The 144,179-nt window shown below is 40.8% G+C and overlaps 1 protein-coding gene across 3 annotated transcripts; it reads right to left on the bottom strand.

Annotated features, from left to right (window-relative positions):
• Nucleotides 1-36,656: 36,656 nt before the first annotated feature.
• Nucleotides 36,657-38,263, bottom strand: olig3 (oligodendrocyte transcription factor 3). Of its 3 annotated transcripts, none has more exons than XM_069888324.1 (2): nucleotides 38,183-38,263; nucleotides 36,657-37,519 (listed from the first exon to the last, which is right to left on the bottom strand). In XM_069888324.1, the coding sequence occupies exon 2, from the start codon at nucleotides 37,450-37,452 to the stop codon at nucleotides 36,754-36,756; it is 699 nt and encodes a 232-aa protein (XP_069744425.1). In that variant the 5' UTR covers nucleotides 37,453-37,519; nucleotides 38,183-38,263; the 3' UTR covers nucleotides 36,657-36,753. The 3 variants fall into 3 exon arrangements, with proteins under 3 accessions (XP_069744425.1, XP_069744424.1, XP_069744422.1); XM_069888323.1 differs by having other exon boundaries at nucleotides 36,657-37,516; nucleotides 38,183-38,249; XM_069888321.1 differs by lacking the exon at nucleotides 38,183-38,263 and having other exon boundaries at nucleotides 36,657-38,175.
• Between the last annotated feature and the right edge of the window lie 105,916 nt (nucleotides 38,264-144,179).

Genomic DNA, 144,179 nt, shown 5'->3' with positions numbered 1-144,179 from the left:
GCTCTCCACTGGCCACCGTGACAGAGGTGCACCAAAGAAAAGGTACAAGGACTGCCTAAAGAAATCTCTTGGTGCCTGCCACATTGACCACCGCCAGTGGGCTGATAACGCCTCAAACCGTGCATCTTGGCGCCTCACAGTTTGGCGGGAAGCAACCTCCTTTGAAGAAGACCGCAGAGCCCACCTCACTGACAAAAGGCAAAGGAGGAAAAACCCAACACCCAACCCCAACCAACCAATTTTCCCTTGCAACCGCTGCAATCGTGTCTGCCTGTCCCGCATCGGACTTGTCAGCCACAAACGAGCCTGCAGCTGACGTGGACTTTTTACCCCCTCCATAAATCTTCGTCCGCGAAGCCAAGCCAAAGAAAAAAAAGAATGAGCCTAAGGAGAATTAATTTCAGTCATTTTAAGATAACCTGTATTGCATTGTGCGGCACTCTCAGATTGGAGGTGGCATATCTTTCAGACCTTACATTTGCCAGGTTCTTCTCCCTTAAGGGAGGCAAAATGTATGGCACACCTCAATACGAAACTTCAGGCTGGCCAACAACAGGTGGAGCTTGAAAATAGAATTGGGCCAATGGACAGGCTTGAGAGAAAACTATAAAAGCATCAGCATGTTGATGCATTGCTCCAAATCCTTCTTCAATGTTGTTATTCTGTTAGGTTACACAACAATTAGTGTTTACATTTTGGAAGATACACATTTGCCTGCAGTGTGTCTGGCTCCTACTCAAGCAAATCACCTCATTAATTGTTGGCTCACCCAGCTTTAGAAGACATTAACACAGATTTCAGTGCTGTCAGTTTTAATTGGCAGTTCCAACACAACAATGTCTCTTTTCTCAGGCCAACTTGCACGATTCTCTGCAAGTCAGCTGATGTTATATCCCAATTCCATTTCCCTCTACTGTGGCTCAAACTCACATCCAATGCAAAATTAAATGTAATCATTGGAAACATGAACTATGATTAAAAGAGAAAAGAGAGTTCACTCAAACTGATTTTTTTGAAAGAATTCACCAATGGTATTTCATTTTAAACAATGCAAATTAAGCATTATACAGTTATGCACAAAAATCCAGCAAAATAAATGGTTTTTAACTTCCAAACCAACTACATCCAATTTTCATTGTTCTTATAATGTGGTCAACAATCCAATCAATTTGGTGAATTTCCTTGTAAACAAGTTCTGCCTTATGCAGACCTCTTTGTTTCTGAAAGGTTAGTCATGCATGCAAAACATTCAGGCTGGAACTACTGCTCAATGGCACTGTGGGGTTAGGCCACTGGTGCTGTCACTTCTGTTTATTGGTCAATACTAATTTAGTACCATTATTAGCTGTATCTGGTGGCAACCCATAAGGAATTGGTTGAAATCCCAAGAAATGCATTATGTCAAGCAGCTGGCATTTTATAACGCAGTGTAATCTCTGGTCTAAAATATTCTATGGCAAAGTTGTCAAAAATCAGTCTTTCGATGTATATGAAATAGTGAAATTTCAGAACACTTGCTTTCACTAAAATTATATATTAAAGATACAAATAATACCAGGATTATTTTGTTGCCGCTTTTCAAAGTTTGTTCTCTCTACTCTTTTATTTAAAAGCATAAATAATGTCTTTACTAAATATCTCTGACAAGGTTACTCATTCATGGGTGAATAGAATGTGTCAGAAAGCAGCCTGTCCTACAAGCCTGCCAAAATGACTTCTGTTTCTCCTGCCTCCTTTTATCCAATGAAATGACTATTCTACATTTGCAGCCTCCAACAGGTCATTTGAAGCCTCGCAGCCAAGAAACCATAACCGTGAAAGCCTTATCGAGAAACTGGATCAATTTCCACCCATTTTAATCATGAAGTGCAGATTAAAACAGTTCACTGCAAGTTTAACTGTAACTGTACCAACCGACAATTGAAATAACTGGTGTAGGAATCATGTGTTCAGCATCATTGAGATGGCATTATAAATGTACTTGTCACTCATTTCTTCATTAATGAGCAAAATTGGTGCAAATAACACAGCCAGTCTTTCCACTCACTGTCAGACAAGGAACAAAAATTGCACTAAGCTGTTAACTATGCATGAATCGAAACTTCCCCTCTGGGACATTGAAACTTTCTTCCCTGCATGTCTGATTGCTTGTGCAGCAATTCATTTCTGTGTGTTTGAGTCTCCACAGCAGCACACACTGATTTGATCTCACCCTGCATTATGATTCCTCCACCCTAGCTGAGAAGTTCTTAATGCATGGGATTGAATGTGCACCTGTGATTTCAGGCAAGGGGAAGAGGGTGGATTTGGTCAAACACAGAGAAGGCACGTCATCTCCTCCTCTGTATTTTCCCATCTCTCCGTTACAGTCCTTTGTGCAGTTGGAATGTCTGCAATAAAGAGGTTACTTTAAAGCTCAGATATGCTTCTTATAATCCTCATGCCACTGCTATGATCTTTACAGGCAGCTCCAAGCACTGTGTTGGTCACTCTTTTAATGCATCAAAATCAGAGTGGGGTGGGGGGGGGGGTGGTCAGGGTTGAGAGGTTGGATTTAATTTAGACCATTTGCAATGTTGATTTAGCAGTTTAGTGAATTATTCACAACACAGGTTAAGGTGTATGGGCAGGTAGGGAAGGGTGACCATTAGGCAGAACAGAGGCCCAAAGATAATGTAGGTGTCTCTAACACAGATATACCACTTTGGATTTACAGTAGTTGGAGAAATTGATCCATCAGTGGAAGGTGTCAGTTGCCAAATTCATGGGATCACAGATGTCTCAACTGCACAAAAAAGTGCAGGAAAAAGTGTGGCATGGGAATCTATTGTAAGGGTAATAGATGGGGATTTCTGTGGCCACAAGCAGGACTCTGAGATGAAATGTTTCTCCTAGGTCCAAGGACCAAGGATGTCTTAGAGTGGCTGCAGGTTATTTTGAAAGGGGGGGGGGGAGGGGGCGGAAGGGTGTTAACAGCCAGTTGTTGTGGTACAAAATGTGAAGAGGTCATACTAGATGAGATTTGGGAGTTAGAAGATAAATTAAGAACTAGGACTTCAAAGGTAGCAATCTCTGGATTGCTTTCAGTGCCATATGTGTTTATCAGGGTGGAAATAGTAGGATAGTTTGGATGAACGTACAGCTGGAGAAATGGTGTAGGATGGGGAATTTCCATTTCCTGAGTCATTGGAACCAGTTCTGGAGAAGGTGGGATCAATCCGAATTAAACAGTCTGCACTGGGCCACGAGTAGAATCGATGTCTGAGAGGGTTGCTGACTGGTGCTGTTGGGCAGGGTTTAAACTAATATGGTGGGGGTGGGGGTGGGGGGGGGGGAATGGATGGCTATGCAGAAAAGCAAAGGGAATTAAATGGAGACAGAAGTAAATGTTAGAAAAAGAAAAGTTAAAGTGGAGGGGAAAAAAATTTAAATACAAGAGATATAGAGAGCCTCTTTAAAACTAGATTCTAAAAAGACAATGAAGGCACTTTATCTGAATGCCTGCAGCATTGAAATCAAAGTTAATGGCACTAATCAGAATCAAGGGGTATGATTTGGTGGCCATTATGGGTACAAGGTGGAGATGGCTGAAAATTAAGTATCCAAGAGTGTCAGGCATTTCAGAATGAGAGGAAGGAAGGTAAGGGAGGTTGGGTAACACCCTTCATGAAGTATGAGATCAAGGCGAGAGTAAGAGATGATACAGGCTCAAAGGAGAAAAATGTTTACTTCATCTGGGTAGAGATGAGGAACAATAGGAGAAGAAGTCATTAGTGTGAATAGCCACCAAAAAAATAACCAAACGGTGGCACAGGTAATAAACCAGAAAACATGGAACAGCAGTTGTCATGGGGAATTTTAATTTGCTCATTGGTCAAATTGTCAGTCATGGCAACCTTGAGGAAGAGTGCACAGAATGCTGCCACAACAGTTTGGAGACACATGAGAGAATGCAGAATCTGCAGCAAAAACTAATCTGCTGGAGAATCTAGGTGGGGTGAGCAGCATCAGTGAGAGGAAAAGGATGGTCGATGGTTCATGTCAGAACCCTAAATCAAAATTGATCAAGGGTTCCAACTTGAAAATCTCTGGTGAGACCACACTTAGAATATTGTGCTCAGTTCTAGTCACCTCATTATAGGAAGAATGTAGAAGCTATGGAGAGGGTCCAGAGGAGATTTACTAGGATGATGCCTGGTTTGGAAAATATGTCTTATGAAGTAAGGTTAGCAGATCTAGGACTTTTCTCTCTCCAATAAGGAAGGATGAGTGGTGACTTAATAGAGGTATACAAGATTCTGAGATGCAAAGATAAGGTAGACAGCCAGCACCTTTTCTCTAGGGCAGGAGTAGCAAACCAGAGGACATCTGTACAAAGTGAAGGGAGGAAAGGTTTAAGGAAGACAAAAGGGGTAAGCTTTTCTTACATAGGAAGTTGTGGGTGCCTGGACTGGCTTGCCAGGGGTAGTGGTGGAAGCTGAAATTTTAGGTTCATGGATGAAAGAAAAATAAGAGGGTCAAGAGATAAGAAGGAGTCAGCACAAGATCAAGGGCGGAAGGGTCTGTACTGTGCTATAGGGTTCTAGGTTTCTATGAAATGTTGACAATTATTTTTCTCCCACAGATGCTCCTTAACCTGATAAGTTCCCCCAGTAGATTTGCAATAGTTTTGATGAACAGTATTTACAAAACCTGCAAGGAGCATAAATTTAAAAAAAATCTGCAGATGCTGGTGTCAAGTGCAGTAAAGGTACTGGAAAAACTCAGCAGGTCATGCAGCCTCCATGGGAATAAAAGGCAATCAGCGTTTTAGGCCTGAGCCCTTCGTCAGGAATGTGGAATAGCAGATGGACTCCTCAATAAAATGTGTGGAGGGGAGGGGTGGAGAAGAGGAGAGTATGGTGAATGTGGAAGGGGAGAATCGCAGGCTAACATAAAAGTTCACAGGTGAATTCTGATAGAGAGCATAAAAGAAAGAAGCTGAGAAGTGATAGGGGAGAGGACAGAAGGCTAAGACAGGAGGTGGGAACATGAAGGGAAGGAGACAGAGAGGTAGGGAAAGAGAGAGACTGGAGCTGGGGTAAATGGAAATTGGAAAAGTCGATAATGATGCCATCTGGTTAGAGATTGTTGAGATAGAACATAAGGTGTTCCATCCTCTGCAACAGCATGGATTTGCTAGAGGCCAACCATTTTAATTCCACACACCATTGCTGCACTGACGTGACTGTCCATGGCCTCCTGTACTGCTAAATAGAGTCCATCGACAAATTGGAGAAACAACACCTTATATTGTGTAGACTGATGCAAAATACCCTCTGTTCATCCACCATTTCTTTATTCCCTATTTCTTCCTCTCCAACATAATTTTCCAGCAGTCTAATACCCACTCTTGCCTTCTTTTATTTATATAACTGAAAACTCTTCTGGCCTCCTCTTTTATGTTACAGGCTAGCTTACTTTCATCTTTGATCTTTCCCCCTTTTTCGCATTTTTTGCTGCCTTCTTTATGTTTTTAAGAGCTACCCAATCTTTCAAGTTCCCGTTAACATTTGCAACACCATATGGCCTCTTTGACTCCCCTTGTCAGCAACGGTTGCCTCACACTCCCTTCAGAACATAGAACACTATGGCACACTTCAGGTCATTCAGCCCTCAATGTTGTGCTGATCCATATATTCCTACCAAAGAAAAAGGATTAAACTCTTCCTATCTCATTATCCTTGAATTTTCTTCTACCCACGTGCCAGTGTAAAATCTCTTAAATGCTCAGAATGTTTTGGCCTCCACCACCAGCTCTGGCAAGCCATTCCATGCATCCACTGTGTAAAAATCTTACCGCTGATGTCTCCCCTAAACATTCCTCCCTTCACTTTGTACAGATGTCCTCTAGTGTTTGCTATTCCTGCCCTAGGAAAAAAGCTCTGGCTGTTCACCCTGACTATGCCTCTCAGAAATCATGTAGACCTCTATGAAATCTCCTTTCATCCTACTTCTCTCCAAAGAGAAAAGTCCAAGCCCTGCTAACCTTGCCTCATAAAATTTATTTTCCAATCCAGGCAACATCCTGGTAAATCTCCTCTGTACCTCCTCCATAGCTTCCACATCCTTCCTATAATTGGTGTTGCAAATGTTAACGGGAACTTGAAAGATTGAGTAGCTCTTAAAAACATAAAGAAGGCAGCAAAAAATGCGAAAAGGGGGGAAAGATCAAAGATGAAAGTAAGCTAGCCTGTAACATAAAAGAGGAGACCAGAAGAGTTTTCAGTTATATAAATAAAAGAAGGCAAGAGTGGGTATTAGACTGCTGTATTGAACACAATACCCTAAGTATGGTCTCACCAGAGATGTGTAGATATGCAACATAACCTCTCAACTTTTGAACTATTAAGGAAGCCCAACATCCATAGCCCTTCTTAGCTATCCTGTCAATCTTTGTGGTAATCTTGAAAGATATATGGATTTGGATCCCAAGGTCCCTCTGTTAATCCACACTCTAAGAAACCGATCATTAACCCTGTACTCAGCCTTCTGGTTTGACCTCCTGAAATGCATCACCTTATGCCTATTCGGATTGAACTCCATCTGCCTCTTTTCCACCCAAGTCTGCATCCTGCTTATATCCTTTTTTTGTAATACCTTATTTTAAAGTTTGCATACATGAGGCATTATATAATCCACATATATCCATCATTTTAATATCAGTTGTTACTGACTACAAAAATAAGATATACCTCCTCCCCTTGAAACTAAAATCCTCCTAATTCCAACCCCCCAAAAATCTGTGACAGAGTATTTAGAGGAATTGTTAGAGCAGCTTGCACACACACATTTTAAAACACAGAATATTTGCAGGACTTTTGCAGAATGCTTTTTGCAGGAGGCAACAAAGTATGGACAGCAGCTTGCCTGGAAGAGTATGTGATCTTTGCAGGCAGAAGAGAACTGTTTTGCTCTCAGAAAGGGAGGGTGTGAAAGAGAGAGAGGATTCACAGAAATTATTTCCAGAAGGACAAAGCTGGCAAACTTTGGTAGGCTGCCTGTTGGAAGGAGAAGACTGGCAGTGTGAAAAGTGACCTGAAAGTGTTTCAAGATCAAACCAGCAACCACAAAGAAGGCATATCACACAGGGGTAAAGATGAACAATTACTTTATTAACAAAAATTCACCTTCAAAGTTTAATTCAAAATTCCCCCTTTTATAACAATGCCCACTGGTTACTATGCAAATTTCTATAACAGTGTAAAACTAATAAATTCCCCAGCCTAAATATAACATATGTAATTAAAGTCTAAGTTATATTTCCAACCAGCCCACAGAAAAACTTAGACACAAAACAAACACAAAACACACAAAACTTTAATCTCTACTGAAGCAAAGATCAAACAAAATTCAGTTTGTTTGGTAAATTGAAGCCAAAAGATCTTTGAGAGAGAGAGAGAGAGCACAAAATTCGAAGTTGTCTTCTTGTGTTGCTTGCAGAGAGATGAACCACTGGCTTGGTCCAGATCCTTCTGGCTGCCTTCAGAATGTTCATCCCTTTTAAAATGCCCAACATTCTAAACTGCCTCCCATGCATGGGCCTCCTTCCACTTCACAGCCACACCCAGTGGTGGTTTGTCTTCCAAGTCCAGAAATTTCGAGATCATGTTGCACATACCCAGTCTGTCTCCCACTCTCTCAGCAGTCCACCTTCACCTTGGCTCTCTAAGGCAAACTGTCACTTTCCAACACAAAAATCACACAACACATAGGCCAATACACAACACAGAACTCTTTAACAAAAGAAAAAGGATCATCTGGAGAACCCTGAAGGGGGCAAGTTTCATCAGCAGGACCGATTGAGAAGAAATCAGTTACGGATGTCCTGGAAAAGGAATCTCTCAGAAAACCAGCGAGAACCCTCCTAAGTGGTAACCATTTACCTGTTAAGCACCAAAGACTGGTGAACTTTGTTAATGATAACTTCTGTGCACGGTACAAGAATTGCCTGCAACCAATGAGATTGGACTGTGATCCAAAGAATTTTTCTAATCTTAAATATACATTACACACAACTGCGCTTAGTATTAGAGGGAGGATTAAGTAGGTTAGGTATGTTAAGTAAGTAGGTTAAGTAATAAGTTAAAGTTCAGTTCTGTTTCCTTGTTCAATTATCATTAAAAACTATTTTTGTTTAAGTAACCCTGTGTTGTGGTGCATATCTATTGCTGCTGGTTTTGGGGTCCTCTGGACTCTGTAACAAAACACAAATTAATCATTACTTATACACGTTAATAACATATAATAGAATACTAAAAAAAAGATAAAAAGAGTAATAGAAATAGTGGATGGTACTAAGGCATGTTAGAGAGCACAGAGGACTTAACCATTAATTATTATCTGTAATACCTGGCATGGTCATAGGGAGCAGTAAGGAGGGACTAACCCACAGTACTTATCTTATGCATGGATGAGCTCCATATTTGTAAATTTGTATTATATTTATTCCTTAAATTATAAGTAATTTTTCTCCAATGGGATGGATTTTTGTATTTTTGTATTTCTGCATGCAGTCTGGGTAAGAATCTGACTTCCAATTAACTGCATTACGTTTTCTTGCCTCTGCCATTACTATTTTCACAAACTTCCTTTGAGTAGGTGAAAGGACTAATTTAGGTATAGTTCATTCAACATTCCCTAACAAAAATAAATCAGGATTTTGCGGATGTACAATACTAGAAATTTGTTCCAGTAATTTCCCTACTTTTACCCAAAATGGTCTTGCGTCTGGACACATCCATGTAGAGTGCAGAAAGGTACCTTCTTTTATGTCACATCTAAAACATTTAGTTGATAAATCCAATTTTATTTTCTGCAACTTTTAGGTGTGATGTATAATTGATGTAAAAAATGATATTGTACTAATCTATATTCCACAATGGAATCTCTACACAAATCCATCCACAGTTGCTCATCAATTGTAATGTTGAGATCCTGTTCCTATTTCTATTTAGATTTGTATAATCCCGGTTTAGATCTTGCTCTCTGTAATAACAAGTACATTGCAGAAATAAATTTCCATACTGTCTCTTGTCGAGTAAGAGTTTCCACTACATGGTGGTAGTAAACTTACTGGTCTCAATTTATCCCTTAAAAATCTCCTTATTTGAAAATAACAAAAAAGTGTATTTCTAGATATTCCATATTTATCCCTTAATTGAATAAAAGACCTTAACTGTCCTTATCATAACTGTCTTCTATTATCTTACTTCCTTTATCATACCACAATTTCAAAAATTTATTGTCTTGGGAAAAGGCTATCAAATTATTCTGGAATGGGGGTGTGCATGGTGATATACCCCAGTTCGTCCCAATTTCCCCATCTATCTTGCTCCAGATATCCATCAAGCGTTTGAGTATGGGTGTATCTTTAATTCCTGACATCAATCTTGAATTCCATTTATAAAATCTTAGTTGACTTCTCTTCAATTTTCTCAATTTCTATGTTGATCCATGTCGGGGTAATTCCCTCTTCAAAAAAAGAGATGCAATAAAACACATTTGAGCTGATCTATAGTCATTGTAAAAATTAGGCAATTGCAATCTTCCTAATTCATATTTCCATGTTAATTTCTGCATAAATACTCTAGACATTTTACCCTTCCATAAAAATTTCTGAATCCATTTATTTAACTCTTTAAAACCTGTTGAGGTACTAAAATAGGTAACGTTTGAAAGAGATATTGAATTCTGGAGAAAATATTCATCCTTAAGCAATAACTCTTCCTATTAAAGTTAGCATTTATAGTTCTAGAAGTCTGTTCCATTTTCAATTGCCACATTAATACTGTGTGTGATCATTATTGCTTTTTCTGTTCTAGAAGTCTGCATAGTATTATATTGAAGATTTTTATTAATTAATGACCTTCTATCTTCTGACCTTCGAATATGCAAATCTTTTTTTATATCTGTTATCTCACATTTAAGTTTATCCAGTTCCTTCATATAATCTTTTTTTTAAATTTTAGAAGTATAACATAATTTGTCCCCTCAAATATGCTTTCAGTGCATCCCAAATCACAAATTTGTCAGTTACTGAATGTAAATTCATCTCACAAAACAATCGAATTTGATCAAACACAAAAATCACAAATATCCGGCCTCTTTAGAGGGAAACTATTTAATCTCCATCTATAGACTGGTTTTAGCTTATATCCTTTTGTAATCTATGACAACTCCACCAACCTTTGTATCATCCATAAATTTACTGACCCATCCTTCCACCTCTTCATCTAGGTTATCCAAAAAATCATAAACAGCAAGGGTCCCAGAACACATCCTTGTGGATCTCCATTAGTCACAGACCTCCAAGCAGAATACTTAACATCCACTATTGCTTTCTATATGCAAGCCAATTTTTAATGCATACAGCCAAGATTCCATGCCTCATGACTTTCTGAGCAAGCCTCTCATGGTGGACCTTGTCACAAGCCTCACTAAAATCAATATAGACCACATCTACCACCCCACCCTCATCAATTGCTTTTGTTACGTCCTCAAAGAACTCAATTAGGTTCATGAGTTATGACCTTCCCTTCACAATGCAATGCTGACTATCCTTGAGTAGACTGTACTTCTCAAAATGCTCATCCTTTCCTTAAGAATCCTCTTCAACAGTTTGCACACCACTGACGTAAGACTCACTGGTTTATAATTTCCAGCATTCTCCCTATTACCTTTTTTAAAGAAAGGGACTACATTTGCCATTCTTCAATCCTTCAGCACATGCCCTGTGGCCAAGGAGGGCTCAAAGATCATAACCATTGCCCCAGCTCTCCCTTCCTTCACTTTTCATGGCAACCTAGGGTATATCACGTCTTGCCCCATGGACTTATCAAGCTTAAATGTTCTTAAGAAGATCTAATACTTCCTCTTCCTTAATTTCAACATAGTCCAGCAAAAAATCCTGTTCTATTTTAACCTTTACACTGATTAAAGTTCTTTTCTCTTGTGAGTACTGAAGCAGAGTATTCATTTAGGACCTTCCCAACCTTCTCCACTTCCAGGTGCATGTTGCCTCCTTTATCCTTAAGTAGTCCCACCTTCATTTTTGCCATTCTTCACATATATATAGAATGTCTTTGGGCTCTCCTTAATCCTACTTCTCAGACCTCACGATGCTGCCTTCAGGACAGGGTGTAGGCTGGCATGAAGATCAGCCAGGACTGAACTCTCCCATGCAATCTGGAAGGCAAAGCAAGGATACACATGGAAAATCCACAAACAGCTGTGTGACACCAGTGACATGAGGCGCATGTGGTAAGGGATCAAGACTATAATGGATCACAAGTTAACCTTGTGAAATAAGGACAGTGACACCTCCCTTCTGGACAGATTGAACATCTTCTATGCACTATTTGATGAGAAGAACATGATGACCCCAAAGAAAACTCCATGTCTCCCTGATGAATGGGACCCCTGCATAGCTGCAGCCAAGGTGAAGAGAACCCTATCCAAGGTGAACCCACACAAGGCAGCAAGACCAGACAAAATACCTAGTCGGGTACTGAAGGACTGAACAGACCAATTGACAGAGGTCTTCATGGCCATCTTCAACATCTGATTGCAGCAGTCCATCATTCTCACAGGGTTCAAGACAGCTACCATTATCTCGATACCCAAGATGCCTCAATAACTTTTGCCCTGTGGCCCTGACCTCCACCATTATCAAATGCTTCAATTGTCTGGTGAAGGAACACATCATCTCCCAGAGATGCTGGACTCATTTCAATTCACCTATAGAAGAAACTGTTCCACAGATGATGTTGTTTCATTCGATGCTGGCCCAACTGGAGAATGACGCCTCATATGCTAGGCTCCTGCTCATTGACTTCAGTTCAGTGTTTAATAAGAACATTCCCCAGAGATTGGTGGAAAAGCTGTTCTTGCTGGGTCTCGACACCCCTCTATAACTGGATCCTGGATGTTTCCTAATGGAAAGACCGGGTCAGCACCATAACATTGAGTACTGTCATAATGAACATTGGCACTCCACAAGGCTGTGTGCTAACCCGGTCCTGTTCACACTACTGACCCACAACTACTTTGCCAGATCTATCTCCAACAGTGTCATCAACTTTGCAGATGACACAACAGAAGTTACCCTCATCAGCAACAACGAGTCCCACTATAGAAAAGAGGGGGAAAACCTTGTGAAATGGTATGAGAATAACAATCCAAGTCTTAACGTAGTCAAGACAAATCAACAACACTTACCAGAGAGAGAGGAGAGCACCAAGATCCTTGGAGTTCACTTAACTAGGAACCTATCATGGACACTCAACAACTCTTCACTTGTCAAGAAGACACAACAGTGACCGCACTTCCTGATAAGACTGAAGTGGGCAAGGCTACCAGCCACCATTATGTCAACCTTCTACAGGAGCTCCATCAAGAGTGTCCTGGCCAGCTGCATCACAGTGTGGTACGGTTGCTACAGAGAAATGGATTGGAGGTTAATCCACAGGGCCATAAGAGTCACAGAGAGGATAATTGGAGTGTCCCTGTCCCATTGATGTGATTTACTAGGATCGTTGTCTGAAGATGGTGCGCAAAATCATTGCGGACCCCTTCCAACCTGCACACAGCATCTTTCAGCTGCTCCCATCAGGAAAGAGATACAGGAGTATCAAGCTGAGGAACAGCTTCTTCCCATGGGCAGTGATAATGCTGAACAACCAAAGAAACTGCTCACACTAACCCTCGGAAACCCTCATATGCACAAAATCTTTGGCTTGGCTTCGCGGACGAAGATTTATGGAGGGGGTAAAAAGTGCACAAAATAATATTTGTTTATTTGTATTGATGAAATACTTGTCCTGCATATGTATTGTTTGTCTGTGTGTGTTTATGTTTGGTTGTGTCTCTACAATTTTTGCACTGAGGACCAGGGAACAGTGTTTTGTCAGGATGTATTTGTACAATCAGACAACAATAACTTGACTTGATTATACTACTTGGCAAGGCCTTTTCATGACCCCTTCAAGATCTTATGTCCTTTCTTAAGCTCCTTCCTGGCTACCATATACTTCTCAAGAGCTTTTTCTGTTTCCTGCTTTCTAAATCTAATGTATGGTTTCTTCTTCCTGTTATCTAGCTGCTTCACCTGTTTTGTCAACCATTGTTCCATTTTTCTACCATATTTTGCCTGTCCCAGTGGGACAAATCTATCCTGAACCAAGCACTAGTTGTCCCTAAACCTCCTCCACATTACTTCTGTTCTTTCACCCTGGTTTATCTGTATCCAATTTACTCTCGCTTGTTCCTGCCTCATCTCATCGTAATTGGCTTTTTCCCAATTAAACACTATAATTTGGTCTGTCTTTAACTGTCCCAAGTTCTCCCATCCTCATAAATTTCTTCAGAGTAAAAACAAAGGAGAAGTACTTGTTGAGGTCTTTATCTGTCTTCTGTGGCTCCACACAGAGATGACCACATTGATTCCCTGAGGGGTCCCATGTTTTCCTCTGGTTACCCTTTTCCTTTTATATATCTTGAAATTACACTTAATGTTATCTGCCAGAGCTTTCTCATGTCCCTTTTATATCCTCCTGATCTTTTTTTTAAAAAGTTTTCTCCTTAGATCCCAAAACTCCTCCAGATATACATGATCCCAGCTGCTTATATCTCTTTCTTGCCCTTGACCAGAGCCTGAATTTCCCTCATCATCAAAGCTTCCCTGCAATTACATGTCTGATCCTTCGCTCTAACAAGAATGTGCAATTCCTGGATTCCTCAATACACTTTCTAGAACATCACATTCCTAACGTTTTCGCCCTTCAAACAACATATTCCAACTAACGTGCTTGTTTTTGTCTCGTAGCCTCAACCTTTCTTCAATTCTGAATTTTAATTTGTAATCCCACTCTGTCTCCCTCCATAACTATTTTAAACCTAACAAAACAATGGTCATGGTCCACAAAGGCTCATGCACAAACACTTCATCCACACGTCCTTCCCAATTTCCCAAGTGTTGCCCTCTGCATATTGCCGGAGGAAACTTCCCTGAACACTTTTGACAAATTCCACCCCATCAAAATCTTTCAGATTATGACTTCCCCTGTCAATATTTCGAAAGGTAACATGCTTAACATTTTATTCTGTCTGGTCATGTGCATTGGCTTTGCAGTTTTGGATTAAATCAGAGCGCTAATGGTTTCTGGCTTTACCCAGAATACACAACAGCCACTGTGCTATCTATCAGTGCCCGTTTATACTCAGAGGTGAGAATGTTGGACTTTTGCATTTAATGAGTTAAATCAGATTTAATCTGCACTACCACTGACTGTTATACTAGAGCTGAAATAATATGAAAGCCCAGCAAGGCCCATATTCACAAAGGTTCTGATTTTAAGAAAATTGACTTCTGAAGAATAAAGAGTTAAATAAGCACTTACCTGTGCGAAGTTTGATGATCATTATTATTATTCGAGAAATGGGAGTTGGTGAGACAACATGAGATCCCATCAGTGTATGCTCAGCCATTCCTTTACAGCCCAGAAGGGAGAAGCCACTGAACTTAAATGCGCTAAATTAAACAAACCAACCATAACACGAACCTGTCACTGAAAGTATTTATTGCAACCAAAACATCTTTATCCATAAACATGAAAAAAGAGGGGAGGGAGAGGTGGGCACTTTACTTTGACTCATCATCTCCCATTGCTCGAATAATAATCAAACTGCGCACAGGTAAATGCTCATTTAACATCCATTGGAGCGCTTTCATCCCTAACGTCGAAGTACTCGAGATGGCAGAGGTCGACAGCATCGAGTCCACGCTGCTGAAGATCCAGCTGCGCTGGATGGGTCACGTCTCCAGAATGGAGGACCATCGCCTTCCCAAGATCGTGTTCTATGGCGAGCTCTCCACTGGCCACCGTGACAGAGGTGCACCAAAGAAAAGGTACAAGGACTGCCTAAAGAAATCTCTTGGTGCCTGCCACATTGACCACCGCCAGTGGGCTGATATCGCCTCAAACCGTGCATCTTGGTGCCTCACAGTTCGGCGGGCAGCAACCTCCTTTGAAGAAGACCGCAGAGCCCACCTCACTGACAAAAGGCAAAGGAGGAAAAACCCAACACCCAACCCCAACCAACCAATTTTCCCCTGCAGCCGCTGCAACCGTGTCTGCCTGTCCCGCATCGGACTTGTCAGCCACAAACGAGCCTGCAGCTGACGTGGACTTTTACCCCCTCCATAAATCTTCATCCGCGAAGCCAAGCCAAAGAAAGATTCTTCACAACGTAAGGTGAGAGTTTGTAGCTCAGTGACTTGTCCCCTTCCGGTGATCCAACAGACCTTAATCAGTTCAATCGGTCCCCTTGCCACAGTCTGCCCTATTGGCTGCCGCGGTCTCTGCTGCTCTCGTTGAATGGGACCCAAACTGAGAAATATCCACTCCAGTCACCCTCATGACCTCCCACAGCCACCTGGCCAATGTCTGGAGGGTAGCCTGCTGATGCAGTTTCTTAAAGCATATAAAGAGGTATTTCTCATTTAGTATAATATGTTTTGTACATAAAATGTATTTTTTAAAAACAATCCAACACACGTAATCTTTCATCTTCCCTGTACGCATACAATGAAAATTCTGTCTCAATTCTCCCTTGCCGGTTATGTTTCAAAATATCTGTAACTTGAATGCTTACACAGTCCTCCTCCCAACAGATATAATCCATATGAATGTGAGGCAAACTTTGTACCCTCTGGGCCGATGTCAAGGCCACCAGCATTATCAGCTTATGGGACAGGCTATGTAAATCCAAACTGGAAGCTGGTGACAGTAGCCTTAGATAGTCCAAAACAATTTTTACATCCCAAATATCTTATAATTTAGCAGGCGATGTTGTACCACTGGGAAAGCCGCAACCAGTTTCTCAATCAACCTGGCCACCTTTCTTATGGAGGGTGACACTCTGTTATGAGCCCTCTGCAGGCAGTCCTGATCTCTGCCACTTTATCATCTGGTAGGACATGAGTCTTCTGCATCAGTAATGAAGCCGAGGAATTTTAACCTCTTGGTAGGCACCAACACTGATTTCTCAGGAAATATAAGAAACCCCACATGGCTTAATAACCTCGAGGTGGCTGCTACTGCCCTTTTTGTTTCCTCGAACGATCTGCCCATGATAAGAGTATCATCTAGGTAACCCATTACCATGTGCCCCTCTTTCCTGAGCTTGGCAAACACCATAACTTGGTAAATGCCCTGGGTGCTGAGCTCAGCCTATTTGGCAAAGCCTTATACTGCCATAGCTTTCCCTTTCAGGAAAATTTTAAGAACTTCCTGTGCCGTGGGAGGATTGCAACCGAGTAATATGCGTCTTGCAAATCAATCAAGGCCATGTAATAGCCCGTACAAAACATAGCCAACACAGAATATATGTTATCCATTTTGAAATGCCTGTACAAGACATATTTGTTAAGATCTGATAAATCCAGTATCACCCTAGTGCCGCCACTTCTTTTAGGTCATGTGAAGATGTTTGATACAAACTCATTTATTCATGGCTACAATGCTCAATGACATTTTTCGTTTTTAACGCCATGATCTTGGCATATGCAGCCTCCATCAGTTGCAGTCTGTGTATATAGACCCTTCCTCCTTATCAAAGGGGATTTCTGTGGGTCAAATTTGATTTTACATCCCTTTACTGTCTGCCAAATAGAAGCATCAGTGGTAATATTACACCAGCTATCATAGAATAGAATTGACCACCAAACTTTAAAGAGTACTCAACTGTAAATGTATAGCATTCACTTCCTTGACCCGCCTAGTCTGCGGGCTAGTACATTCTGGGCCCACCTTCCTGAAGCACTTTGAGCAAGAAAATTCTGCTGCCGCTGTCTCCACGGAGGGCGTTGCCCTAAAAAAGACCTGCTGGCTGTAGCTGCTTGGAGAGGAAACTACCTCGGATAACCCACTTAAATTCCCCCACATACCTGTGATAGGGGTGAAACATCATAGGTTCTCTTGCCTGTGCTCTCGAACCTCTGACCATGCCAGCCGTTGCCTTCTGCTGCTCATTCAAATCTTTCACCTGTTTGCTGAGATCGTCACCATACAGAAATTTTGTTACAGGATTAGATGGTCTGCACAAATGAGTAAATCTTATATTTAGGTTGGGCTTGATCAGCTCCTTCCTCAGTTCATAGTTTGCATGAGATAACAGTCCTACAGCGTCTTGTTGGGTCTCAGATAAATCATGTGAAAGTGTTTGTGCGAATGCAGTGATGCCTTTAACCAGAGATCTCTGTAGTCTTTGCAATTTCATGTCTTTTGCCCTTGTGGGGACCTTCAAGTTGTCCGATATCACGGGGTTTACCTGAGGCACCTCCAACAGAGGGCAGTTAACAGGGCAGGGATACTTCTTGATACTTCTAGTACTGTCTCCTGAAAAGCATTTGACACCATATATATTATAAACCCCACAATATCATCCTCTAGTGGCTGGCTGATACCCTTTGGTACTGCAAACTTTGTGGCAATAGCCGGTATATTCTCCTCCTGATTGGCCCGAGCAGTGTATGGGGATTTGGGTGATTCGGCCTCCATTACTGGCCCTTCATCATCTTCCCATGTATAATCATTAATGTCCTCCCCCTACTCTGATAGCATAGGAATCCTGCTCTTCATGGCCTTCACCAGTTCCTCCAATTTGTCCAGATTACTTAAAATTCCATCACTGGTCAAGGTCTCTGCTCTCTGGCAGGCCTTACCCTCTGACCCCGATCGAGCGGGTGCTCATTGTGCAGAGACCACGCCCTTCTTCGAGCTTTTTCTGGTTATTCTTGCCCATCGAGTGGGCAGCTTCGCTACACGATGTGTTAAGTTTGGCTCAGGTCCTACCTACTCTTGTGCAGGGTATTTCCCCTCACTGCCACTCAATATACTGAGGTCCAATCGTCTCATGCAGCTCACATCATGCAGCGGTATAATGGTATCACAGCTTGCTTTTTGAGACCCTGACTTCCATGAAGCCAGGTCAGTTCAGCCAGACTTGTACCCCTTCAGCGAAGGTCGATCTCGGTCACCTGATCCCACCCCCAACAGAGGTAGATCAGCATCGCTGCTATCATTTGCAAACCCCAACGGAGATAGGTCGGTCTTACTGCTTCTCAGCTGGGACTCTGCACCCCAGCAGGCCCGCTGGATTTTTGGTGCTAATGAAGCGCTATGGGGGCTCTTCTTGGAAGCCTTCCTCCTTAGGCTCTTGCCACCCTGCCTCTGCCCTAGCTCCTCATTGCCCTCCGAGAACCTCCCACCGGTTGTCCCAGACCTTTTCCAGTACACCTCCACCTCCGAAGGGCTACATCAGGGTCTCCCCTCATCATGACCCGGGAACCTCCCACCGGCAGTTCCGAATTATTTCTGCTTCCCTCCTTCTCCGGAGGGCAGGGTCACGGGTTTGATTCCATTTTGTGTATCACACTCCTGCGATCTCCCTCAGGGCTCTGCTCCTGAAGGCCCACTAATTTAGCACTTTTTTGGGATCGTTCTACTGCAATTTCCCCACCGATTTAGCGCTTTTGCTCCTGCGGCAAAAAATGTGTGCTGCCCCTCGCACGTCAACAGATGTAATGGCTGCGCATGCACGGATGGGATCTCACGTTGTGAACAAACATACATTGCGAAGAATAATGTCATACTTTTATAACAGTGCTTTGGATTTCCAATGGCATCACACTGCACAACAGTAGAACAAAACAGGAATGTTGTAACTACAAAGAGGGTTGAAAAATAAAGGAGTCTATCCTTTTACATTGATACTGTGTCTAGCATATTTATACTTTTAATAATAACATTCAAGGCTATCTTGAATGTTTCTACAGATAATATATTGTACCAGTATAGCCTTTGTGAGATTGCTTCATGAGGTAAAAATAAGGAATAATATTTTGATTTCAATGTATCTTTACTAAGAAAACATAAATGAAATTTGACCTCAAAATCTGACACTAATACCTTTGTGTGTGTGTGTGTGTGTGTGTGTGTGTGTGTGTGTGTGTGTGTGTGTGTGTGTGTGTGTGTGTGTGTGTGTGTGTGTGTGTGTGTGTGTGATGGCTACTCCCATGTGTTCCAACACAACCAAATTATGCTCTTTCACATTTACATTCATGTTGACTAAGATCCACCTAATAGTACCATGAAATAAGAAGGTAACACTGGACCACAAAATGTTTTCAAAATGTTTGTTTTCTGAAAAAAAATGATAGATTATGATAGATAACTTCAAGCTGAACTCAGTCAATTTCAGATATGCTGTATCACGTAGGAACTTGGAGAAACATGAAATGAACTTTAATTGAATTTAGCATCTTTAATTGCATAATGTGCCTCTGAGCCAAGCTCTCAGGTTGACTACACATGTTACACAACAAATGTGAGGAACACAGGGTTTGCCTTGGTCATCAATTTTATCACCAAAGTAGAGCTCATAGGCTTTCTTAATAAGTGTAGTCATGCTATGTCTGTCATCCTTAAGTGTATACTCACCACAAATGTAAGAGAATGTATCGCAGCTGTTGCAAAATTGGCAAGATATTTCTGCTGTATTGAATCTTCCTGAAGACAATAAATGTTATTGTTAAGTACACTCACTATGCTATTGCCTGAGAAGAGCATGTACATCAAAATGTTCAATCTATAATCAACGTAATGCGCATCATCTGTATATGTGAGCTGTTTTTATAATCTGACAATCTATTCTGACTACACATGCACAGGCTTAAGACAATTTTTTGCATAGTAACTGCACTGAGTACATGCACAGGTATGCTTAGAATGACCAAAAGAGCTTGCTTTGTGGGCAATATACCAGTAGACTTAAAATATGACAGGGTATCACAAAATAGGTTATATCTGAAAAGTGGTATTGTAATAGAAAAATTTAAAGGTGATTTTTGAGATAAGCAGTCCAACATCCATAAAATACACACAGAAGTGTTCATTGTCTAGTGTAACTGGAGCAAAAAGCTTCAGATATTGGAAATCTGAAACAAAAATAATGAATGCATATCTATTGCAAGCAGGTTGGAGTTGAGGCTTTCTTACAATTGTACAGGATGGTGGTGAGGTCACACCAAGGGTGCCACGTACAGCATTGGTCTCTTTATATGAGGAAGGTTAAATATACACTTGGGAGTTAATAAGAATAAGGGGTGGACCTTTTAAACTAATATATTCTTAAGGAGGCTTGTTGGGGAAGATGTGTCATTTAAGGTTCTCCACCAGTGAAAACAGCAAATAAGGGATGTAGTTTCATTATAAATAGCTAGTCATTTAAAATTGAGATACATAGAAATTTCTCTGGAATTCTCCACCCCAATGTTATCTCATTGGAAACATTTGAAAAGCAAGGGGACCATGAGGATCTGGCACAGAGAAGGAGTTAGTCTTGGGGTAGATCAGACATAATGACAATGAATGATGGGCCAGGCCTTTGGAGCCTGGTGGACTACAACTGCTTTAGTTTTCTTGTGTTCTTGTGATCAGATCATATTAGTGGGGAAAGAAACAGAGTTGATGTTTTATGACAGTGTTTCCTAAACTGGATTCTGCGGAACCCAGGGGTTCTGTGGAAAGGTGTAGGAGTTTCACAGAAGAAATGACGGGGAGTAATAATGATCTGCGTGGGTGAAGCCAGTGACTGTGGGCCAGAGTTGGCACTATGACATTGCCAGAGTGACACGCATGGTGATTTCTGGGAGCTGGGAGCGGTAGCATGAAGATTTGCAGTGTGTGTGAGGAGAGGGTTCTGAAATACCGGTGTTCACCAGCCACCTGCGGTAAGTGAACAATGGGAGGGGATCATGGCCGGTGGCATCTAATGTGGTGGGGGCAGCATGGGTCATGGTGGGAAGTGAGGTGCAGAGGGACTAAGGGATGGCAGGAGCAGCCTGGGCCACCGTGGGGAGCGAGGGGCCATAGGGGTAGCCAGGCCTGTGATGGAGAGTGAGGGGCACTGGGGGTGGCCTGGGTCTGTGGCTGGGAGCATGGGGTGTCAGGGATGGCTTGGACCCCATGGTGGGGCAAGGTCAGGGGTGGCTTTACTAAAGCTCAGCCTAGGCTCCAGGTGGTAGTTAATCCGCTACTGGTGAGTTTATTTACTTTCTTACTATGCTTGTGTATATAACAGATTTTTAAAATTGTAATTAACGAATAGGGTTCTGATTTCCAAGTGCTCCTCAAAAGGGTTCCGTCAACTAAAAGGTTTGTGAAGCCCTGTTTTAGGTCAATAATCCTTTATCTGAATGGTAAAAATGTAAAATAAAACAAGCTTGCTAAATTACAAAGAAGAAAATGGTGGAGAAAAATAGAGGATATGTTGTGATAGAGGCAAACTATAGATTTTTTTATCCCTCTCCATATTTATGACAAAACACAAATACTGGAGAAACTCAGCCAGTTTCGCAGTGTCCATAGAAATAAAGATATATTGCCGACCTTTCTGGCCTGAGCCCTTCCTCAAGGTATTTACCTGCTATGGATGCTGCAAGACCGCTGAGCTCCTCCAGCATTTCTGTGTTTGACTACAATCAGAGCATCTGCAGACTTTGGTGTTTCACTCCATAGCTAAGACAGTTTTGTTTTTGTTTTTTTCCCTCTCCTGTCTCCAGCTGCCTACCCTTAAACTAATTGTTACGTTAACAAATTCAGTCTGCACCCTATCACTGTCATTCCTTCTGTTCCCTTCACCCCTCCCCTCCCTGGTTCATAACAATCTTGTCATCCTAGTTTTTACATCTGAGAAAGGGTCCTTGACCCAAAGCATCAACTTTGGTTCTCATCCAGTACTTGCTGTTTAACTCACTGATTGCCTCCAACATTCTCTGTCTTTGTCACGTGGAAGTAACATTTGCAGACTTTGGCAAGATCAGTGGCAAAGGAAGACTGAGTGAAAACAGTTCTTCCTGGCAATTAGCCTTTATTATTAGATTAATTTTGAGGTGCAACCAGCCACATAATACTTGGTGGTCAGGAGTCATGGAGTTATAATGATATTCAGGCCATCTGGACCAACTTATCCATGCCAACTAACCTCGTCCCATTTGCCAGAGATCAGCCCTCGAAAACTTTTCTATCCATCAAAAAGTTTTTGAAACTTTATAATAGCCCCTGCCTCAACTATTTCCACTGATAGTTCATTCCATATACCCACTATCCTCTGTGAGAAGACAGTGCCTTTCTGGTCCCAATGAAACCAAAACCCATCACCTTTCATAAATGTCCACTAGTTTTAGAATCCCCTATCCTTGATAAAAAGTTAAGATTATTAACCTTATCTATACCCCTTATCATTTTAGAAATTTCTATAAGGTTCCCTACATTGCCTTCAATATTCTTGGGAGAAAAATCCCAGCCTTTTCAATCTCTCCTTATAATTCAAGCTTCTCAGTACCGATCGCAACAACACCCTCTACTTTCTACAAAGTCTGAGAACTTGTAACACGTCTTCGCTACTCAGTCAAACCTCTATAGGGCAGAAAGCATATTGACAGGTTGCATCATAGCCTGGTTTAGAAATTGTCCAGAAGGTAACAAGTGTAGCCAGGTCCTTCACAGGTTCTGACCTATCCATTGAATGCATCCATGTGAGGCGCTGCCTCAAGAAGGCATCCAACATCACAAAAGACCCCCATAACCTTTTCTCACTGCTACCTTTGGAATGAAGACACAGAAACCTGACCAGCTAAAGACTAATGTTAAAGTCAGCCCACACTGTAAGAAAACAAACAGCAGAACCAATGAAGCATACAACAGTTTCTTTATTTACCCCTTTGTAATACTAGCAGTAACTCATTCTTTATACTGAGCCCCAACTCAAAGCATCGGAGTGTTCATCGTACTTTTATTCACATTTTGGGCAGGGGTCTGCATGAGACCCTTACAACTTTCACACGTTTCACATACCTGCATTTTGTGCTTACTATAACATTACCCTGTAATGTCTACAAATGTCTGGGAAAGTCAGAGTGTCTTGTACACAAGGTTTATAAACATTCTTGTGAAGTTAGCTCTTATCTCACTACGGCACAGATATTAAGAAGGCAATTCCCACTATTGCACAAGCAGCTGCTGTATCCTTACCTAATCCATTAACCCTTTGTTAAGCATATTTGTAAAACTTATTTTTTTCACACTAGGTTGAAGAACAGTTTCTTTCCAACAGCTTTCAATTAATCACGACTGCCCTGACACGGAAAACAACTGTATAAGTCATTGTTTTTGCACTAGTGAATATTTCCTCTCTATCTATTTTTGTGTTTGTCTTTTTAATTCAATTAAGTCTACTATTGTAGTCATTTTTGTAGATTTTCTTTTCAAAGTACCTGTTCACCTGCAGCAAGAAAGAATTTCGGTGCATATGTCTTCTTTGCCTTGGCTTCGCGGACGAAGATTTATGGAGGGGTGTGTCCACGTCTGCTGCAGGCTTGTTGGTGACTGACAAATCCGATGCGGGACAGGAAGGCACAGTTGCAGCGGTTGCAAGGGAAAATTGGTGGGTTGGGGTTGGGTGTTGGGTTTTTCCTCCTTTGTCTTTTGTCAGTGAGTTGGGCTCTGCGGTCTCCTTCAAAGGAGGTTGCTGCCCGCCGAACTGTGAGGCACCAAGATGCACGGTTGGAGGCGAGATCAGCCCATTGGCGGTGGTCAATATGGCAGACATCAAGAGATTTCTTTAAGCAGTCCTTGTACCTCTTCTTTGGTGCACCTCTGACTCGGTGGCCAGTGGAGAGCTCGCCATAGAACACGATCTTGGGAAGGCGATGGTCCTCCATTTTGGTGACGTGACCCACCCAGCGCAGTTGGGTCTTCAGCAGCGTGGATTCAATGTATACATCAATAAACTCACTATTGTTATTACATTCTTGTGAATCTTTTCTACACCCTTCCTAGCATAATTATATCTTTCCTATTGTTTAGTAACCAGAACTGCAAGGAATGCTCCAAATACAGTCACACCAATTTCCTGTATGGCCTCACCAAGGTTTTGTACAATCAGTGAACCTCAGTACAATGTAAAGCTCACTCATGATAGATAGGATGTTGGAAGTTTAAGAATGACCTATAAAGCAGTGATTTAACTGAGCATTTGATTCCAATTTGCGAGTCAACAACAACAAAATTAAGAATTTAGTGAACAAGTCGGCATCACAAAAAGTGCTTTGCATTGAGAACTATTGAGTAGTGTGTACTAAACAAATCCCATTCAAGCAATGTGGGCCTTACTTCAGATCAGCCTGAAAGTCAATCAGGAGCCACCTGGCCTCTGAACGCTGAACTGGCTACTGAGAATGCAGACTTTTCAGCCAGTTGCATGCCCTTCTAGGGAAGATCATGATCAGATCTCAAACCGATTCAAAGTCTCTTCCGATTGGTTTCAATGGAGTCATTTCATTCAATGCACAAGATTCTCTTCCTGTAACATTGATGTCACAGGGGCACTAAACAAGGTGGGAAACCTAATATGCGTGTCCCCATGTATCTTAAAAATTTGTGTCTGTTTCAGCATTCTAACTAACAGGTTTGTCCTCTAGGTTGTCTGTAATTTTTGAACCAATGGCCAAAAATTAGCTTCTCTTTACAACTTAGTTTATTCATTCTTTCCAAAACCTGTTTTACCTTTATCTGAAAGAGAGTAGAGAAAACAGCAAGAGGTACACAAAGTGGAAGAAAAGCTGTCATTTCCATAGACCTTTAAGATGCATGACTTGACAGAACACCACACAGCTTTAGCTCCTATAATGACAAACCAGCCACTAAATGGGCATTTGCTTTGTTACATCATTATGAAATACACTAAAAAAAAGTGATGTGTTATGAAATTTAAAATAAGGCAAATTAAATCAATCTAGGTCTCTGTAATTAAACGTAAGGAAATAAAAATGATAAACTCTGTGTAAGAGTCCCATCTGACATTGGTTCAAACAGACCTTGTCAGTGCTTGAGATCAGCTGTATCAGGCTTCATTTACATAAGCATCATGTGGTGTTGCAGAAACCACATTTTGCCAAGCTGTCAGTTGATCAGCCATCTCTTTACTAAACAGATTTACCATTAAAATTGTCTGCACAATTTGTCAGTTAAATGAGGTACAAGAGGGACACACTATTTGCCCCTAATTAGCTGTGCAGACTACCTTTGTCTGTTTGATTAAGTATTCACTGTATCAATTTCATTTAATCTGATTCATTTCGCACACTTCCCATGAGACTCAGCCAATATGGTCATCTAATCTCTGATATCATCTCTGATTTCAGTCTGTAATAGTCTTTCACTCACAAACAGAATTTCACCTATATGTAGAAACCATGGTCATATTTTACACAGAAGAATTTGTTCAGAGATATCAGTGTATTTGCACTCAGTTGGCATTTACATTTTTTACAGCAAATTGTATTCACACTGTTGTCACCCCAAATTACGGTATGTTATGGTTTCATGTTATTAACACAGTCATCAAAATTGTAAAAATCAAATCGACAGGAATTAAGCTTCATATACAGGTCGAGCACCCCTTATCCAAAATGCTTGGGACCAGATGCTTTTTTTGGATTTTGGAACAATGGAACTAAGCAGCACGGTAGCAGCAGCAGAATATCTGAGTCAGTGGTTAAAGCAGGCTTTTTGAACGCCGACATGATGCCACAAGTGGAAAATTCACATGAAATAATCTTTAGTACTTACCAAAAAAAAACTTGATCTCTGCTTACAAAAGAAGACCACCTCCCCACCGCGGCCCCCAGCGGTCCCCAACACCTCTCCGCTACTGCCACCAGTCCCTCCCTGATTACAGTCCCCGCTCCTGGCTGGGAGCTCGAGGAGACTTCAATCCACTGCACCCGATGTTGAGAATGGAGTCGCCGACTCCGGCTGCAGCTGATGCTGAAGACTTGGACCCAGCTCTGTTTGGCTTCTTCCTGGCTAGAAGCAAAGATTGTTTTTTTTCCCCCCACTGTTATTGTAATCAAATAGGTGCCAACAGAGTGTCAGAGACCCACGGGGGAAAGTTAGGTGTTGAATTTTTTTCCACTTGTGATATGATGTCACCGTTTTTTAAAAAATTGGTTTTAGGATCTTTTTGGTTTTCGGATCTTCGGATAAGGGGTACTCAATCTGTATTTTTTTTTTTAAAAAAAGGTTTCCAAAGTTAGAAGTTCAGTTTCTCAGTAAAGGAAATTATTTTTGAGATGATATAAGTGATATTTTATGGGGAAAAGGTTGAGTCATGTTTTATCATGTAGAATACGGCTATCTTGTTTTCAGTATATGTTGTTATACATGCTGTGTTTTGCCAGTGTGAGCCTCTCGATGCCCAAGATGGAGAATAACTGAGCCATAAAGAAACAAGGTCCATGAGTTTAATGCAGCATTTAAGGTACAGCATTTAGAATTGATCTTATTATTTGTTGGTTCAGGAGGTAAAGTCATACAAGTTTCCTACTTATAATTATGGTCCGTTGACTCACATATATGGTCCTGATGAAAGCATGATCTGGTAATATGTTTGATAAATTCATACCTACATCAACAGATAGCGAGTGCTTTCTTAAATAAGGAAAGGGAAGGTGACTAGCATTTCTAAACAGTAGCTATAACATTAACTATAGAAGATGGTAAGGATAGGATTGTCATTGTCTTAGTTGGTTAAAATGTTAAGTATCTGAACCATGAAGGTGTCAAGACACTGAATTTTTAACCAGAAGACATTAAGGATGACACAACTGACCTTTGTATCCCTGGACTGGAGAGGGGAAATGAACCAAGTTTTTGTTTTGTTTCCCTTTAAATTAAATTCCAATGTGAGTTGTCTCTATCTCCATCTGTCTCTCCACCTCTCCCACCTTCTGTCCAGAACCCTATCACTTCTTGGCTCCTCCCCATTGTCTTTTCCCCTTCACATATGTAACATCATCCTTTATTACTTTAGCTCATTGACTAACCACTTCCACCCATGGATGCTGCTTGAACCGATGAGTTTCTCCAGCTTGTCATGGTTTGCTCAAGATTCAGCATCTTCATTTTTTGTGTTTCTTTAAACATTTCAAATTTTGCTTATAGTACTTGGTGATGTGACAAGCAGTGAGGAAGATGATATGTTACGCCTTGAACAAACAACAACAGAAGTCGCAATTTAAGGGAGTTAAATTTTAACTCTAAATTTATTAATATAATGTCTTAACCCAGTTAACCTCTTTATAAATATCTCAAACAAATATACTGACATCATATCTTTATAAACAGTGTGCATGTAAAAAAAAACCCCAGACCATTACAGTTTGTGTCCAATATTCAAAAAGAGAAAAATCCCCCCCCCCCAAAAAAAATCCAGGTCAGTCAGTCAAGTCCAAAAAAAGTCCAGAGAATTCAATCTCAAAGTACAATGTTCAAATTCAGTGCTTTACTGAATAACAAAAAGATGTTGTATTGAACATTGGAGAAAGAAATAACTGAAGTCGCATTGCTGTAAGCTTAGGTATCCTTTCTCAAGGCTTCCTTAAATGACTTCCCTCTGTACTCAAGTTGTGATTTCAAACAGCTCTCCAGTTGGCCTCTGCTGCTCCAACTGGAACTTCAACTGCCATTCTCTCTCTGTCTGCACAGCTCAACCCAGCTGCACCACAAGTCACACAGAGTTCCCAGCAGAATTCCATCCTTTATGATGACAGTCCACAATCCAAAAGGTCAGTCCCTGGTCCATACAGATACCAATTGGTATCTGTATTGGTCACAAAGCAACCCATAAAAATGGCAACTAATCAAACAACAGATGAAATTTAATACTGAAGGGTATATGTTGCTGTATTTTGGCAACAGAAAGGGATTGGAATAAACATGGTGGATGCAAGAATGTGCAGGCACAGAGAGATTTGGAAGTTCATATGCATAGACCTTTGAAGGAGGCAGGACATTTTGAAGGGGTAATTAACAAAGTATATGGGATTTTGGGCTTCATAAATTGAGGTGATAAGTGCAGAAGCATGGAAGTTGTGCTCTGGTTAGGTCACAGGTTGGGTATTGCTCAGCATATTTTTGGAAAAACATTAAAATATGAGAGTGTGCAAAGAAGATGCTTCAAAATGGTTTCAAGGATCTTAGTGTTAGGTTGGAGAAGCTGGACAAAGGGTGAAGGTAAAATTGATAGGGATGAGATAATGGCAGATTAAAATAATGTAGTGATACAAGAGGACACAGATAATGATAATGACACAAGACATCACAGATTCTCAATTTTGGGGCTAGAGGTGCCGGGGAAACGTAAGGAGCTTATTTTATGCAGCAAATTGTAGTGACCTTGTTTATACCAACCATCAAAGCTGACATGATCGTTCATATTAAAAGGAAATTATACAGTTATTTGAAGGCTGAAAGACCTCCTTTGGTACCTTTATGATTTAAGGGTGTCACAATTTGTTTACAGTGATGTGCTTTTGGGCATTTGTAAGTGCTTTCTAGTTATTGCAATACTTTGAAGGATGAACTTTCAAGTCATCAATGTACAAGACAGTGAAAGTCCATTTTCTATAATTTTTAATGGTCTTGTAGTTATTTATTTAAATACTTTAAGTGATCACTCTGGAGGCACTGGCAGACATCAGGACCATCATCCTGACAATCTGCCTGTTGTCATATTCCCAGTTGATTATTAATTCATTTTGGTGGGGATTTATTTATTGCTTGCTGTAGTGGAATGAAATCAGTGCTGTTAGAACAATTAATGTTTTGAGAAGAAAGTGTGAATAAACTACTTACCCTTTCATCTCTCTGCTGGTTTCGAAAAAGAAAACATAAGATGATAGTTTGCATAGAGTCCTTTTATCAATTTTGCTGCTAAGAAAGTTCACAAAAAGTAGTTTCACTTTGACGCTAATTGTTATAAATATGGTCATTCTGTATTTGGAAGACAATAAAAATGTAGAACCAGAGAAATAAAAAGGTGAAACTACTGAAATTTGTAATTTACTTCAGAAGGGGAGAATATGCGGTGGGTAGAGCTAATCTCCAGTATTCATCACTAATAATTATGATTTTAATTTGAGATTGAGTAGATTATAATGTAAGGATATATATGCTGCAAGTTACCAAACAATATTATATATCCATTAAACGTTGTAGGGAGCAGTGCTTTAGAAGATTTCCAACCCCGTGCGGGGAGAAGATACGGTAGCAGAACTCAGTTAGTTTTTAACATTCTCCATGAACATAGCTGAGATTAAAAAAGTAGATGAAATGAGATAGATTCTCAAAATTCTCACAAGAAGATGTTTTCACACACAATTAAATTACACCAAGTACATAGAGCAATGAAGAAACTTCCAGATATTGGTAATCTATTGCACATGACAGTGTTTTGTCAATCTTTCCTTCTCTATCACACAGATTAATTGTTTATGTCAAAGTACACTCTGACAAATCAATTTAGTTTGTTAGCTATTTAGTTAATTACCTCAAGCTACGTACTTGTTTTATTTTTAATTTCCAATGTTTAGAATCTAAACTTCAAGTTAACATTTTAAATGATTTTATTGTTCTTGAAGCTTTAAAGTTCCAATGATTAAGGAAATTAGATAACAGAAAGTTGGAAGGTAAAAGGCTGATAAGGATTTTATAGAGTCAATAGAGTTCTATACAGATCTACTTTGTAGAATGAAGAGCTCGGTGACTCTCTAAATGGTATATCAGCTATTCACCTTTCAACTTTGTTTTTTTCCAACTTCCTTAAACATTTGGGACTTCAAAGACGTAAGAATAGTAGAGTATTTTAAAGTGAAAGTCCTAAGGCAATTGGAAGGCATAGTAGTAATCTAATGACATAGATTGAAGCTAAAGACTACTGTGGAAATTCAATAAAAAAATGTTAGGAGTACCTTTCAAAGTTTGAAGACTGGCTTTGGATTGTAGAGTTGATGGAAACCTAGAAATCATTAATTATATGAATAATTATTTGAATAACAGATAAAATGCATTTTCCCCACAGTGTTTTCTTTTTCCTAAATTCTCATCCAATCATTCTCTAAGTTTGGTTTTTATAAGATGTAATTCATTGCTCGAAGTTTCATTACATCCCTTCCTGGGGTATAGAAATTTGAAAAGGTGTCAGCACCAAAAGGCCACTGAATTGCATGATTCAGGAAAAGTGCCTGGTCACCGCCTTCTGAAGACTATTTAAGGATAATAAATGACTGACAAGTCAATGCCCACACCGAGTAACGCAGAATGTGACCATTTACCTTTTGAATCAATTCCGGGTTTGTGAAAATCGGAATGAACCCTGTCTCTCTGTTATCATTTCCCCGTGTTCGTGAAAACGCCACGTCCTCAATCATTCCCCTTTGCGCTCTTTGACGAATTCCGTTGTCTTTCTATTTGGGGCCAAGTATTTCATACGCAGTGTTAAAACAAATTCGCTTCGTTTGCCGTTAATGTCTTTTAGTAATCAATCTGTCGATCGGTAGAAATGAGAACGACCTGACTCATCCGTACCCCTCTTCCTCCATTGCGCTCATTTTCTGTGCACACTGCTTCCTTTTCACTCAAATGTCATTACAATCTGCTCAATATTTCTCTGTTAACTCGAAGTGGTGCATAATTTACAAACACTTCTGGCGACTCTCTGTGTCTCTTTATAAACAGCTGCACAGTATATATTTCTCATGTAAAAACACAATGCTGAAGAAACTCGGCAGGTCAAACATTGCACTTTATAGAGCAAAGATACATTAGCAACGTTTCGAGCTTGAGCCCTTCATCAGGTATGACAAAATGTAGGCAGGCGCTCGGCGTCTTTGACCTGCTGAGTTTCTCCTGAAGTGTGGTTTTACTTCAATCAAGGGTTCTGCAGCTTTTCGTATTTTACTTCATATTTCTTTTAATTTTCTCGCTTCCATTCTCTTCTCCTGCACATCTCACGACACACTCCAGTCAACAGTTTAGAGTCATGGCTAAGAAGAGATTTTACACCATTGCAGTTTCTCCACTTGCAAAGTGTTATGTCAAAAGTCCATTTCCTCTGGTTCACGTAGTAGTTAATCCTTATCTGCCTCAAGCCTCCGCATCCACCAGAACAGCAGGGAAAGCTATTCAGTGACCCTTTCCACATTTTAGCTTCCTTATCTTAGAAAGTAGCCTGGAAGGCCTCGCCGCCCCTCCCTATGGATAGAATCGAAAGCCAGTTTGGCTACTGGTGTGATCTAAGTGGTCGCTCGGCATTCTGCGTCGTTTTTCGGAAAACCCAGATCACACATGAAAAGGAAAGCGTCCTGGATTCGCTACAGACGTTGAGAGGTTAGGGGAAACTGGGGCACATTTGCAAACTGGGGCAAAATGCAGAGAAGGTCGGTGATTAAGACGAATAGAAAAACATCAGACATCCAGCAAGTTGACACCAGTCCTTACCCCGCCAATAAACCCGTTTCATTCTACAGCTGGTCACACCTTTTGCATAAATGTTCTACAACTACCATAATATTACTAAAGTTGCTGGCTTTGGTTATTGTATATTTTGACTTTAAAATAACAAAGAATGGAAAGAATTAAAAAGAAAACACCCACGCTCCTTGTCTGTGAGTTGTTCTTTTATACATGGTTGAATGAAACAGGGTGGTGGGTCTTTTGTTTTTTGTATCGGTCATATTGAGAAGGCTTCGTTAAAAACGAACTTTGTCATTAAGAGCATATGGAGTATTTCAGAAGAAATGTTCCCGAGGCGACGTTGCGGCCACGAAGTGTGCCGCCGTGTTCTGAATTGGAAGAACTCCGTGACACAGCACCGAACGTAGTCTAAAATAAGACATCGTCCACCTCTGTGCGATCTTTGCTAATCCGATATACTATTTTTTTTCTATGCAGTGCAACTGCTTAGTTTGAAGGGGGTGGGGAAGTTTAGAATAAGGAGACAAGTGTCTTGAAAGTAAGCACACAATTCGTGGCAACAGTTATCTGCTGCCCAATGAACACTGTCGTGTGGGTCACAAGACAGTGGCTTTGATTGTTCAATCCGCAGAGCAAGTGCTGATACACTCTCTGAGGGATTCCCTAAACTATGGGTTACTGGCAGGCAGACAAACGCTCGATGACAGCCATTTGTGACCAACTAGTGAACGCCATCTGCTTTAGAAACAAAAACACGGAATTTCAACATCACCGGAACTAAGAACTGAGCAATGACAAAAACAAACTAAAATAGAACGAAATGTCGGTCCCTTCCAATGTCGATGTTAAGGAGCAGGAGGGCAGAGGGAGGCGCGAACGGAGAGCGCGGGTACACATGGAATCAGGTGATATCTGGACGACTGCTCTCCCCAGAGAAAAGAAAAATGGTTTCTGCACCTGCTGCCCTAATTCACTTTTAAAACCTGTCACATTTAGTGAGAGTGGGCAGGCATAATAAACTGCATTCAGGCTGTCAATTGAGTCAATAAGTTATCTCCAACTGCCTTTGTTTCAGGGTCGGCGAACCCTCTAATAAAAAAAAAGAGGTCCTTATTCAAATAAAATTTATTTTCAATTGCAAGCTTAATGTTTCTGGCACAAGCCTGGGTCTGAATGTAGCTCTTGCTAAGGGCTAGTCTATTGTTAAAGTTCATGTGTCGCGCCTGAATCCTTTGATCTGTCAAATCTGCTTAGCAAGCTGGTTAAAAACTGTTCAGACAACAGGTGTGTCCTTTGAGAATTTGGAGAAAACAGCGAAACATTTCGCATCTAATTTAGCAGATTTATCTACTTAGCAGTCGCTGGTGAGATTGCTTGGGCTTTCTGAAATAATAATAATAAAAACACTCAAAACAAACCATTCGATTCCTTGTCAAAGCTTCCTATTAATGCAAAGATTATTGGTTGAGAATTTAGAAGAAAAGTATATAAAACCGTATAAGAAGCACTTTGATAGGTATCTTTAAGTCAAGGAATAGGAAAGATTAGACATTGCTGGTAAACTGCAAAAATTAGATGGATGCCAATAAAAACAAACGGGCGTTTTTAAATGTTCCTTGCAAGAAGCATTATTTGCTACATTCTTTTGATTACGGTCATACATAGAACTAAAAAGAGGTCATACTTTGGAAAATATTTAAATGGCCAAAGTTTTTAAAAATATTTTTAGTTAGGAATACTTCATTTTACCCCGTTTTCAACTCACCAATCATTGCGAGACTGACACAATTTACGTTCTGGTCGAATTAACTCGTCTAATATGGATGCCACATTCAGTTAAATTAAATGTTTAGCATAGATTTGGCCCTAAAAATAGAAGCAAATTATAATATCGAAAAATTAAGCACCTCCCTTCCAATTGTCCAGCGTCAATTTCAAATCAATGCCATTTATCCGACAGCATCCGATGAGAAAGTTGTTCTTCACTTGGAATAGTTAGCAAACATTGAACGAAAGATCTGTAAATCGAAAATGACATTAGTGCGATGTTAACAGAAATCTTCAACAAAAAAACAAAGCGCGCTTTAAAAAACTATTTCAAAAATAGTTGTATGGAAAATAGCATTGATCAGAAAAGGTTCCCGCAATGCGTAGATTGGTTATTTCAATCAAAGATACTTGAAATCTATAAATTTACTTGACGTATTTATAAGGGAAATGCAGGCAAAAGGCTGATTTTTTTTTCTGATAGCAATACAATTTAATTAAGCGTAAGTAAGTACTTACCGATTGTGCGTGAACACGTGGTTTATTGGCTGTTAGTTTTCATTGCATTTTAAACGAGAACTGATGTATTTGGAATGATATAACGGTGACTGGAATTACTCTGAAGACCTAGCAAACAATACTTTAAGGAAACGTTAAAATTATTTCATAATGCAATATATTCGAACTTTAATCCAACGACAGGCACTCTTTAGTGGAACTAAGAATGAACAGGAAAAGTTACAATTATTTGGGAATAATCTGGTCAACACCACAACTAAAAAGGAACACATTTGCATAAAATTAATCTTGCTCCATCTGCCAGCCCATTCTGCGCCTCCTCTGCTCTTCACTGCGGTTTGCAGCCGAAACAAGCCTCTATTGTGCTCACAGTGTTAATAGTAAATCGGAGGGAAACGAAACAAGAGGATTCCAATCTATAAACATACAACAGGGACTCAATCCTCTCTTTTATTTACATCGTCGAACAAGTGGATGGAATGTGCATTATGGTTGCCTGAACCAACGAGTGTGCGATGCAGACTCTGCGGACTCTCCCCTGCACTTGTCCCATTCATTCTTCTCCAACAACAATTCATTTACACTCCCGATAAAGATAGCGTTTCCATGAATTTCCCATTTGCTTGGGCAGAATTTAGAAAACAAGAAATAAACTGTTAAGAAAAAAAGAGGAAAAAATTAATTCATTTCACAACAATTGATCATTAATCGCCCCTTCTGCTCAGCTAAACGAGCTTCTGTGATATGGTTCGTCTTACTTATGAAGCAAAGATTTCAGGAATTGTGTTGTTCTTGCCTGACTCCATGAAGTACTTCTTAATTGCCCGAACTGCATCGACGCAATCCGTACAATTGAGCAATAAAGCTTTTTGACTTTCGTTTGTATATGCAATTAACGCAAGAACCAGTAAGTAGGGGCGGGGATAAAAATTAGTTTTAGGACTTGGCTGGCTGAAGAAATGCAGATTGTCAGTCCAACATCTTCTATTCTTTATAGTTTACTTCTTGCGATGGGATGGAGGTGTGTGGGTGGGTGGGGGTGGGGGGGGGGGTGCGCAATGAGGCAAGAGAACTAGGAAACTGCCAATTCCCCGGTTATGGTTTTAATGTCAGCATTTAAAAGATTTTTTAAAAATCCCTTTTCACTTATTTGACACACGAGTTCAGACAAGGTTAAAGCAAAAACAATTTAAAATTAGAGATTCGTCAAGATTTCATTAAATCCGAGTTCAACCGTGAAATTTGGAGTTTTCTCGGGCCAGGATCACGAGAAGTCCTTATTTTATCCAACTGCTTCTCCCGTATCTTGCATGAATGTTAATATTGAAGCAAGAAAGTATCCACAATCCTACAGTTTGCAGACTCAATGGCCTCACGAGTTCTCGTTGACTCGGTCAGAATACTTTATATGGAAATCTCCAAAGCGCTCCACAAACTCTTGCAATAAGTAGACCTAGAATAAAGTTTTTTTAAAAAGTTTGTTTAGGTCTTTTCCTAACGCGGTTGTATAACATGTGCCACATTTTGGGCAATATTATTCTAAATCTTTGTTTCATGATGGGAGACCTAAATTCCGTAAACCAGCGCGGCGACTTCGACCACGGAAACAGTCGCCTCCCACTTTCAAACATTTGTCTCGATACCAGCAAGCTTGATCTTGTAGATTTAGGCAAACGTCATTTGTCCTAATCTAAAATATGAGAAGTTATGTACTTCCATCCAGAAGAGGTGTGAGAGCGTGAGCACAAGTTTTAAAAAACGCTGCTCAGTGAGCTGACGGAGAAAAAGGAAAGTTCGCATATTTGGGAAACTTGGTTCACCATCTCCACCGTGCTCTGTGCTGCGGCTGTGCGAGCGGTGTTACAACCGTTACAGGTAAAATCCTGATTAAAGTCTAATTTAAAGTCTGATTAAAGTTTATCTGATTAGGGAACGTTTCGATTTACAATTTACGGATTTTCATTTTTAACCATCGACGACCCGTTAATGGTTTACATCACACGGGGACATTTATTAAGAGGGCGTCGCAGTCGTGGCAGCATTGATCCGGGGACAACTCAAACGCCAATGCGGCAGTGTGAACATCGTTACTACTGATAATGAGCCGGTCCAGTTTCTGATTATAAATGCCAGTTTGTTACAACATGTCGCATTCGCAGGGAAGATTTCTGAATGAAAGCTCTGTTAAATTGAAGGGCAACCTTCAATGCATGCGTTCTATCAGCCATTATCCCCTTTATTTTGCAACCAGGAGTCGGTCAAATGCTGTGAAGTAAACGATGCATTTTTTCTCACTTACTACAAAATGACAGTCATGCTGAGAAAGTTTTAGTCACTTGCACTGAGTTCAATGTGACCTTCCGCGAGCTGCAGACAGAAGGAGTTGAATTGCTCGCAGCCAATTGACAAAACAAAAGCAAATAAAAACGCTCTCGCCAATTCGTTTTAAGTTGACTTTTATTCAAACTGATCATTCAGGGACACCGGGCGTTAATAAATATATCCATAAATCATCGCGATAATACAAAAATAAAAGACACGGGTGTTGTCTTCGATGTGTAACAAAATAGTTGCAGCAAATGTCAAAGAACCGGTGATTTCTTGTACAACAAATTCGTATGCCACAAGCCATGCAGGTTTGAGCAACATGGACAAACACAGACACATTTCTGCTAACAACTACGTTTCGGCAATCTTATTATCTCTGGTACTATAGGAATTCCAACACTGACCAAATCACATTCTGTCTCTTTCTCGCGCTCTTACTCTATTTGCACTGTTCCCCATGCGTCTTTCCATGTGGATTTATTTACAGTCAAGGAAATACTCAAATGCCAAATCCTTGTTACAAGGAAATGCTTTTTTTCCCCCCTCATAACTTGCTTGGCCACGCGAGATACCGTTTTGGAAAATAAGATTCACAATTAAAAGAAAAATCAAGCATGCATGTAGTTAGCTGGTAGTCTTTTTTTAATGCAGCACAAGGTCAGTCTTCTTATGCAACACGACGTCTATTTTTAATAACAATCACAGCTGGCAAAATCAGACCTTACTTCATTAAGTCTTTACCATCTGTAGAGAGCCTTGGCATACTCGCTGTGCTTAGGGCTGAGATATGAGGTGGCGGTGGCATCTGACAGATGGTGCAGGGACATGGCAACCCTGCCCAGTGCTGGAAGGTGTTTCCTAACGGTGCAGGAGGCGCCGAAGACGTTTTCAACAGCGAATGAGGGGGTCTCACCGCGCTGATCCCCGGTAGAGACGCTGAAATGGAGGAAGAGGAGGAGGTCAACGCGCTGCCCAATATTGGATGGACCTGATGGGCGGACGTAGAGTGTCCCGGGTGCCCGGCAGAATGTCCTACAGTCCCGCAATGGAAAGCAGAATGGTGCCCACCATATATCTCCCCTACTAGCCTTTTCATCTCTTCCAGAGAGTTCGACAGCATAAGGATGTAATTTCTGGCCAACAGCAAAGTGGCAATTTTGGAAAGTTTCCTCACTGATGGTCCGTGGGCGTAAGGCATGACCTCCCGGAGACCGTCCATCGCGAGGTTCAAGTCATGCATCCTTTTGCGCTCTCTGCCGTTGATCTTCAGTCGAAGGTTCTGCAAGTCTTGCTCCGAGAGTTGCTTTTTCACTTTGAACTTGCCCCCCGCCTTCTCATCAGCTTTGCTGAGGGCTGTGATGTTGTGATCATTGGCGAGTTGCTGGAGCAGGTCGCTCTGTGTGGAAGACACCGAATTCATCCTGGACTCCTGGTGCTGGAGATGATCTCTCAAATAAATTTCGTCCACGTCTGGCGACGAAGCTCTGCTAGAGAGAGAGCTCGAGTCAGAATTCATTTTATTGCCTCTCGTTATTATGAGATGTTCTCTAGTCAATAGTTTGAGATCTTGATTGTTGCCAACCTACAACGTCAGTGACAAAAAACGAGCAACACACACACACCGCCACCCACCCACACAGACACACAGACACACATGTACACCCACACACATATACACGCGCGCGCGCGCGCGCACGCACACACACACACTCAGGCACACACACACACACACACACACACACACACACACACACAGCGTCTCTTATTCGCTCAGAAGAACTCCTCAAACAAGCTGGACCTTTTGGCCAGTTGTGATGTTGAACGAGTTTTGGTTTTAAAAGAAGCTTTTTATAGAGGTGCAGAGTGCAGGGAAACAAAAGCCCCCTCCTATACATAATGGTCTTGTTAGTATGACGTGGAGATCATTTGAGGGCGGTGCAGCGTTGACGGTTCCATTTAGCTGTGTCTTATTCATATTCATTGTGCTTTCTCTTTACGGGACACCCTACCATGGGTGATGCGGAGAGAGAGAAGGAGGCTGCTACCTCGCAGCAATCGAAATTTAAATAATAGTATTGGAACTGGCCCAGTCTTTTTAAGTTTGCAATTCAGATAAATTAAAGTTAGCATTTATACAAGATTATCCATACCTGCATTCAGCAAAATAAGAAATCACCTCCTTGATTGTTTAATATTATAGCTGATCTGTTTTACATTATGAAATTATGCACATCCATACACGCAATAAAGCAACAAAACATTATATAATAATTTCAAGACCAGCGTTTAAATAAAATAGACAATTACTGACGCAAACTCAGTGAAAATGTTTATGTTTCATCGCTTTTAATGTCTCATCTTTATTACAAATTGCATTCTGCAGCACAAAGCCTCCATTGTTGCAACAATCGTCCTGCAAGAGAACAAGCACTGAGAAATCGATTCCAAATTAAAAAGAAATCAAATCACGGAAAGGGGCAATGTGGTAAAAGAAGGGAGGGAACGAGTGGAAGATGAGACAGGATAACGCTTCAAGCACACGCGCCTCCCAGCGACAACAAAACGCAGAGCGAGCGAACGAGAGAGAAAGAGAGGGGAGGGAGGGAGAGAAAGGGAGAGGGGGAGAGAGGACAGAGAGGGGGAGGGAGTCAGGGGGTGAGGTAGAGAGTGAGGGAGAGGGGATGGAGAGAGGAAAAGAGGGAGATGGGAAAGAGAGAGACAGACAGATCGATAGAGAGAGACAAAGAGAGAGAACTGTCGGAAAATACAATACATATAAAAGTTGGCCTCATCCAAAGACAGACTAGTGAAAACGAAAATATCTTCTTTAAGATGTCGAGAAAATAATCTGCACGAGGCATATCTGTATTCGAGCGAAACGAAAATCATTTCAACACAAAGATGAACTGAATCAATTTGAACGGCATTGAAAATATTGTATCCACATTATTTGCTTTTAATAATTGTACATAAATGAGATCTGCAACTCTTCCCCACAATTTAATTTAATGTCTTAATGACATGTTTTATTATTGCTTATAACTTATTACAAATGTTCGATCTGTAGTAATGGATCGCCTATTTCAGGCGAAATAGGGTCTCTGAAATGTTGATACGTTACCATCCAAATCACGATCGCCGTTATTGAAAACAGCGAATCGGTTTTAAAAAGCAATTGAAAATTATCAAAATAGTGTGCGGAATGACTGAATATGCACATTAAGTTTTAGTAACAGGCTGCGATTTCCTTTTCATCCTGTAAGCGACCCGTAACATATTTTCAGAATCGAATATTTGCAAGGCTATGAGTATAATGGAAGGAGGCGGTTTTTTTGGCCTGGCACTCCGACTCTCCACTGCTCCGGACAGGAGCAAGGAGCACCTGTGCTCCTTGCATGTGTTCATTCTCCTTGTGTCTCTTTGGTTCCCCCCCCCCCCCCCCCCACCAGACTGGAATTGGTTATTTAAGAGCGAGTAAAAGTAAATTGTGTATTTGAGGTGTAATTGTAGACATGTAAGAGTGCGGTTCTTATATCTGTATAAATAGAAGGAAAGTGAAGACGGGGGCAACTGCCCATGTCATATTTCCCTTGGGCTCTCATTCGTTCTTTTTATAAACACTCATACAGTGAGAGAGAAAAAAAAAAATCCCAAGAGATGTCATCCAAAAGGTATGAACCACAATTCCATACCTTGTGTCAAAATTTTATAATCATTAAATATTAGAATAATGTCGATGCCTGTAACCGCGGGCGCATTTTTTCATTTTAATGTCCCTACTTTAATGTTATATCCTATGAACCGATTGCGGTGGCTTGGTTGAATTTCCGCAGTGATGAATATTACTTTTTACTGACTGGTAATTTGTGAGGCTACTGTTAAGGAAACAAAACAAATAACGAGCTTTCCAGAGGCAAACACAAAAGTTATCTGGTCAGTTTTATGTTTAAGCTGCTACTCTCCATATTTCTACAGAAAGGTAAAAGGGCGATGGCTCTTGGGCCACATGTTATCCCCCATGTCTTTGATCTGTGGTTGATATATAAACGAGCTCTTTACATACTTCTGATTTCAATCTCTTTACGTTGATCAATGATGTAATTTATTTTTTGAGAGCTCTGGTAAATTTCCAGTTTCAAACGGGTTCTGAATTATTGGAAATGTTACCCACACTTGGGCTGGAATCTTCAGTTCTGGATACTAAGTAGAAACAACGTCTGCTCATAACTTGAAACATTGGGACGCTTTGCCTGCCCCTCCGCGTTACTGAAAACTCACGCGTACTGGCATCGTTCAACGGGGTGCAGATGTTTGTAAACCCATGTCTATAAGCTCTGACGGTTGACACGGGTGTCCCCCCCCCCCCCCGAAGAGTGCATCGACTCGCATCCAATATAATTCAAACACTGATCCGAATTCAAATAAGTACGATTAGGAAATGAAACCATTTTGCGTCGCTTGGATCTTTAACCACTGATTTTTTAAAATATAAATCCTGCAAAACTTAACCATGAGCTTGTTTAAAATTATTTTATTGCCTCCTGCATTCCGCGCACATAGAAGTGTCGGGTGGCGAACCTGGATTGACGCTTTATGATGTGTTGAATCATTAAACACCGCGAAGCACGCATAAAACAGGCCACAACCGGTATTGACAAAGTGCTTCTAAGAAATAAGGTCCCAAAGAAACTCATTGTTAATTGTCAATGGCATTTTACCCGTCGGAATTGACCAGGGCAGTAGCGAACATAACTGATTTGTGTTCATTGGCCTGTTTAAATGCGAGCTTGTGAGGGAGCGAGCTGGGGTAGCGTCGCGCTGTTTCTCGCAGCTTGTAGAGAGCTGAGCTGGAGAGAGCTGGAGATTGCATCATCTCTCTCTTCTTTCTCATTTGGAGATGTGAAGCTTTGAATACCAATGGCTTGGACTGGACATGTGTGATTCTCCTCTAATCCTACTAATCTGGTGGCCGAGTCTTTCTTTGTAAGAGTGGGCACCACACATAGATCTGAGCGAGAGTGGCACACAGTCCTGGAAATCTCTTAAAAGTGGCCCAGTGTGATCGAGTCGATAAGCAGGGACGGGGGTTCATTGCCTCAGCGGGACGCGAGGAAATCTTCTCACTTCTTGCCTACTCTCCCGGGAAATTGAAAGTGACCCAGCGAGGAAAGGGTGTGTCCGTGCCGGCCATTTGCAGCCGGAGGGGGCCGGGCATCACCGATGCCAGAAAATACACGCACCCTCCCCAACACAGCCAAGGGTCTCCGTCCCCTCCCGGAAGCTTGAACCCTGGAGAGTTCGGAAGTGAACTTTAATGGTTGTGGGGAAAAGTGGCTGAGATATTGAAACAGAAGATCCCCACTTGCTGATACTGTGTTTTATTCTGACTTGTTGATGCAGATTGACCCGCAACATCTGAAATAATCTCAAAACTGGAAATTGTTTCCTTAAGGACTTTGCTTATGGCATGTGAATGTTTGACACATTCCAGATTTTAATCGCAAGATAACTCAAAAATAACTCGAGCCCGAATCGTTGATTATGTATCTTTACCCTTGCTGTGAAAACGATACTGTCTGGCCAGCTGAGCATAAACTCAACAGTCCGGAGAATGGTTCTTTCGTCTCAAAATGTAGTGAAACGCTGGTTTTCAAATCTTAAACCGAAAAGCACACAAAATTAATTCACCTGCGCCTCTTCGGCTCACAGTTCTGAAAACAGTTGGTTCAGAGAATTTTGATCGATAAATTACATTGCATGGACTTGCATTCATTGAACCATAAATGCATGTTGCAAACTCGCATGCGAGCGCAACGAAATTAAAATTAAAGGTGTTGATCAACCTTCATTCCGCCTCTTTGCAGCACATTGACCACGATTATGCCGGCTTTAAGCGGCTATTGCGTAGTTCTCCCATCGAGTATGGGCAGCGATTTAAAACAAAATGTGATGAGATTATAGTGATTTACGCGAATCTCCTTAAACCTCATCTGCTGCATTCGATGCTCCCGAGGTAGCCTCCTCACCTTCAGCTCCAGGTTGCATGTCATTTCAGCTTCCATCCCACATGGACAAGAAGGGCTCAGGCCCAAAACATTGATTATATATCTTTATCTTCTATTGACATTGAGTGACCTGCTCAGTTCTTCCAGCACCTTTGTGTTTTTACTGCAGTATCAGAATCTACAGACTTCCGTATTTCACTTGTGTCCATCCTGAACCTTCTCCACTGCCAGACTGAGGGCCAACTTAAACTGGAAGAACATCACCTCACAGAACCATAGAACATTACAGCACAGAAACAAGCCCTTTGGCATTTTTAGTCTGTGCCAAACTATTTTTCTGCCTAGTCCCACTGAGCAACCCTTAGTCCATGGCCCTCCATATACCTATCCAAATTCTTCTTAAATGTTAAAATTGAGCCCACATTCACCACTTCCGCTGGCAGCTCGTTCCACACTCTCACTACTTACTGTGTGAAGAAGTTCTCCCTAATATTCCTCCTAGAGTTTTCCCCTTTTAACCCTTAACCCATGTCCTCTGTTTGTCATCTATATCAATGATCTGGATGATAATGTGGTAAATTGGATCATAAAGTTTGCTGATGAAACAAAGTTTGGAGGCGTTGTGGACAGCATGGAAGATTTTCAAAGCTTGCAAAGAGATCCAGACCATCTGGAAGAATGGTCTGAAAAATGGTAGATGGAATTTAATGCAGACAAGTGTGAGGTGTTGCATTCTGGAAGGTCAAACCAAGAAAGGACATACATGGTGAATGTAGGACAGTAAAGAATGTGGTAGAACAGAGGGAGCTGGGAATACAGATATGTAATTCCCTGAAGGTGCTATCACAGGTAGATAGGGTTGTAAAGAGAGCTTTTGGCATATTGGCCTTCATAAATCAAAGTATTGAGTATAGGAGTTGGGATGGTATGGTAAAGTTGTATAAGACAGTGGTGATGCCAAATTTGGAGTATTGTGTGCAGTTTTGGTCACCAAACTACAGGAAATATATCAATAAGATATAAAGAGTGCAGAGAAGGTTTACTTGGATGATACCCAGACTTCAGGAACTGAGTTATAGAAAAAGGTCAAACAGGTTAGGACTTTATTCCCTGAGCATAGAAGAATGAGTGGAGATTTGATAGAGGTAGGCTTTTTCCATTCAGGGTAGGTGAAATTCCCTATGCTCAGGGAATAAAGTCCTAACCTGTTTGACCTTTTTCTATAACTCAGTTCCTGAAGTCTGGGTATCATCCAAGTAAACCTTCTCTGCACTCTTTATATCTTATTGATATATTTCCTGTAGTTTGGTGACCAAAACTGCACACAATACTCCAAATTTGGCATCACCACTGTCTTATACAACTTTACCATACCATCCCAACTCCTATACTCAATACTTTGATTTATGAAGGCCAATATGCCAAAAGCTCTCTTTACAACCCTATCTACCTGTGATAGCACCTTCAGGGAATTACATATCTGTATTCCCAGCTCCCTCTGTTCTACCACATTCTTTACTGTCCTACATTCACCATGTATGTCCTTTCTTGGTTTGACCTTCCAGAATGCAACACCTCACACTTGTCTGCATTAAATTCCATCTACCATTTTTCAGACCATTCTTCCAGATGGTCTGGATCTCTTTGCAAGCTTTGAAAATCTTCCATGCTGTCCACAACGCCTCCAAACTTTGTTTCATCAGCAAACTTTATGATCCAATTTACCACATTATCATCCAGATCATTGATATAGATGACAAACAGAGGACATGGGTTAAGGGTTAAAAGGGGAAAACTCTAGGAGGAATATTAGGGAGAACTTCTTCGCACAGTAAGTAGTGAGAGTGTGGAATGAGCACCAATTCCTGAGGACACAACTACTCACAGGTCTCCAGTCTGATAAGAAATTGTCCATCACCATTTTCTGGCTTCTCCCATAGAGCCAATGTTGAATCTAGTTTATACCTCACCATGAGCTTATGAACTTTTCTGACTAACCTCCCATGTGGGACATTGTCAAAGGCCATGTAGGCAACATCCACAGCCTTTCCTCCACCAACTTTCCTGGTAACCACTGTAAAATTTAAAAAACTTATGGTTTTGATTCTTAGTTAATTTTTTTGCCTTATACTTTAAGAAAGTATTGTTTGTAGTGTTACCATAGTGACTATAATGTAATATGTCATAATATCCAAGAGGACCAAGATCTTGCATCTCATTCTTCAACAAACCATGAAAGAGACGTGGACTCGAGATACTTTTCTTTGAATTCATCTTATTTCTTCTTGAAGTTGAATATTGTTATGTCTTTAAATATCACCGAATGCTTTGTTCAGTCATAGTTATGAAAATCACAATGTAAAGCCATTCAAAATGTTTATCCGTTTTATCAAACAAATTAAAGCTACTTAAAGCTGCATCTACAAAATTTGGTTAATGAGATAGTAATTCGGAATATCATCCTTACATTTCCTTGAAGATGACACAGTTTTAAATTAGGATATATTAGAACCTGGAAAGTGTTGTCTATAACCTCCCCTAAAAACTCTATCAGATTACTTAAACATGACTTGCCACACACAAAGCCATGTTGACGATCCCTAATCAATCCCTGGCTATCTAAATACTTGTATATCAGATCTCTTTGAACACCTTCCAATAATTTCAAAATGTACCAGGGTGCAGGTTAATTGGGTGTACATTGGGCAGTATGGATTTTCAGGCTGAAATGGCCTGTTACCATGCTGAATGTCTAAATTTAATTTACTTACTACTGACTTCTTATAATTTCCAGGGTTACTTTTGGATTCTTTTTTAAACATCGGAAGAAAATGAGGTACCTCCCAATCGTCCTACACCACACTTGTGGCTAGGATATTTTAAATATTTCTGCCAGAGACCCTACAATTTCTATATTAGTCTCTTTCAAGTTCAAAGGAAATATTTTGTCAGCCCCTGGGGATTTATGCACCATTATTTTCTTTAAGACAGCAAGCATCTCCTCCTCTTTAATCTGTATGGATTTTCCTAACTTTTCCTAACTTCCCTTGACTCTGTGCCAGATTCTTGAGTAAATACTGATGTACAAAACCTATTTAAGATCTCCCCATCTCTTCTGGCTCAATACAAAACTGACCACTCTGATCTTCAAGGGACCAATTTTGTCCCTTACTGTTCTTTTGTGCTTAATATACCTGTAGAAACCCTTAGGATTTTTATTTGCATTGTCTGCCAAAGCAACCTCATGTCTTCTTTTAGCCTTCTTGAGATTTTTCTTGCATTTTTTATTCTCTTCAAGTACCTAATTTGCTCTGTGTTGCCTATACCTGCTTTACCTTCTTCCAAACCAGATCCCTAATATGCCTTGAAAAGCAAGGTTCCCTGTGCCTGTTAACTTTGCCTTTAATCCTGACAGAAACATGCAAACTCTGTACTCTCAAAATTTCACCTTTAAAGGTCTTCTACTTACTTTTCACATCCTTGCCAGAAAACAACATCCCTGTCCATGCATTAGATCCTTCCTCATTTCCTCAAAGTTGGCCTTTCTCCAGTTTAGAATCTCAACCCGAGGCCCAGACCTATCCTTCTCCATAGCTAACTTGAAACTAATGGCATTATGATCACTAGACCCAAAATGTTCTCCTACGTATTCTTCTGTCATCTGTCCTGTCTTGTTCCCTCTCAGGAGATTCAGTATTGCACTCTTTCTCGTTGGTACCTCCATATATTGATTTAGAAAACCGTCCTGAACACATTTTATAAACTTCAAGCCATCCAGCCCTTTTAAGGTATTGGAGATCCAGTCAATATGTGGAAAGTTAAAATCTCCTACTATCACAACCTTATGTTTCCTCCAACTGTCTGGTATCTCTCTACAGATTTGCTCCTCCAATTCTTGTTGACTATTGGGTGGTCAATAATACAACCTATGAGTGTGGTCATACCTTTCCAGTTTTTCAGATGAGCCATCTGGTCTGTCCTGCCTAAGCACAGCTGAGAAATTTTGCCTGACAAACAATGCCACTCCTCTCTCTTTCATCCTCCTCATTCTATTGTGACTGAAAAAAATGGAAGCCTGGAACATTGAGCTGCCAGTCCTGCCCCTCCTGCAACCAAGTTTCACTAATGATCACAATGTCATAATTCCATGTGCCAATCTATGCTCTAAGTTCATCTGCCTTTCTACAATATTTCTTTCATTGAGAATATTTCCACCATGTACAAGACTTCTAACCTTACATGCTATTTTCACATCATCTTTATCTTCCTCCATTCCCCTATCTGTGCTGGCACTCTGGTTCCATTACCCTAGCAAATCTAGTTTAAACCCCCTGGAGCACCTTCCTGCAAGGATATTACTCCCAAACCTTCCATGAACTCGATCTGAGATATCTCAGACCTGCCAACAGGGAGACAACATACCAACCGGGTATCTCGATCCCTTCCACAGAACCTCTTGTCTGTCCCATAACTATGGAATCCCCTATTGCCTCTTCTTCTTCCTTCCCTTCTTAGCCACTAGATGAGATTCCACGCCAGAGATGTGATCATCATAGCTTGTCCCTGGTAGGTTATTCCCCCCCTCCCCCAACAGTATGTAAAATACTATGCTTGTTATTAAGGGGAATGGCCACAGTTGGGTGGCCTTCACTGCCTGCCTGCTCCCTTTCTCTCTCTTAACTGTCACCCAACTATCCTCCTCCTGTTCCCTAGGTGTGATAGCATCCCTGTAACTCATGTCTATCACTCCCTCAGCCTCCTGAATGATCCAGAGTTCATCCAACTCCAGCTCCAATTCCTTAACTTGGTTTGTAAGGAGCTGCAGCTGGATCTCATCAATGAAGCCACAACCCACATAGAGCAAAAGGAGCATTCCCTTGCCCTGGTTATAGGTAATAAAAATTAGATAAAAACCTGCCTTTCACTGAGCCTAACTGCTGAATCCTTTTTGCTCTCCAAATAGGGTGGTCCTTATATATTTCAACTCTTGCACCACCACTTCAGACCTTGTTCACCAAAGCCTCTTGAGCCAAAGCCTTACTACTCTGACTCAGCCCACTTCATCAATGACTGCTCCGTCGATGACTGCACTGCCACACAGTCCCTTACTTTTACAGTGATGCTTGAGATACCTGACCTTGATTACCCAATCAGCTGCTTTCATATTAAATCTCAGCAAGCTGCAGCCCAATAGACTGGAGCAGGGCAAGAGAATAACACCTCTAACGCCCAGATGGAAAAACCCCGCAGAGTAGGAGATCCTACTAGTGGACCAATGCTAGGCTTCAGTAGCTACAGGACTTGCCTCACATCAGGCCACAGGCTGCTGGTGAACAACTTGCGAAGGTCAAGTATCAGGATTCATGAAAGTGCCAATGACCAGATGAAAGAGTGGGTGGGGACCTTATAAGAAGTTTATAAAATGATGAGGGGTACAGAAAAGTTAAAAAGCCATTGTTCACCCTTGCCTCCTATACACACCACACACACAGAATTGAATATCCTCGAGAGGTGACAACTGTTGCAGAAATATTTTATTGTCAGAGATAAAATAAACCTTGATCCTTCCTGCATCTTATGAAATGTAGGCGTGAGTTGCTTTATGATGTGAAGAGTTGCTATGGCTTCGAAAGCTAAATATGTGTCTGGTGCCACCATCTCTTTTTGGTTTAAAAATGAAGGGGAAATGGAAAGATATAACTTGGAATATGGGCTTATCCAAGGAGCCTACACTATATCAATACCCCAGCATTGAGATAGTTGGCTTCTGTAGTGCATCGAATGACTCAAAGACTTGTTGACTCAAACCAAGGCTTTAATTAACCAAAGACTGGAGTGTATGACATCGAGGTCGACCAGTCCAGACTGACCTGGGTCTGGTTAGGAGCAGTCCTTTATGACCTGCCAGTAGGCGTGGCCACGGCTCTCAGCCAATCACTATTGCTATATATAGATATATATACAAATATATAAAGTGGTGATAGTATCCTGTACTATCACAGCTTCCAACAATCTTTTGTGCCAGGTCTTACAGTGGAGACAAGTCCCTTATCTCCCACCTCAAAAATTCTCCCACCTCTAATGCCCATTAACTTCAATTTATCCAAAGGTGCTACACTCAGTTGAATATTGACACTATGTCAAAGAGAATAATTTTCATTTCTGAAAGTCAAGTCATGACAAGGGAGAGGATTGCTGAGACCATGCCTTAAATCTTCGTAACCACAAGCTCAGACTCATAATGCAGGAGAATAGTCTATGCTGTTCCTTTATTTAAGAAGGACAGATAAACAAACTAGGAAATAATAGGTTAGTGAACTTTGCATCAATGGTAGTGAAATTATTGGACAAGATTTTTTGCAACTGGATGCACTCACATTTGGAAAAGCATGGATGTATAACAGAAAGTCAGGATGACTTCATGCAAAGAGAGGTCCTCAGCTACTAAATTGCATATAAATTGGCTTGGTCACAAAAGATACATGGTAGTGGTGGATGGGGTGTTTCTCTAACTGCAGATATATGATCAATGGTGTTACACAAGGATCAAAACTGGGTATTCTGCTAATTTGTGAGACATACAAACACACACACACACACACACACACACACACACACACACACACAGATATCTATATATAGTGTACATGTAAGAGAGAGAGAAAGAGAGAGTGTGTGTGTGTGTGTGTGTGTGTGTGTGTGTGTGTGTGCAGGATTTTTGAGAATTTGGAAATACGAATGGAGAAATGGTAGATGGAGTTTAATTTGGGCAAGTGTGAAATTTTGCATTTTGGAGGTAAAATGTAAGTGGAAAATATACAGAACCCTTTGGTGTACAGAGTCATCTTGGGATGCATGTATATAGCTCTATGAAAGTGGGAACACAAATGGATAGGATAATGCAGAAAGCATGCAGCATGCTTGCCTTTATTGGTCAAGGTATTGAGTATAAAACATCTGCTGGACAACATTTGAAGTACTGGATATAGTTCTGATTTTCACACAAAAAGATAGGTGTTCCACAAAAGCGAAGTTCTTGAGAGTAGGCACAAGAGATTAATCAGGATGTTAAATTTGATGACTGTTCAGCCTGAAACACTGACAATTCTTTAACTTCCACAGATGTTATTTGACCTGCTGAGTTTCTCCAGCAGATTGTTGGTCCAGATTCCAACATCTGCAGTCTGTGTCTCCATTTTGCCACGAGGTTGCTTGGATTAGAGAGGACTAGATGTCAGAAAAAGTTGAACAAACTTACATTATTTTCATTGGAGAGTCAGAGGCTAACGAACAACCCAATCGAAGTACCAATATGTGAAATTATGAGAGGCATAGACAGGGTAGATAGTCAGTGTTTCCTTCCCAGGATGAGTATGTTAAATACTAAAAGGTATAGTATTGAAGGAGAGAGAAATTTTAAGGAGACTTGTGAGTCAAATCAAGAGTAGTGGGTTCCTGAATGTCCCAAATGAGGAGGTGATAGAAGCAGATACGATAGTGATATTTAACAGGCACGCACAGGCAAGGAATGGTGGGATATGAACCATGTATAGCATTGGTGAGGCCAAATTTAGAGTACTGTGTGCAGTTCTGGTCACCAATTTACAAGAAGGATATTAACAAGATAGAGGGAGTGCAGAGAAGATTTACAAAAATGTTGCCTGGTGTCATGATAATGAATATGCATGAGATGTATTTACCTGACCAGAAGTCAGATGGTATGAGAGAGAGAGAGAAGAGTGCGAAATGGAGGAACAATGAAAGCTGGAGAATAAAGACACGGAGATATTTAACTGGTAAAACTTGCGTTATTAGTGTTATTAACTTCACATTTCGGGCCACAAATGTGACATTGGCGACGAGGAATAAAACAACAACATTTTTGAACTTAAATGTGATAAGTATTTTGATTTTTGATTCAATGGCTTTGGGCTGAAAAAAGTTTCCTCATGGCAGGCACAGAAGCTGACTTTCTAACACTTCGAGGTGTTCCTCATTTTGACCCGACGGGTGATGCAAGCACTCTGAATGTGACGTGGAAGGCATGGCTGGAAGAATTTGAAGCCTACGCCGACAGTCGTGGCCTATTTCTCGATAGTGGTACGGTGGAACAAAAAGCGCAGAGGAGGGCGTTACTTCTTTTCACCTCAGGACCCGCAGTTCGAGAAACTTTTAAAACACTTTTGAATACAGGAAGGAAGGATGAATACCAGAAAGTGGTGGATGCATTGAATGCACACAATGTAGTAACACCGAATGCTACATTTCAACGCCATTTGTTTCGGAGAACGAAACAAGAAGATGGACAAACAATTGCTCAGTACGTGATGAGATTGCGCCAGCTGGCTGTTGGATGCAATTACATGGCAGCTGATTTGGACAACCAATTATTGGATCAAGTCGTGCAGCACTGCAGATCAGACAAGCTCAGGAGACGTCTGCTGGAAAAAGGGAGTGAGTTGAAGCTCACCGATGCTTTAGCCATTGCTGCTGCATTAGAGGCTGTTGAGGGGCAATTTCATACCATGACCCTGAAGGACAACTCAAGCCAGCAAGTTAAGAGGCTCTCGCATCACCATAACCAGCCAAGATATACGTCGACACATGACATGGAGTGTTATCGATGTGGAAACAGAGGTCATTTTGGAAAAGACCCATGCTGCCCAGCAAAAGGCAAAGTTTGCAGAAAGTGCGGAGGTAAGGACCACTTTGCAAAGAAGTGCAAAAGCAAGTCCAATGCAGACCAGAAGGGGAAGAGCACAGCTTCCAAAGGCAAAGCTTGGGGGAAAGGAAAGTATCCTGGAAAGAAAGACACTATTCGCCATATAGACGGTGACCCAGAAAGTGACGATGATGACGATAACCAGGATGGACAGAGATATTATCAATTTACATTGAATGATGTACATCATGAGAAGGTCCCAGTGATAATTGGTGGTGTGACAGTTCAGGTCATTGTAGACTCAGGCAGTGACAGTAATGTAATTGACCGACATTTATGGGAGAAATTGAAAAGGAAAAAGATCGTCTGTACATCAAAGAAGTGCTCCAAGAAACTGTATCCATACACAGCAACCAAGCCATTGCAGACCATTGGATGTTTTACAGCAACTGTTGAAGCTGGTGATAAGTACACCGAAGCAGAGTTTGTTGTCATAGACGAGAGGGGAGAACCATTGCTGAGTAGACGCACAGCGCAAGACCTGGCAATACTTCATATTGGAGCTCGTGTCAATTCAGTTCAGTCATACGAGGATATGAAGCAAGAATTCCCCGCAGTTTTCCAGGGAGTAGGAAAGCTGAAAGGTCGACAACTAAAGCTAGCAGTGGACAAAACGGTCAAACCCAAGGCGCAACCGGTGCGCAGAACTCCGTTTGGTCTTCGTGGGCGAGTCGAAGCCAAAATTAAAGAGTTGATCGCGCAAGACATTATTGAACCTGTGGAACATTCGACACAATGGGTTGGCCCAGTAGTAATTGTGCCCAAACCAAATGGTGACATAAAACTGTGTGTTGATATGAGGATGGCCAATGAAGCTATAATTCAAGAACGACACCCTATACCAACAGTGGAGGAAATACTTCAGGAGTTAACTACCAGTAAGATATTCTCAAAAATTGATTTAAAATGGGGCTATCATCAATTAGAGCTGGACCCAGAATCCTGAGACGTAACAACATTTGTGACTCACTGTGGATTGTACCGATACAAGAGACTATCATTCAGCATTAATGCAGCTTCTGAGATCTACCAGTATGAAATCCATCGAGTGATTCAAGGCATTCCTGGAGTTGCCAACATTTCTGACGACATCATAGACCATGCGCCTACAAAGGAAGAGCATGACAGATGGTTGAGGCGTGTACTATCTAGACTACAGGAGGCAGGCCTTACCGTGAATGGAAACAAGTGTCAGTTCGGTGTGTCAGAAATGGACTTCATGGGACACAGACTTACACGGGAAGGACTAAACCCAGCAGAGGCCAAGGTGAAGGCTATTGCAGATGCACGTGCACCCCAGAACGCAACGGAGGTGAGGAGTTTCCTGGGATTGGTCAATTATTGCGCAAAGTTCATCCCTAATTTTGCTACAGGGGCAGAACCACTAACGAAACTAACCAGGAAAGGTGTACCATTACATTTTGGATCTGAGCAGAAGAAAGCGTTTACAGCGCTGAAGCAAAGTCTGACGGACACTGATACTCTTAGATATTATGATCCGGCTGCACCAACCAAAGTCATAGCGGATGCTAGTCCTGTTGGTTTAGGAGCCGTGTTGGTCCAGATGCATGATGTAGGACCAAGAATCATTGCCTACGCCAGCAAATCGTTGTCAGATGTGGAAAGGAAATATTCTCAGACAGAGAAAGAAGCACTCGGACTTGTATGGGCCTGTGAGAGGTTCATGCATATTTGTATGGCATTGAATTTGAACTCATCACAGATCATAAGCCATTAGAGGCGATCTATGCCACTAGATCCAAACCGTGTGCTAGAATAGAGCGATGGGTGCTCCGACTCCAACCCTACAAATATAAAGTAGTTCACATTGCCAGGAAAGCAAACATTGCTGATCCGCTGTCCAGATTGGTGAAGGATGGATGCCCACAATCCAAGTCAGAATTGGGGACAGAAGCAGAGAGTTTTGTACGCTTCGTAGCTATTCAATTGACACCGAAAGCTGTGACCACGAAGGAAGTCGAGAGAGAGTCCGAACATGACCCAGAACTCATGGAAGTGTCCAGAGTGGACAATGGGACAAGTGTACTCACAAGGCTTACATTCCCATTAGAGACGAACTTTGTTGCATCGGACAGTGTGTATTGAGAGGTTGTAGATTGGTGATACCGCAGAGGTTGAGACCGAAGATCGTATCCTTAGCTCATGAAGGACACCTAGGTACTGTTGGTACCAAGCAAAACCTCAGGAGTAAAGTATGGTGGCCAGGTTGTGATAAAGACGCAGAGAAATTCGTCAAAACTTGCCATGGATGTTAAATCACAAGTAGGAGTAATCCTCCAGTGCCGATCCGGAGTACGCAACTCCCGACAGGACCGTGGATCAACGTAGCCGTTAATTTTCTTGGATCTTTACCGACTGGTGAATCAATCATGGTAATGATAGATTACTACAGCAGATACTATGAGTGCGCAGTGATGAGGTCAACGACCACTGAAAAAACAATACAAGCATTAGCAGAGATCTTCGCCAGATATGGATTGCCTGTTACCCTATACTCTGACAATGGTCCACAATTCATTTCAGAGACATTTGCTGAATACATGAGGACCATAGGTATCCACCATCATAAAGTAACTCCGAAATGGCCGCAAGCCAATGGGGAAGTAGAGAGACAAAATCAGTCCATCGAAAAATGATTACGGATTGCTCATGCAGAAGGACAGAACTGGAGAGAAGCATTGCTATCCTATGTAGCTGTCTATCGGGCAACGCCTCATGCAACCACAGGAAAAAGTCCTGCAGAAGCATTTTTTGGGAGAAAAATCCGCACAAAAATGCCCGAAATAAAGGAAATCAGGGATGACCAGGAGATGAGAGTCCACGATGCTGAAAAGAAAGGAGCAGCAAAGCTGTACACAGATTCGAGACGTGGAGCCAGGTACTCAGACATCATGCCTGGAGATAATGTTCTGGTGAGGCAAGAGAGTGGTGGTAAGCTAGACACACCTTATTACCATCAACCCTACACTGTCGTATCCAGAAGTGGCCGTATGGTAACAGTCAAGTCTCCGGCTGGAGTCCTGTACAAAAGAAATGTGTCTGGTGTAAAAAGGTACCAGTCCAGAGAGACATCGAGTGAGGTGGTTGAAAGTCCAATACGAGATGCTCAACCTGAGGGACCAGATGATGTTCCCGAGGCAATTACCACCAGTCCTGATGAAGTGACCAGAGTGCCAGAAACACCTGAGGCCGTAGCAAGCAGTATTTCCGATGCTGAGAGTGAACAACCGAGTAGCAACGATAGTATCGCAGTAAGGCCGAAACAAGACAGGAAACCGCCTAAATGATACGAAGACTTTGTGCCGTATTTTTTATTGTGCCCGCATTATCACGAAAGGGAAAGTTTGTGACAGTTGGAATGATAATAGAACATTGGGACAGTGATTTGATCATATATCATAAAGTGCGTGTATATGTGCTGTATGAAGTACATTTTTGTTTAGTTGAGTTATTGTATTATAGTTAGTTACGACATGTTTATGTTACATTGTGTATAGAAGGAGTTTGAACTTGTTTGTTTGTTTGTTAGGAATTGTTTGTTGGTTCCGAGGGATATTGATAAGGTGACGTGTTTACATTTCAACATTAAGGTGTAAAGTTTATTTCTGGTAAAAGGAGGGATGTCATGATAATGAATATGCATGAGATGTATTTACCTGACCGGAAGTCAGATGGTATGAGAGAGAGAGCGCGAAATGGAGGAACAATGAAAACTGGAGAATAAAGACACGGAGATATTTAACTGGTAAAACCTGCGTTATTAGTGTTATTAACTTCACATTTCGGGCCACAAATTTGACACCTGGGTTTCAGCATCTGGAATACAAGGAAAGATTGAGCAAATTAGGTCTTTATTCCTTGGAATGTAGAAGGCTGTTTAAGATAAAGAGAGGGATAGATAGAGTTGATGTGGAAAGGCTTTTCCCATTGAGAGTAGGAGAGATGGATACATGAGGCCATGGGTTGAGAGTTGACGGGTAAAGGTTTAGGAGTAATATGAGGGGGAAATTCTTTACTCAGAGAGTGGTTACTATGTGGAATGGGCTTCTGGGAAAGGTGGTGGAGGCAAGGTCAATTTTGTCATTTAAGAAAGAGTTGGATAAGTATATGGATGGGAGGGGGATGGAGGGATATGGGCAGAGTGCTGGTAAGTGGGATTAAAGGAGGGTACTTGGATCAGTGCGGACTAGAAGGGCAAAATTGGCCTGTTTCCATGCTGTAATTACTATATGGTTATATATGGGATTAATTTAGATTGACATCATGGTCAATGAGAATATGATGGATCAAAGGGCCTGTTCTTACCCTGTACCATTCCATGATCTATATTTTTTATACCTATTTGGACCAAAGCTGAATTAAAATGTTGAACATACGTGCTGCCCAACCAGCTGAACATGTCAGAATGGTTTTGTTTTTTTCTCCCCTCATAAGCAGATTGTCATTGTGCAAGTGTTTTTCCATGGTGTTGGTCAGCTGGGACTCCAGTCCTTTGCTCAGGATTGAGTGTGGTAGGATGGAACAGCTAGTGGCTTTAACCCTCATCTTTTACATAGAGAAAACATAGAAAATAGGTGTAGGAGTAGGCCATTTGGCCCTTCAAGCCTACACCACCATTCATTTTGATCATGGCTGATCATCCACTCAGTACCCTGTTCCAGCTCTCTCTCCATACCCCCTGATCCCCCTAGTCACAAGTACTAAATCTAACTCTCTCTTAAATATAGCTATGGAACTGGCCTCAATCACTTCCTGTGGCAGAGAATTCCATAAATTCACCACCTTCTGAGTGAAAAAATTCTTCCTCATCTCAGTCCTAAAGGACTTTCCCTTTATACTTAAACTGTGACCCCTGGTTCTAGACTTGCTCAACATTGGGAACAATCTTTCTGCATCTAGCCTGTCAAATCCCTTAAGAATTTTGAACGTTTCTATTAAATCTCCTCTTAATCGTCTAAACTCCAGTGAATACAAGCCCAGTCGTACAAGTAGGATACATTGTTCACATTGCAGGTGAGACACCAGAATCAAAGTTAGATGTGATGAGTCAGGAGTTTGAGGTTTAGAGGTCAGGTTATAAGCACTTTTGCAGGGATGCCGTTGAGGTCTGCTGCCTTTGTTGTGTCCAAAACACTCAACTCTTTCTTCTCATCAAATGGAATGTCAGGTTGGTTTTCTGCGATTTCGATGACTCAGGTGGTTTGTACAGGATTGATCATGCCTCTGGCTGAAGATGGTTCAGTTGTGTCTTCAGTAATACATAAAATGCTCGAGGATCTAATAGGTCACGTAGCACCCACGGAAAGCACTAGACAGTTGATGTCGTGGGACCTTCTTGAGAATTGCCAGTATTTGAGCATTCACCCAAATAAGAAGTTAGGGGGAGGGGGAAGAGGAAGGGAGGGGAGTGCAGCCTGGCGCATGATAGGTAGAGATGGGAAAGGGAAGAAACAAAAGAAACAAAGAGGAAATGGGCAAAGGGCCAGTGGGCTGAGAAAGATGCTGCCTGATAGGAGAATAAAAAGGGAAGGGGGTGGGAGCTGGAGGAAGAAAGGTGCAGGTGAAGGGCTGGGGCAAGAAGAGGAAAGAGAAAAGGGATGAAGGAACGTAAGGAGGGAAATAAAAAAAGGGGTAAATGAGGAGGGCCGTCGAATAGGAGACTGTCAAGGTGTGGTGCCTTTATACGTTCGTACAGGGGTTGCTCATCTTTGAGTGATGATGTCTAAAGAACCCACTTCCTCCTGCCAGAGACATCAGAATCTGATTTATTGTCAGAGTACATACATGATAGCTCAAACAACCGTGTCATTCTTTCTCCTGTGGGTGAGGCAGAATTACTACTTATTGGTAGTGAAAAAAACTGTAAACAAATAAAGAAATGTAAACAGACTGACTGTGCAATAGAGAGAGAGAAAAAAAATCAATAAAGTGCAAAAGTAAGAGTCCTTAGTCCCTGATTGAGTTTGTTGTTAAGGAGTCTGTTGCTGGAGGGATAGCAGCTGTTTCTTAACCTGGTGGTGAGAGCCTTGAGGCACCTACACCTCTTTCCTGATGGTAGCAGTGATAACAGAGCGTTTGCTGGGTGATGTGGATCATTGATGATTGCTCTGCTCTCTGACCCCAGCATTTCCTGTAGATGTAGTGGGAAGGGTTTAACCAGTGATGTTCTGGGCTGTGTCCACTACCTTCTAAACTCTCTACTAAATCTCACAAATACTTCCATTTTTCAGTACATTTTAGTGCTGAATGTTTCTTTTCAATTTGACATTTTATTTGTATATAGTACGCAGTATTTTTGCAGACCACAAAATCTCTGATCATTCTTTGCCAATTTAAACAACAGCCAACTGGACAACTATAATTAAGGCTTTAGCATAATTGAAAGAGTTTTCAAAAAGGGAGTGAATTTCTATCCTATAAATGTGTATTGGAGCTCAGGGGATAGCAAGGTAAATAAGTAGAATCTCATGGTAATCAGTAAATCAAGTTAAAATTAAAGATGCTAGTTAAATTAAAGCAGCCTTATATAGAGTGTCTAAGGGCCAGAGTGACAGAGCACGAGCACGAGGGCTGCAGGCAGCAGAGTTGACATTGCCTCAGCACTGTCATTGTGCTACCAAATATATTTGCAGGTCCTGGCATGCACAGCTGGCAATCGCACGAAGAGATTGGATGGGCCTTTTCTGGATCAGTTCAGAGTCAGCTGCAGGTTCAAGCCATCTGCTGTAAGAGATAACCGAGCAGCAGTACTGCTATGGCACTGATCATTAAAGTTACCTTCTCTCCCCATGGTTTTTGGGATGACATCCTTTTGAGCTGTTATCAGGCATCCTGCAGCCACATATCTATTCAGCAAAATGATTTAACAAACAGTCACTTCCTTTTCTGTCCAATAGCATCAGCAGTACTAGCCAACCATCCAATACCAGGCATCAGATGAGGATGAGGTTTAATGGGCACTAGTGTCTTGACTGGAAGTTGTTGCTATGAGGCTTTGTGTTTTTCTCTCTGACAAAACAAAATTTGTCACAAATAAGCAGACTAATGGTTTATCACCAACATTCATACAGTTATGTAACGGGCACAATAGCAAAGTATAGGATTGCAATGAAAAACTCTCCCCACCATCAAGAAAATCTACACTGAACGCTGCCGTCAGAGAGCACCAACAGTCGTCAAGGATCCACACCACCTAGGACATACTCTGTTCTCGATGCTGCCATTAGGAAAGAGGTATAGGTGCCAAGACTCATTACACCAGGTTCTGGAACAATGGTTAACATTCCACCATCAGATTCCGAATCAACGGGTTAGGGTTAGGGTTAGGGTTAGGGTTAGGGTTAGGGTTAGGGTTAGGGTTAGGGTTTGAGGACTCTTACTTTACATATTATTAATTACTGAATATTTATTTTGTTCTGTATTTGCAAGGTCAGTTTGTTTACATTTCTTTCTTTGTTTACCTATCTCTTTCTTGAGTGTAATTTACACTACTGATTAGTGGTACATAATGCCATGTGTGCACTCTGACAATGAATTTGAACTTGATTTGTTTATGGTGAATTCCTTTATGATATTAAATAGCAAAGTTAGAATCTGTCTGAACAGCAGGCAAACAATTCAAAATTGATTTATGTGTTGAATGTTGCATTTTCAGGGTTAACTTCTTTGATTTGATTCCTTGAATTATTTATGGATTTTTTTTTACATGATCCTGGGACGTGCATGTTATTAGCTATCTTTAATGTCCTCTCAACTGAGTGACTTACTGGGCCATTCAGTAGGCAGTTAAGAGTCAACCATATTCACATTGATCTGGTCATACACATGTGAGTGAAGAGAGCAGATTTTCTGAATGATATAATTGAAAGCAAATGTTTTTGTTTACAACAATCTGGCAGTTCCATGATCACCGTTATTGATATTAGATTTTCATTCCCGATTTATTTACCTCTTTCAATTTAAATTCCCCAGTGCTTTGAATTTAAAATTCCCAGCTGCCACAGTGAGAGTCAAACTCGTTTCTCCAGATCAATAATCCAGGCCTCTGGGCAGTTAGAAACTTTTCCACTGTGCCTGCAGCTTCATAAAATTAACAGTGGAGCTCTCAGAAGTGAGCACTGGCCCAAGATGAATTCTTTTTTCATTGACGGGCATCTTTTTTACAAGCCATTTCACAATTCAGAAAAATAATGACATGAGAGAAGCACAAACATTGCAGATTCTGGAATCTTGAGCTGCTGGAAGAACTCAGCGGGTCAGACAACATCCACGGGTAGAAATGGTCAGTCAGGCATCTTAACAAATCTAATGTAAAAGGGGGCGAGATTAATTATATAAAGAGTAAAAGAAACTGGGGGAGGGGTCCAGAGGTGATAATGTATTGGATCGAAGGTCTGAGAGGTGGGGAGATAGGTTCAGGGAGAGACAAGTGGGAACTAATGGAAGAAAAAGTTGGAGAGAAAAGTACATGCAGGAATAGTGGAACCAAATGGAGGTTGGGGGCGGGGGGGGGGGGGTGTTACCTAAAATTTGAAAAATCACTGTTAGATTTAAGTCTACCCAGAGGAATATTGTATGTTGTTCCTCAAATTAATGTTTGGGGTCACTCTGACATTGGATGAGGCCAAAAATATACAGTGAATATATATGTGAAGGAATGGTTGGGGGAGTTCTAATGTTGAGCCACAGGAAGTTCAAATTTAGAGCCAGAAACAAAGTATAGGTGTTTGGTGAAGCATGTGGACTCATCATTATAGAGGAACCACATTTAATACACTAAATGCAGTAGATTAGGCTGGACAATGTGAATGTTATGCTTTGCCTCACCTGGAAGGGGTGTTTGAGGCCATGGATGGAGGTGAGGTGAGCACTTTCTAGGATTACATTGTTGTGCCTGATGGAGTGGGAAGGGACGAGCAGACCAGAGTGTTCAGTTTAGTTTATTTTATTTATATAGCACATTTAAAGCAACTCACATTGACCAAAGTGCTGTAGAGACCATAAATTACATTTTAACTTAAGCAGCTATTTAAAGTGCAGCAAAAAATGGGTACCAGAGGTTTAGAAATTATATATGACATGGTAACAATCAACAATCACCTCAAAATGCTTGCGAGTAAAAATATAATTTCAGCCTGGATTTAAAAGAGATAAAGGAAGGGGCTGATTTGATGGAGGGAGGAAGGTTGCTATCACGAAGGTGTGATCTCACCTGAGTTTGTGATTTGAGCACAGAATAGCCAAGTGCCCTAAATTTGCCGATCTGAGGGGTCTTGAACTGGAGTAGGTCATAAAGAGATGGGTGTTATAGGAGAGGGTTAGTCCACTGATGGCTTTGTAAACAAATTGGAGAACTTTAAAAATCTATCCTGAGCCATACCGACAACCGGTGAAGAGAGGTGAGAATAGGGATGATTTGGCCCCTTTTCTTGGCTGCAATATTCTGAACTAGTTGCAGACGGGATAATGATGACTGACTAATTCCCATATAAAGAGAGTTAAAGTAGTCTAAACAGGAGAAAACGAGGTCTTCCAGTGACAGGAATAGAAACATAGAAACATAGAAGATAGGAGCAGGAGTAGGTCATTCGACCCTTCGAGCCTGCTCCGCCATTCAACGAGATCATGGCTGATCTTAAAGTTCAGTACCCCGTCCCCGCCTTCTCTCCGTAACCTTTAATACCCTTATACTGAAGAAATATATCTAATTCCCTCTTAAATATATTTAATGAACCTGCCTCTACTGCCCTCTGTGGCAATGAATTCCACAGATTCACCACCCTCTGGGTAAAGAAATTCCTCCTCATCTCGGTCCTAAATGGTTTGCCTATTATCCTCAAACCATGGCCCCGGGTTCTGGATTTTCCCATCATTGGAAACATCCCATCTGCATCCATTCTGTCCAGTCCTGCCAGAATTTTATGTCTCTATGAGATCCCCTCTCAATCTTCTAAACTCCAGCAAGTACAATCCCAATTTGCGCAGTCTTTCCTCCTAAGTCATTCCTGCCATTCCAGGTATCAGCCTGGTGAATCGCCTTTGCACTCCCTCCATTGCAAGAACATCCTTCCTTAGATCAGGTGACCAAAACTGCACACAATACTCCAGGTGTGGTCTCACCAAGGCCCTGTACAGCTGCAGTAAGGTATCCTTGTTCCTATACTCAAACCCTCTTGATATGAAGGCCAACATACCATTTGCCTTTTTAACCGCCTGCTGTACCTGCATGCTCGCCTTCAGAGACTGGTGTATAAGTACCCCTGGGTCTCTCTACACTTCCCCATCTCTTAATCTATTGCCATTCAAATAGTAATCTGCCCTCTGGTTTGTATTACCAAAGTGGATAACCTCACATTTATCCACATTATAGTGCATTTGCCATGTATTTGCCCAGTCCCTCAATTTATCCAAATCACACTGGAGCTTCCTGACCACCTCTTCCTTGCACACAACCCCTCCTAGTTTAGTGTCATCTGCAAATTTGGAGATATTACATCCAATCCCCTCATCCAGATCATTAATGTAAATTGGGAACAGCTGGGGTCTCAGTACAGATCCCTGTGGCACCCCACTGGTCACCGCCTGCCACTCAGAAAACGAGCCATTTATCCCAACTCTCTGTCTTCTACCTGCCAGCCAGTTTTCAATCCACATCAATACTTTGCCCCCAATCCCATGAGCCTTGATTTTGTAAGCCAGACGTTTATGCGGGACCTTATCGAAGGCCTTTTGGAAGTCCAGGTAAACCAAATCCACTGGCTCTCCCGCATCTATTTTACCTGTCACCATCTCAAAGAATTCCAATAGATTTGTCAAGCACGATTTACCTTTTGTAAATCCATGTTGACTCTGTCGGATCCCTTCTCTGCTAGTCATATGCTCCGCTATTACATCCTTAATAATGGATTCCATCATTTTGCCCACTACTGATGTAAGGCTCACCGGCCTATAATTCCCCGCTTTTTCTCTACCCCCCTTTTTAAATAGTGGGGTAACATCCTGAGTCTATCGAGTTCTGGAAAATAATTCTTAAAGCATCTGCTATCTGAATGGCCACTTCCTTAAGTACCCTAGGATGTAGATTATCAGGCCCTTGGGATTTATCTGCCTTCAATCCCATCAATTTCCCCAAGACCATGTCCTTAGAGATACTGATTTCTTTCAGTTCCTCCCTTGCATTAGTCTCTATGTTTCCCAACATCCTTGGGAGGTTATTTGTATCCTCTCTTGTAAAAACAGAACTAAAGTAAGAATTTAATTGGTCTGCCATTTCCTTATTCCCCATTATATATTCCCCTGATTCCGACTGCAAAGGACCTACTCTGGATTTCACCAATCTTTTCCTCTTGACATATTTATAAAAGCTTTTGCAGTCGGTTTTTATATTTGCCGCAAGCTTACTTTCGTAATTTATTTTTGCTCTCTTGATTAATCCCTTTGTCCTCCTTTGGTGCATCTTGAACTGCTCCCAGTCTTCGGTTGTGGTACTTTTTTTGGCCAATTGATATGCTCTCTCTTTGGACCTAATGCTGTCTCTAATTTCCCTTGTTATCCACGGTTGAGTCACCTTTTTTGGTTTATTTTTATGCCAAACCGGTATAAACGATTTTTGCAATTTCTCCATTAGATCTGTGAATGCTTTCCATTGTCTATCCACAGTCAACTCCCCCATAAACACCACCCAATTAATCTTACTCAACTCCCATCACGTACCATCATAATTCCCTTTATTTAAATTCAGAACCTTAGTCTCGATTTTAATTTCATCACTCTCCATGTCGAGTGAGAATTCGATCATATTGTGATCGCTCCTACCCAAAGGGCCTCGTACAACAAGATTGTTGATTAGCCCCTTATCATTGCATAATACTCAATCTAAAATGGCCTGCTCACGAGTTGGTTTTGCCAATAATGCGGAGCTGGAAAAAGCTAGCTTTTACTACTGCATTGACTTGTTTGTCAAACTTGAACGTGGAATCAAATATCACACCAAAGGATTTGACATGTGGTTTAATGAGGGTGGATATGTTGCCAAGGGTATTGGCGATAATTTTGTTGGAGAGTTGGGGGCTAGCCAAATAGGATGATCTCAGATTTGCCTTCTGTAGTGTGCTGAGGTAGCAGCTAACAAGCACAAACTCAGAAGACTGTACCACGGGCTTTATTCCAGTAGAAGTATGAACACCAGTTCAAGCCTTGGTGGCTCATGTGTGACTGGCTCAGGAGGGGCCGGCTCAGGTCTATATTTAGGTTGGCTGATTGACAGCCGGCCAGGTGGAGTCAGCCCCTTATATGGTCTTTCTGCAGGTACAGAGTTAAAGTGGGCTAGTGGCTGTATAACCACACCTTCGTTTAGCTGCAGTAAATTTTGAACCATCCAGCACTTTATGTCCTCCAGACAGTCGATGAAGGTGGTTATCTTTGCTTGATTGTTGGGCTTCAGTGGAGATAGAACTGGGTGTTATCAGTGTAGCAGTAGAAGGAGATGTCATGTTTTTGGATGATATGGCCAAGGGGAAGCATGTATAAGGAGAAGAGAATAAGGAAAAGGGTGCTGACCCTTATGGGACCCACAGGAAAGGGTAGCAGGACGAGGATGAAAATTTGCCCATGTTGATTGAGAAAGTCCTCTCACTGAGATAAGATTTAAACCAATTCAGGGCTGTGCCATCGACACCGACCCTCTGCTGGAGGCTATTAAAATAGCATGATCCACCATATCAAACACTGCACTAAGGTCAAGGAGGTTTAGAATGGCAGAGCTTCCTAAGTCAGTGCTGTTAGTAAGGCCAACTCTATGCTGTGGTGGGCCTTATAACCTGATTGGAATTTTTCAGATATCTTGTTTTGATGTAGATAGGGCAACAATTGGCTAAGAACAACTTTTTCAAGGACCTTTGACAGGAATATCAGTTTAGAAACAGGACTGTAATTTTTGGGTATGGAGGGGGTCTAAGTTGTTTTTTTTTCACGAGGGGTTGGACCATAGAATGAATTGGAACTGTCACAGTGGCTAAGGAACTGTTAATAATAGAGAGGGTGCTAGGACCTGAGGGGGCAGGTTATTGGCTTCATGGCAAGCACAATATTTCTTAGGGTGGGTAGTGCGATTGGGCTAAAATAGTCCAGGTTGGATGAAAAGAGCTGTGGGTCAGCTCTTTGTTTATCCAGGGAGGAATTGGGCAGAGTGGATTGGGAGCACAGGCTAATTGATGAAACAGTTGAGGAACAGTGGAAGATTTTCAAAGAAATATTTTGTAATGCTCAACAAAAATATATTCCGGTCAGGAGAAAGGGCAGCAAGGGAGGGAAAAATCAACTGTGGTTAACAAAGGAAATAAAGGAGAGTATAAAATTGAAGGTGCAGGTGTACAAAGCTGCAAAGAGCAGTGGGAAACTGGAAGATTGGGAAAACTTTAAGAGACAACAAGGGGTTACAAAGTGGGTAATAAAAAATGGGAAAAAAGATTATGAAAGTAAATTGGCACAAAATATAAAAACAGAAAGCAAAAATTTTTATAAATATATAAAACGGAAGAGGGTGGCCAGAGTTAGCATAGGACCCTTGGAGGATGAGAAAGGAAAACTAGTTGCAAAAAATGAGGAAATGGCCGAGGCATTAAACAAATAATTTGCGTCAGTCTTCACGGTGGAAGACACGTCCAGCATGCCCAAGTGCGGAGTTAAGGATGCGAATGTTGGGGAGGGCCTTGATAAAATAGTTATTACAAAGGAAGTAGTGATGGAGAAACTAATGGGACTAAAGCCAGACAAATCACCTGGTCCTGATGATATGCATCCAAGGGTTCTGAAGGAAATAGCAGAAGTTATAGTTGATGCATTGGTGCTCATATACCAAAATTCCTTGGATTCTGGGCAGGTCCCGGCAGACTGGAAGACAGCAAATGTCACGCCACTTTTTAAGAAGGGATGTAGGCAGAAGACTGGAAATTATCGGCCAATTAGCTTGACATCTGTAGTTGGAAAAACGCTTGAAGCCGTCATTAAAGATGAAATAGTGAAACTTTTGGAACGTAAGGGTTCAATCAGGCAGACGCAGCATGGTTTTAGAAAGGGAAGATCTTGTTTGACAAACTTGTTAGGATTTTTTGAGGATATAATGGATGCGGTGGATAGAGGGGAACAGGTTGATGTTGTATATTTGGATTTCCAGAAAGCGTTTGATAAGGTGCCACACAAGAGACTTATCAGTAAGTTACAGGAAAGTGGAGTCCGGGGAAGTATATTGGCCTGGATTGAAAATTGGTTGTCTGACAGGAGACAGAGATTCGGGATAACTAGGAGTTTTTCAGGTTGGCAGGGAGTGGTAAGTGGGGTGCTGCGGGGGTCAGTGTTAGGCCCACAACTGTTCATCATTGATGACTTGGAGGAGGGGATAAAATATGGTGTAGCCAAGTTTGCGGATGACACCGAATTGAGTGGAAGAGCAAATTGTAATGAGGATGTGGAGAGTCTGCAGAGGGATATAGTTAAGCTGGATGAGTGGGCAAAGGTCTGGCAGATTGAGTACAATGTTAGTAAGTGTGAAGTTATCCACTTTAGCAAGAAAAATAAAAAAGCTGAATATTATTTAAAGGGTGAAAAACTACAGCATGCTGTTGTGCAGAGGGACTTGGGAATGCTTGTGCATGAATCGCAAAAAGTTAGGTTGCAGGTGCAGCAGGTTATTAAGAAGGCAAATGGAATGTTGGCCTTCATCGCTAGAGGAATTGAATTCAGGAGTAGGGAGGTAATATTGCAACTGTATAAGGTACTGATGAGACTGCACCTGGAGTACTGTGTCCAGTTCTGGTCTCCATATTTGAGGAAGGATATACTGGCTTTGGAGACGGTCCAGAGGAGGTTCATCCCTGGGATGAAGGGGTTGACTTATGATGAAAGATTAAATCGTCTAGGATTGTATTCGCTCGAGTTCAGAAGAATGAGAGGAGATCTTATAGAAACATATAGGATTATGAAGGGTATGGATAGGATAGATGTAGGAAGGCTTTTTGAGCTGGCCGGGAAAACTAAAACAAGAGGACACAGTCTCAAGATTTGGGGGAGTAGATTTAGGACAGAGATGAGGAAAAATAGTTTTTCCCAGAGAGTAGTGAATGTTTGGAATTCTCTAACCAGGGAAGTGCCTCATTGAACATATTTAAAATTTGGTTAGAAAAATCTTTACATGATAGAGGAATTAGGGGATATGGGGAGAAGCAGGTAGGTGGAGTTAGGTCATAAATTAGATCAGCCATGATCGTATTGAATGGCGGAGCAGGCTTGATGGGCCATTTTTGGCCTACTCCTATTCCTACTTCCTCTTTCTTTGGCTTGGCTTCGCGGACGAAGATTTATGGAGGGGGTAAAAAGTCCACGTCAGCTGCAGGCTCGTTTGTGGCTGACAAGTCCGATGCGGGACAGGCAGACACGGTTGCAGCAGTTGCAGGGGAAAATTGGTTGGTTGGGGTTGGGTGTTGGGTTTTTCCTCCTTTGCCTTTTGTCAGGTAGGTGGGCTCTGCGGTCTTCTTCAAAGGAGGTTGCCACCCGCCAAACTGTGAGGTGCCAAGATGCACGGTTTGAGGCGTTATCAGACCACTGGCGGTGGTCAATGTGGCAGGCACCAAGAGATTTCTTTAGGCAGACCTTGTACCTTTTCTTTGGTGCACCTCTGTCACGGTGGCCAGTGGAGAGCTCGCCATATAACACGATCTTGGGAAGGCGATGGTCCTCCATTCTGGAGACGTGACCCATCCAGCGCAGCTGGATCTTCAGCAGCGTGGACTCGATGCTGTCGACCTCTGCCATCTCGAGTACTTCGACGTTAGGGATGAAAGCGCTCCAATGGATGTTGAGGATGGAGCGGAGACAACGCTGCTGGAAGCATTCTAGGAGCCGTAGGTGGTGCCGGTAGAGGACCCATGATTCGGAGCTGAACAGGAGTGTGGGTATGACAACGGCTCTGTATACGCTTATCTTTGTGAGGTTTTTCAGTTGGTTGTTTTTCCAGACTCTTTTGTGTAGTCTTCCAAAGGCGCTATTTGCCTTGGCGAGTCTGTTGTCTATCTCATTGTCGATCCTTGCATCTGATGAAATGGTGCAGCCGAGATAGGTAAACTGGTTGACCGTTTTGAGTTTTGTGTGCCCGATGGAGATGTGGGGGGGCTGGTAGTCATGGTGGGGAGCTGGCTGATAGAGGACCTCAGTTTTCTTCAGGCTGACTTCCAGGCCAAACATTTTGGCAGTTTCCGCAAAGCAGGACATCACTTCCTATGCTCCTATGTTTGGTACAGTTAGATTGTGGGTGGAGGGCAGAATTTTGGTTCTAATGTTCTCGACTTGGTTTATGAAGAATTTTTTAAATTCTTTGCATTTGGTAAGGGAAGTATCAGAGTTGATGTTAAGTGTGGGACCTCATCCCTGAGAAAAATGATGGGAAGAGAAAGATGTGACTGATGGCAGAAACATGCTGAAATTAATGAAAGTGTAGAGGGATAATGTGTCAGAGGCTGGTGGGTTAGAAGGAGAGGCCAAGACGGGCTCTGTCCTTGTCCTGCCTGGCGAAATGAAGGGAAAAGATGGAAATATAAGAAATGGAAGAGATGAAAGTATAGGCATTATCAATGACAGTAAGGGGAAATCCACATTTATTTAAGAAGGATGATATTTCAAAGGCCCTGGAGTAGAAGGCCTCATTCTGAGAACAGATGGGGTGGGAACATGTATAATCCTGGTAGCTGAGGGAGTCAGTAGGTTCGAGGTAGTTGTCTGGGAATAGATTTTCCCCTGAGATGTAGACATAGAGGTCACGCAAGAGGGGAAAAATGTCAGGAAGAGTCCAGGTAAATTCAAGGAGCAATTGGAAATTGGATGGAATTCTGATAGCATTAATTGAGTAAGCTGTCTCTCTGTTTAATTTTATTTTGTATCAAAGCCTGAAATATGTGAAGAAGGGCTTTGGTAGAGGAAGGCCGAAATTGCTTTCTGAAGAAAATTTTGCTGCGCAGTGTGTGGAGTTCAGCTGTGAAGGCAATGGGGACCAAGGAGAGGTGTTCAGTGGGAGGAGAAAGAGACTGTTTCAGAGATGACCCAGTGTTGATAAAGGAGATGGGGAGGTTGGACAAGAATGGGGACAGGGAGTGAAGTAGTTGAGGACAAGGTAGAGCAGCAGTGAATGGAAAAGCAAGGGGATGTCAAGGGAGCAGCAAGATTTATGCATGTGTGCCTTTAAACCTGACCAAATATATCAGTATCTGGTCTTTACATTTAAAATAAAACATTTTTTTATGAGTGGTCCTTACAAGTAATTTGCATTATAAATCTGGTCTTTCCTGCAAAAAACTGATGTAAGCACTTTCATTGAATTATATTTTCACCTTCCACATCCAATGGAATACAAGGCCAGTTTATGTCACCCATTCTTCATAAGGTAATCTTTTCAGCCTGATTATTAACCCAACACCAAACAGCTCTCTTTCCCAAGCACCTCCAACCCCTAGCCACCGTGAACATTTCTTCCCTGAAATGGCGAAACTGGTTCATCACTTCAAGGGCAATTAGTGAAGCCCTCGTTCAGGGGACAAACAAAATAAAGCAGAAAAGATGAACCTAGAACAGGACAGCACAGGAACAGGCACTTCGGTCAACAATATGTCTGCCAAACATGACAAATCAAACTAAATATCCTCTGCTTGCACAGAATCCGTTCGCCTCTATACCCTGCATATTTTGGTGTTTCTTTAGAAGCCTTTTAAATGTTACAATTGTATCTGTTTCTGCCACTGCCCTTGGGAACCAGTTCCAGGCATCTCTCTCTCTTTCTTTCTCTCTCTCTCTCCCTCTCTCTCTCTCGCTCTCCCTCCCACCCCCCCTCTCTCTCTCTCTCTCTCTCTCTCTCTCTCTTTCTCTCTCTCTCTCTCTCTCTCTCTCTCTCTCTCTCTTTCTCTCTCTCTCTCTCTCTCTCTCTGTGAAATAAAAATATTATCCCACATCTTTCCTTTAAACTTGGCAACCACCAGAGCACCACCTTAAATGTATGTCCTCTAATATTTTAACAATTTTACCCTGGGAAAAAAGATTCTACCTTATCTATGCATCTCATAATTTGATCAAATGTATTAGGTCTTCCCTCACCTGTTCTCCCCCCAACTCCAGAGAAATTAACCTAAACATATCAATTAAATTTGAATTAATAAAAATAATCATATATACAAAAAAAAACATGAAGCACCCAAGATCTCAGATCCATGGAGAGAAGGTGCTCTTGGCATCCTGGTGTACCAGGATGTCCAGAAAAAGGAGGAAAGTTAAGTCTTACAGGTTTGCCATTGTATGTGGGACCACTGCAATTTACGCTTTCAGGTTGTCAATTCAGTGCAGAGTTGTAGGACTCATGACTTTTATGTTGTCTGAGATCTTACCATGAAAGTTATTGAAGGAGTGCTGCACTTTTGGGAATGAGATGTCAAATCAAGTTTGTCCTCTCCAGAAGATGTGAAAGATCCCACTGCATTAAGTTGAAGAAGGACAAGGAATTTTCACAATGCCCTGCACAATATTGATCCCCAGTCAATATTCTTTCTTTGGCTTGGCTTCACGGACGAAGATTTATGGAGGGGGTAAAAAGTCCACGTCAGCTGCAGGCTCGTTTGTGGCTGACAAGTCCGATGCGGGACAGGCAGACACGATTGCAGCGGTTGCAAGGGAAAATTGGTTGGTTGGGGTTGGGTGTTGGGTTTTTCCTCCTTTGCCTTTTGTCAGTGAGGTGGGCTCTGCGGTCTTCTTCAAAGGAGGTTGCTGCCCGCCAAACTGTGAGGCGCCAAGATGCACGGTTTGAGGCGTTATCAGCCCACCGGCGGTGGTCAATGTGGCAGGCACCAAGAGATTTCTTTAGGCAGTCCTTGTACCTTTTCTTTGGTGCACCTCTGTCACGGTGGCCAGTGGAGAGCTCGCCATATAATACGATCTTGGGAAGGCGATGGTCCTCCATTCTGGAGACGTGACCCATCCAGCGCAGCTGGATCTTCAGTGCATGATACTGAACCAAGCCCAGTCAATATTATCTGATCATCAAAGACCTGTTAATGGAGTGGTTTGATTTAAAATTTCTGCGATCGCAGGGTCTGTGGCCCAGATGGTGGCGCAAATGATCAGCAGTAGCCACGAGGGGTTGCAGACTCCAGGAAAGTAGAGGTCTAGCACAGGGCACCAGAAAGCGGGGTGGGCACCCTCTGTTTGAAAAGGAGAAGCAGAGGAGACAACCCTACTGAAGAGTGACCACAGCAGCAGACCAGTGAGGGGTTCTGTGGCTGAAGAGCACACGAGCAATTGATTCGAGGCAAGGAACCCACACAGGCTGTGGTCTGCTGGTGACTACTGTCGAGGAATTTGTACCAGGCGGCGACACTGGTTGAAGGGGTACCAGGTATCGGAACTGGGATGCGACAGGGTGCCAAAGGCAGAGGTTCAGATCTGGAGCTAGGCTGTTAATGGTTTGGACCAGTGTTGCGTGCCTGCGGGGACTGTGACAGCACTGAAGGCGAATCCACAGACAACTGGACTCTGAGGGGACCCTGTTTTGCGTCTCTTTCTCTGACTGTAAAAGGTGCTTCAGGCATTTTCTGCTGAATTGTGAATCTCTCTGTCTTGCAGCAGACAAAAGCAAATTCCGCGTAATGTTGCTCTGTTTTTATACATGACAATAAAGGAATCTTGAATGTTGACTATTTTTAAAATCATTCTGTGCTCATATCAGTATCTTTTCCACATTATAGCAGTGACTACTTTAAAAGTAATTAATTGTGTATGAAAGAGACATGGAAACTGTTACATTAAGTGGGTCAGTACCGAACCACAAGAGCATTTCGAGTAAAATGAGCTGAATTTTGGACAACATGCTCTCATGGTAACACTGCACCCCAGTTCATTATCCCTCCTCCAACCCCTTGCCCTATCCACCGAATATACGTGTCACCGCGGTCATGATCAGCTAAGGTTTCCATTTTAAGACAGCCCCAGGATTTGTATGGTATTGGTCAACTTCACAATTCTATGCTATCTGACTGATAAATTTGCATTCTTAGCAATTCTCCTGTGTCAGCCAGCTGCAGAGATTTCTTTTACTAACTAACAGGCCAAGAAAATCAGCAGAAAGGTGTAGATAGGCATATATGGTCAGAAACAGGTCATTCAGTCCTTCACAGACAGATCACAGATGATTTGTGTGGATTTATTTGCCTTTGGCATGGAACGTGCAGAGGAGGGAGGTGTCACATCCTGTGGAAGTATGCAAGGTAGGTTGATCAAGACATTCATAGAAGGAACTGCCGAATTGGGGATCAGTTAATGTCCTTTCACCATGTCACTCTATTGATCATGTGTACAGCAGCACCATTTGAAAGGTTCATCAATGTCATTCAGGATGTTTGCTGATCGATTTCTACTTGCTATTAGGCTGCTCTAGGTGTCCCTATAACTTTTAGACCATCGACCCTTTCAGAGAATACGTGGTCCCTCATCGACCCCACAGGTTTGGAATACCAGTGCTGGACAGGGCGAGGTGGGGGGGGGGAGGGGTGGATGGGTGGTGCTGCACAGGGTGGAGGGGATGTGCTGGGTAGGGTGGCTAGATGCTTGGTTTTAGGCCAAACAGTTTGGCTTTTGAGCTTTCTTCCCTCCGTCTGGCGCCACTTCGAGCCAGATGTTAATTTGTCCTCCATTTGGGAGTGTAGGCAAATGGAGGACAAATTAAGAGGCAGAAAGGGAACTTAACTGTTAAATGCAGCATCCTGGGGTCCACAAGCCATGCGCAGCTGGCTGGTACTTGTGCGATGAGGGGGAAAGGTGATGGTGAAGCTTGAAGTGCCGGCTGGCATATGCACAATGAAGGGGAAGTGTGACAGCAATGCATGAAGGTTCATGGCAGGAAAGGTCCCCCCCCACCCCCCCACCTCGTCCAGCACAGTGGGGTGGGGGGGTGGGTGGGGGGGTGATGGCATTTATTTCAGGCAGAGGGTGGAGCTATTTTAAATTCACTTCTACCCCAGTGATATCGACCCTCTGCCATTCATCGACCCTCTGGGGTCGATATTGACCACGATGGATACTCTCGTTGTAGCGCAAATAAAAGCTCTCATGACTAGAGGGAGAACACACACTTTTATTAGCTTGTAACAAAGGGTATGGTCTTCAGTAGGGGTCTGGGTTTAGATGAGAAACCTGGGTTATATATGAGTAGATGGGAGCGGAGCCTGGTGGAAGAGCCAGCCATCTGCTCAACCCATCACCAGTGAATCTCAGTTCACTGCATTAACCCCTTCCTGAAGAATTAAGGTCTGTGGGTGAAGACAGAGAACACAGCCAAAACAAAAATCAGAATATATACAATTATTTACAGATTTAAATGATCCGGGGTTCTGGAAATCCTGGAGAAGTGCCTCAGCACCAGTGGGCATTGGGCTCCTATGTCTCCTGGTCCATTCATAGGGGAGGCACGGTGAGTGGTAGGATCTCCGGTTCTATGATGGAGGATGACTCTTCTTCCTGAACTGAATCTCCTGAGGCCCTGATTGGAGGTGGTGAGGAAGCTTCTGGAACTCATGGGTCACCTGAGGCAACAGATTCTCTGTTCTGGCATGTGATAGGTCCCTGATAGAGACGGTGTCTTCCCTGCCATCCAGGTACTTCATGTAGGCATACTTGGGATTAGCATGGAGCAGTCTCACCCTCTCCACCAGGGTGTCAGTTTTGCTTCTTCTCGTGTGCTTTCTTATGAAGATCAGGCCTGGTGTGGTGAGCCAGGTTGGGAGTGTGGTTCCTGATGCCGATATCTATTCAAAATTGAGGAAAAGCTCGTGAGGAGTTGCATTGGTTGCTGGAAGGCGTAGCGACTGAATGGAGTGAAGAAGTGAAGTGCCATGGGCAGGACATCCTGCCAACATGAGTCTGGAATGCCTCTTGACTTGAAGGCCAATTTGAGAGCTTTCCAGACCTTGGTGTTTTCTTTTTATTTTTCAATCTGTCCATTCCCTTGGGGGTTGTAGCTAGTGGTCCTGCTGGATGTGATGGCTCTTGCCAGCAGGTACCGGTGTAGCTCCTCTCTGATAAATAATGAGCCCCGGACGCTGTGGATAAAGCTGGGATACCCGAACATGGTGAAAATAGAATCTAGGGCTTTGATAACAAAGGAGGTGTCTGGACATGGGATAGAGAATGGGAAGCCGGAGTATTCATCAATGATGGAGAGAAAGAATGTGTTCCTGTTCGTGGAGAGATGACTTTATGAAGTGTGCCTTTGCCGGGTGGTAGAAGTGCGGCTTGCACTTGGCAGGACCTAATAATTTCCCTGATATCTTCCATAGGGCAGATAGCGTGCCTTGACAAAGTGAGCCATGTGGGTAACCCCTGGAGCTCATTATGTAGAGACTGCAGTTGGCCGGTGTGTGCAGAGTCACAGGTTCCACTGGATAAAGCATCTGGAGGCTCTTTAAGGGCACCTAGCCGATAGGTAATGTCATAATTGTAGGTGGAGACCTCGATCCTCCACTTAACAATGTGGTCATTTTTAATTTTGCCATTATTGAACATAAATGCGACAGAGTGCTGGTCAGTGAGGAACGTAAATTTCCTACCAGCCAGATAGTGCCTCCATTGCCTAATAGCTTTCTCAATGGCTTGACCCTCTTTCTCCACAGAGGGATTCCGGAGCTCGTGGCTTTGCAGGGTCCAGGAGAAAAATGCCACAGACTTGCCTGCCTGGTTTTTTTTTTTTTTTTTTTAATTTTTTATTTTTCACACCATAAATCACATTAGTCATGATATACACTATTTCTTTTTCACACATATACAGTGACTTTTTCTCCCCCCCCCCCCTCCTCCCAAGCCACCCCCCCACCCCTCCCTTTCATCCATTTTAGGTATACAATCTAGGTTGCATTAAGCCAGTCAGACAATGTTGTCATTCAACAAAAATACACCAGAAATTCTACTGAGTCCATTCTTTTCTTTCCTTCTCCTTCCATCAACTTAGGTAATGTTTGTCCCCGGTAGGTTTTCGCTATTGTATTTAATGTAAGGCTCCTATACTTGTTCGAATATTTCAATATTATTTCTTAACCTATATGTTATTTTTTCTAATGGAATACATTTATTCATTTAAATTTAGTAGTTTCTTCCTTTTAATTTGGTTATGTATTCCATTAATATTTAAAGTCATATAGTTCAGCGTAGCCCTTTTATATTTTGTTTATCTTCTCTTTCCGTTTTTCCATCATTACCTTTCCTCCTTTTCCATTTCTGTTTTCTTATTTTCAACTCTTTATAAGACAACATTCCTACAACATCCAACATTTTCCTTACTCTCCTATTTCTATCTTATTTATCCCCAATCTCCCCTTCCCCTCCTGAGTTGTCCTTTATCCCTTGTCGGACAACCACATCTCCCCTCTCCATTTGGATTTGCGAATCCACTCGCAAGCGTCAACTGATTTTGCAGTGACCGCTATTTCCCCCCACCCCGCCCCCCCCAGAAAAGATTTCCCTTTTCATATGTCACAAAGGTCACTCTTTTAATTCCCTCTTTATTCTCTCTATTCCATTACCTTCCCTTATTAATTCTTGTCTATACTATCTATATTTTCCTCTAAGTACAGATACTTTCACGTATGCACATTGTCTCTATTCACTCTTATACCTCTTTACCTGCATACATATCAATCGTGATCATTTTTACTCTCATTACCCGTCTTCATCCCTCAGTCTATTTTTGTCTTTACCCACATACATATCCATCGTGATCATTTTAACTCTCATTACCCGTCTTCCTCCCTCAGTCTATTTTTGTAATTGTTCTGCAAATTTTCGTGCTTCTTCTGGATCCGAGAATAGTCTGTTTTGTTGTCCTGGAATAAATATTTTCAATACCGCTGGATGCTTTAGTATAAATTTATACCCTTTCTTCCATAAAATCACCTTTGCTGTATTGAACTCTTTTCTCTTCTTTAGGAGTTCAAAACTTATATCTGGATAAATGAAGATTTTTTGCCCTTTATACTCCAGTGGTTTGTTGCCCTCTCTTACTTTTTCCATTGTCTTCTCCAGTACCTTTTCTCTTGTAGTATATCTTAGGAATTTTACTACAATAGATCTTGGTTTTTGTTGTGGTTGTGGTTTAGAGGCCAATACTCTATGTGCCCTTTCTATTTCCATTTCTTGCTGTAGTTCTGGACATCCTAGGGTCTTAGGGATCCACTCTTTTATAAACTCCCTCATATTCTTGCCTTCTTCATCTTCCTTAAGGCCCACTATCTTTATGTTATTTCTTCTGTTATGGTTTTCCATTGTATCTATTTTTTGAGCTAGTAGTTCTTGTGTCTCTTTAGTTTTTTTATTAGATTCCTCCAATTTCTTTTTTAAGTCTTCTACCTCCATTTCTGCTGCTACTGCCCGCTCTTCCATCTTGTCCATTTTCTTTCCCATTTCTGTTAAGGTCATCTCTATTTTATTTATTTTCTCTTCTGTGTTGTTTATTCTTTTTCTTAAATCCTTAAATTCCTGTGTTTGCCATTCTTTAAATGACTCCATGTATCCTTTAATAAGAGAAAGTATATCCTTTATCTTGCCTTTCTTTTCTTCTTCTATTTCACTGTACTCTTCCTCTTCCTCTTCTTCTTCCTCTGGGTTGGCCATCTGTTGTTTCTTTGGTGCCCTTTCCTCCTCTTCTTTCTTGTTTCTATTGTCTTCTGTGGTCTCTTCTTGCTGCAGGTGTTCTGCAGCTGTCGTTGCCGGCTGTGGAGATCGACTCCCCAGCTGGTCCCCCCTCCCGTCGGTGTGTTTTTTTTCATTCGCATCGCGCATGCGCGATTCTTCGCGCATGCGCGGTTGCGCACTTTTACTCAGCTCTGCGAGCCATTTTTGTAGTCCATTATTTACCGACCTGAGGGAGCGGGTTTCTCTCTCCGCAGCGGGCCTCTTCGGACAGGTAAGGCCTTCACCTTTTTCCTCCTTTGTCTTCTCTTCCTCTCTTCTTACCGTTGCTTTCGATTTTCCTTTTTTTGTCGCCATCTTCTTTCCACCTTTATACTCACTTTTCTGTAACTTTTATTTCTGTGCCTTTGTGTTTTTCTTTGTTTTTCCCGACTTTTCTGGAGAGGGCTGGAGTTCACCGTCCGGCCACTACTCCATCACGTGACTCCTCCCCTGCCTGGTTAAAGGTAGTGGCCAAAGCCACATCCAAAGCATCAGTTTCCATTAGTAAAGGTACATTCTCGACCACTGTGTGCATGGTGGCTTTCATAATGTAGTTTTGGACATAGGTAAAAGCCTTTTTGGCTTCAGCCGAGAGGGGGAAAAGGAGTGGATTTTAAAAGGTTGTGAACCTTATTGACGTATTGAGCTTTCATGGTCCTTGAAATAGGGAGGTCTAACAGGGGGAACATTCTCTCTGGGTCGGGCCATTAATACCATTCTCCACCACATAACCCTGGACAGCAGTTGTTTAGTCCCGGACACACACTTGCTGTAGTTATAAGTGAGGTTCAGGGCTTTTGCCACGTGGAGAAAGTTTGGAAGGTTGGCATTTTTATCCTCTAAGGCAGGGGTGTCAAACTCAAATTCACAGAGGGCCAAAATTACAAACTTGGACTAAGTCGTGGGCCACACTAAATATTTATTGAAAATTTTCAACAACATCTGCATGTTTTCTCTTCTTTCAACATATGTAATGTTAATTTTTTTCTTATTAAAATAAATGTTTAATAATAATTTTGGTTAAACTCTTTCCAGAAGAAGCATTAACAAATGAGAAATAAAATACTCAATAAATAATATTTCTCTATAGCCTTTAAGCTCCTTTTAAATGTATTATTTTTTTCACAAGCCAACAAGTCAAAAAAATAACAACTTGCTTCAATAACAAACAGGTTTGTCTTTTAAAATGATGAACATATAGTCTACCTCCCACCTGTGTTGAAAGGTCCTGTTTTCTGTCTTTCGTTTGGCCATTTTTCGTAAGGGGTTTATTACATGTGAGTTGGGCGACAGGTCACAGATGCTAATGAAAGTAAAGAGAGGAGGTGGGGGCGATTAGCGGGCTGACGGGCCGGCGCCAACGCATTTGCAAAGCATTCTGGGATTTGTAGCATTAGCTGTGCATGCGCTATACTGGTGCGGCGGGCACAGCTCTAATACATATTTGATATGATCTTGCGGGCCAAATATAATTATATCACGGGCCAAATTTGGCCCACGGGCCTGAGTTTGACATGTGTGCTCTAAGGTATGGGCACAGATGGTGGAAGTTATTGAGGTAAGGAAAGTTAGCCTTCAAATGATACTCATCCATCATCCTGTCTATCTTCCTCTGAATGATAGAAATTGCATTGGTAATAATGAAAAGGACCCTCAAAAATTGATAGAGATGGTGTTTGCCTCAAAAGCAGTATAGGGATGGTCCTTGGAATGGATTGGCAGCTGGTGATAGTTATCCTTCAGGTCGATAGTTGAATAGACCCGATACTATGCAATATCATTCACCATGTTCGAAATTTGAGGAAGTGAGTATGTGTCCAGGAGTGTGAAACAATTAATTGTTTGCTATTGTCAATTATTAGCCTGGACTTATTTCCCCCTTTTACTACCACCACTTGCGCTCTCCATGGGCTAGTGCTGGGTTCAATGATTTTCTCATTGAGCAGGCATTGAGTCTCGTGATTTTATGAACTCCCAATCAGCAGCTCTGTACCGCCTACTCTGCAATTAGTTTGCAATCCAGAGACAAGTCTGGGAAGATGGGTGGTGGGAGGGGGGGTGGGGGTTGATATTAAGTGTGGAGAAGCTGCATGTGGGTTTTGATTTTAATGGCCCTCCATTCCGAGCCATTATGGGGGGGAAGGAGGCCAGAATGCTCCAAGGTCACACTTTTAAGGTGACATAAGAAGTCAAGATCTAACAGCACCGGAGCACACAAATTAATAAGCACATACAACCAAAGTTTACAAAAGCACCCCCCTTCAAAAGACAAATGTACAGTACAACATTCTTGGATATGAATAGAGTGCAAATGAGATGCTAGAAATATATGATAATTGGAAGGATACCGTTTAAGTTTGTATTCCTGAACAGTTTGAGAGTTTATGAAACTTTCTGTAGAGCTAGTGTCAATTAAGCATCTAGTTTGGTGTCCGTTTACCTTGACAGTCACTTTCAAGTTGCTGAGTTGATGTGGTCTGTCTTGGTCCGGAACCATCAATGCTAGGACTGGAGACTCCATAGTCCTCTTTGTTCGAGCAGCCCCCTCCTTCCTGATGCATCGACCTCATGGTGGGGCAAGATGGCCACCCTTCTTCTTCCTCTGAGGATGATGGCACTAAATTCAAACTCGAATCATGGCAAGATGACTGCCGAGTCTTTGTGCTCTTTTTTCCCACTGCCACTTTCCTTTGGTGAGTAGTGCAGCAAGTAGGTTCTGGTGAATTTGGGGCTGAGGGTGATGGCTTGGGGTTGGAGTCGGAGTCGGGAGCTGTGCAGGCTCTGGGTTTCCCAGACATTCCCTTCACGCAGCAGACCCTCGCCCAACTGGAGCAGACAGAGTCCCTTGCTGGGCATCGAGCATGAGGATGCTTGCTTCTACCGCAGAAGAAATACTTCCTAGTGCAGGAGTCCTCTCTAGCATGGGAGGCTACTGTCGTTAGGGTATGGGGGGGAGAGCGTTGTCATTGGCTTTGAGGTTGTCAGTCTTGAGCTGGGCTTGTTCAAGGGATTTGACCAGTTCAATGTGGCAGGCCAAGTCTTTCTTATCCGACTCGAGTAGTTGCTGCCTCACAGATCTTGAGCGGACCCCCGCAACTAGGGTATCCCAGATCTGTTCCTCCTCACAAACATGGCCAGTAGCTGTTTCATACCGGCACTTCTTGGCAAGAGTCCACAGGTCAAGCAAATAGTCGATGATGGTCTCTCTAGGTCTCAGCCAATGGAGAGCAAGTTGATACCTCGCTAGGACCTCATTTTGTGACTTCAGGTACCAAGCCTTCAAAGCCTCAATGGTAGCATCATAGGTTGCACAGTCCCGAATGGCTACATACCCCCTTAGTCCCCACGCTGGAAATGAGGGCCGACCTTTTGAGTTCATCAGTGTTGAACACATCACTGGTCGCATTCAAGTAGGCCTGGAAACAGTCCAGCCAGTCAGCAAACTCCTCGGCAGCAGCTGGGGACAGAGGGTCGATCAGGAGCAAACTCGGCTTGAGCAGCACTTCCATCTTCTTGTTTATAAGCCAGTAAAATTGTACCATAAATAAAAAGTTCTCATGACTGGAGGGAGAACGCACTTTTATTTTAGCGTATAACAAAGGGTAAAGATTTACAAGTGTGTTCAGTAGGGCTCTGGGTTTAGGCTGGAAACCTGGGTTATATATGGGCAGATGGGGGCGTAGCCTGGGGGAGGAGCCTGCCATTTGCACAACCCATCATCAGTGAATCTCAGTTCACTGCACTCATTCAGTCAATGGGCATACACTCCGTAAGAAACATGAACTCCTACATAGGATAAGCAGCTACACCTGTGAGAAACCAACTTTCTGTTGTTATCTGGAATGTTATGCCACTTTCTCCAACAAGAGAGAGGGAAGTGTGCCAGTGAGTCTCCTGTAATGTGGAGAGGCTGTCGCAATTACCAAGGCAACAATGTATGGCTGCTGCAGGACATGGTTGTGAGAACTATGACAGATTACAGATATGTTTTTGGGAGATAAATTGGGGCAGTTTTTTTTTAGTGTAGGTCACATACAAACACTTCAAAACAGATCTTATCTAAAATTCTGGAGCTCTGCTCATGCTAGACAGGCCAGCTCCAAGAGCTTTTGCCAAAGCTTTGGAGAGTGCCCAAGAGATTTCACTATGGATTGTTTACAAAAAGACAACAGATGAAAGAACTCATCCGAACCACAGGCTGTCCGGAGTGTAACTTGCTGTTCTAAGAAAGTCATGTGGTTTTGCAAGCAGAGAGGATAAAATAGGCTTTTTCTCTGAGAGAGAGAGAGAAAGAAAGAGAGAGAAGATTAGTTTTACAATGCTACAGTCAGCAGCAGTAGCTGGGACTGGAACAGAACAAGCTGGAAAGCTTGTGGAAAATTCCATTTGGAAGGTAAGTTGTGAGGGTCAAAGCCCTTGTGGTTCATACAAGAGGAGAAGACTGGCTGCCGAATGTTTCACTTGAAATAAGAGAACTTGAAATAAGGAACTCTGTGGTGACCTGAAAGAAATAGGTTGTCATCTGGAGAACCCTGATGTGGCAGGTTTCTTCGGCAAGACACTGAAGTGGATGATTAAAAGGAATCAATTGTGGGTGTCCAGTGAACAACAAATCTCTCTTTGAAAACCGACAAGAACTTTCCTTTCAAGCACCAAATCCTGGTGAACTTTATAAATGTTCAATTCTGTGCACAGTATAAGAAATGCCTACAACCAGTGAATTTGGAGGAATGAGAAGTGAGATTGGAGTGTGAATCAAATAACTTTTCTGAACTTACACACACATAACATACACGTGCGCTTAGAATTAGAAAGGGGTTAGGTTAGGTTAGTTAATAGTGATAAGTTAAAGTTTGATCCTGTTTTCATGTTTAAAGATAATTAAAAGCAATTTTTGTTTAAGTAACCATTTGTATTGGTGAATATCTGTTGGGTTTTGGGATCCTCTGGGCTCATTACAGAACTTACAGCACTTCAAAGTATGAAAAGGTGCTGCAGAGCTAATGCACGTTGGGTATATCTCTTCAATGATAATTATCCTTAGTGGATGAGTGACAAGGCTGTGGTGTGGGACCCAAAATATTGGTCATATATCTTTACCTGTTATGGACGCTGTGAGACCAACTGAGTTCCTCTTGCATTTCTGTGTTTTTGAATAACACTTGAGTCCATTAATGGTGTTGGTGAAGTGTGATAATTAAGGTACAATCACTGACGTTATCCATGTGTGAACATTTTGCTACACCAAATCCAGGTTCTTGGGCTTGATTTTTGGGAAAGCTGGCTTCTTTCTTTGCGTCCTCAACCCCTGCAGAAAGAGAACATCTGAACTCCTCCACACATTCTGCATCAAGGCCTCCGAACAGTATGCAAAAACAGTAGAAATCACTTTCTCTCACAATGCAATTTTCGAATATCTTCCAGGCAAGCTACAGTTCTTGGAATCACCACAATCCCCCTCCTTGTAGAAGGTGGAAATTGGCTTGCTTGAACAAAAATTTTGAAGTTTTTGAAGAGTTAATCAAGAGTACACAAAGGTAATGTGATAAGGAAATTGAATCCAGATTTTCAATAGACCTTGTCAGAGAAGGCAGAGTTAGAGGGTTAGTATTCTATAGTGGATCATGAGCTGGTTTCATGGTAGAAAGTTGGATCAGAAGTAAAGGGTAGCTATTCACAGTGGAAGAAAGTGGGACCATTGCTGTTCACAATTTATGACAATCCAAACTAATGGAATCAAAAACATGATATTTAAGTTTGTGGAACTTGCACGAAATCGGGTGTGTGCTGAGGAAGACTGCCACATATTAAAAGAGTATATTGATAAACCTACAGAATTAACAATAATTTGCAAATGAAGTTCACTATATATGAGATCATACTGTTACAAGATCAAACCAGCAACCACAAAGAAGGCATATCACACAGGGATAAAGATGAACAATTATTTTATTAACAAAAAAATTCACCTTCAAACTTTAATTCAAAACCCCCTTTTTATAACAATGCCCACTGGTTACTATACAAATACCTATAATAGTGTAAAACTAATAAATTCCCCAGCCTAAATATTAACATACGTAATCAAAGTCTAAGCTACACTTCCAAGCAGCCCACAGAAAAACTTAGACATAAAACAAACACTAAACACACAAGACTCACAAAACTTCAATCTCAACTGAAGCAAAAATCATAAACAAAATTCACTTTGTTTAGTAAACTGAAGTCAAAAGATCTTTGAGAGAGAGAGAGAGAGAGAGAGAGAGAGAGAGAGAGAGAGAGAGAGAGAGAGAGAGAGAGAGCACAAAAATCGAAGTTGTCTTGTGTTGCTTGCAGAGAGAGGAACCATTGGCTTGGTCCGGATCCTTCTGGCTGCCTTCGGAATGTTCATCCATTTTGAAATCTCAACATTCTAAACTGTCCTCCAGACCATGACTCATGCTCTGGGCCTTCTTCCACTCCACAGCACCACCCAGTGGTGGTTTATGGTCCAAGTCCAGAAATTTTTAGATCATTTTCTGCACATGCTCAGTCCGTCTCCCACTCTCTCAGCAGTCCACCTTCACCTTGGATCTCTAAGGCAAACTGTCACTTTTTAACATAAAACCAAACAACACATAGGCCAATACACAACACAGAAATCTGTAACAATACATTTTGGTACAAAGAATAAGATCAGAAATTTAATGGAAGCTACGAATCCAGGTTGAGTGACAGAACAAAGGAATTTCAAATGCACAACCATTAAAATTTGTGCCACATATTAGCAAAGCTATAAAAATGGTAAACTATACAGCAGTGGTTTTCAAAATTTTCATTTTCACTCACATACCACCTTAAGTAATCCCTATGCCGTAGGTGCTCTGTGATTAGGAAGGGATTGCTTAAGGTGGTATGTGAGTGGAAAGAAAAAAATTGTAAACTACTGTTTAATCGTATCTAATTGACTTGTTATGTGTAAAGTTTCATAACTCCAAAGGAAATGGGCCAGTGACAATTTTTCTCAAGCAAAATATTTCAGTATAATTGGGTCTAGAGTGGTGATTCTCAACCTTTTCCCCCCACTCACATCTACGCAATCACAGAGCACCCATGGCAAGGGGATTACTTAAGGAGGTATGGAGTGGAAAGAAAAAATGTTTGAAAACCACCGGTGTACAGTATAAGCTAGGAAACAGAAAGCTCTGCTAGACCATTATTAAACTTTCATTAGACCTCTGAGCACTATGCAGTGCAATGTTCTGATTGCCACTTGGTAAAAAGAGGCTGTGGGAAAGGTGTGGAGAGATTTACAGAAATGTGAGTGTATTTGCACCAGGAAGAAATGGATGGATACTTCTCTTTTAAAAAAAATTGAAAGCTTGGAGTAACCAAGTAACCAGTGGAGATAAATTATGAATGGTGAAAGTGGGAACTTGCTAAAACAGGGAGTGGCTTTAAATACATTAATGAGGGAATATACAATTATAAGAAGAAATGGAGAACAGGGGAAGCTCTGAAAGATTTAGTTGAGGAATGACAAGAGCAGGTTTAATTGGAGCATTAATGTCATCATAAACTGGTTAGACTGAATTTAAAAGTTCAAGTGTCATGAGGTAATGTTGCAGCTCTATAAAACTCTCGTCAGACCAATCTTGGAATATTGTATTCAGTTCTGGTCACCTCATTACAGGTAAGATGTGGAAGTTTAGGCTAGGTGCAGGGGAGATTTATTAGGATGAAGCCTGGATTGGAGGACATGTCATGTGAGGCAAGGTTAGCAGAGCTAAGTCTTTTCTCTGGAATGAAAGAGAGGTGATGGTCTACAAGATTATGAAAGGCATAGATACAGTGGAGATCCATACAAGGTGAGGGAGAAAAGTTTAGTGGGTGCTTGGAACGCATTGCCAGGGATGGCAGCTGGTACAATAAGGACATTTAAAAGACTCTTGAACAGGCACATGGATACAAGAAAAATAGGGGTTATGGGTGTAAGCTAGGGAAGGTTTAGTTTGTTGAATAGGTTTCTATCAGTTGGCACAACATTGTGGGCAAAAGGACTTGTACTGTACTGTAACATACTATGTTTAATGTTATGTATGAATTGACTGGCAGAGCAGACTTGATTGGCCAAATGACCTAATTTTTTTTCCAATTCCTTATGGCATTATGGGTAAAATTTTAAGTGTGGATTAAAATTCCCTTTTTTAATTTTTCTGGGCTATTAGATTTAGATTTCCATATCCCTTTATAAGCTCGTTTGAAATACTGTAAATACCCTCAGATTTACAATGATCAACTGCGCTAATTTCACATAGCAGGTTTTACATGTTGACTGGTGCCTTTTGTGAAACCTTACATCTCTCCTGAATGGTGCATCCCAACGCTCCTTGCACTGTCTGTCACAGTGAATGCCTAATTCTTTTATTCAAATAACCCTTAAACTCTCTATAGCCCAGAAATTGCCATATGTATAATTTAACCCTTGGGGGTCTGGTAACATTCTGAGGAAAACTATACATTGCTTTCCTGGACTCACATAAGTGGAAAATGATGCTATTTGACGGACAACATTTTGTCCAGCCACAAAACCTTTACTTAATCTAGCCCTCTAGGTATAAAGAATGTAATTCTCTCAACCTCTTTATCTAATGTTTGTATGTGACATCTTTGCTTTGCAAATCTCTTCAGACCAATTGTGGCGTGATGAATGACCACTCGCAGACACGAAGCAAGAGTCAAAGGCTTTATTAATCAGAAGACTCAGACATGCCTCTACATGCTGCTGGTATAAGGGAGGAGATGCGGGCTCTCAACCTTTATTAGGGGATCATATGGGGAGGGGTTAGAGGTGGGTCAACCTACCCAGCCCAGCGAGGACACACTCGGACATGCTCGCAGTACTGTGTTCCACCACATTCACCCCTCCTTTTTTTGAATGAAGTCCGTCAGGGTGATGCGGGGCAATGTCCATCAGTACGAATCTTGTAGTCCATACAGATCAAAGGTTCAGCTGCTCCAGCTCACTAGGGGTTGGACCTTGTCGCCATAGTTGGGGATCTATTTGGCTTAGCACCTATTTAAAGCTTTGGGTTTCTAGGGCAGAGGTAGTTCCAGAAGGGGGCATATGCAATTGGGGTTGGGGTTGATGATACCATGCTCCACCACATATCCCAGGATTGCCAACCGCTTGGTGCTAAAAACACACTTTTTCTTATTATATGTGAGATTGAGGGCCTTTGTAGTGGCCAGGAACCTTTGCAGGTTCTCGTCATGTTCCTTCAGGTCATAGCCGCAGATGGTGATATTGTCCAGGTATGGATATGTAGCCTTTAGCTCATTGTCATCCACCATGCCGTCCATTTCCCTTTGGAACACTGGCACCCCATTTGTGAGCCGAAAGGGACCCATAGGAAATGATAGAGTTGGCCATTGGCCTCAAACGCTGTGTATGGCTGGTCTTTTGGGCGGATCGGGATTTGGTGATGAAGTTCCGGTTGATGAAGTAGACAAAGACGATGTGATCAAACAATAATCATGGCTTTTATTAGCAGAAACTCATGATACAATAATGAAAGACAATAGGTGCATATACAGTTATATCCAAGGGGAGTGTCCTTAACAGTGGAGATAATGCACAGCCAATGTTAGTACAGCAAGGCTCGCCAGAGGGGAGACAGGGAGCTTGGCAGACATTCACCACAGGTGGAATGCCGATTTGAGGTCTATGGTAGAGAAGTCCCTATACGGTGATTTCGTACATCATATCAGCTATGCGGGGCAAAAGGGAGGCAGCCAGTAAGGTGAACCAGTTGATGGTCTGACTGTAGTCTATCACTATCTGGTACTTCTCCCCATTCTACTCCACCACTACTCTCCAGAGACTGTTACTCGGTTCTATTATGCCCTCCCCCAGCAGTCGCTCCACCTCTGTCTTAATGTCCTCGGGGCTGTATCACCTGTTCTTAGTGGCTGCAGGTTTGCAGCCCAGGGTGAGAGTTTAGAACAGTGGAGGCAGAAGGACCCAGAAGGTGACCAGTCCGCAGATTGGGAGTTCGGCCCGGCATTCAGGTGAGTGACTGGGACTTATCAAGGGGAGGGGAGAGCCCCCCCCCGGAACTGGTTATTACTTACAGTGCGGGGGAGGAGAGGAGGGTGGGGTCCGTCAAACAGCATCAGCACATCCTTAACCTGGCACTGGAAATCCAGCCTCAATATGACAGATGTGCAGATGTCGGGCATCTCCTGCAGTCTGAAGTTCTTAAATTTTGTGACCCCACAGTTAGGGTCATGGTGCATCTCCCACTGATTTCCACAGAGAGGGATTTGAAGGCTAGTGCTAACTTGCACTTGGTTGGGGACACAGTCAGGGAATAACCTTTGGTCGTGCCTGGGTGTATGAAGCTCTCGGTGCTTCCCATGTTGAACAGGCAGCCAATGGCGTTACCATTTATCTTACTGCCCATCATCAATTGTCCCAGCTGTTATGGTCTACTCTGGTCCAGGACGATGGAAATTAATGTTAGCTCACTGTCCAAATCGTTGCTGCTATATTGATGGTTTGGCTGCCACAAAGATGGTGGCCCGGGAGATCGTGAAGAATGCCGCCTCCATGGATTTCACGCAGTGAAGTCTGGAAGTGAAGCTGGATGTGACGTCTCTCTGTATCGTCGCATCCTTGGCCCAGAAATTTGGCTCTCAGCAAGCGAAAATGACGACGGAAGTTGGTCGGCCCAAGATGGCGACGTGGGTTGTGGTTCGCAAGTGGCACTGCTAGAAAGGGACTTAGAATGACATACCCTGGCATAGTGTCCTTTTCTCCAGCAGTTCAAGCAGGTTGCGCTATGGGCTGGGCAGTACTTTCGTGAGTGTTTGCTTTGGCCACAGTAGCTGCGGCAGACAGGGGCCCCAAGTCCCAAAATAGTGCCGGCTGCTCTCCCCACCTGGTGGCCGCGTGGCCCGCTGAGTAGGCCTCTGCGTTCTTTTGAGCAGTCTCCATCACTTGTACCATTTGCATCACTTCCTGTAGGGACCGATCGAACTTTCTCCAGGGGTTGTTCCTGTATTTGATGGGACTGGAATCCAGTGAATAGCCCGTCATGGATGAGCTCCACCTGGTAGGTCGTTGCAGTCAGGTGCCGCAATCTTGTCCCAGCTCCCACATGGCCCTCATGAAATCATTGACCGTCTCACCCAGACCCTGGTGTCAGGAGTCAAGCTGGAGGCGTGCATACATCGCGTTCCTTTGGGCTCCGTACGGCTGTCAGAGTAGGGCCATTGCCTCTTTGTATTCAGTGTAGTTACGAATTACTTGGTACGCTGGGTGGCCCACCGCGACGAAGAACAGGTTGTACTGATCGTCATTGGCTATGATTTTGTGGCACCTTAGGTAGGCCTTCAAACAGTTCAGTGACATATCAAACTTTACAGAGGCCTCTGAATCCTTTGGATCAGTCTCCAGCTTCTCCAGTCAGATTGCCTTGTCCATAGCACATTAACATTTCTGATCAATAAACTGTGGCACGATCAATGACCACTCGCAGACAGGAAGCAAGTGTCAAAGGCTTTATTGATCAGAAGACCCAGACATGCCTCTACATGCTGCTGGCTCATGTCCAAGGCAGGTATGAGGGAGGAGACTGTGGTTCCCATCCTTTATTAGACATCTTATGGGGAGGGGCTACAGGTTCAGAATGTGGGCCAGCGTGCCCAGCCCAGAGAGGACACACTTGAGCATGCCCACAATACTGTGTTCCACCACACCAATTATGCATGTAGACTGCATTTTTTTCTGCTTTAACAGCATTTTTTAAAAATCTAGATTGGGGTTTGAGGACTGTTTCAATCATCAGTTACCTAACAATAACCCAAAGCACGGGATACATACAAGGAGTGGCATTGATCTCACCAGTAAGACTCTGAGTGTGTTCAATTAATAAACAGCAGAACTCATTAAAACTAAAGGAATGCTGAAAAATATAACAAATACAGGAGAATGCAAGTTGACAAAATCCATATTCAGATTGTCACTTTTGTATTTTGTCCAGTGCTGGTCACGAAAAAACAAAGGCGAAATGCAACCTTTGGAATTAATTCAGAACACAAGCACGAGGCTGGTGCCTCATCTCAGAGAACTGATTAGGAAAGGAGATTTGAATTTTTCTATTGTTTTGTGTCTGAAAAGTAATCCTGCATCAGACAGTTAATTAACTGTTCACCAGAGATAGAACTAGAACTGTACTAACCCATAATGAAAGGTCAAAGATTCAACCTGGTTTTAAAAAAATGAATTTTGTATGGTATACTCGTCATCAAAAGGACTGCAATGCAGGGTGACTCCAGTGCAGGATGACTCGATTTACTGTCATGAGTCCATTCATACTTGTAACTATTTTTTATTTACATTGTTGAACAAGTTCAGATGAGTTAACTAAATGTCAATTTTGTTTTAGCCTGGGATTGCAGGTAATTCACATCTACCAACTGAAAGCTAATTCTTATTCACTCTCAGGGTAGAGGCAAATCATTTAAAGACTTGACACATTCCATTGATATTGTACCAGATGTAAAACTTCACTAAAGATTTTCCTTTTGGTAGATGATTGAACAGATTGCACTGCATCTGGCTTATAATGTTATAAGGTGCAGACAGCAGTTTCTGTGCCAGTTTTGTTGATGTATGATGATTATATGGTGTCCAATGCAATGCAGACTAATATATTCTATCTTTGTCATCCATCAGCTCAATAATTCCAGAAAGTTAATCTTATAGTATCTATAAAGTCAATATAAAATGTTAATGCAGTTATAACAAAGGCCATTTCTATCCTGTTCCCTTTTTTATAACATTTTAGATCACGTTTGTGTTTTATTGTCACCTAAATGTACATATACAACCTGATGAAACAGCATTATCTCCAGAGCATAGTGCACTCACACAAAGACACACAACTTACATACGTATAGTGATAACGATCCAAAATAAACACATATAAAAATACTTTATGGGTTTCTAGGATTGTTCAACAGTCTCACTGCCTGCAGGACGAACCTGTTTCCCAGCCTGGGAGTCCTGGCTTTTATGCTCCTTGTACTCTTCCTTGAAGGAAGTGTCTCACAGATAGTGCAGGCTGGATGGTAATGGTCCTGGATGATTCTCTGTGCCCTCCTTAAGCACCACTCCCTGTAGACATCATTGACAGATGGAAAGGAGACCCCAGTGGTCTTCTCAGCTGTTTTAATCACCCTTCTTATGGACCTCCGATCTGATGCTTTGCAGTTATCATACCAAACTATGATGCAGCCAGCCAACGCCCTCTCTATTGTTCTCCTGTAGAAAGTTGTTAGGAAGGTCATCAGTAGCCTTGCCCTCCTCAAACTCCTTAAGAAATGTAGGCGCTGCTGCACCTTTCTGACTAATGAGGAGGAGGTGTGGGTCCAGGTAACTCATCCTTTAAATGGATTCCAAGGACCTTTGTGCTCCCCGCTCTCTCTAAGATGGAGCCATTTATATTTAGTGGGGATTGTCCATCCGAAATCTGCAATCATCTCCTTTGTCGTGTCGATGCTGAGTGTCAGATTGTTGCTCTTGTACCAATGCACAAACCTTTCAACCTCCCATCTGTAAGGTGACTCATCATTGTTGCAATTGGTTTACAGCATATCTTATCTTTTTGAAATTTCCATTCTGTCTGCACTCTTGCTGTTACTTTCTTCCACTAGGATAATAGTGAATACCATCTCTCCTTGTTTTTGAGTATTTATTGTCTTTTATTCAATGAGGCAATTTGCATGGAGTTATTTTTAAGTTCATTTGTAGTTGATTATTTTTACAAAGTACCTGCTCAGTTGCATCCAGTAAAATTTTCAGTGCATACTGTACAATATATGTGACAATAAAGTCATTATCAATACCATATTTAATACTTAAATTATTTTTATTTTAATTATGTTAAAGACAAAGAACCATGTGTCAAAACTAATTGAGATAAAAGGAATCATTTTCAGTTTTTGTGCTTCCCACCCATAGTTGGTATCAGAAAATCTTGGTATCAAACAAATAATGAAAAACAAGCAAACACTGAGGTCAATTTCCAATGCATGCTTTCAATGCTCAAATGTTCCTGGTAATGTGGCGAGGAAAAGATCTCAAAAGAATACAATAGGAAAAGTTAAAAATCTGGAACCAACATGGAAAAGTTAGAAACCACACATCTGGAATCAACAACTCAAAGTTGATATTTTGTGCATAATAAATACCTACTATATTATGAGCTTATGTTTTATTTAGTGTGAATATCACTTTAAGGGCTAGTACAGGTGGCAACCATTACATCTGTGGAGAGACTGGCTGACAACTGGACCCTACACTTTGGAGAGGTGTATGAACATTTGTTGCTTTTTACAAGGACACCAGTGGTGAGAGCCATGTGGGTGAAACATTGAATTAACAGCCACCAGCCATCACATGGAACACTGACCCTAGGGAACTTCCTTCTGGTTCTATATCTTGTTGGTTTATTCCTGGAATGGCAGCATTTATTGTTGATCCCTGCAATGACAAGCAATAATGAACGATTTCAACAGAATTCAAATTATATTTACAGTGCCCAATTCACTTACCAACCTGTATGCCTTTGGGATGTGAGAGGAAATCAAATCAATCAGAGGAACACGGTTATGGTCAACGGGAGAATGTGCAAACTCTACAGTTATCATCTGATCTCAAGATTGTGCTATGAGGCAGCAATTCAATCAGTGGCACCACTGTCCATTTAATCTACATTTCTCATTTTTCTAAATTCCAATGAGTACAATACCAAGCATTCAGTAATCTTCTAAAAATTCTTAGATTCTGAAGAAATGCTTATGGATTAGAAAACTTCCGATGGTGTGCCACCTTTGGAAAGGATGGGAGGCAAAAGCTGATAGGTAATTGTTAAACAGGAAAGTGTGCATATGCTGTGGTTGTAGTGTCATACACAAAAGTGCTCATGGCTAGCCGATTGCCTATTATTGGGGAAATTATTGAATCAATTATTCAAGAGATAATAGTGGAACTTTTGGAAGTTACAACCTGATCAAACAGAGTCAGTATGGCTTCATGAAGAGGAAATCATATTTCACAAATACAAATAATGCAAAAAAATCATTGCCTCCAGTGATAATCCTTTCCTTTAGATATTTGAGACAGAATTGAACTCAGTACTCTAAATATGTTCTCACTAGTGCCTTGTATACTTTGTAGCATCCTCGAGTTCAAGTTCCAATTTATTGTCAGAGCACAACATCTTGTTTAACCCTGAAATTCTTTTTTCCTGCGGGACAGGCAGAATTTCTACTTATCAGTGCTGCGACAAATTGCGCTCAAGAAAAGGATATGTATACAAAAGAGATAACTGTAAACAAATAAAGAAATGTAAACCAACTCTGCAAATACAGAAAAAAAATTACTAATAAATAATGTGTGAAGCAAGAGTCCATAAATAGGTGTCCGATTGGGTTTGTTGTTGAGGCTTATGATGGTGGAGGGATCTGTAACTGTTCCTGAACTTAGTGGTACCAGTCTTGCGACACCTAGACTTCTTTTCCGATGGCAGCAGTGACCACAGGGCATGTCCTGGGTGGTCCGGATGCTTGATGATTGCTGCTGCTCTCTGATGGCAGTCCCCCATGTAGAACTCCTCGATGGTGATGTACTGGGTTGGGACCAATACCTTTTCCAGGGCTTTCGGCTCAGAAATACTGGTACCCCCATTTCAGGCAATGATGCTGTTGGTCAGTACACTTTCCACTATACATCTGTAGAATATCATTATGCATATCAATATTAATACATAGCAATATGCCAGCTTCCTGATTCGCAAATCTCCTCATGCTATAGGTTTTTGCCATTTTCTCTATTGATATCATAATCTATATTATTCTTCCTTCCAAAGTGGATGACTTCCTTTCCAATTTGTTACTCATTCACTGAACCAATCTGGGGGATCTCATTGAAACTGACCGAATATTGAAAGGGCTAGATTGAGTGGAGAAAATGTTTCCAGTTGTGGGAGATAGAAGACCAGAGAGAACAGCCTCAGAATAAAAGGACATCCCTTTAGAACAGAGACAAAGAGAAATTTCCTCAATTAGAGGTTGGTGAATCCGAGGAATTAATTGCCACAGATGGCTGTGGAGGTCAAGGGTTTTATTTAAAGTATAGGTGATAGATTCTTGATTAGTAAGGTTGCCACAGATTATTGGAAGAAGCCAGGAGAGTGGGGTTGAGAGAAAAGGTACATCAACCAGGATTCAAATGGCATTGCAGATTAGATGGGCTGAAAAACCTAATTCTGCTCCTTGTACACTGAAATAAACTGTGTTTATTTCATAATTTGTCTTCCCTTCCCATTTTTCTATCATCCTCGAATTTGGCTTAATTTGCTTCCTTCCTCTACTTGCATAAATTGGGAGGAATAAACTCGTGGGCCAAAAAGGCCTGTTACTGTGCTGTATTTATCTAAATCTAAATATAGTTGTGGTCCCAACTTATCACTGTGGTACCCTCTCCTTATAACCTAAAAATATCCTCTGCTTTCTGCGTGTTAGCTAATCTGCTCTCCAAGTAAATCTATTATCTGCAGCGTCATGACAACTGAAGGCTGAGAGGTAATCGAATAAAATCAAGAGGGCATAGATGAATTGAATAGCCACAATCTTTTCCATAGGATAGGAAAACCTAAAACTAAAGGCCATAGATTTAAGGTAAAGGAAGAAAGTTTAAAAGAGACCTGAGGGGCATTTTTCACATAGTACATGGGGAAGTGGAATGAGCTGCCAGAGGTAGTGGTAGAGCTGGGTGCAATAATGACATTTGAAAGAAAATTGTACAAGGTACATGGCTAGGAAAGGGAGTGATATATAGGCTCAGTGCAGGCAAATGGGACGAGCTTAGATGGGCAAATTGATCCGCATGGGTGAGTTGGGCTGAAGGGCCTGGTTCAGTACTGTATGATAGGAGCTCTTGTGAAGTAACTTTTAATAATTGTTGAATGCCTTTTTGCAAACTCAAACATACCAGTTCCCGTTTCACCCACTCTGGTATTTCTTTGAAGAATTTGAGTATGTTTGTGAAACATGATTTCCCCTGCTTGATCAGGTTATGACTTTCCAAAAGTTCTAGTTTTACTTTTGAATTATACTAGAACTTTCCCCCAATTTTATTATTTTCCCCATTGGTAGGCATTGGGCCAACCATTAGCTATCTACTTTTTACCTCCCACCCTTTCCAAATATGGGTACCTCATTGGAAGTTTTCTAATCCTGAAGTACAATATCTCTTCAGAACCTAAGAATATTTAGAAGATTACCAATGCATCCACTGTCTCATTAATCTCTTATTGTCAGAACCTAAGGTGCAAAGTATCAGGTCTAGGGAATTTATCAGTTTCAAGACCCATTAGTTTGCCCCATCTTAATTCTTTGGTGGAGGTGGAGGAGATGCATTCCTCTCCCACACTTCTATTATTATTGGGGTATTTGAAGTATCATAACCATAAATACCTGTTTAATTGGCATCTTTAAGCTTGGCTTGGGATATTTCTGCTACTTGCCTCCATTCTCACATCTTTTTCCTTCATGTTTTACTTCTATTTGCTTACAGCTGAAGGATGCATGAATTTTAAATTTTTAAATTTTAACCTCCATTGCTTTTCAACATCAATAATTAGAATAAAGATTTTAGATTAGGGATCAGTCCAAAGATGAGGTGAGACTTAAACACCAAGCCACCTTTGGCTTTTTGCCTCAATATGTTCAGACACTTGCCTACATTTTGTTCATGCTTTGATGAAGGGCTTGAACCCAAAACATTGGTTATACATCTTCATCCTTGTGTTAGATAGTATACCGTTTGACCTGCTGAATTTCTCAGGCATTGTGTTTTTACTTCAATCAATTAATAATTTACTATTAATACTTTAATGTACCTATGTGTGTAAAACATAAAAATTGTTTGAAAATAATTCAAGGTTCTACTTATGCACAAATGCATTGTATTCGTTAACTAAATGGCATACCATGTGTCGGATATAATGACAGAATGATAAAAAAAACCTTGGTAAAACAGCAACACAAAAAAAAACAAACAGGGGGATTAATTTGTCTTCCAATCCAAGAAATTTGATTGGCTCCTGAGGCTGCACCCATTTGCCTCTTTCTTTGACAGCTGAAGCCAAATCCATGTATGTGTTACAGCTTTGAACGAGCCTGTGTCCCAATCCCTACTGTTTAACTGTCCTTTCAATCCACCCAATTGTCCATCTCTTTTTGGCTCCTATCTATATTCCTTTCCGCACTGCAACCTCTATTCTGCTTTGTATGTAGCTTGCCATTTGGTTCATCCACTTCCAATGTGCTCATGCGACCAGAAAATTAAGGTTTTCATCTCGACTCCCCAAGGAGGCTGATAAAAAAAAGATTAAGATGTAAGCTGGCCAGATAAGTCGGGAACAGGGTTTATTATAGTTGAATGGCAATACAAGGATGGAAGGCATGCCAGCTTTATTTTTGCCTCAGCAAGGCTGGAGGGATACTAGTTGATTAGTGCATGTCTCTACTAGAAAGGTTGTTTTCTTAATTACACATTAACCATATCTGCTAAGTGGGAGGTATCAATAAAAGTGCAGATGTTTCTAGTGTGGAATAGAATGAAAAACACTTCTGGTCCTGTCAAAAGAACATTTTGAACTAAAGGAGCTTCATGGGTGCTAAAGAATGGTTCGTATTTTAGTGTCCTGGTGTAGCCTCTTAATCATTAAACCTTTTTACAGCAGTAAAATGACCATCCATTGTTATAGTCAAACTGATGAAGCCATTAGATATGCTGAAAAGAAAGTGTTTTATGAAAGGCACTAAAACAAGACACCAGAATAGGTGCTAAAATTCAAAAGGTAAATTGATTGACATGACTAAAAGAGAAAGCAATCCAAGTCAGACTATTTGAGAGCTTTATTCTGGAAGTAAAATATCTGTCACTTTCAATATATATTCACAGATTAGATTTCATCCATGGCCTCCTGTTAATCATTATTTATTTCCAAGTTATCTTTGAGACTATTATTCCATCATTTATTCATGTGTAGCTTGATAACTTTGTTAAACGTAAGCTGATTCTCTATTATTTAAGCTAAATCATCTGAATATTGTTTAATATATTTGTATAGGAAATAGGCCTTTAGGATCTTAGGTTTTTTAAATCAATTCTCAGACTAAAGTATATAATTTTATATCTGTAGTAAGTGTGTAGAAATAGTCTGTATAATTTATAATTTGGTCTTTTACTTAATAAACTACTCACAAATATATGCACCAGCTCTAGAAACTAATGACAAATAATATCTAACACAATGTAAATTCTGTGTTCTAATATTATACAATAATGTAAATGCATGCATATAATTCACAAAAAGTGGCAAGGCGCAATCAGAATAAAACTCATTTTAAGCCATGACTTTTGCAAAGCTGCATTGAAGTACTTGGGAATTTTATTGGGGTCTGTCACATTCTTCCTTTGCTAATCCCAAGCCGCTGTTCCATCAATGTCCTTTCAAATGGTGAGTCTTTTTTTTGCTTTGGGCACACCATGGCAAATCAGAAAACAAACTAACAGTTACAAAAGAATATGCTCTACTCCTCTGAAACACATCTTCTTAGCTTTCATTGTTTGAGGCTTACTTCCAGTCCTCTACGGTTACCACAGTAACTAATTAGAAATCTGCTTCTCCAAGAAAGAATTATTTCATAGTGAGATGCAGATCCCTTTTATGCTTCAGAGCCTGGCCTTTTGCTACTCAACTTCTGGTAGATGTTCAGCCCTGAGGTCATACTGTACAAACTCTGAATGTTGGTGGCCATTCCCCCTTCCTGAAATTTTCCATTGGAGTTGAACCAGTGTGTGCATCTGATATAAAAAGATGGAAGAAAGATTGCAAGAGGATTATAACATAAAAATGAGCCCTATTTCACATTCACATTTTATTAAAGTTTTTCTAAATATAAAAATATATTCATTTCAGCTTCCACTCTGTAGATGGGTCTTCAGTGATCTCCCAAAATAAAGACCTAAAACTGTACCATGTTTGATGAATATGGCATATATGTGAAAGATCCATCTTACAGAACATCCACCATCTGAACTGATAATCAGGCATTACCACAGATCTGAAGAGAGTAACTGCATTTATTTGTTGCTATTGTATGTTAGTGTGAGAGTAAGTACTTAGAAGTGCCACTTTTTGCCTTTTTCATGTGACACTATGGGCGTGACCTGGAAAGAACAACAACTCCCATTTGTAGAGGACCTTTAACACAGGAAATCATACCAAGATAGTTCACAGAACTGGAAATGGAAAGAAAGGTTAGTTCGTGTCTGAGGTGACAGAAGTGTATTGGTAACAAATGTTCAGGCTGAAATATCATTAATGGTTATAATACCAGAGATATATTGTAAGCTATTAGACCTGAGCAGCATAGTCTTTCAATGAATTCACATTATGAAATATCTTTGCCGTTTGACTGACTGCTTCCATTGATCCAAAAAAAAGTCACGATGTTAGTCGCAACACCAAATTCCCAATCAAACAAAATACTCTTTCTCCATCAGAGGATATGTTTATTCAGTTGTTGAGGAAAGAAATGTAATTTTAATTTTAACAGTACATTATGGTAGTAGATCTTTCAGGCCCATGAAACCCGTGCAGCCTAATTAAACCCAATTGACCTATCAACTCCATGCATTTTTGGTGGTTGTAAGGAAACAAAAGCACCCAGGGAAAACCGACTCAGGTCACAGAAAGAACATACAAACTCTTTAAATTCAGTGGTGGATTTGATCCCATGTCACTGGTGCAGCTATAGCATGTGCTAACTGCTACGCTAACCATTCTGATCTAAAGAAATCTTTACTTTGGCATGTTGTGAAAAGATATACAACTGAAGAGCAAATTACCAATCAAGTAGAGTGGGGTGATGTTGCATCAATTAAATGACCAGATAATAACCCAGAGTCTTGAGTTCAAATCTCTTCGTGGCAGCTATAGAATTTAAATTCAGTTAATGATCTGGAATTTGAAGGGAACAGTGTTATAACAATACATTTCTTCCCTCTTTATCCTGTCAGGCATTCAAATAATACCTGTCAAATGTGTGACTGATTCTTAAATTCTCTCTGAAGTGGCCTAGCAAATCACAAAACTGTAACATTGCACTATGTATAAAAAGAGGAGGATAGACATTGAGCACAGGTACAGCAACATCATTCCCAGCTCAGTTAACAGTTGAAAGTTCTTTCACAAACATGAGGGAACTGTGTCTGATTTTGAAGAGCTGTCTCACAGGCTAATCAAGCAACAACCTGACAATGGTGGTCTAGACTCCTGGGTGGAATACTTCAAAGTTCATCAACAAGATTGGTTAGCCAGTTCCACCGGTAACTGAGTTGAATCTCAAAGGACACAACTCATCCTCACCAGCCTAGCCCTGGCACATGATAGCATTAGTAGAAGTAACTATTGCACAGTGTTGATGTAGCCAATGTCTTGGCTTCACACCAATGCATTCTCCAACATGTTCTGTAGCTTTATAAACATGCTTTATGAGATAATTTCAGGGCAGATCTGACAATGCAAAACAGGGCATCCATGAAACACCTGGACCACTGGCAGCAGCAGACATGTTCATCACTGCAAGATGTGACCTTATGCCCCAGCATATCCCTGTACCATTATTATTAAGCCAGGGGATAAATCCTAGATTAATGAGTTGTGCAGAAGCACATGTTGGGTGCAGCACCAGGGATGTCTACAAATAATGAATGGCAGCCTAGTGAATATTCAATGCGCCCATATGCATGCTAAACAATGGGAAAAGCAGACAATTGATGTATAAAATAACAGCCCTGCAGTCATATCACATCCAGTTATGAATGATTGTGGACAATTGAATAACAAATAGAAGAAGGAAGTGCCAAGGATATTCCATCCTCAATGACAGCATGGTCCAGCATGGGAGTTCTAAGAAAAGCATTTGCAAGCATTTTCTGCCAGAAGTCCTGAATAAATGATCCATTGCAGCTTCTTGAAATTTGCAACATCAGAGAGCCAATTTGATTTACTTCCCATGATAGCAAGAAACAGCCAAGAACATTAATTACTGCAAAGGCTATGGGACCAGATCACTTCCAAGTGCAGCACCAGACATGAGCTCTGGAATTAGCTGAAATGCAGGGGTGGGCAACCTTTTAATTTTTAATTTAGACATATAACCCAGTAACAGGCCATTTCAGCCCATGAGTCCAAACTGGGGGTGTAGATTAATTGGGCAGCACGGACTCATGGGCTGAAATGGCCTGTTATCATGCTGTTTGTCTAAATTAAGAATGAAAAGGCTGGACAATCTATTGCAGTACGATTATGATATTTGACATCCATGCACCAATGTTGAGAATCGGGCAGGTACGTTCTGTTCAGAAACAACAGGACAAATCCAATTCAGCTAATCATTTCCCATGCAGTTCCCTCTCAATCATCAATGAAATAATGGAAGCTGTCATCAACTATGCTTCAAATGGCACTTACACTCACCTATTCTCAGATACTCAGCTTGGGTTTCATCAGGTCATTGGGTCCAGACCCCATCATAGTCTTCTTTTAAGTATGAACCAATGACCATAAAAGCCAGTGATTCCTACAACCAAATATTAATTTTAAAAGAAGTGTCATTTGGTGTTGTGAATAACAGTGCAGAGCTATGAACATTGTTGTTAAGTCAAGTTTATTCTCATCTGAATGCACAAGTACAACCCAGCGAAACAGTGTTATCTGGTTCTTGGTGCCAAACACAACCCGATATAACACACAAACAGACAAATAATACATATGCAGGACAAGTATTCATACACACAAATAAATAGCTAAAATTTGTTTGTAAATATGAGAGTCTCAGATGGTTAGTGCGAGGATTTTCTTCGGTCGTTCATCATTCTCTCTGCCTGTGGGAAGAAGTTCCTCAGCCTGGTGGTGCTGGCTCTTATACTACTGCATCTCTTTCTCAATGAGAGCAGCTGAAAGATGTTGTATTCAGGGTGGAAGGGGGTCCTCAATGATTTTGCGCACCCTCTTCAAACAATGATATCAGTATATCATGTCAATGAAGGAGGGAGATACTAGGGGATCCTCTCTCCAATTCTTATGATCATGTGGATTGACCTCTGATCAATTTCTCTGCAGCCACTATCAGACTGTGATGCAGCCGGGCCAGGATGATCTTGATAGTGATCGTCTAGAAGGTTGACATGATTTTGGCTGGTAGCCTTGTTCGCTTAAGTTTTCTCAGGAAGTGCAATTGCTGCTGCTCTTTCCCAACAAGTGAAGAGTTATTGCAAGACATCAAGGGTAGATCTTGACAACATAGTGTGAAAGTGATGAAGGATTTTCGGAAATCCCATTTTCACGTTGCTGCCAATTCTTATTTCCATTGAAGATATCTAAAACATTGAGAAAAAAAATGCAAAACTGATTTTGAATTCAGTTTTATGTTTTCGGCTATTGCACAAAGTCAGAAATTCAAGATTCAATTTATTTTCATATAATAAGAACAGTGTCATATTACATAAAATTGCATTTTGTCTCTTATAGTCAGAGAAAGCAAGTACGCCCCCAGGGTCACCGACTGTCCGTGGATTCACCTCCAGCATTCCCACAGCCTTTGCAGCTGCACAGAGTCCACTCCAAACAATCGGCAACCCGAGCTCCAGATCCAAACCTCTGACACGATTACGAACCCTTCAGCGCCCTCAGCGCCCTCTTGCATCCCAGTTCCGATACCTGGTACCCCTTCAGTCAGTCTCCAGCAGACCACCACCTGTTGCACATCCCTTGACAGCACTCTCCAACTTCCCACAGCCTGACTGGGTTCTTCTCTTCGAGTCACCAACAGCCTGTGTGTTCCTCCGCTGCTGAACGCTTCAATGGCCATGGTCACCGTCACATGGGTTAGCTCCTTCTCCTTCTCAGACAAGGGGTGGTCTCCCTGTTTTCTGGTGCCCTGAACTAGTCCTCTGCTTCCCCAGAGTCTGCAACCCCTCGTGGCTGTTGCTGATCATTAGTGCCACCATCTTGGGCGCAGACCCTGCGGTCGTAGGTTTTTAAATAAAACCACTGTTGGCTCCTTTAACAGGCCATTTAAAGCCTGTACAGAACTGATGACAGTCATAGTGGACAGTTAGATCCCGCGGGAGCACAATGTCTCTGCTCCCTGTTCTCAGCGGGTCCACACCAGCGGCAGTGCTGCTGTTGGAGCCACTCTGGCAGCACCTCCATTTTTCAACTCTGACTATTCCAAGTCTCACTATATGAGCAAAATAAGATGATAGGAAAGGGTTAGAAGCCAGAATGCTGGAAAATTGGACTATCTTTGAAAGACACCTTGGGCAGTAGTGGCAGGCTGGACTAACGGGCCTGTTTCCATGCTTATCTGTGAGTCTACGAAGTATATATTTTTCATTGTATATTTCTAAAGATAGTCCAACATCATTAGGAGGGCAGTCTCCAATTGTTTGTAAATTGAAATCAGAAACAGGAGCTGGTCAAGGCAGAAGAGAATCATCGAAAAGTTTCTTGTTCCAGAATGGAAAATGCAAGTAATTACTCTGTCTATTAGTATATAGGTTATATAATTGCCTGGGTTAAAGCTTTCAAATTCAAATGACACTCATTGAAATGAGGCTTCTCCTGGGAAATGTTGCCCTGGTCAGCGAACCTGAACATGTAAATTTTATAATCTTTCACTAATGAGCGACAATTGTAAAATGCTCATGGCTAGGGATGCAACAGACGCTGTACAGAAATTTTTTTAACGTATAGGTCTGGTATCAGTAAAGCCAGGTCAAAGGCTACATTTATCCAAACATCTAAGGTATTTGTATCATTTCAGGCCAAGAAAAACTTCTGAATAACATAATTCAAAGGTGAATAAATTATAGATATAAAAATATAATTTGGAATTCAAAGGAATTATATTTGAAACAGTTTCCAATGCTGACATGCAGAAGTACGAAAGGGCTGATTTTGACCTCATCTTGAAATGTGATTGGCTGATATTAACATACGATTATTATCAATTAGGGATTTTAGGCCTAATATTTGATCTTTAGTTATGCTCCAATTGTTAAGAAATAGCATCTTACAGAGGGAGTTAAATTTATATCCCTTGGGACTGTTCATTTGCAATATCATTGGTGTTAACTCCATGCAGAAGATATTTAAGCTGCTGAGCTATTTGGGAATCTCTGCACAGCCTTAAAAGCTTGTAAGTTTCAATGGCAGACTGGGCACAAATAAGGGATGCACTGCTCTACTCTTTCACTTACTCTCTAATATTTTCATATCTTAGCAATATGTTTTTTGAATACAGAACAATGAACAAGCAGGTACCAGACGTTTGGATATTTAGCTGTTTTGCATTTTACTTCCAGAAGCCTGTAACTCTCCTCACCTGCAGAAAAAAGCATGAAATAGCTAGAGCTATTTAATGCCACAGCTAGCAGCTCGGATCACAGCCCTGCAGTTGTATCACATCTAGTTACGAATGATTATGGACAATTCAATAATGGATAGAAGAAGGAAGCTTCAAGAATATTCCATCCACAAGGACAGCATGGCCCAGCAGTGAAATTCTAAAGAAAGGAATGAAACATTTGCAAGCATATTCTGCGAGAAGTGCTGAATAAACATTAGATTTCTGTTCCCTGGTAAACTTAGAAATTATGCCCTAAGTATATACATCTAAATGGTCATTAATATGTTTTCAGAGATTGCAGTGATCCCTGGAAAACTTTATTTGTCATTTCCCTCCATTCTGAAATAGACTCTTCCCCAACTATCCTTTGATTTGTGGTTCTAAGCCAACTTTGGATTAAAGCAGCCACAGTCCCTTTAATACTATGGCCCAGCAATTTCACAAACAATCTTGTTCTGCAGTGATTCACCAGGAACTGAAGGTATCGGAGTTTTTATGACATTGGTTTATTGCCATAGTTCCGGGATAACTTATGAGCTATAACCTTTTGAGACTCTCCTTCAGGATAGTGCTCAGCTTCTGGCAAAGTATAGACTAGTACTTGGACAACAGCACCAATAACAAGGATGAATTTTATTATTGGTATTAAAATGATATAAATTAATCTCATGATAGAATTAATTTTCTACTTTCTGGTTCTATTTTACTTCTTGCCAATATGAAACAGGTGCAGGACTGATCTACTTTTCAACTGTAGGTTTCTGAAAATTGGCATTACATTGACATTTTTTTTGGTCAAGGGACCATATTTTTTCGAGAAGCATATATTTTTGATTAGGTTTTGATCAGACATCTACATTTCTTTTCTTGCACAGAATAGTTACAAATAATTTTCTTACTCTTTCTCAGAGACACAATGTAACTTGCAACAAATAGAATATCAAGGGGAAATATATTCTGTGTCGCATTTGTATGTACTCTGTGATCAGATAAGAAAGATGAGTTCACAGATAAAAAGGTTGATAATGATAATGAGTTCCTTCTCATTTACATGGTACAATGTACAGTGCATATGCATCAAAAATCTTACTTGTAGCAGGACCATCATAAAATAAAACACTTACAATAGTATACAGTAAATTAAAATGAAAAAGATAACAAATACAATCTGTACTGATATTTAAGATCTTTCAGGCCTGGTTTCAGACTCAATACAGATGATGTTTGCAGGTTTTAGGAACATCGAGATCAGCACATAATTGATCTTGAGCCTTATCCAGTTTAGATAAGCTGTTGGTAGTGGAAAAGGATAATGTTATTTGGTGCAGTGAATGCTGAAAAATTCATTGTAGTCTGTTGCATGCTGATGGAATTTGCTTACATACAGCACTGTGCAAGCATTAGGATAGATTCAGGGGGCTGTGCCATCCAGTTGTGGTTCCCCTGCAGTCATTCAACACAAGTCAAGTGTCACTACTCCATAATCTATGCACCAGGTGCATATCCAGGTTTGAATTACTACTTGCTTTCTATGTTCCCGGTGCCTTCTTCATGTGCTGTTCCTCTCTTACAATAGATGCGTCTCTATTCCCTTAATGCTGTGTGAGGCCTTCAAAAGTGAGACTCAATAAATAAATCCTTTTGCTTGAAGATTGTAGTTGCCAGTGTTCAGTTCTTTGCACCTCAGTATACCTACTGGTTTTTATGTCGGCTTGAAACTTAATCAGTGAAGTACCCTCTGTCACTGATTCCACAAGGAGTCCGACAGCAAACCCCCAGCCTTACACTAGGAAAATCATGACTTGGATCCTATACGAAGGCATGACTGGTGGAGGATATGGGATCCCATTAATTTCAATTGAATTTCCTGACTTTGATGAGAAGTCAAAGGAGGGTGAATTGCTTTGAAACATTTAATACATTCAAAATAGTTATATGCATTTTAGTTACTGTTTTATATTAAGAAGTATTTTAATTATGCATTTTAAAAATGTTACTTAAATATTAATAGCTTTTAAAGACAACATCTGCTAAGGTGCCTCACTGCTTTGACTGGGAACCAAGTCCCACACCCAATACTGCCTTCTGACAAAGCCCTGCCAAGGTTATTTTGAGGTTGAGGTCTGTGACTCATGAGTGCAGAGGGGGAATGGTTTTGTAGCTGTCCTTCAAGGTTTGAAGTAAACAGAAAAAAATAAAAGTTAATAGAACCAAGTTTTGGAATTTTGGAAGTGGAGAATGGAGGGCATACGCACGATTAGTACTGGTGAATGATGATGATTTCCACCCCCCCCCCCCATTTCCACTTGGTAAACAGTACCCATACAAATGTACAAATAAGGAGTGGCAGTACCCCACTTAGATCCTTCTTCTCTATTCAGTAAGGTAATGAGTGGTCCAATTGTAATCTCAAATTGTTTCCACCTAACTCCCAATAAGTTTTCACCCTCTTGCCTATCTACCTCTGTCGTAAAATCTTCACCAGATACAAGACCAGTCTCTCTTATCTTTTCTCCATAAGACAACTTGCCCATTCCATGTGTTAGTCTAGTCAATCTTCACTGAACCTGCTTCTAATGCATTTGTATTCTTTATTAAATACAGAGATCAATACTGTACCTAATACTCCCGAGATGTGGTCTCACCAATGCTGAAGTGCAACCGACTAATTTCTCTATTCAGTTCCTCTTGAAACACATAATTCCATCGTTAGCTTTGTGAATTATTTGCTGTTGCCTGCACAGCAACATCTTGCAAACAATACCTAAGCATACTCAGACCCCTTCCTGGTTCAGAGCTCTGCAATCTCTTACCACTGAGATAATATGCTTCTCCCTTATGTTTCCTACCAAAATAATCAATTTCACATTTCCCACATATCACTCAATTTCTGAAAGTATATTTGTATTTAATTTCCAAAAAGAAGAAATTTTGATACTCAATATCTTTTCTTCCACCTAGATGTTGGAATTTGGAGTGTCAAACCATCTGTTTTAGGAACTCAGCAAATGATATTGCTTGTCCCAGTGAGCCTCTCCCGCGGATCTTATGATGCTGCTCCAACAGATTATGAGTTGCTTTCCTTCCATGTGGTCATTTTGAGATGATCTGATTAGCAGTAGCTGCAACCATTATTACACAGTTCAAATTAAGTGAGGCAGAATCATTGCTGAACCCTACATCTTTATTCCTTGGAAAGAAGGTGACCTTATAGAGGCATATAAAATTATGAGGGGCATAGATAAAGTGAAAGTTCACAGTTTTCACCCAAGGTAATGTTTCTCGAACTAGAGAGAATAGGTTGAAGGTGAGAGGGGAGAGATTGAAGAGGGAACTGAGAGTCAACCTTTTCACAGAGAGTGAATAGGCTGCCAAAGGAAGTTATAACATTAAACAATTTTGACATTCAAAGATATTTGAACAGATGTATGGGCAGGAAGGATTTAGAAGGATATGTAACAAATGTAGGCAAATGAGACTAGCCCAGAATAATCCAATATGGTCAGCATGGATAAGTTGGCGTGAAGAGCCTGTTCTACGCTGCATAACTATGACACAGCATACAAGAGAATGCATGAGGTTTCAAATAATTAGTTCAAGGTTCCACAATGCTTTCAAGATTCAAATTCCTTTATTGTCATGCAGTAGTGCAGAATGTGTAATATTACATGAAATTGCCTTTTGCCTGCAGTAAAGCAAAGAGTCACCATTACTTTCACTTGGCACCCTAACAGTACGAGAGAGAGAAGCAAAAGAGAGCCCCCCTCAGAATCATTGAGAGTCCATCGATTCACCTCCAGCATTCCTACCAGTCTCAGCAGCTGCACAGACTCCTGTTTGATTCATCAGCTACCTGAGCTCCAGATCCAAACCTCCAATAGGATCAGGAAGGCTTTAGAGCCCAATGCCCTTCAGGAGCCATTCTTGCCCTCAGCACCCTCAAATCTGGCTCCAATACCTGGTTCCCATGAGCCAGTCTCTAGCAGCCCACAGCCCATGTGGGTCCCCTAATTGCAAGTCATCTGCAGCCTACATGAGTCCCTCAGCCACTGATCCCCTTGTTGATCTATTGCTGTGAACACCGTCTTGCAGGGTCATCTCCTATATTTCTCTTTCTTAATGGAGTGTTCTCCCTGTTTCTGATGCCCTGCAGTGGGCAGGATTTTGCTTACAAACCATTTTACAGCCCATTTAAAGCCTGTATGGAGCTGGCAACATTAGGACTGGGCAGTTGAACTTATTGGAGCTGTCAGCTCTCGGCTCTCCCATGTCTACACCAACGGAAGCACTGCCATTACAGGAATCAATCTCCTTATTGTTCTGTGAAGGTTGCATTTCAAAAGTGAATGCCCTAGTTGCAGAATATTCCGATTATCAAAGATATACAAATATACAAAAGCATCACTATTTATTTATTTATTCCAATCGGATCACTTTCTCTTTCCAGGCAATTAGCTTCTGTTTTTGTTTTACAGGCAATGTTCTTAATATACCATCAAGGGTTTTCTTCCAAAATGACCAAAATTTGAAAATAAAATCTAAAGACATAGAATACAAAATGGTGAACATTTTTCTGGAGCTATACAAGACAGAGCATACCTGGGGTTCTGAGAGGAGTTCAGGGCATTATTCACCTTGGAGGAAGTACAATGTAATTTGCCAAAGTGATACCTGAACTCCATTATGAGGAGCAATAACTCAAACTAGCATTTTTCCCCAACATTTATAAGTCTAGGGGACAATTTAGTAATATTAAGAGGAACATTTCATAAGGTAGAGGAAACATTGTGAATTGGGTATCAGCGGCTGGCATTTATACTTCAGAAATGAATTTAAGAATCACATGCACTGCCAAGTGAGGTACAAATTTGACGTCAGTCTCTTTCACAAACTGAAAGGAGTACTAAATCAATTGTTCATTTTAAATCTATGATGTGGGTTTTTTGGTTAACAAGAGGTGCTAAGGAATAAACGAAAATGGGTACATGGAGTTAGAATGTCGATCAGGCTGGGCTTATTGAATGGCAGAGGAGACTTGAGGTGGTAAATGGGCTATAATTCACATATAATTTCACATTTTGACAAAAATCAAGGCCGCATTGCACTTCAATAAACATTTAAATGATTTAAATATGAAAGTTTCACTATTTTTAAATCAAAAGTGTACTTAATAAGCAGGTTGAATGAGGACAATGAAAGAAGAACTAAGTATCCTAAAAATGTCTTGAACAAAAGAGAAATTGCAGAATGCTATGATATAAGCTATTAATATTATAAAGTGGCAAAATATTTTCATGGAGCATGTAAATCAATTGGAAATCCAAAATGCATCGGATTAAACTCAGGAGCAATTATTAAAAAAAAAGATACAGTCATATAGAATTAGAGATACCAGCTGGAAGTTAAGTGAGGAGATGGGAGAGAATGTAACCTCCAGTCTTACTGAAATCACTTTCATCCAGTTATTTTACAATTCAAAGCTAATAGTTTAACCACTGCTCACTGATTATTACTAATGAAGCAGAGTCGACCTCCAGAATGTCTCACTGCTCTCTCCAGAGATGGATCCAATTGACCTTAACATAGCATTACGTCTTTTAAATACTACTTGTGGAAGGGGTGCCATTAGGCAGTCAGGTGAAATAACACTGTTAAGAAGTGGAGGCAGCGCAAAAGGTCAGCCCAATAAGAACACACTCATTAGCGCCATGTGCACCTTTCCATGGAGTTGGGTAAATTTTCAACAAATATGTTATAAAATAGATCTTTGAAATTTTTAAAGACAGTTTCACAATTCTAGATATTTCATAATAGATATCCCTTTTCTCAAACTAAGACTCCCATCTTGTTCTCTTTGATTAGCAGCCTGTATAATTTGAATTTCTCATTCCTGTTTCTGCTGTGATTCTTGGTGCTGCATCTGTTTTGTCTGTTTTCAGTTAATGGGCAAAGTTAATTGTGTTGGTTGTAAGGCCACCTGTCATACACATGCCTCATTTCCATACTAATGGGCAGCCTGTGACAGGCAAAGAGTGCTTGTTCAACCCACTTATTCCAAATACAGTTGGTATTGGCTTAATGCAGCCAGGGAACCCTTTATCAGCAAAATATAAGCTGCAAGGAGATGCTTCTGTTGGTGAATGCTTCTATTGAACAATAATCTCTATGTACTTTGGGATCAAAAAATACTAAACTCAGAAGTTCAACCACTCAAATAAATATTTAGTTAAGTTGGATTTCCAGCAAAGAAAAACTTCATTATTAATCATGGTATTTATGCATCCATGCCACAATGCACAGAATTTACTTTTTTTTGGTTTAAAGGCCGACTGTTATAATATCAGAACACATTCTGTTCTTTCACAAGTTAAAAACATTAATGGTAATACCAACTGAACTACTGGATTAAACATCCACCATTTCAATGGGGATTTCTTTTATATGTGCTATAAATTATAGTTATTGCCTCATTACATAAACACATTTAAATAATGGTATAATTAGAATACACATTGGAAACTTGTTTGTGCAATTGATGTCATTTTTCTACCAGTAACATATGGTGCATGAAATCCTTTAAATGAACACAATGGCTTTTCCATCCTGCTGCAACCAGGGCATGAGGCAATGGCAGCAGGGAAGAAGCTTGCATTTAGTAAAATCAAATTAATAAACTGTGGCACCCCCTGCTGTTCATTGCCACAGCCGAAGATTTACTGTGAGTTCCTGGTTTTCCCAAGCCTCGAGTAAGTGATGACAAAAAAAAGTAACAAATGAAAAATGATAGAAATACAGGGGAAGTGAACCAGATTCCAAAAGTGGAGAGATTATGTTTTGGTTGTGACCTCCATGCAGGGTCACATCTGAAACATAAACTTTGTTCATTTTCAGATGCTGAATGATAAATTTAAACCAATGCTGCTCTTCAACTCTATCTTCAGGCTGCCTCCATTAATGTTGATCTTACCTTAAAACATGATTACAAATTGAACAAAGAATGTGTTGATAAGGATGATCAATTGTTTATTAGTGGACTGAAGTTAAAGGGTTTCAAGTTAAATTGAAATGCATTGAGAATTGTGTTAATTCAAGCTGGGTTCCTCATTAGGTCTAAGAATATTTGCTTAGGCTCGTGAAAGTGTGTCTACATGAACTACTTCTTCACCTATTCATTATTCCAATGACAGTGAAGATGCAAATTAGGGAGTAAAGCTAATAACAAGAAAGGCAAGGAAGTTTCTTTCTAGCCATCAAACAACTTCCTAGAGATCATACAACTAGACAAGGTGCATAGCCAATCTGTCTAAAGATGTAACATGAAGACTCTTGTTCTTTCAAAATCTCAATATTCTTTTCCATATATAACCATATAACAATTTACAGTACAGAAACAGGCCAAATCAGCCCTTCTAGTCTGCATCAATTTACGTGAAACTCCATTAGTTCCCCCTGTCCACTCCAATGCCCATAACCCTCCAATCCCCTCACATCCATGTACTCATCCAGCCTCCTCTTAAATGACAGAATTGACCCTGCCGCAACTACTTATTCTGGTAGATCATTGCTCTCAGTTGCCACTCTCTGAGTGAAGAATCATCCTTTTTATTACTCCTAAAGTTTTGCCCCTTAACCCCTTGTTACCCCTTATGACCCCTTGTTCCAATCTCCCCTACCCTCAGGAAAAGAGCCTATTCACATCTACTCTATCTATCCCCCTCAAAATTTTAAATACCTCTATCAAATCCCCTCTCAACCTTCTACGCTCCAATGAATAAAGTCCCAGTCTACTCAATCTTTCTCCATATTCAAGATACTGCAATACAGGCAACATTTTTGTAAACCTTCTTTGCACCCTCTCTACTTTATTTATTTCCTTCCTATTACATGGAGACCAGAACTGCAAACAATACTCCAAACTTGGCCTCACCAATACCTTAAACAGTCTCAACATCACCTGATTTATAAAGGCCAGCATACCAAAAGCCTTCTTCACCACCCTATCTACATGGGAATCCACCTTCAAAGAATGCTGAACCATTATTCCAAGATTCCTCTGTTCCTCAGCATTCCTCAATGCCCTTCCCTTCACTGCATATGTCCTATTTTGATTATTCTTCCCAAAATGAAGCATTTCACACTTATCTACATTAAACTCCATCAGCCATCTTTCAGCCCACCTTTCCAAACAGCCCAAATTCTCCTGTAGTCCATGAAAACCCTCCTCACTATCCACAACTCCCTTTATTTTTGTTTTGTTCATATATTTACTCACCCAACTATGTTATATTAATTATGTTCAATACCGTCAGGGTTAGAGAAATTTCTTCTCCAAGGAATAACTTCATAATTCTATCCAGAATAAAGACAGTTTCTGCTCCACAGTCATCAGGCTATTCAATGAATCCTTCAACAGTGCTCTCATGCAGCTCTTGCTCTGTACTAAATGGTCTTTATCATTGTAACCCTATGCTCTGTAACTGTGCTCTTGCCCTGTTACTTTATACAGCTGTATGGATGTTAGAATTGACTTGGCTACATTGCTCATAGAAGAACTTTTTCACTGTATTATGTAACAATAAACTTGAAAACTTGGATAGTAGATTCCTGTGCTTAAGAGACTCGAGCTTAGCTATGATTTATGTCTTCATCTGTTTTATTTCCAGGATCATGATACACAGCACCAGATATTAGAATTTAAACTGCAAGCAAAAAGCCAAGTACAAATTTGGTCTATATATTGAGATAGAGTTCCATTAAACAGATGTTAAAGATTTCATTGCCTAGTTGGTCTGATTCTTGTTTTAGTCCAAGTGGTAACTGAGAGTGAAGTTACATTCTCATTCAAATTAAATTTTAATAGATATTTGAAATGAAATATGTGAACAAGAAAAGAATGGTTACAATGGATAGTGCACAGGAGTAATTGGAGTTTTTCTGCTACAAATTGTTTGACATTATCTAGTCACAAGCCTTACTTATTTTTTGAAATTACATTATAACTTACTTTTTTTGTCAATTTATTTTTTATAGAACATAGCAATTGACAAGTTGCACAATGAATGATACTGGCTTATCAAGTTCTACAATCCTTGTTCCCTTTCACTCTTCCTAATAAAGAGCATTACCTTTTGAGGGAGAATACAGGAACAAAATTTGAGGGTTTGGGATTTGGATCACCATTTCTGAGTGGTGGTGAGAACCGCATTTAGTAAAAACCCCTGGTAACTGGCACCTATGGGGATTGGTAGATGCTGGATAAGTGAATTTTCTGGTTGCTTGCAATTGCGTGTTGTGTGATTGGTGAATTAATGGTGAGGCGTGCCAATTTAAAACCCATATTATTTAGCTATTTATTTTCTGTAATTTTTGTCAGTTGCTTGAAGCTGCCTGTTGATTGAATTCCGAATAACAGGAGTAGGCCATCCGGCCCGTTGAGCCTGCTCTGCCAATCAATGAGATCATGGCTAATCTAAAGATAGGTTTATCTCCACCTACTTTCCTTTTCCCAATATCCCTTAATATGTAGAAATCTATCTCAACTTTTCTTAAATATATCTACTGCAGTCGCCTCCACTGCTTCAATGGACAGCGAATTCCACTGATTCACCAACATCTGGAAACAGCAGTTCCTCCTCATCACTGTCCTAAATTTACTACCCTGAATCTTGAGGCTATGTCCCCTAGTTTTGGCCTCTCCTACCAATGGAAACAGCTGTCTTATCTATGTCTTTCATAATTTTGTTTCTATAATATCCTCTCTCATTCTTCTAAATTCTCGTATGTACAGCCCCTGACAACTCAATTTCTCCTCATAGGCCAACCCCAATCCTGGAATTAACTTGGTTAACCTCCTCTGTGCCATCTCCTAAGCATCTTTCGTCAAGTAGGGAGACCAGAACTGCACACAGTACTCCAAATACAGTCTCACCAGTACTTTGTACAGTTGCAGCATAATCTTCCTGCTCTTAAATTCAATCCCTCTAGCAATGAAGGCCAACATACTATTTGCATTTTGATAGCCTGCTGCACCTGCAAACCAACTTTTTGCAATTCATGCACAAGCACTCCCAAGTCCTGCCCGTCAGCATGCTGCAATTTAAATAATGTGCTGATCTTTCATTCTTCCTTCCAAAGTGGATATCCTCACATTTGCCAACAGTGTACTCCATCTGCCAGACCCTTGCCCACTCACTTCACCTCTCTTCAAACTTCTAAATAATTTGCTTTTCCACTTAATTTAATGTCATCAGTAAACTTAGATACACTACACTCTGTCCCCTCTTCCAGTTCATGTATATTGTGAAGGGTTGTGGGTCCAGCACCACTTCTGCTGCACCCCGCTCAACACTGATTGCCAACCAGAACAACATGCCTGCACTCCAACTCTTCGTTTTCTATTGGTTAACCAATCCTCTATCCATGCCAATACATCAGTTGAAATTCCATGCAACCTTATCTTCTGTATATCTTTTATGCAGCACCTTATCGACTGCATTCTGAAAATTCAGGGAAACCACATCCATCTGCACCCCTCTATATACCACACTCATTATATCCACTAAGAACTCCAGTAAATTTGTCAAACAGGAGCAACCTTTGCTGAATCAATGCTGTATCTGCCTGATAGATCCATTTCATTCCAGATGCCTTGCTATTTCTTCTTTAATGATAGCTTCAAGCATTTTCCCAACTACAGATGTTTAACTAATTGGCCTATAGTTCCCTGCCTTTTTCTTACATCCTCTTTTGAATAGTGGCATTACATTCGCCATCTTCCAATGCACAGGGATCTGCCCAGAGTCCAGAGAACTTTGTAAATTATTGCCAAACCTTTGACTTTAACTTCTTGTACAAAGTTTTGTACAGCTGCAACATGATTTAAATGCTCCTGTACTCATTGCCCTGACCAATAAAGGCAAGTGTACCAAATGCCTTCTTTGTAGACCTGTGCACCTGTGCCCCCACTTTCATGGAACTATGTACCTGTAGCCCCAAGTCCCTTTGTTCTACATTGCTCTGTGGGACCTAACATTCAATGTGTAAGTCATTCCCTGGTTTAATACGTATTGCTCGATGTATTTGCTGTTTATAATGCAGCTTCTAATTCAGTATCTTTCTCAATCTCTCCTTGAAATAGTGGAGAATTATCAATAAATTAAATCAAAAAAGGACTTCTGTAATGTAAAACGTACAGAGAGCCAGGAAGACATCCAATCCTGATATAATGCCTCAAACCAAAAAGTACACAATCCCCCACTGTTTCTGCTTGGCCTTTGAATTCCTCCACCAGTTGTTTTTTTTTTACTGGCAGGTACTAGATTCCAGCATCTGCAGTTGACTGTGTAAGTATTTTGCTATCACCTTATTCCATTGACAGATATCTGAAAGTTTCCACATTAATAGAGAAAATAACTGTGATCTGCATGCACAAAATCCTACAGATACATGGGTCAACAAATTTTCCTGACAGAACTGGTCCTAACAGTTGGTAGTTTCTCCAGAGCCATTCTCATGCTGTGGTTATTGCTGTACTCTCTGCTATTTCCTGCCTGCTTCCATCAAGCTGTGGATTTCCCACTCCGCAGGGTTATTGCTGTACTCTCTGGTATCTCCCCACTGCCATCAAGTAAGGCTCATTAATCATCTCTTTGATAGACGAAAATTTTTACTATCTGGCATCTGTAGGAATGGGAGTTACCAGTTGGCCAAATGTGTCAATTAGTCAAGAATAAAGAATGTTTTCCTATCTTATGTAATCAATATTATGAAATAGAATAAGGAAATACAGTGCTCAGTAGTATACATCAATGAGATGTAATCCACTTACAGACAATCCCTGGTATACGGCACCTATGGGGATTGGTAGATGCTGTATAAGTGAATTTCCCGGTATTTGAGACCTCATGTTGTGTGCATGAAGAACTAATGGGGAGGTGTGGCAATTTTAAACTTCCATATTTTTACCAATTTACTTTCCATGTTTTTTTTTGCCAGTTGCTTGAAGCTGCCAGTTACTTGAATGTCAGATCACAGGGATCTTATTGTATTGTAGCGGTGCTATAGATAGACTACCAATCCCAGAAATCTAGTGAACCAGCATGGGACGTCATGATGCCTCAGCGTTTTAAAAGAATATGCACGTGACTCGAGTAAATGAGTTCTGATTTACCTGCCACCGTGTGTGTCATTATTTCATGTACATCAGCCACCACTGCACTTTCAGTGGCTACAATTGGTGACCTCGATGAGTCCAAAATCAGGTTTTGGGCCATATGGATATTGCAGCAGTTTCTGTTAAGCTATCGCCCTTCTGGATAGCGGAACATGAGTTGTGGTTTTGATAGGCTGAGGCACAATTTCACCTCAGGAAGATCGAGGTGGACGCGACTCGCTGTTATCACCTTGTTAGTGCCTTTGACCAAGCCACTGCCAAGTGAGTCGGTGACGTCCTGCATGATCCACTAGAGCCTGAAAGACCTGGGGTCTTTCAAAGACCCCAGGGCAGTAGCTGCAGAGGCAGATGTCCTGTGGCTGGCAAAAAAAAACACACCTAAAGGTTTTCGGACAATGTCACTCTGTCACAGCTGTCTGCATACACACCTCTGTTGTTGACATTACTTCTCAAGTCAATGCTCTCAACACACCAGTTCCTATAACAAGGCAACATCTCAGATCAGGCAGATAGCCTGTCAACATTTCCACCTGATGTTTTTACTTCTGCTGTTGAGGAGTCAATGCACGTAAGTGCCTGCCACCCTGTGCATGATCAGGAATCGCCCTGGCTAATGTCATTAATGGCTGTGACGGTTGGCCAAAAATCTACGAGCTTTCTATATGATTGGGATCAGCTGTCCCAACATAAATCTTTGGTCGACAGAGGATCAGAGGTTAATGTTTTTCCACCGACAGGTTTCGATACATGCTATCCTACCCCTAACCTCCAAATCACCGCAGTCAATAGTTCCAACCTACCCATGTATGGCACCAAAAAAATGAATGTTCAGTTCAAGGGAAACATTTGCACATGGTCTTTTATATAGTGGCAGTGTCACGACCGCTACTCAGGGCCAATTTTATTCAAGCTCATTTATTCATGATGGATTTAAATGGGCATCAACTGGTGGATAGTATCACCTTTCAAACTATTCACCTGGCAGAATCACATGTTCCTGTGCTATGCCTTCAAACCCTGTGTAAGACTGTTGATAAGTTCTCCAGACTTGTAGAAGAGTTTCTTGAAATTACAACTCTGCAGTTTTCACCCCCTACTGTGAAACATGGGGTAACTTACCATATTCCTACCAAGGGTCTTCCCATTCATGTAAAAGCATGTCACTTGCCTCCAGAGAAACTGCAATTAGCTGAACAAGAATTTCACAAAATGCAAGAGCTGGGGATAATCCGCAGATGCCTCAGCCCAAGGGCATCTCCATTACATTCAGTCCAAAAACCCACCAGAAGGTGGAGACCTTGAGGAGATTATAGATGGCTCAATGACGCCACTATACCAGATCACTACCCTATTCCCCATATTCAAGATTTTTCAGTGAATCTGCATGGGGCGAAAATCTTTTCAAAAATGGACTTGGACTCACCAGGTGAGTGGAACCAGATGACATCCTGAAAACAGCAATAATTATCCCTTTCGGATTGTTTGAATTTTTATGTATGCCTTTTGGGTTAAAAAATGAAGCTCAGTCCTTTCAGTGAATTATGAACGCAGTAGGGCGTGGCATGATCAACGTCTTCATTTATCTAGATGACATATTAGTCGCCAGCAAAACTATAGAAGAACACATGGAACATTTTGTATGCTCTTAAGATGCCTGTGAGAATTTGGACTGACCATCAATCGAGATAAATGTACTTTTGGACAACAGTCCATAGAAATACTTGAATGTCAGATCACAGGGATTTTACTGTATTGTAACAGTGTTATAGATAGATTACAACTCCCAGAAATTTAACAAACCGACATGGGATGTCATAATATCATGGCGTGGCACACGTAGTTTAGTGTTTTAAAAATATATGCATATTTTGAATTCATCAGCCTCCACTGTGTTTTCAGTGGCTACAGTATTATACCATAACAAATATTTTATACAATATATAGTAACTTAAAATTCAAGTTTAAGTTTTAAACATTTAAACTTAAATTTAATTTTTAACATTTCTGCAGTTTAATGTTTTGTGCAGTGCACTAATTCTCTCCTGCTTGAGGAGGGAAATCTACACCCAACTGTTGATGCTGATGTGTTGATGATGAGGCAGAACTTGAAGGTTTCACATGTTGCAGAACATCTTTGCAGCATCTTCTGAATGACTGACAGCGTAAATCTCAGCTGCTTTCTCTTTAGAAAATTGTTGTAAGTGAAATGCAATTGGCCTCATTTCCTGAGCAGAATAAGTGAAACTAATCTCATAGACTATGATGAATAATTCCAAATCTTTTTTTAGCATCTACCCAGCATATCTTTAGCTGATCGAGTTCATCATTGCCTTTCTCTGAGTTTCCTTCTGATGCAGCAGTTTGTTCAGTATCTTGGATTCTGAAGAATGGGGCCTGCAGTTGGCAAAAATAATGTCCTGGCTCCCTGATTTACTGCTGACCCAAAAGCATGATGGAACTATTACAAGATGGGATACCCAAGGATCCTTTATATGTAAAGATGTAGCCTTTATATGCCACTGATAGGTGGTGATGCCCTCGAAAGTTTTTGACTTATTACATTTTTCAACAACTTTACCTAGAGCAGGCCTGCTGTATTCAGAGTACAGTAAGATCATCCTTATTTTGCTAAAAGCCTGAAACTGTTTTCTGGTTTGTGCATTCTCATGTCAATTCTGGAAGATAATGGCACTACATACCGTCACGGCAGATTTGTCCACTGGAGGGATTACAATCATCCACCAAATTTTGAAAGAAGTCCCTGTTTTTCAGCATTCTCTTGATAAGCAGATTTGTTTTCTTCAAAAAATATTTAGCCTATGGATGTCATGTCACGGCCAACCATCTGCTCGCATGGTCTTCAGCTTTTTCAGTCAACATAGATCCAGAATTTAGTGTACTTTCTTCACTTTCTATATTTTCTCCAATTGCTGTATAATCGTCAGCACAACATATTTATGTGTTTGTCTACATTCTGTTTTTCTGTCGCCATGATACTGGACAGAAATGGAATGTTTTTCTCAATTAAAAGGTTGCATTTTTTTAAATAGGCTGATGGGGAAAATTGCCATTTAGCAGAGTTTTCCAACTTGTCAGAAGCTATTTATTTTCTGTGCAATGCCTATTCCTCTGGACAAGAGCTCACCCTTTATTGTTACTTGGGATGTGTTGTGTGTCAAATCCCCATTATCTTCTATCAGTCTGGTATCAGTCTGATGTTGGCTCTATTTTAACTGTATTGCCAGCTCAGATCAGTGGAAGGTCTTTGGCACTTTTCATGGAAGTGATGTGTCTTTTTTTTTCTGGCTGTCTTCAATTGTCCACTTTTTGGCACTTCTATTTCGAGCAGCCCTTCAGTTGTTTGAAGCAGAGTTCAGTTTCATCCGTTCACAATATTTGGGAAGTCTAGAATGCTATGACTGATAATGTGGGCATGGCCACCTTCACAATATACTCAGCTTTTCCATAAACCTTACTAAAAGTTATTTGATCTTGTCCTTTTGGAGCCTCACAAAGTTGTCTACTAGGAATGAACCATAGCCTCCTATCTATAATCAGTACCTCTGGCAATCAGTCCTTGGGAATTTGAAATGATCATGGATGAATGGATGTTTTCTAATGAATCCAACTCACAAAAAGGTGAAAAAATAATCAGGTGAAACCAAATATATTTTCTTATTGAAATGAAACTGATCTGCATCCTCCCAATTAAGGTAAGAATGACAAAATCTTTTGGTTTTCCTCTTTTATGAAAGATATCTGTGTATTCAATAGTGAATTGTACAACTGAAGTAATTGCTTGTATTCAATTTGTCATGGTGCACCTTTATCAATCTCATTCACAGTATTATTTTTGCCGTATTACTTCCAAGTATAGATATGATATCACTCTGGTCTGCCGCAGTGAAACTCGCAGGCTTTTTCTCTCGATTTATTGCCTTCAGCGCCTTCAGAGAACACCAGCCATAAGGCTTCTGTATAATATTTTTACACACCAACAGCATATAACTTGTTAGTCTCAAATGCTCTGCCTCAAAATTTATCACTGTTACAGGAGAACATTGCAAATTGCTCCAAGGTCGTGTCAAAATGTCACTGTTTAGTCCTGGTTTAAATATACTTGGTAGGTTTGCCTTCCTCAAAATTGACTTTGTTTGGTAACAGGTACATTGCATTCAAGAGGTACTCTGAATTTGGCACTCCACCCCTGCATTACACGTTTTGTCATCTTGAGTATGCACTTCCAGAAGAAATGGGTTCTCAAACCACGTCAGGCATGCTTTTACTTGGCATTTCTTTATCAGCCACTCTTCTGTCTGAAATACTGACAAGAGTCATTTTGCTTGTACTTTTAATTTCCTGATTTTTATCTCATTGCCTTATTTACTTCCTGTCATTAGTCACATAGCATTTCCAGCTTGTCTTTGGATGTCTTCATGTCTTTTTTTTTTCCAAACTTTATTTATTCGCTCAAGATACAGGTAATAAGTAACATATATAACAATAAACTAAACATGAACATTACATTTTATATTTTATATAAAAGAAAAAAGAGAGAAAAAGAGAGAACCCCCCCTCCCCTTTCAGCCAACTCTCCTAAGGAGAGTCATGAAAAACAGAGAGAAAAAAATAAAGAAAAATGAAGCATACTTACTAAAATCTAATCAATGTAAATCAAAATGTAAATATTCTGAATATAACAACCATTTATGAAGAAACAAATTATAATTATCACATGAAACATATGTAATTTTTTCCATTATTAAACAATATTTCATCTCATTATGCCACCTATTAATATCAATCATATTCATATCCTTCCACGTACTAGCAGTACATTTTTTCGCTACAGATAATGCTAAATATACAAAAGCAAGTTGAAATTTATCCAATCCTAAACCTTTCAAAGGCTGCAAACTACCCAATAAAAATACCATTGGGTCTAAAGGTATTTTAATCTTATACAGGTATTCTAAAAACAATGGAATTATTTTTCCAAAAAGATTGTATATTTATACATGACCAAACCACATGAAAAAAAGTTCCAACTGTGTTACCACATCTAAAACACAAATCTGAGTGATAAAAACCATATTTTTTTAGTTTTTCAGGTGTTAAGTATAGTTGATGTAAAAAATTATAATTAATCATTGCATAACGTGCATTTATCAGTCTAGTTACAGAATCATAACAAATATCTGACCAATCATCCTCGGAAAAAATAAAACCAATCTCCACTTCCCATTTACCTTTAGATTTATCCCAACCCTTTTTATCCATGCCATCCTGTAATATTTGATACATAACTGAAATATATCCCTTCTCTGGTACCTTCATAAGAAAAGTCTCAAATTTAGTCATTTCAGGTAAAATCATATCTCTACCAAACACATGCTTTACCAAAGATCGAATGTGATAATAAAGAAACAAAGAATTCTTATCAATACCATAACTATCCCTCATCTGATCAAAAGATTAAAATTTACCGTCTTTAAAACAATCTCCCAAATTTTCCACACCTTTTAATCTCCAGTGTAATAAACTCCGATTATGTATTGAAAAAGGAATTTGATTATTATACAATGGAGTCAAAGCCGACAATTCACCACTAGAACCTATCAATTTCTTTTTCTTCATCCATAATTTCATTAAATGTTTTAATACAGGGATTTTATATTGCTGTAACAAATTTACATTCCATCTAAACAAAAATTGATGTATTTCAAATTCATAAATATTTGCCATCTCAATTTTAGCCCAACTAGGGGCCATTCCAAATTCAACAATGAGCTAATAAATTTAAATTGCGCTGCTTCATAATAATTTTGAAAATGCAGCAACCATAATCCTCCTAGGTCATATTTCCAAGTTAATTTATTCAATGCTACTCTTGAAAATTTACCTCTCCATAAAAACTCCCTAACTATTTTATTCAAATCTCGAAAAAAAATATTGTCAAGTAAATACGGAACAGATTGAAATAAATATTGTATACATGGAAAGATATTCATCTTAATTGTACTTATTCTACCCAATAAATTAATAGGTAGATCTTTCCATTTAATCAAATCAGTCTTAATTTTTTTCATTATCGGAACATAATTTAAGTTATATAAAGATTGATAATGGACATCCATAATTATACCCAAATACTTAATTCGATCTGTCCATTTCAAATTAAGAATATTCTTATAAACTGAATAATCTCCTTCACTCACTGGTAATATTTCACTTTTATCCCAATTAACTTTATATCCAGAAAGACGTCCATATTGCATCAAACACTCCTTCAAATGCTCCTTCAAAAGTGATTGAGCTGGATTTGTCAAGTACACCAATACATCATCAGCAAATAAATTAATTTTATATTCCTCATCTAAAACTTTCATACCTTATATCTGTGTATTCTGTCTTATCAACTGAGCCAAAGGTTCGATCACTCATGCAAATAAAGCTCGTGATAAAGGACAACCTTGATGAGTAGATCGGGTCAGTTTAAACGGTTCCGAAATCAAACCATTCATCAGTACTCTAGCTACTGGTTTACTATATAAAGCCTTAATCCAACCAATAAAAAAAGGACCAAACTTGAATTTCTCCAAAACTTTAAACAAAAAATTCCACTCAACTCTATCAAATGCATTTTCGGCATCTAAAGATATCACCATCAGATAGTCTGGAGATTGTTGAAATCTATTAATCAAACTAATCACACTTAAAATATTATCCGAGGCATATCTATTCTTTATGAAACCTGTTTGATCCATATGAATCAACTTAGGTAAAAACTTAGCCAATCTATTCGCTAAAAATTTGGCTATAATTTTATAATCTACATTCAACAATGAAATCGGTCTATATGAAGATACTTTCAAAGGATCTCTATCTTTCTTTAGAATTACCATAATTAAAGCACTAGAACAAGACTCAGGTAATTCATAATGTTCGCCAACCTGACGTAGTACATCTCCAAACACTATAGAGAGGTCATTGTAAAAAAATTTATAAAATTCGACCGAAAATCCATCATCACCAGGCGATTTACCGTTTGGCATTTCCATCATAGCCATCTTAATTTCCAAGTCAGTAAATGGTGCTTCCAACTCCTGTATATCTACATCCCCTAAGGACGGTAAGTTCAACCGTGATAAAAAAAGATCAATCGATCCATTTTCTTGTTCTCCATCAGATGTATATAACTTTTTATAAAATGAACAAAATTCATCATTAATCTCACGAGGTATATATGTAATAAGCAAATTCTGTCTAACAGAATTAATAGTCCTCGAAATCTGTTCTTTCTTTAATTGCCATGCCAATACCTTATGTGCTTTCTCTCCCCATTCATAATATCGTTGTTTAGTCTTATTAATCATACACTCAAATTGATAAGATTGCAAAATATTATATTCCAGTTTCAACCTAGATAATTCTATTTTCTGATCTTCTGTAGCGTCTCTTTGAAATTCCTTTTCTAATTCACTAATCCTTCTCTAATTCAAGACTCTGATTTAATCAATTCTTTTTCATTTTAACAGTGTAACTAATTATTTGTCCTCTTAGATAAGCTTTCATAGCATCCCATGCTACAAATTTACTTTGAAGAGAATTAGAATTTTCTTTCAAAAAAAGATTATGTTATTTCAAAAAATCAATAAATTCCATATTTTTTAACAACATTGTATTAAATCTTCAACAATAAGCCACTTGAACTTTCTCAGAAGTTGTATAAGTAAAGTATAACAAAGAATGATCCGAAATCACCCTACTTTTATATTCCGCTTGTTGTATTTTCCCCTGTAAATGTGCCGATACTAAAAAAAAGTCAATCCTTGAAAACGATTCGTGTCTAGCTGAATAAAAAAAGAAATCCTTCTCTGTCGGATTAAGACATCTCCAAATATCCACTAAGTTAAGATCTTTCATCAATGCTTGAACATGAACCGCCATTTTAGATTTCTTAACTTTCTTTGGGGATTTGTCTAATAAAGGTTCCAAAACACAATTAAAATCACCACCAACTAAAACATTCTCATTAGCCTGACCCAGACATAAAAATGAATCAGAAATAAATGTTTCATCATCTTCATTTGGGGCATAAATATTAAGTAGCGTCCAAAATTCACTAATAGTCTTACAGTTTAATTTAAGAATACATCCTGCCTTTTCCTCCATTGATTGTAATTCAAAAGATAAATTCTTATGTATCAAAATTGCTACACCTTTAGCTCTGGAATTAAATGAAGAAGAATATAAATGTCCTACCCAATCCCTTTTCAATTTCATACTTTCTTTGACATTCAAATGTATTTCTTGTAAAAAAGCGATATAAATTTTCATTTTCTTAATATACGCCAAAATACGTTTACGCTTAATCGGACTGTTTAAACCTCGAACATTAAAAGTAGCAAACTTCAACTTTGACATACCTACTAATATAACTAAGAACTAATAATATCAATATATAAAAACTCAGATCAACGTATATAGGCCCTCCAATAGGAGAAAAAGAAACTACAAATTAAAGTCTAAAAAAAAGAAAATTAAAAAAAAAGAAAGAACCCCCCCCCAAAAAAAACTACCAAAAGGTAGTAATCCCTAAACAAAACTTGCCACCTGTGGCTGATGACTAATAGAACATAGAGCAAATCTCTCCCTCCCCAGCCAAACAAAAACTAACAACAAGATATCATAATGATATAAAAAGAAAGTAAAAATAAAAAAGTTCTTCTATTCATCCAAGAGATTGCAGACTCGGTTACTCCATTTCAAGAGAAGTTGGATTCCTTCCATTCCCATTTCTTCAATTTCTACCATTTCTTCCATTTCCAGAACAACCAGATTTTTCTTTAGGAGACAATGGTGGGCTACATCTTTGCCCTCTTACATCTGGCAACGAATCAGCAAAATCATTGCCTCACACTCATTCTCAAAAAACCGAGATTGAAAGTCTCCACAGAACACCTTCAACACTGCCGGATAGCGAAACATAGGTTTATGGCCTTTACGCCACAAAACTTCTTTAACTGGATTAAATGGGCACCGACGCTGAATAACCTCTTGACTCAAATCAGGGTAGAAAAAATATCTACTATTCTGAATAATTAATGGAGCTTGCCGTTATCTTGCATTTTGCACTGCTAAACGAAGTATCGTTTCTCTATCCAAATAATTCAAGCATCGAATTATCACGGGTCTTGGTGGCTGACCAGGCAAAGGTCTTCTTCTTAAGGCTCTATGAGCTCTTTCCAATACCAAGCTTCCAGAGAAAAATTCCTGCCCTAATATTTGTGGAATACATTTGGTAAAAAAACGAAGAGGGTCCTGTTCTTCCATACCTTCTGGCAAACCAATAATCTTCACATTATTCCTTCTACTTTGATTCTCCAAATAGTCTACTTTCCTCTCTAACTCCCTCTCACGTTCTCGCAATTCTTTAACGGATTTTTCCACCTCCAACACTTTTTCTGTATTAGAAGCCACTTGTTGTTGACATTTCAAAAAAGCAGCCTGAAATTGTTTAAAATCCTCACAAACTGCTTCCAAACGTATCTTAACTGTATCCATTCCCAAACTGAGCTTCTGAGACATTTTATTCAATGTAGGCTGAATGATAAAGCTTAGCTGTTTACATTGTAATTCAGAAAAACTCAGCCCTGCTTTCTCTTGCGTAGTGGCAGAACCAGATAACTGCAGCTCCTGCTGCATCTCAACAACAGGCAGTTTTTCCAGCAATGGAGGCATCTTCTTGCCTGCCTTCTCCGTTGAAGTTGGCAGGCTGCCAGGATCAGGGTCCACATCAAGGGGACATGCATCTTCCTTCTGAGAATGGGTAATTCCAGCGATGTCCTTCTCTTGGTGAGCAGTAGTCATTTTATCACCTCCCACAGGCATTCTCTGTGGTTTAGACTTGAAAGAAAGCAAACTTGAAACTGGAGCAGACTGCCCAGGCCCTAAATCTTCAACACTCCGAAAATGTAGTTTCTTCTGCACTTGATGTTTAATCTTTTTACCATTAATAGCCATAACAATTCCTTGATACTTTAAACTAAGTTTTAAAATTTTTTTTTTAACCTGAAAGCAAAGAGTTAAAAATGGGTTCTTAAAAGTCTGGCCAGAGAGGTCAAGATTACACGTCTAGACTCTACGCCATCTTGCCACGCCCCCCGTCTTCATGTCTTTCATGTACTTTTCTAGAGCTGTCTTTTATGCAACAGTTGTTTCCTCAGGCTAGACTCCAGGATTCCACAATTAGATTATCTAGATTTACAAATACAGCATTATAACTGACCCTTCTGGCCCATAAGCCCATGCCGCCCAAATATCCCAATTAACTGTAGACCAGTTGCTCAGCACCTGCTGCAATTGTGTTGAAGCCACCATACTTGCAGTAGTGGTCTGCACATGCTCAAGCTCCGGATTAGCGGGCTGGAGTTCAGCAGAGTCCTTGCCTGTAGATAGTAGTAAATAGTTATTGTTATATCCTCCCCTCTTGAGTCATGTCATTACTACCACATCAACAAACATGGTGTCAGAAGTGGGATGGCGAGCGTCCCGAGTTTTCAAGTGAGGAACCAGCACCATGCTGCAGCAGTCGCCATGGCGGATGGATTCAGATGACCTGACCCACTCATCTTTGAAGGTATCGTTGCCGAGAACTGGTGTATGTTCGAACAAGAGTACGATATATTTATCGCGGTGGGGCATAGTGACAAGTCTGCCCGCACCAGGGCATACATTTTATTAAATTTGGCAGGTCCAGAAGCCATAGAGAGGGAGAAATCATTTGTTTATGCAAGTGAAGTGCATGAAGGGAGCTGATTCTCAGTCCAGAAGAATCAAGAGAGGATCCTAAGTGCTTAAAAAGAAGTTTAGAGAAATGAGTAATCCACAGATGAATATTATGATGGAAAGGCACAAATTTAAGACAAGAGATCAAAAGCCTGGCGAAGTGATAAGAGCAAAGACCTGCAACTTTGGAAAGCTCTACGAGGAATTAATCAGAGACAGATGGTCTGTGGTATTTAAAATAACAGCATGAGGAAGGTGCTTCTGCGCGATTGTGATTTAACGCTAGCAAAGGCCATCTCTACCTGTTTGATTTATGAAATAACTGAGGAGAATAGCAAGAAGTTGGCCTCTCCACAGCAGCCTACCAAGAGCGTTGATGCAGTCCAGGTGGGATCTGCAAAGAAACAATTGCTGGAGACCAGGAGAAAGAGCCAGCCAGACCAAGCCATATCATCATCCATTACAAAGTGCAACTACTGTGGATGTGACCATGCAGCAAGAAAAGAAATGTGTTCAGCTTTTGGCCAGCGGTGTTGAGCCTGCAGAAAGTGGAACCATTTCAAAAGATACTGCAGATCCAGCCAGCAGATCAATGCCAGGCTAACTAGAGGCTGAACAGGATGAAAGCAACATAGAAGAAACATACTTCATCGATGGACTGATGGGAGTGGACTCAACGAAGACACGGGTTAGGGGAAACAATGAAGATTTTGTAACCATAAAAGTCAATGGGAAGGCAGCAGAAATGAAGGTCGACACAGGAGCCAAGTGTAATGTCATGTCAGAGAAGACATTCAATTGACTAAGGAAAGGGGAATAGATCAAGTCATGCATCAAGTCAACAAGTCTAGTGACATATGGGGGCAGCTCGATCAAAACCATTGGCATGGTGAAACTGCAGTGCTACCTTCAAGGGCAGTTACATTTACAGATATTCTTTGTTGTCCACAAAGATGTTTTGCCTCTGCTTGGCTTAAGTACATGTATGAATATGAGACTCATCTCGTTTAGTAGAGATGTTCACCAAGTATACTCCTCCAAAGACAATTTGTCGCAGAAACTTTTCTCGCAATACAGTGATCTCTTCCCAGACAAGCTTGGGATGCTGCCAATAATGTATTTCATGAGGCTCAACCTGGAAATAAGACCTGTGGTTCGTCTGGCGCATCACGTACCTGTGGCTGTGAAGGACAAAGTCAAGGCGGAGCTGGACAGAATGCAGGAGCTGGGTGTACTTACTCCGGTTTCAGAGCCAAGTGAACAAGAACGATGGGCAAGAAATCTGGATATGCATTAACCCATGGGAGCTCAATACAGCCCTGAAGTGACCACACCTGATGCGCATCATAGAAGAGGCTGCTGTACAAATGGCTGGAGCAACCGTATTCTCAGTCTCAGATGCCAAGAACTCCTTTTGACAGATAACGCTCGATTGCAAATCATTCTTACTGACCACAGTCGGTACAGATTTCTGCAGATGCCATTTGAAATCACTTCGGCCAGTGATACTTGGAGCAGATTTTTGTTGGCTACCCCTGTGCCATCATAGTCGATGGCATACCCATGGGTGGCAAGAATGTAGAGGAACATGATGCCAATTTAATGAAAGTGCTCCACCTTGCCATCAAGGTGAACTTGAGGCTCAACCCCCTGAAGTGCAGGTTCCAGCTGAACCAGGTCAGCTACGTTGGCCACGATTTTACCAGCAAAGGACTGAAAGCGGACCCCTCGAAAATGAAGGCAATCATTGAGATGCTGGTAACGGGGGATGTTTCAGCCCTACAGAGGTTTCTTGGTATGGTTAACTACCTGGGAAAGTTTATCCCGAACTCACGGCTCCATTGAGACAGCTTACACATAATGATGTGGAATGGACTTGGCATGAGCAGCAGGAGAATGCTTCCGACACTTTAAAGAAGCACATGCTATGCCCTCCAGTTTTGACATTACGATGTCCAAAAGCCAGTAATGGTGACCTGTGACGCCTCACAGTGTGTGCTCGGTGCGGCATGCATGCAAAATGGAAAGCCGATGGCCTGTGCTTTGAGGTCATTCGCCGATACAGAGACCAAGTACACACAAATCGAAAAAGAATTGTTGGTGGTGGCTTTTGCCTGTTCCAAGTTTAATGACTACATCTATGGTGAGCCACTGGTCACAATATTGATAAAGCTCATACACGCAGTACTAGTGAGGTTACAAGGATGATGCTGAGGCTTCAGAAATATAATATCACTCTGGTATACGTGTGGAAAAGAGATGCACCTAGCCGACATGGTATCTCATGCCCCCAGAGACTCCACTCTCTGGTTGAGGAGGAGGACAATTTGACTTAATGACAGCCAGTCATCTATCCTCATCTTGCCTAGAGGAGCTAAGGAGACACATGGCAGAAAACGCTACTTTAAGGACCCTTGGCCCTTTCATCAAGGGTGGATGGCCAAACAAGCAGCACAGTCTGCCACCGGCAGTGCGCCCCTACTTCCCGTTCTGTGTTGAGAAAGGTATCATAATGAAAGGCCAGAAAGCTGTGATTCCCAACTCACTGCAGAAAACACATTGTCAACATCCTGCTCAGAGGGCATCTGGGTGCAGAGGCAACAAAACAGAGGGCAAGGAACATAGTTTTTTTTTGGCCTGAGATGATCAAGAACATCAACCAAGAGGTGCAAGCTTGCTCAGTGTGCAACAACACTAAGCCAGATCAACAGAAGGAACCATTACATCTTCATCCAGTTCCAGACTTACCTTGGTCAACGGTGAAAAATGCCATTTTTGAGTGGCGGTGTCAGCAATAACTAGTGTTGGTTGATTCGTATTCAGGGTGGAACGATTTTTCCACAACAGTCATCATCAAGTTGGAAAGGCACTTCTCAGTGCATGGAGCACCACACACTCCGTTATCAGATAATGGCAGACAGATTATGAGGAGCAATCGAAGGACTTTGCAGCAGAGTGAGGACTTCACTCACATTATCAGCAGCCCCGAATATCCACCGTCTAAGAGAGCTGTAAGAAGTGCAAAACAACTCTTGGAAAATGGACATATTCCTCAATCTTCTTAATTTGAGGAAGATCCCTCGTGATGCTACACTTGGGTCTCCAGTGCAGAAACTGATGTCCTTATGACCTTACCTGTGGCAAGAAGGCTTCTGGAGCCCTAAATGAGAAATCCACAGAAGATCAAAGCCAAGCTGTTGAGCAAAAGACTGTCGCAGAGCACAGCTAGCAGTCAACTAGATATTTATGTGAGTGGAATAAAGCTATGTTGCCCCAAACAGTATTTTGCCTGTGTTTTCCTTTGGTGCAGCCTGCCACAATTTATTCCACTCACATAAATATCTAATTGGCTGGTAGCTGTCCTTACAGTGGTCCCAGGGGAGAGAGAGAGAGAGAGAGAGAGAGAGAGAGAGAGAGAGAGAGAGAGAGAGAGAGAGAGAGAGAGAGAGAGCACGGTCGGGACTTCGGCTTTATACCATGGGCCCTTTGGGCCCACCTGGTGGTCGGATGTCATTAGGCCAGGTGCCGTGTCTCTAGGCCACCTGTTGGCTGAGTGATGTACCTCAGCGTATCATCACATTCACCCCCTTTAAAAAGTCCTGGTATTGCTCACGTCCAGGCATACTGTTGGTTTCCACACCCTCTGGGACCTCCTAAGGTAGGTGCGTGGTTTCGGCTGGGGGGGTGGTAGTTCGGCCTGGTGTTGTGGGTATACTGGGTGGGTTGGGGACCCCCAGGGAGGTGGCGTTGTGGTCAGGGAGGTATTCCCCAAGGTGTTTCTAGCTGTCTCCCTTCCATCCACCAATAACAACTATTACTTCCTCACTGTGATAGATGAGTTCTCCTGGTTCCCCTTCACCATCCTCTGCACAGATGTGTCCATGGCAGCAGTAATTAAGTGCCTGAAACCCATCTTCAGCATGTGTGGATACCCTAACTACATTCACACAGACAGGAGGGGGCTGCCTTCATGAGTGCCGAGCTGCAGCAATACTTCTGAGAGAGGGTGATTGCTACCAGCTGCACCACAAGGTACAACTCCCAAGGGAACAGGCAAGTAGAGAGGGAGAATGGAACCATTTGGAAGACGATCTTTCTGATACTAAAGTCAAAGGATCTCCCGGTATCCAGGTGGCAGGACGTGTTACCTGAGGCATTACACGCGATACGCTCATTATTGTGTACTGCCACAAACATGACCCCACATGACAGATTTTTCTTTTTCACAAGGAAATCGACCCTGAGCTCAGAGCTGACATGTTGGATGATCTCACCGGGCCCAGTGCTGATCAAGAAACATGGCCAAACGTATAAGACGGACCCGCTGGTCGAGAGGGGTGAGCTGATCCACAAGAACCAGAACTATGTGTTTGTGACATTCCCCGACGGGAGAGAGGACTCCATCTCCATGAGGGACCTGGTGCCGGCCAAAGAAGAATCAGTTGAAGAAGAAGAGAAAGAAGAAGAAGAACCAGAAGAACCCCAGCCCGGCCCAATCGACGTACCATCAGTACCCCTCCAAGCACCCAAACCCCCCAAGCCGCACCACGGAGTCTGAACGCCACCCCCCTGGGGATCCCCAACCCACCACAACACCTGGCCAAACAACCACCCCCCAGCCCAAACCATGAACCCTCCCTAGGAGGTCCCAGAGGGTGTGGAAACCAATGGTACACCTGGACTTGTTCGCAATACCAGGACTTTTTTTAAAGGGGGTGAATGTGATGATACGCTGCATTACATCACTCGGGCAACAGGCGGCTTAGAAACACGGCACCTGGCCTAATGACATACGACCACCAGGTGGGCCCAGAGGGCCCATGGTCCTGATTGTGTGTGCTCTCTCTCTCTCTCTCTCTCTCTCTCTCTCTCTCTCTCCCCCGGGACCACTGTAAGCACAGCTAGCAGCCAACTAAATATTTATGTGAGTGGAATAAAGCTATGTTGCCCCAAACAGTATTGTGCATGTGTTTTCCTTTGGTGCAGCCTGCCACACACTGTAATAGCACTAACTCATGTGATTTAGAAAGTGAGACTCATTTAAACTGCAGAAATACAATTGTCAGCTCACTATCTTAACTTTTAAGAAACCATAAAAATATTCATCCTGAGCAAGCTGTATGTAAAGAACCAGTAATGATTAGCAAATTCATGTCTAGGCTGGCTTCAATGTGCATTATAGGAATTCTCCAGGGTCTCATTTATGGTGTTGTACTACTCTCTCTTTTTGTGCCTAATGCTATACGATACATTTTTTTCAATATTTTTATTGGTTTTTATAATAAATACTGTACAATGAAAAAAAGGGAACAAAACTGAAAATACAATATCACATTTGTACACACACACACACACACACACACACACACACACACACACACACACACACACACACACACACACACACACACACACACACACACACACACACACACACACACACACACACACACACACACACCAAAAAACAATTCTTCTGAGCTGCTTACCCTGAGGTTTATATATATTTTGTAGCTTTTGGTTTATACTGTGAATCAAAAAACAAAGGTAAGACTCTATCACATCTGGAAGGGTGACAACCCATTGTGAAGGTACAGAAAAACTCCCTATGTTTGGTTCAATAACCCTAAAAAGAGCAGTTATTACTTTGGGGCATAGCTCCACCTGAAATAAAGTTGAAAAGATATTAAAAAACATTTATTTCCAATAGATTTCTAAGGTTGGACAAGACCAAAACATATGTATCAATGTAGCAATATCAGTTTGCATCTGTCACAAATAGGGTTAATATTAGAAAAGATACAAGCCATCTTATTTTTAGTCATGTGAACATGATGCACCACTTTACATTAGATTAATGAATGTCGGGCACATATTGAAGATGTATTCACCAGTTTAAGAATCTTTTCCCATAGATCCTCCAAAAAGTGTCTTGCAAGTTCCAGTTCCCAGGCCTTTTTAATCTTGTTGTAAAATACTAGATGTAATTTCAATATCTATCATACATTTTTACTTAAAATAAGTGAATGACTAGTGAAATAGTTGAAGTTTTAATTTTCTGAAATTCTCTAGATACATATAAAATTTCCATTAGATTGCAAAATAGAATATGACTCTTTTATTCAAAGTAGGAGGGGAACTGAAAACAGGAAACGATGGAAATTGTGTCATAGAGAAATAATAGAAGCTATTACCAAAAGTATTAGAGCAGAATACTGAGAAAAAAATTAAGGCAATGAAGCTAGATCAATGGATTTTTGTAAAAGTGAAATTATATCTGACAAATTTATTGCAATTCTTTGCAGATGCAAAATGAGCTGTGAATTAAAAAGAAAATTGGTGGATGCATTGTACTTAGATTTTTTAGAAGGCACTGATAATGTGTCACTTCAATAATTATTGGAGAGAGAATAAATACTCACAATATAGGAGGTAACATGGTGAACTCAACACAGAGAATATCATAAATTTGTCTCAGAGAAACACAGATGCTGGAATCTTGAGTGAATTAAGAGATGCTGGAGGGATTCAAAAGGCCAGGTAGCATCTACAAAAGGAAATTTAGTCTTTGGTTGGCAAGATGTGCCAAGTGTGTTAATGGATTGGTGTTGAAGCTCAAGGTTTTCCAATATATATAAGGGGCTTAGATGAAGGTATATATGGGGCTTAGATGAAGGTATGTATAAGGGGCTTGGATGAAGGTATATATAAGGGGCTTGGATGAAGGTATATATAAGGGGCTTGGATGAAGGTATATATAAGGGGCTTAGATGAAGGTATATATAAGGGGCTTAGATGAAGGTATATATAGGCTTAGATGAAGGTATATATAAGGGGCTTGGATGAAGGTATATATAAGGGGCTTAGATGAAGGTATATAAGGGGCTTAGATGAAGGTATATATAAGGGGCTTAGATGAAAGTATATATAAGGGGCTTAGATGAAGGTATATATAGGCTTAGATGAAGGTATATATAAGGGGCTTGGATGAAGGTATATATAAGGGGCTTAGATGAAGGTATATAAGGGGCTTAGATGAAGGTATATATAAGGGGCTTAGATGAAGGTATATAAAGGGCTTAGATGAAGGTATATATAAGGGGCTTAGATGAAGGTATATAAAGGGCTTAGATGAAGGTATATATAAGGGGCTTAGATGAAGGTATATACAAGGGGCTTGGATGAAGGTATATATGAGGGGCTTGGATGAAGGTATATATAAAGGGCTTAGATGAAGGTGTATATAAGGGGCATAGATGAAGGTATATATAAGGGGCTTAGATGAAGGTTAATATATAAGGGGCTTAGATGAAGGTATATATAAGGGGCTTAGATGAAGGTATATATAAGGGGCTTAGATGAAGGTTATATATAAAGGGCTTAGATGAAGGTATATATAAGGGGCTTAGATGAAGGTATATATAAGGGGCTTAGATGAAGGTATATATAAGGGGCTTAGATGAAGGTATATATAAGGGGCTTAGATGAAGGTATATATAAGGGACTTAGATGAAGGTATATATAAGGGGCTTAGATGAAGGTATATATAAGGGGCTTAGGCCCTGTGATTCTATGTGTTTTCAGGAGACTACAAAGTAACAGAGACAGATTAAATAATTCATCAAGGAAAATCAAGAAGTAATATGGCACTTATAGAAGAAAACTAAAATGCAATGCTAATTACCAGCTCAGTAAAAAGAAAACAAACATGCCTTGAAAATCAAATGCAGGAAAAAATAGATGCCTTCAACAAGTTGCTAGAACTGCACAAGGGTGCTGCCCTTCTTATGTGCCTCCTACCCGTTCCCTACTATTTATTGCTACTTCTCAAATTCCCTTGTGGTGTTTCCCTGGTTATGTTGTGCACTGTATGATTGTCAGTTCTTTGCTGTGAATGTTGTAATGTATCCTGCCATTCCATCAAAATGGCAGAGGTCTGATCCACAATGCTGCTGCCTCCCATTAAGAAGTGGCACCAGGAGTTGTGACAGCATGAGTTACATTGTCAGAATCTAACCCACTTTTTGTTCTTCATTGTTTACCCGTGAATAGTGGCACCCTTCATATAGGAATGATATGGGCACTTCAATGTATTCTGTGCAGTGGCTGCAGAATGCTTAGGAAGTCAGAGTGATTTCCAGTTAATGATTGCCATTGCTTTCACACAGATGCACATTTGGCCACTTGGGAGCAGTTTAAATGAAATCTATATCCATGGAATTCAGCAAATTTTATAAAATCATGTTGTCTTTTTCTGAGACGATATACAATATACTCACTTGCAGTATGAAACAAAGTAATTATGATCTGTTTGAAACAACAAGCACAAAATGTCTGATTCTTGAGAGTCACTGGTATTATCAAATGGCCAAACATCATGTTGTGGTTCTCACTTTCAGCACGACGGTCACCATGACCCTACGGTCACCATGACCCTACGGTCACCATGACCCTACGGTCACCATGACCCTACGGTCACCATGACCCTACGGTCACCATGACCCTACGGTCACCATTTTATTCAGAGACTGTTTTATGGTCCTTTGACAATTAATAAGTGCTGTTCTTCATGAGCTTCTCGGACTTGGTGAAGTACAGAAATAGGATGTCAACAAGGAGTCTGCAGATGCTAGAAGACTGGAACAACACAGAGAGAGCTGGAGGAATTCAGCAGGTCAGACTGCACTGGTGGGAAAGTAAGAGAGAGTCAACATTTTGATCTGGAGCCCTTTATCTGGAATGAACATTTTGAGGTACAGATACACATTGCATAGATAGCACTGGAATCCTGGTGGACTTCAAGTAGTTATTGTAGTTTATCACGGGCTCTTCAGCTCCTCCTCCTCCTTTAATCCAATGCAGTGAGACATATAAAACAATTAATCAGAGCTTTCATTATCTCATGTTCAACTTTGTACAGGCACTCCTCATTTTTATATTGCCAGGTATTTAATAGCATTGATAATCATATAAAAAGAGAAATATATATGTTTGCCTTTGGTACATTATTAACTTTTGTAGCAAAAGTTAGTACTAAATCTAACTTTACTACTAGGCTGTATTGAATTGGTTCAGTTTTAAGAAGAATTTTAGAAGCCAAGTCAATCCTCCTTTGGATCAAGGTTGACATTTTTCCACTCCAGTTTTCTAGATCCTAAGGTGATTGGTGAGGCTATTGTGGGAACTGCTGCCTTCCTCAGAAAGCACTTGATAGGTTAGGGATTTGGGATGAGCTGGTAATTTGTGAGGTTCTCAAAACAGTCTCAAATGCTCCATCTTAACTTTCAGAAGCTATGGGTTAGGGATTCCAAAAGTTAAGGATGTTTAATTTCTTCAAGGACACTCTCTGCACATTCTTGTATGCTTTCCCCTATCTGCTTAGTAATCCCTTCTGAACAGCATGACTGTTTCAGAAGTCTGCTGCCAAGTTACTGAATGGTGTGCTTGCCCAAAAGAATGGGCTGGATTTTATTAGTCCTTCACTGTTAGGAATGTTGGCTGTGGAAAGGACAATGACAATAGTCCATTTATCCTATCAGTGTATCTTTCTAGTTTCTGCTGTAAGTAGTACAGACCTGGTATATAAAATGCCAGGCTTCGGTGCTGCCATACGTTAGACCATATGTCTTGTACCAGGTCTTAAGTCTTGAATTTCAAAGATCTCTTTCCTAAACAGACCAAAGACTGTTCTAACATAATGAATGCTTATTTCAATACCATCCAAGTTTGCCTTCACCTAGCAGTAATATGGGGAATGGTCTTCATTTACCAGGGTCTTGCCATTAAACTGTCTTATCTGAGGACAGTGTTGTATGAAGGAAGCAAATTAACAGAGTACCCAAGTTTAATTCGACAGTAGAAATGAAAATGCATTGTCTGCATAGCATAGCTCACAAGATAATCTTGTTTCTAGAGAGTATTGTCATAGGTTCAAGTTCAAGAGCTATCTTTTAATATCTTTTAGTCCAAAGATTAGATCCACTCTCACAGGAGTCCTCGGAATCCACTTAAGAAGTGACCTATCTTGGACAAAAAACATTGCCTCACTTGTCAGGAAGGCGCAACAATGACTTCACTTCCTTAGAAGACTGACTCAGGCAAAGCTGGCGGTCACCATCATGTGAACTTCCTGCAGAAGCTCTATCAAGAGCATACTAGCCGGCTGCATCACAGTGTGGTATGGTTGTAGTGGAGCAACAGATCGAAGGTCAATCCATAGGAGAATAAAAGCAGCAGCGAGGATCCCTTGGGGTCTTTTTCACCTCCATCAGTGAGATTAACCTGGATCATTGGTTAAAGAGGGCTTGTAAAATCAGTGAGGATTTGTATCACCCTGCACACAACATCTTTCAGTTACCCCTGTCGGGAAAGAGATATGGGAATATCTGAGCCAGAACCACCAGGCTGAGAAACAGCTTCTTCCCACAAGCAGTGAGACTGCTGAATGATTGATGAACTGCTCATCAGTCAACTATTTATTTAACTAATATTTATTTTAATATTTTTATATGAATACTCTATATATTGTTTATCTGCATGTGTGTGATGCCTGCATGTGTGTTTGCAGTGGTCCAAGGACCAGAGAATGCTGCTTCATCTTGAACTTGAAGATTTTTGTTGGAGGTGTGTACAGCATTGGGATGAGAAAGATTGAAAGAAGTTTCCAAGTAGCCCTGTGATGCTAAATGACAATGAGTTTTATTGTCTTATACCAAGACTTCACACATTAGGGCTTGAATTGCATCATGAAACAAATGCAAGCATGAGATAGATGTTGTTTTATGGTAGATAAATTGAAGAGAGTGTATGTGGTCCTTCCTAATGGTTGAAGACAAAGACTTTAATTTAATTTAAAGGAACAGCATTCTTACAGACCCTTCTGGCCCACTACACTGTGCTGCCTTAATTGCACCTTTGTGACCAATTAAACTACTAACCCTTTGGTACCTGGGAGGAACCCAGGTGGACATGGGGAGAACGAACAAACTCCTTACATACAGGCGTGGATTCAAACCCAGGTCACTGGCATTGTAATTACATTGGACTAACCCAGTAGTTTTCAAACTGCCCCCCTAAACTCACATTCCACCTTAAGCTGTGATTAGTCAGTGGAAAGAAAAAGTTTGAAAATCTAATTGACTTGTTACATGCACGATTTCATAACTCCAAAGGAAATGGGTCAATGACAATTTTTTCTTGATCAAAATATTTCAATAACAATTGGGTCTGGATCAGTAGTTCTCAATCTTCCCTTCCCACTCACATGTCACCTTAAGCAATCACAGAGCACTTCTGGCATAGGGATTGCTTAAGGTGACATGTGAGTTTAGGAGGGCAGTTTGAAAATCAGTGAACTAATCTCTATGCTACTGTGTCACCATAGTGGGGTGAGAAAAGGACATGTAGAGTGGTTGTATGATTAGCAGTCATTGGCACTAAAAGTAAAAATGACTTCCCTCAAAGCACATATTCAATTTCTATGCCCCTGTTAATAGGATTATTCTGGTTCTTTTCCTGTAGAATCCAAGCCCTAATGAGTTCCAAATTTTCCTTTGGACTGCACTGGAAATGTTGAAGCAGTCTCGACAGAACCAACCACCCAGGTTGTTCAGACTTGCCTTATACGGTATTAAATATGTGATCAACATTTGAATATGAATCAAGAGAATTCCTGGTATGTATTTCCACACAATTCTGCTTTATACATCGGCACAATTCTGCCTTAAATATCAAGATGTCAGGTTTTGTTCCTTCTGGTTCCTTATGGTTCTGCATAAGTATAAATAAGATGTTGCCTTGAACCGGTGCTTTTAACATCATTGGGAACCACAAGAATGTAAAGTCATGAAGTCATACAGCTCTGAAGCAAGCCCTTAAAGCCATCACTTTCATGCTGACTGTCAAGTATCTACTTATACTAGTCCCATTTACCAACATATTGTCCTTAGCCTACTATGCTATGGCAATGCCACTGGACTTTTAAAGAGTTTTTTTTTCAGTGCAATTATTTCATAAAAGTTGTGCAGCAACAAGAAAGCAGCAATTTGTATTACAAAATAATTCTCTGAAGTGTGAATGTTTTTTTAAAATGTTTCCTGTGCAATATGGGAAGTTAGGATGCCAGGCACATTATGAACTAAGCTTATTCTATAGCTCTCTAATAAGAAGGAAAAAGGCATTTGATTACCGTGCTGTATTGGAAATAGGCTTCCATGAAATGTTATAGTGATATTATACACGTGGTAAAGGGTTTAAATTTTTTGAGAAAATCAGCAAGAGGCTGAATATAGATTGTTATAATCAAGTCATAAAGTGTTGAAAGATTTAAAACCGCTTTGAACATTTGAGCCACACTGGCATTTAATATTTCCTTTCTGAAGGCAATTTATGCTGATAGTTTTCTAACATTACCATCAGATTCTTTCACCCTTAATTGTATTTTTTTTCTTTGACAGCTGAACAATGTCTTAGTTAACTGCTATTAAAATATTTTTCCCCTCTTAAATGCACTTTTTTTCTGCTTAAATGCTATAAAATATATTATCTGTCCTGTTGTACTAGAGATAATCAGGCTGCAATGAACAATTTATCTCCCTAATGTGCTATAGGAACATAACTTGTTATAGCAGAAAGCAAAGCGAAATGGACAAGCATTAATCAGAAAATATGATAGACAGCTTGTGTAAATCTGTTGCTGGAGTAAATGGATGTAGCACATGCCCATCTCCTTCGCAGTGTCCTGACATAAGGGTCAGACTGTGTACCTAGTGACAGAAGGAAGAAGAACAGAGGCATATGGACCCCAGTCCTGTTCCTGCTGACACACTGTCTTGCAGTCAGTCTCTCATTCACCCTCCTCTGGCCACTCTCTGAACAAAGCAGATTGCATTGCCCCTTCTTTCCCATCTGTATTCTGATGCCCATACCCCCACAATGCTGAGAACATGTCACTTTCATTTGGAGAAACAGAGGCAAATGGGAGTTAACTAGGGAGGAAGACAGATTAACAACCAATAACTGCAACACCTAAACCATAATGAATTGTCACCAGAAATTTACATGGTCTATTCCCTTTGGGGACTCTTTCATCCATCAAAGCAGTTTATTGGCCTTCTTTTTGTTGTGCAAAGCGCAAACACTGTCATAAAATTCTAAACTGCTTAATTGCCATGCTGTAAAATTTGCATATCAGAGATGGGTAATTTTATCATTAAATGGTGTCAGGCATTTGTTACAAGACCCCAACAATCATGCAAAATAAAAGTATCAGTGGAGAAAGGTCACCTACTGACAACATCTCTAATTCAGTGCTGAATTCTAATAAGCACCAATTACAAATTAAATACTATTGTGGTTCAGTGGTGCTGGGTTTTTACGTAAGCTATAGGGTCATGGTTACTTGATGCATGCTCTGACTATTAAGCAAGATTGTTACACTCACAATGTCCTGTTCTGCTGGGAAAGCCAGAGGATGACTAAATGCTCCAGGTTTGTTAAAAATGGTCATTTATGTGCCCTCATAGAATAAAATCCATGTAAAATCATGTATTAGAAATAGAAATACTACCTCCCATATATGCTGAGCTTTCATAAAAGCTTTATGGGAAGATTATATTGGAGTCCCTTTAATATCTATCTTTGGATAGCAGTATTCAATATTTGATCATTTTTTTCAAAACAGATATAATTTGAGAAATATATGCTCATTGTAATTTACCTGAGCAGATAAATGTAAGAGCTCCATTTGAATCCAATAAATATTTCAAAACCATTGGTTTTTCAAAGCAAATGCAGTGTCTAATTGTATGAAACAGAATTAGTAATGTTACCAAGAGAATGTGCAGCACGTTTATGGCAAATTTCATTCTGCTACTTTAACAGGTAACTTTATAAAATTTGCAATCTAGAAACTGACCATTGACCCTAATCAGTCTATGTGGACAAAAAAACATGCAAACACCATTTGTCCACCATATACCCATAGTTCCTTGATCCACCTGTGATGACATGTAGATGGAGTCATTGGAATTCTAAGTTGCAATAGTTAACACATGTGTAAGAATGGATTATACTCACTGCTGAATATAATGCTCTATCAGCTTTGATAGAACTCAATATGTCAAGGTGATGTGAGATCATACCCACATTAATGCTACTGACTAAAGACAAAAATTCCCCTTTCCCATCAACCATAACCACAAAACCTGGAAATAAATCCTGACGTCTCCTCACACTTAGCATGAACAATGTTTGTTGTCCCTCTTTTTACATCCATGGCCCTTCATCCCAAGACTTACAAATAAAGAAAAGCTTGAGGGATTTAACAAGTCAGGCAGCACTCAAGCAAAAAAATGGTCAGTCAATGTTTCAGTTCAGGGCCTTTTCTCAAGATCTCTAAATATTATTCATAACTTTAAAGAGTATGACAAATCTTGCTAAAATCCCTATGCTCTAATGAAAATTATTTAATGTTTATCATTAATATTCATATGCCTTCATACCATGCAGCATTTCTGGTATAATCTTAATTGTGTCATTTAAAGACTCAATATTCTTTCAATAATGGGGAGCCTATATAATGCATACAATCCTCAATGTTATTAATGTTTTACATAGGCTGATCATTTCTGATAGAATTTCATTAGTTCCTTTTCACAGGCTTTTTAATAACATCAGTTGCATCAGTTGTGAACATGAACCACCCAGATCCTTGTGATTTTCCTCAATCTTCCAAAATCACATCCTTTCTGCACATATTTACTGTTTTATTTTGCCATCGTCTCATCTCGTTGTCAGCTGGAAGCTGTATTCTTGTTCGTATTGAACCTCCTCAATTGGAACCTTTTGTACAGTTTGGGAAATAATTTTGAATGGATGAATAGCCCCATTTATGTTTTATTTCAGTGGATCTCAACCTTTTTCGTTCCACTCACGTATCACTTTAAGTAATCCCTATGCCATCGGTGCTCTATGATTAGTAAGGGATTGCTTAAGGTGGTATGTGAGTGAGAAGGGAAGGTTGAGAATCACTGCTCTAGACCCAATTGTTAATGAAATATTTTGCTTGAGAAAAATTGTCATTGGCCCATTTCCTTTGGAGTTATGAAACCATGCACAATATGAGTCAATTAGATACGATTAAAACAGTGGTTTTCAAACTTTTTCTTTCAACTCACATACCACCTCAAGCAATCCCTCACTAATCACAGAGCACCAATGGCCTAGGGAATACTTAATGTGGTATGTGGGTGGAAAGAAAAAGATTGAGAACCGCAGTTTTATTTGATCATTTTGAAAAATATATTTTCCCTTTCAAAAGGATGGTCTCTGCTCTGTATAATTTATAATTTCTGTCAGCTTATATTTTTTTAATCATAACACATCGTTAAAGATGTACATGCCTAACCCAAAACGATGAATAGCAGTTGTTCACTTACAGCATTACAACAATGCACAAAAGTGCTAGAGGAACTCAGCAGGTCACATGTCATCCACGGCTATGTCAACTTTAGCCTGTCATCACGACTTGAAGCTTTAACTCTATTTCTTTGCAATGACCTGCTGAATACTTCCGGCATCTTCTGTTGCATTTTAAAGCCAACGAGATTGGATTGTGCACTCACAATTTACAGAAGACTATTCAGCCTTCGAATTTGCTTTGGTGCTACTAAAGAGCTAGCCATTTAGTCACACTACTTGCTCTTTTATTATATCCCTGAAGCTTTTTCTCTTTTAACTTTAATCAATTCCTTTTCACAACAGCTAGCTTTTGTACAATTCCCTCTCTTCTATGCAATGCAATGGAATTCTAGCCACTCACTGTGAAATGGCAAAACAATCTTCATGTTGCCCCTGGTTGTTTAGTGAGAGTCACCATCAGTCCATGTTTTCATTTTAATGACCCATGACTTCATTGATTAAATACATCTTTATCTCCTTTAACTTTTTATGCTTTAAGATAAACATCCACACCTTCTCCAGTCTATACACAAAATTGTAACCATCCAGTAGAAAATGCCAAAACACATCTGTTTAAGTTGTGGGGAGGAAAGTTTAGGGGAGACATCAGAGGTGTATCACACAGAGAGTGCTGGGTGCCTGCAATGCATTTCTGGGGGATGTGGTAGAAGCTGGTACCATAGAGACATTTAAATGACTTAGACAAATATGGGGTTATGGATTTGAGATAGGAAAAGATTAGATTGTTGAACAGTAGGACAGAATCAGAATCAGAATTTATGGTGATAACAACGTGTCACAAAATTCGGCAGCTTTACAGGCACAAAAATTTCTATAAATTACATTTTAAAAAATAAATAAATTAGTGCAAAAGAGGAGAAAAAGTGAGGTAGTGTCTGTGGTCCATTGTCCATCTAGAAATCTGATAGCAAAGGGGAAGAAACTGTTTTTGGACCATTGGGAGTTCATATTCAGGCTCCTGTACTTCCTTCCTGATGGTGGCTGTGGTGAGGGTCCTTGATGATAAAGGCTACTTTCTTGAGATACTGCCTTTTGTAGGTGTCCTTAATGGATATGATGCCACGATGCCACTTGCCTCTTTCTGTCCTGTGCATTGAAGCTTCCTTATCAGACAGTGATAATAACCAGTCAGAATGTTCTTCACAGAACACCTACAGAAATTTTCAAGTCTTTAGTAACATACTCAATCTAACAAAGTATAGCCACTGGTGAGCCTTCTTCATGATTGCAACAACATGAAGGCCTCAGGAGAAATCTTCAGAGATGTTGACACCAGCAATTTGATGTTCTTTACCTTCTCCACTGCTGACCCCTTGATGACAACTAGTTTGTATTTTGCTGGTTTCCCCTTCCTGAAGTCTGTAATCAGATCCTTAGCTTTGCTAATGTTGAGTGAAAGGTTGTTGTTCTTATGCCACTCAACGAGCTGATCTCTCTCACTCCTGTACACTTCCTCATTGCTGTCTGTGATTCTGCTGTTGACTGTTTAGTCATCGGCAAATTTGCTGATGGCACTTGAATTGTGTATGGCCACAGCCATGGGTGGAGGGAGAGTAAAGCAGTGGGCTAAGCACACATCCTTGAGGTGCGGCTATGTTGAGGAGAAGACGGTGTTACTGATTCACACAGACTGTGGTCTTCCAATAAGGAAGTCAAGGATACAGTTGCAGGGGGAAGTTTACTAGGCCATGAGATGAATAGCCTGTACTGGGTTGTTCTACGTTGAATGTTCCATCCACTGAATGATCTGGGGATCTTCCTTTGTGATTTTTTTCACACTGGAATTTGATAAATACTCCAGCTGAATTGAACATTTGTTTCTTATGGATTTACATTTAAAATGTTTGATCCTCCCTCTTGTGATTCATTAGGCTAAGATTGCACAAAATACTTATTATATTGCAGTGAATGATTGTTCCTGTATTCTGTGGAATTGGACATTGTCTGAAATTTGTCTTTTTTTTTGTCTGTGGACTCTCCAAAAGTGGACACCATAAGTGTACAGGGATACTGGAAAATGTACATTAAAATTTACCATCTTTCTTTCCTGCTGCAATTGAGCAAACCTTGCCTTAGTAAAATAACATGGCCCTTGATCCGTTCTAACTGACCACTCTCTGTAATCTGAGCTTTGTACAGTGTTTAGCCCACCTCACTAACAAAAGGCAAAGGAGGAAAAACCCAACACCCAACCCCAACCAACCAATTTTCCCCTGCAGCCGCTGCAACCGTGTCTGCCTGTCCCGCATCGGACTTGTCAGCCACAAACGAGCCTGCAGCTGACGTGGACTTTTACCCCCTCCATAAATCTTCGTCCGCGAAGCCAAGCCAAAGAAGAAGAAGAAGAAGATATATAGGTTGAATTGGTGGACAGCAGGAAAAATAAATGTTTTCACCGTAGCATTTTACATGTGACATTAAGCTTGATCTTGAACTTGATCTTTCAAAGACATTCTGATCCAAATTCAAATGCTGCATTGCTGGATCTGTTGATTAAATTAATTACCCATTGGCCAGCAGGCAAGATACTCTGAAAACCTTTGTGGAAAACTGCAGCCTGATGAGAATCCCTGTCAATGCCTACTTAAAGTGAAAGAGGAGCCTTTAGGATTTTTTATTCATTTTTTGGACTTGAACAATGTTTCCCTAATTCTCTTCAGTACAGAATGACGAACCACTTTGTTCAGCCATTTCAGTCCTGTTGGTTTAGGCTCATCACATTAGGTAGTTCCATGATTCAATAGAGGCATACAAAATTATGATGGGTATCGAGAAAGTAAATGAAAGCAGGCTTTTTCCACTGAGGTTAGGTGAGATAAAAACTACGGGCAGCATGGTTAGCGTAATGGTTCGTGCAATGATTGGGTCTGGGGTTCGAATCCTGCACTGTCTATAAGGAGTATGCATGTTCTCCCTGTGTCTGTGTGAGTTTTCACTGGGGGCTCCGTTTTCCTCCCACTGTTGCTAAACATACTGGGGTGTAGATTAATTGGGTGTAAATTAGGTGGCACTGACTCGTGGGCCGAAGTGGCCTGTTACCATGTCTAAATTTAAAAAAAACTAAAAAAAACTAGAAGACATGGGTTAAGGGTGAAAGGGGATACATTTAAAGCAGTGGTTTTCAAATTGCCCCCCTAAACTCACATTCCACCTTAAGCAATCCCTATGCCATAAGTGCTCTGTGATTAATAAGGGATTGCTTAAGATGGTACAATACACGAGTGGAAAGAAAAAGTTTGAAAACCAGTTTTAATCGTACCTAATTGACTCATTATGTGCACAGTTTCATAGCTCCAAAGGGAATGAGCCAATTACATTTTTTCTCAAGCAAAATATTTCAGTAACGATTGGGTCTAGAGCAGTGGTTCTCAACATTTTTTTTCCCCACTCACATACCACCTTAAGCAATCCCTTATTAATCACAAAGCCCTTAAGCTGAAATTTGAGTTTGAAAACTACTTGTGTAATAGAAACTTTGGGGGGGGAGGGAAACAACTTCTTCACAGAGAAAGTGGTGGGTGTATGGAACGGGCTGCCAACTTAGGTGATGAATGCAGGTTCAATTTTAACATTTAAAAAATTTGGATGTACATGGATGGGAAGTGCTTGGAGGGATATGATGCAGGTGCAGGTCAGTGGGACTAGGCAAAAAAAAAATAGTTTGGGACAAACTAGAAGGGACAAAGGATTTGTATCTGTGCTGTAGTGTTCTATGGTTCTAAGATCTAGAGCAGTGATGGTGGATGTCTGGCCTTACATTTCCACGTTAGGATGGTGTGCTACTTGGAGAGGTAATACAGCATGTGGTAGTATTTCCATGCTTCTGCTGCCATATAACCATATAACCACTTACTGCACAGAACAAGCCAGTTCGGCCTTATTAGTCCATGCCGTAACAAATCCCCACCCTCCTAGTCCCACTGACCAGTACCGGATCCATACCCCTCCAGTCCTCTCCTCTCCATGTGGCTATCCAGTCTATCCTTAAAGGTAACCAATGATCCCGCCTCAACCACATCTGCCGGAAGCTCATTCCACATCCCTACCACCCTTTGCTTAAAGAAATTTCCCCTCATGTTCCCCTTATAATTTTCCCCCTTCAATCTTAAACCATGCCCTCTAGTTTGAATCTCCCCCACTCTTAATTGAAAAAGCCTATCCACATTTACTCTGTCTGTCCCTTTTAAAATCTTAAACACCTCTATCAAGTCCCCCCTCAATCTTCTACGCTCCAGAGAAAAATGCCCTAGTCTGCACAACCTTTCCCTGTAACTCAAACTTTGAAATCCTGTCAACATTCTTGTGAACCTTCTCTGTACTCTCTCTATTTTGTTTATATCTTTCCTATAATTTGGTGACCAAAACTGTACACAGTACTCCAAATTTGGCCTCACCAATGCCTTGTACAATTTCATCATAACCTCCCTACTCTTGAATTCAATACTCCGATTTATGAAGGCCAACATTCCAAATGCCTTCTTCACCACACCATCTACCTGAGTATCAGCCTTGAGGGTACTATTTACCATCACTCCTAAATCCCTTTGTTGCTCTGCACATCTCAATAGCCTACCATTTAATGCATATGACCTATTTAGATTAGCCTTTCCAAAATGTAACACATCACACTTATCTGTATTAAATTCCATCAGCCATTTCTCAGCCCACACCTC

This window comes from Narcine bancroftii, chromosome 6 (assembly GCF_036971445.1).
Source record: "Narcine bancroftii isolate sNarBan1 chromosome 6, sNarBan1.hap1, whole genome shotgun sequence".
Lineage (NCBI taxonomy): Eukaryota > Metazoa > Chordata > Chondrichthyes > Torpediniformes > Narcinidae > Narcine > Narcine bancroftii.
The sequence above is the reverse complement of the archived record's forward strand: the minus strand, read 5'-3'. Positions and strand labels throughout refer to the sequence as shown.

What these genes read in the sequence shown, in the direction of transcription:
- olig3 (XM_069888321.1), bottom strand. Translation starts at nt 37,548, where the DNA reads ATGAATTCTGACTCGAGCTCTCTCTCTAGCAGAGCTTCGTCGCCAGAC.